At 38.2% G+C, this 144,179-nt stretch overlaps 1 protein-coding gene across 1 annotated transcript; it reads right to left on the minus strand.

The window, feature by feature from the left end:
• Positions 1-16,054: 16,054 nt before the first annotated feature.
• Positions 16,055-99,465, minus strand: LOC104554788 (bifunctional heparan sulfate N-deacetylase/N-sulfotransferase 4). Its single transcript, XM_061992858.1, has 13 exons — positions 98,485-99,465; positions 69,231-69,318; positions 63,800-63,954; positions 54,389-54,574; positions 51,831-51,959; positions 28,835-29,017; positions 27,310-27,406; positions 26,037-26,160; positions 24,283-24,457; positions 23,037-23,207; positions 20,810-20,919; positions 16,425-16,527; positions 16,055-16,174 (listed from the first exon to the last, which is right to left on the minus strand). Exons 1-13 carry the CDS (start codon positions 99,463-99,465, stop codon positions 16,055-16,057), a joined length of 2,622 nt encoding a protein of 873 aa, XP_061848842.1.
• Positions 99,466-144,179: the final 44,714 nt, after the last annotated feature.

Below are 144,179 nucleotides of genomic sequence, written 5' to 3' on the forward strand. Positions count from 1 at the left end.
ATGTATGTAATTTTATTAAGATGGTTTGATCCCAACAGAATTCTGGTCTATCAAACAGCCCACTTGACATCACATTGTCTCCCACCATAAGGTCCTCTTGAAACTTTCATCATTCCCAGTGTAAAGTGTTGCACTTTCATAACCCTTTTGTGTTCCCCAGCCTGACCCCTTCAGTTGCTAAAAATAAACAGTCAATGTTATAAAGGGATAAAAGCAGATGAAGGATCCTAGGAGCTGTTTCTATACATAGAAGCACAAAGTTAGAAATTACCGTTTTCAAGATGTTAGTACTTTCTTTACCATCCATTTTGAGCCACACCAACTGCAAATCCTAGAAGCATGTGTAGGACATGAAGAAGGGGCAGGATGAGAGGCTGGAGGGATGGGGAGCTGTCAGTGTTCTCATGAGAATGTCTGACCTTGGGTACGAGAGGGTGGAGTAGTCCCAGAAATGTTGTCGGGGTGGGTCAGATCCCATCTCAGTAAGGTCCTACTGACTCAAAGTAAACTTTGGATGATGGCCAGCAGCTTGTCTTTCACTGAATTCACCAGTCCAGTCGCTTAGGGTGACTGGTAACTAGAGATGGGTGCATTTAGGTAATACTTCTAGTATCTTGTACTGATACATTTAGATTGTTATTAAGACACAAATAAGAACATAGATTTCAAAGCAATGCCATCATCAGTGCTGGTTTTTTTGTGGTTTGGGTTTTTTTTTAGAGGAACAAGCCTTTGCTGTAATGTTATTTTATGGATTTTCTGCTCATTTTGCCTTTTTTTTTTTTTTAGAAATGATTTACAAACGTCTCTGTCATCGTTTCATTTCTTCTGAAAAAGCTTTGGTTTTTGAACAAGCTGTAGCATGTCAGATTAAAGTGCAAATACCCACTTCAAGGCTCTAACAAGTTCTGTGCCATTAAGAGCCTTTGATTTCTGCATTTAATTATATCTCATTGGATTATAATAATCCTATTCCTCCTTGTTTCTTGAATTCAGTTTTCCATATGTGTCTTGCACGTAGTTGAAAGTGTCTTCTTCGCTGATAGGCTGGAAGTGAAATTAAGACTGATACATGGGGGAACTTTGCGTCTGGAAGAATCTCATTTTTAACCTCTCAAAGTCAGTACCTGTGGGACTCCCAGTGGGTGAACTTTTACTCTAATGTTGTGAAATCTGACAAGAAAACAGTCTCATCTGCATCACCAAAAGATTGGATAAGGTTTCCTGGAGACCTGTCCCAGATGATGCTCACTTTCCAAAGCAACTCAAAATCCCCAGTGCCGTACATAATTTGATTGGGTTTTGATCTTTAGACTTGTAATTGCAGATGTGCCCCAGGGCTCAGAAAATAAGGGGGAATTGGCACTGACTGATGAGACTCAGAGGCTGGTGGGGTGCTGGGGAAGTAGAATCTGGGCCACTTGGTTACCCCTAACAGGGAAGCTGTGGAGATAGAACAGAGGCTTCACTGGTCATAGTCCTCATTGCAGAGTGGGTGGCTGAGCCCTGGCCAGGCTGTGGGACCATAGCCACTTCCAAGGGGGCTCTTCACTGACTGAGCACTCAGATTTTCCTCTGGCAGATCCTTTTAACACAGAGCATGTTGTCATTGTATTAATTTTAATCAAGTCTTGTTTCCCGTCATGCTCTGACGTGACAGCCTTTTCTGGTAAGGAGGAAGAGGCTGTAAAGATGGCTCCTGTAAGAGGTTACTCGAAACTCCCCAGCTCTAAGCCAGACCCATTTCTGGGGCTGAGCCAATTAGATGCCTCCAAAATCACTTTTGGAGAAGAAGCTGGAAGAGGAGATTTTTTCCTGTCCCTTCTTCTTTTCTGGCTGGTGGTAGTGCAAGGAGTTGGAAGAGAGAGAGAGAGAAGCAACCATGTGGACCTCCAGGTCAGTGAGGGAAGAGAGGAGGAAGTGTGCTGGAGCACAGACTTCCCTGAATCCTGTGGAGAGGACTAGTGAAGCTGAGATTTATTTGTATTTTGTTAAAGACCCTGCGTCACGGGCAGTGACTATGGCCAGAGGAGGCCATGTACTGTGGGAGGGACCCCATAGTCACAGAAGCTGGAACTGTGGGGAGGAACCCATGCCAAAGAAGCTCATTAAAATGATGCCCAGAAGAGGCCCTGTCCCGAGGGAGGGACCCTGTATCTGCAGAAGCTGCAACTGTGGGGAAGAACCCACATCAGAGATATTCATTAAGGACTATGTCCCGTGTGAGGTACCCTGTAGCAGAGCAGGGGAAGAAGGCAAGGAGACATTCTCACCTGAGAAGAGAGAAGTGGCAGAGTTAATCTGTGAGAGACTGACCACATGTCCCATTCCCTGCCCCTCTGAGCTGTTGAGAGGGGAGGAGGTGGAGATATGGGGAGTAGTGAGCTGGGCCCAGGAATAAAGGAGCGATGGGGGAGGGAGATCTTAAAGTGCTGGTTGTAACTTTCTCAATCATCCCACTCCCTTTTTGCTTTTTTGTTCTATTCTGTTTCTTGTAGGTAGTAGAATAAACTTTCCTACTTTCCTCTCTAAGTCGAGTACTGGAGTCTGTTTTGCCTGGAACCATAATTGGCAGAGAGCTCTCCCTGCCCTTGTCTCAATCCACAACAACCTTGGTTATTTTTTTTCCCTCCCATTTCTCTGGGGCCTCTGCCATCCTAACGAGGGTGGAGGGGAATGGGGGGCAGTCAGCAAGAGACTGTTGTGGTGTTTCCTTGCTGGCTGGGAAAAATCATGACATTTCCTTGTTTTCTTTCTGTAATGATAAGACCCATCTATTTCACATCGCTTAGTATAATGTGATCAGTCAGTGCTGGTACATGATAATATGGACAATAGTCAAAACATCCTGAAAATTGCCTACTTGCAACACGTCACGAGGCACAGATGATCTTCAGTTTTCTTTTATTTTCCCCTCAGTCCTTAGTCTGCTTTCTGCTTTTCTCAAATGGCAATGGCTGAAATCCTCAGATCTGACTAGTAGGTTTTTAGGTTCCTCATGGGAAACAAGCTTTTCAAAAGTTGAGCATGCCCGTAGCTGCTCCCATGCACACAAAAAGGGCCATCTCAGGTTTTAGCTCCCCATTTTTGTTTTCTGGAGCAAAAAATAACTATATTTATCCCAGTTTCCATTCTTCCATTGCGTAAAGAAATACTCATCACAAGTCTGAAAAAGTGAAAGGTTATTCTGGAAATCTGCTGTTCAACATTTGCAAGATATTTAGAGGTGCAAAGAAAGAAAAAATTGAATACTGTGCTAATTTTTAGCAAATTTGGCAAAATTCTAGCTAATGTCTTGGCAAAGCTTTTCTCACCTCCCCTTTTTCTTTTAATAGTAGCATTTTATGGTTAGTAATGAGCTTGGTTTTAACCTTTTTTTTTTTTTTTTTCTTCACTGTGAAAGCAGCTTCATTAGCAGAGGTGACAGAAGCAGCAGCACTTGACCTTTTTCTGAGAGCCAAGTGGCCAGGAGAGGAGGGCATATCTGCTGGACTTTGTGCAAAAGCCTAAAAATTGGTGTGACTAAAGGAAAAAAACCAGCCTTCAGACACATGAAAGAACTGCTGTGTCCAAACCAGTGTTCCAGCCAGCATTTCATTATGGAGAGGTCTCTCCCTGCAATGGTGGGAGAAACAGAAAGTGTTTGGTATTTCTGCTGAACATGGGATGCCTCAGCAGACAAGAAAATCACAATTGGAGGAGCACTGGGTCAGATCTGTGTGTTGTGCAGCTCCATTACAGTCAGAGTTACAGGGAGGAAAAAAACTTGCCTGGTGCCTAAATTCAGCACTTCATGGAAAAGATTGATTATGATCAGTGCTATGCAATGCCTGCTCAATGCTGTGGAATACAGGCTATTACGCACAGGTGAGGTTGGTGAAGTTACCCGGTTTATGTGTCACCTAAATGCACCGTTTACAGTGGTTTTGTCCAGGCAATATTAAGTGTAGGTGAATGCATGAGAAAGAGCCCACTGATATGAGAGAGGGATTTTCTTTCATTATCTCATAAACTGTACTGAAATGTTTAGAATGTGGTCATCAGAAAAGTAGTAATGTACCCAGTAGCTCAGGTCAAGCACTTGCAAACAGATTGTGACAAAATTCTACGCTAGATGGATACTCGATGTTATATGATTAAAATGTGATTCTTGCCATACCCACCAACATGAAATGCTGCAAGGAGATGAATAAAATGTACTTTTGGAGTTGTACATATGAGCTGACAGCTGCTTTGAGGCCCAACATCTGACTGAGGTCTGTATTACTCGTATTTAACTTATCTGATAACTCTCTGCTGAGGCAGTGGAGAAAACTCTTTAAAATTTTCCAAGTACATGCAGTTATTTTCTGTTCTAATCACCTTATTTAAATTTTATTCCATTCATCTCCATTCAGCAGGGTGGATTTTCCTACGTGGTTTATGACTCAAGACCCTTGAGTCATCCTGGCTTCCTGGGATCAGCCAAAGGATTTGAGGGCGTTACGCTTCTTATTCCTGAAGCGGTGAGCTGGGATTTTTGAGATTAACACATTTTTTTTTCCTTTGATCCCTATATTCTCCTTCCTGTGGTGCTAGAAGCACAGCTCTGGATGTTGTTCTGCTCTGCCCCAGCTCTACCAGCAGCCACAGGGCCGGGTTTTCAGGAGGATCCTCCAAAGCATTTCCAGCAGGGTCTGACTGCTGCCCTACAGGGATCTGATCATTGCGCTGGCTGTCATCTTTGGCAGGTAAGGGAAAGTGTTTAAACTCTGTCACACTAATAGGATTAATGCTTTTATACCATGAATGATTCCAGCTTCAGAGAGGCATTTTGGAAATCAGATTTGGATTCCCACGGGTTTTGATTATTTTGGGAAACTGTTGAGCGATGGTGCAATTCATCGAGCTAATTACAGCAAGGCACATACAGCGTAGGTTTCATGCTAGAAGGAGTAGAGCTTGCTGGAGAAAACCAACTTTGGTTTCCCAGAAAGTGTACAACAATATCAAAACAACCCTGCTCTGGCAAGCTGTCAGACAGGTCAGGATCCCCAGAGCTTTCTCTTGTCTACAGCTCTGTGTGTGTTGCACACAGTGGACCCCAGGAACTCCCACAGCAATGGAAATCCTTGGTGAATCTCTGCTCATCTGATTTTATCTCCATCAGACTGATTTGTGTCTGAAACCTCCTTCAACACTGCTAAAGCATAAATAATATGGAGTATTTAAACATGGCAATTGCTCCTCCATTCTCATCCCTAGGTATGACATCTAATTTGCCTGCCACAAAATTCTCTTTGTTGAGAACTCATACTGCATACTGCCACCAATTTTCTTCTACTTTTAGTTGCTAAAATAACTAATTACACCCACCTTTTAAATTAGATGCAAATTTAACCCTCTAACAAAGTTCATGAAGCCTGTTTGCTGGGAGGACAGATTAAAAAATGCGCTTTCATTTGGGAAATGCCACACAGCTGGTTTTAGTGTGGTGTTTGTGGGGCTTGGTTTTCCTGAGATGATTTGCTAGGACTCAAAACTTTATCTTTACCATAGACAAAATCCACTCTTCAAGAAGTGCTTTTTATTTCAGAATGTTTTTAGTCTTTTCCTATTCATTATGCTTTTCAAAAACTTGTTGCTGCCATTACAGTCTCCACTTCATTAACACATCTCTAACTGTGGTGAAGATTATTAGCAATGCAGCAAACAAAGTGACTAGTCCAAACTAGATCTCTTAGCTTTCCTACTCAGGTGGGAGAAGATATTCTCCTGCAGTGCTCAGTCTCTGTGAGTAGAACAGCATCATGGTAAAGGTTTCTGTAATCCAGACACGGGAAATGGTAGGGTTTTCCTTTGCCCTTTCATTAGAAATAAGAAGGATGGGTATCTGCCCCAGAATTCAACTTGTCTTTTATTGGAAAAACAAAAAAGCTATGAAGGGATAAATTATTAAGATAATTAATCAACAGGTGGTAAATGACAAAAGGCAGCCAAAATGAAATGGAATTATCTATGAACAAATGACTCATTTTAAATTGGCTCTAAGCTTTGTAATTGAAGGTGCAAGAGTGCAAAACTTATAATTGGAAGAAAACCAGAAAATGGATGTACTTAAGTTTGGGCATTTATGAAAGTAGTTTTATTGCACATTACCAAATTTTATAATGTCTTCATTGTGTCACTGTTAAGTGTCCAAAATTCTTCTTTTTTAATGAGTAAAATAAAAATGCGTTTAATGGGACAGTATTAAATAGCTTCATGGGAAAGACAAGTCTGCAAAAGATATTTCTACTTTAGTACTCAGTATTTTTTCAGATGAGCAGCTCTGGGGCAGTCTTTCTGAAGGAGGACAAAAATTGATTTCTCATTGACAAAGGAACAGTGTACTGTCATGGCAAGGCACGGGCAGGTCCATGTGCAGGTGTATCAGCAGTTGGCTGCAGAGAGAATGGTGATATATTTCACAGCCTGTAGTTTTCTGACAGTTCCTAATAGCTCTAGTTTTCAGACAGGCCAGAGCTGTAAAGCCAGCAAGGTCTTTGCATAAATTTTATAAACATAGATGAAATTTGCAAGAGGCATACAGTTATCTTTAAGGATTTCCCTTTAAAAGAAGCTTTTTTTCTTTTTTTCCCCCCTAGATTTACAAAATCACCTCCAGAATATTTTTCTGATTTATTTAAATGTTATTTAAATAATATCTATTGACTCAACCTGTGAAAACCAGCAGTGCTGGAGCAGAGGGCCAGCTACAGCAACCCTAGTCTTGAGGGATCCTCTGTGCTAGCCTGGGCTGTGAACATCTTCCTTTGGGGGTTCAAAGAGTGTGTTTAGTTTTCTCTCAGCATTTGCAGTGGGAAGTGGAGCCAGGCTCATATGGAGCCAGGGTGGATATGGTTATTAGTGTGTGATTCGGATGCTTTCTCTCATAGCACAATTCACTTAGTTGCCTGAATAGCAGTTGGCTCTGATGTGTGAACTTGCTGAGACTGAAGTATAGAACTTGAGGTTTACAAAAATATAGAGCTATTCTGAAAAAAACCTCTACAGCACTACTGAGTGATTTAGGGTCTGCACTAAAACCTTTAGCAGCTGAGCAGGCTCCTGTGGTCATAAAAATTCTCAGTTATACAGATGTTTCCCACGTCAGAGCAAAAACACTGTTGCAAGATGTCACCAATAAAAAACACATCTGTCAAAATTTTGTATCTCAGCTTATCCCATGTGCAGAGAAAAAAAAAAAGCCAAACCACAACTTCTTGTGAAATAGGCTTTAGAGAGACCATGACAACATGGTTTGTGTTATAGCACTTACACTATAGATTCCTACAGTGATTCAGGCAAGCCTTGAAATGTTTCTTTTTCAGCCAGATCTTCTAACATGGAGGGCAAGAAGAGAAGTGACTTCCTGGCTGCGCATGTGACCTTTGGAAAAATGAGTTTTAGTGTTGCACTAAAGTGCTTGTCCATTCTGATTGTCCCAGCTGCTTTGGATTGCCTTGCTGTATCTTCCTAAGCTGGCAATGTTTTTATCTTGAGGTATTGGATCATATCTTTTAAGAAGATTGAAGGGAATTAAGTCTCCAGGCTCAAATTTCTCCTCTTCCAAGCAGCTGAAAAATTTTAGTATGTTCCGTGTGGCAGTTACTGGAAATAGTTGAAGTCTGCAGAGGTTGAACCGGGATCCATAAAAATGTTCTTTCTACTTAAGAAGACAATTTAACAACAATTTAACTGCAGGTGCCAATTTAATGATGTTAGACTTACACATGATGCCATCCAACTCTGCCTTGCTTTATAACTGGGTCACTTTCCTGAGTTGGTACTGGGCATCTGAACAATGGAAAAAGTGTGGAAATAATGCAGAAAAGCTAGCAACTTCATAGAAAGCCTCAGCATGCTCCTAGCAAGCGTTATCTTAATTAACTAGGATATTTAAAAGTAATTAAAGTGAGTTTGTTTTAGGAAATGAAAGATGATGCTTACTTGGGAGACTTGCCTTTCTTCCTGTGTGAAAGCTGGGAGCAGAAGAAATAGTATAGAAAGAAATAGAGTTGGTATTGAAATTTACAGGTAAAATAACAGATCTCGATGGTGATAAATAGGCCCAAGGAGAGTGGGTGGGCAGGAAGAAAAGGAGGGAAAGTGGGCTGCAGTATAGCAAGGAAGAAAGCCTTTTAGGAAGACGGAAAAGAGCAAAGATCTAAGAGAGAAAACGTTCTCCTTAAATAAAAAATTCATGAGCCCTGTAAACTCATATAATAAAGAAATATAAGTGAAGACTATTTCAATACATATTTTTATTTTCCTGTATAAAAAGCCATCAATTCACTTAATATTGCTTTTTAATGCCAGGTGCAGTATAGAAATCTCATGCAAGAGTAGATGTGACCACTCTCAGAGACTTGGCAGGCTTTTAATCTCCTTCCCAGCCCTGCAGAGCAGCTCAGAGGTCCCCTCACAGAAGGTGATCCACCTTCAGTCCATGGATCTAAACATGAGCATGAAGCAACTGCTCTGGTAACTTTTACATCTGAGTACTGTATGGCAGGTAATCACTTGATCACAAAGACATAGACTGTCAAATATGGCTAGGGCACTACATGTAGGACTTCTTATACCTTGAGTTTGTGGTCTGCCATTTTAGGTGTGCCTTGGGCTGCTGGAAGGTACAAATTACCTTCCTAGCAATGACCCTGAGCGAGAGTGAGTCTGGCTTTGGAGCTGAATCCAAATGTCTTTCCAGCAGGTAGCACATATGGAATTTCATATCAATAATATAATCACTGGGTTACTTCAGTCCTTAGTTGTGATGGTACACTCAAAAGGTGATTTTTTTTCCATTTTGTTTTGGTTAGTGTGTTTTTTTTTTTCCCCAGATTAGACAGGTTATGAAATTTTGAATGCTTCACGTTGCAGAACAATTTTTCTTTGCTTGCTTGGTGTGATTACACAAAGCTCTGTAGGAAGATGTACTATAACTACAGTGTTGCTAAATAACATTTTCCATCGGTGGGTTTATTCTCTCCTTCACGAGTATATTTAATTATTATTGATGCTAATGGGAATTGTGTGTCTCTGGAGGGCATACGGATTAATACTGAGATGATTCCTTGGCCAAGGCAAACACAGTGAAACAAAAAAATTGAAGAAAAGTTCTGTAAATAAATATCGACCTCACAGTAAGTTCTGTAAAAACTCATATATCCACTTCTTTCTTGTAGTTCAGATCATACTATGAAGGGAATGTAAATTGCCCAACAGGGAATGTGTCTTACAGATAAGTTCTTCAAGACAACAGAGTTAGAAAAGTCAGTTGAATGGCATGCAATTATCTCCTGAATTATAAAGTGTGTTTTTCAACCCCCATAGCATTTTATGGAATTGCAAGTTAGATTAAAGAATCCCACTCCACCCACTGCTGCCCTTCCTCCTGCTGAAAATAACCTCTGGAAAAAAACAGGATGATTTTAACTGCTGGCTCATAAAGTTAGCTGTCCTTCTGTAATGAAAGCAGATTTGTATATTAACATGTCACATTCCTTTTCCAAAAGAAATAGGAGTACTATAAAACTGGCTCCTGTTTGGTTAGAGTTAGTTGGATGAGGACAAACAGCTTTGTAAACCCAAAGTGGCAGATATGGGTTTATTTAGATATTTTAAATGCTTCTCTCCCCATCCAACAGCTGCAGCTGACTGAAATGCAAATATCAATCTGGTTTCCCTAGGAAGTCTTTAATTCTTCATGAATGGAAGGATAAGTATAAACTAGATGTAGAATTGATTTCTGTAATTCTATAAATCAATTTCTAACTGTAATTTGGATATTTACAGGCATGAAAAAGTGCTCTTCCTCTCCTCTCACAAACTGTATATAGAAAAAGTTATTTTCACAAACAGGTGAGCTCAGAAGTTTAGTTCTTCCAGTTTTTAAGTGGTCTGGGAGGGAATAATCTGATTCTAGAGGCTAGAAGAGAAAATGCAGCCTTGAATGAATTTAATAGACCTGGTAATTTTTTAGAAGAACTCTGATATCCTTTTACTACATAAGACTCAGGCAGGAAATTTCACTGAGCCTGGTAAGATTTCTGTTTAAGGCAAAAATATTCAGGTTCACTGGTGGATTTCAGCCATGATTTCCACATGGCTTCCTCTCTCACCCAGGGAAGACAAAGAAAATACAAGAGGAGGCTGAGAAAGGACAGGATTCTGTGACTGACAGGAAGAAACTGGGTTGTTTGGAGTTTTGGGTTTTTTTGTTCAGTAATCTCTTAATTTAGATGTATAAAGGCATTTGGGATCCAAAGCAGCAGAAAAGTGAATGTCTATGAGGGCTTTTAAAAGTACCTATCTGTCTGGCTCAATTGATAACAAATAATTGTGATAGAAAGTCAATCGCTTTTTAGTTTCTGAGGGCCTGCAAGTCTTTTTTTAAATTTATTTTTTATTTTTAAAACGACTTAAAGTCTTAAAATACTCTGAAAAATTTACCTACCGTGTCTCCCATATCTGAAAGCATTGAGCAGATCCAGAAAGAAGCCAAAATGGTTATTAAGGTATCTGTAATGTAATTTGTAATTTGCTTAATGATAAAAGCTGTAGCGAGGCGTAATTTGCTATTCCGTAACGTCTGCACTAAGAATTCTGGACTCTGATATGCTTTAACCTCATTCTGACATAGATCTGTAAACCAAATGAATATTGTGCAATAAAAAGTAGAAGCATTATGATACTTCAGGGGGAAAAAGCCCAGTGTCTTGAAATTCTGAGAGCACGGTTTGAGCCACCTCCAAGGCAATTGTAATCAAGTCCTTTTAAGATTCCTCAAAGAGAGCAGAGAGAGAGCCTGGTGTGATAAACACAGAAATAGCTTACATAGGACTGACTGAATACCCTCACCTCTCACTGAGAGCAGGCAGGTAATACTTTTGAAAAGCGGGCCCACAAATGTGCATTATGCAGAGTAACAAACACAGAAGTGTCAGACTTGCCTGAATTAATGTTCCCTGCATGGGAGGTGGAGGAGGAAGGAGGCAGAGGCCGAGGTCAATGGCACTCCCAGCGCTGATGCAGCTGTAAATCCTGTGGCATGGAGGCTGCTGAGCCAAGGATGGGTGAAACGAGGAGTCATTGAGGCAGGAGAAGCTGAGTCAGTGCACAACTTGAGATAGATGGCATAGGTTATCGAAGAGCAGATTTTGGTTCAGAAAAGAGGAATGAGGTTTTACGGAGAGAAGAAAAGCTCTGTCTACAACAGACCATCAGAAGTGTTTATTCTGCGGCAGTGAGAAGAACAAATAATAAGGTGTGTGCACATCAATTATTTAAAACAATCCCAGCAAATACAGACTTTAACCTCCCTCACCACTCCCCAAACAAAAATACTTTGAGTGATTAAAATTTATTTTGATTCTTTTTCTACACCAGCAAGTGCTTGTTCAACTGGATTTGCTGTCATCACATAGAAGGAAAAAAAAATTCAAAAGAGCTTGGGCAAGACAATGAAGTTTTTCCTCAGCCCTATCAGGAGGACATCTTTTGTTTTGAGATGCTACAGAAATGATAAGTCTTATAAAAGTTATCCAGCCACTGGAGCACTGAACACTTCAGAATCTGTGTCACTTGCAAATCCTTTTTTTTTTGTTTTTTTTGGTAGCTTTTCTAGATAGGATAGTGATGGAGGAATTGAATCCATAGACAGGTCCACACCTTTGCAGTCACACTAAAAGGATGAACTGGAAGGAAAAGAGAGAAAACAAAGACAATGTAAGAAATGTTGTCTGACAGGGAAATTCCTATCCCAAGAATGTTTCTTGAAAAAAAAAAATCTCTGAAGTAATATTATTCCTGGCAGATTTATGCAGAGGTGTATGAACTAATATAATGATAGACAGACTAAAGCTAAGTTTCATGATCTGATATTGATGAGGATAGATACAGTGAGGTGATCATATGACGTTTCATCTCTTTGAGAGAGTATCTAGTATCTGCTGGTAAGAGAGAGATAGCCTTGCAATCTGAGAGCTACAATGGCAAAGCTAAACTGCATGTGCAATGAGAGCTTCTCCTGACACCAGCAGCACACTTAATCTCACTTAACTACAATAAAATTAGACACTTAGTCTCTGCTGATTTATATACCTATGTTGTACCTGTTTTACACAGCTGTCACACACTCACACACCTATTATAAACATCAATTTTAAACCCATTATAAACATAATTTGCTACTGATGGAAACTAAATGACTAGTTTGGACTTGATGTCTAACTTTAAGGTGGCCCAGCTTAGGGGAAATGAGCACCTTGCACCCAATTTATTCTTGGCTGATCGTTCTGGTGATGAATAATGTTCCCCCGTTGTGTGCTTTTCAGCTGCACTAGGCTGGCTCAAAATTTAACATGTATAGGTAAGGAGAGGAGGAGGGGGGAGGAAGAGGGGAAAATATTCAGCTTCTGCTTTTGTACTCAGGGCACGTTCCCACTGCTACCTTATCACATCAGAGAGTCTGGACCCATCAGCGCTTTCATTACGCAACATTTTCCTCCCCCAAGAATTTATAATTCTGCCATCTTAATTTGTTTTGGGGATGCTTGGCAGTCTGATTCCCTATCAGAGAGAAAAATTTATTTTATAAGAAAACATCTATAAGCAGTTAATCTGGCAACTTTATTTTAGACCTTGAGAGGTCAATGCATAATTTAGAAGGTTTTGGATTCTGTTCTGATTACTTCTCATTCAAAGACAACCTTGATTATACAAGCTCGGTTTTCTGAGAGCCGAAGTCCTGCTTTAATCATCAAATATGCTGCCATAGGCCCTGATGCCTGGGTCTGGCCTGCAGGGTTTTCTGTTTCTTGTAGCCAGCCAGATGGAAGAATAGAGCAGAGAGGGACCTGCAGTGCATGTGGTGGGTGCTGGAGGTAGTGAATGACCTGCAGCTCCAACCATAGCAGAGCAGCGACTGAGAGAGACGGGGGAAAGAAATCTCTGCTCAGTAATAGAAATAAAACTAGGGAGGGCTTTCCAGCAACAATAAGGCTATGTGTTGCTTGAACTACATGGATTGTGCCTTATGATACTGGCCCTTGGGAGCCAAGCAGGTTTGCTGAAATTAATAACAAGAGTCCCATAGGTCTCCACAGGCATTAAGTTAGGTCCTCAGTGTGGCAAGGCTCCTTAAAACCTCTGCAAAAATTCATGTTTCCAGGGTAATGGGAGCAAACTGCAGCTGCAACCCTCCAGCATGTAAACCCACCATTTATTTACAGCCTGCACCACATGGAGATATTGTTGAGACGAATCCTGTAGGTTATGAATAGGGAAGAAGGTCCAGCATTATCTTTCCCAGCTACAGCCCTCTTGCCACGAATAAATGTTTCATTTTTATTGCATTTGTTTGCTGGTCTTTAAGAATACCAACAATTACGAGATCAGTGATATGAAAGGCATAAAAGAAATCGAGATCATTTACAGCTAGTTCACAAAGGCTTCTCTGTAATATGGTGGTCCAGAGAAATTCCCTGTTGATGGGTCCTATTATGAGTAGAAGGAATGAAACTTTGAAATACTGTTATTTCATCTTTATATGACACATAATGAAGTCAATTCAAATGTCACTTTTCAATGGAACATGAGATGTCTCAGAAATGTGGTGCCCATTCAAACGTAAAAAATAACAATGAGGTATAAAAATATCCAGTGTGTTTTAAGGACATGATGCTATTACAGAGCTGAGAGTTGGAGAGACCTCATTCTTCTTTTTTCCTAAATGGAAAGCTAAGAACAGTTTTATAGTATTTATCTCATGTCCATGAAAAACTCCTGAAACCATTTTCATATTTATTTCACTTTTAATCAAGAAGTTATAAAGTCATCCTCTAATTAATGATAAGCCAATTCTAATGCAGTTTAATGGCTAAAATTTTATGAAATGGCTGATTGAGATACTCTTCTCTGACCAATCCTTATGTATTCAAAACTCTCATCAGACTAGTTATCTTTGTCATTATCCATGCTAAAAGTCAAAAGAGTATGAATTTGCAACAAAGTATGTAACTGACTTCCCCTCTGCCCCTCCCCACAAAAGGCAAAACACCTTCAAAGGTTCCTCGTATTTGGCATTTAGTTTGCCCTAGCTCATTTTGAAGAGTCCTACTAATTGAAATATAAGAACTAGAACAATTATTTTAGGAAAACAAAACAAGTTTAAAATCTTCTCTCAGACCCTCCCAGCTCTCATATCCAGCAACTATAGCTGTGAGATAAAATATCATCTCCTTTTCAGCTCACCTAATTTTAGACCTATAAAGCTGAGTTCTTCCTCTGAACGAGTTGTCCATTGTCCTTTTATAATCAATAGAGAGGTAGAGACAAGATTAATCTCACTCATTTAAGAAGTGTGCTTTGTGATGAGCTGAACAGTGTCCTAGAAGTGCTATTTCCCTTCATTACTTACAAAATAAAGCAGACATCTCATTTATGTGAGATGAATCCCATTTTAATATTTAAAAGCAAACTTGAGTCTGGGCAACCCTTGTCTTTCAGGCTTTCCTGTGCATTCGTGTGTGTCCTTATGTGAGTAGGCTACTGCAGCACTGGTTGGCTTGGGCATGGTGTGCCTCTGTGGTAGCCAGGACTTGGCAACCCAAATAAGCTAGTGTCCTGATCTTGGTGGAAAGTCTCATGGTTTAGCAGTTTGGGAATATACAGGTATCAACTGGTTCAAAGCTTAAATTAATTCACTGAAGTGCTCCTGAATACCCCAGTCCATGATGTGCAGTGATTTGTGCTCCCTATGGCTAGCATGGTGCAAGCCCAACACCCAGTTCTGTTGTCTGTGTGAGGAGGTAAGGATCACGTTTACAGGGAGGGGAAGGCACAAAGCCTCTGCAGCACCTGAAATGGCTTGTGCCTAGGAACTAAGATGGGGAAGTTTGAAAAGCAAAACCTGCTCTATTTTGTGCTGCATAAAGAACATGTAGAAAAGCTTTGCTAGCTTTTGTTTTCTTGAGAAAAATTGTTACAAGGCTGAAATGTCTAAATGGTATTTCCTCAGCTTAAATTTCCTGGAGAGCTTCTGCCGAGTCTTGTTGACCTTGCCCACACAGATCTAAGAGGAATGCACAGTTCATGGTATCTTAACATTATCATAATTGACATTTTGACAAAATACTTGATACAATTTCACATCTCAGAGCTCTGTCACAGCTGCTGTAGGAACCCAATAGATGTGATGAAAAACCTTATTGTTGTCAAACTAGCCACATCCAAAAGACAGAGGATTTCACTGAGAATTGGGAGGAGGTCCACCTCACCAACTTGCACCTCAACAACCCATATAGCTTTAGCAAATCACAATATATCTCATTGTGAAGAGGAAAGAAAACCCCAAACCAACTGAAGAAAGAGCACAGACTGTCATCAGTTACTACAGGAATTCCAGGGAAGCAGACGATGTGAGAATTTAGCCCACATCTTTCTGTGGAGAAAGCAACGACGGTGTAGATGATGCAGATGTAATGCTACATTTATCATAACCACTAGGGATCACCACTGCAAAGCACTGGATATCCCTCAACAAAATGATAGAAAAACTTGTAAGGTTAGGGGAAAACACAACAAAAACAGACATGGAAAAACCCCAGCAGGTGACCAACCTCACAGTCCAGAGAGACATGTTCCCATCCTTTGCTCACGTCCTGACAGACTGCAATTTGTAGTGTACACTGAAGTTAATCCATTTTAGACACAGTTTCTGGTACTTCCTGGTTAACAGAAGAACTAGACTATGCACGAATCCCCGTCTGGATAAAGAGTAATGCCACGTAGCTCTGTCTTATTTCCTGAAAGCTGACAAAAGGGGTGATGCTAATATTTGTCAGCATGTGCATATAAACAGTTGTCTGGTTTGGTTTTTTAATTCTTTTGTGTTTGTTTTATTTTTCAATTTCAGTAGAAAGAGCGTTATTTATGAGGTCCTCTAGTGAAGATCACAAGTGAATTGGAGAAGCGAGGGGTCTGACGTGAAGAAAATCGTCCTTATTTGGGTCCCCTGCGCCCTTGCGTGCTACCTGACTTTCTGCAGCTCCTGTCTCAGCCAGGAAGGCAGGGGCTGCCCCAGCCTGTGCAGCAGCTTGGACAACTCCACGTTGTGGTCTCTGTAGTAGCTGGACAGAAACGCTCGAGACTGAGAGGGGTGAAAAAACACAATAAAAAAAACAGTCAAAGAAAGAAATCCACCTGATGGCAGATTTTGGCAGATGTTCCTATCTGGGAGCTATGCACTGCTCCCAGAGAGTTTTAAAAGTTAAAGTTTCTAATTTAAAAAAAATATCAAGCCAGTGAAAATAGAAAAAAAAAAGAATCATTGTTTATTTCAGGAGTCAAAAACACGGTCAATATTAAAGCATCTTAACAAATATCCAGAAAGACCTCACCTCTTGGTCCATTGGTGGATATTTTCGGCCTTTGCTTTTGCCCAGGCACTTTGTTTTCCCTCCTTCCAATAACTGGCACCAAAAGCCCTTCTGAGGATCAAACCTATAGAGGATTATATTTTTTGAAAGACCTGGTTATGGAAGAATCTCTAAGACATCAGAGTTAGCCAGCAATTGTTACTCCATGCATCTGTCTAGATGACTGAAATACTGAGGACAGAGTGGGAAACAGCTTTCCTCTTGTTTGAAGTCTCTGGGAATTTATTTTTTTCCACAAATTTGCTTTAGTAGTGGCTCAAGGCAAGAAGTTTTTTAAAAGTTATGCTGTACCTGCATTAGCTATTTTTCATTCTACTTGTCCAGCATATACGGTACAAGTTTTAAGCATTGATCTATAGGATGCCAGTCAAGGTCCCGAGCCTCAGTCTCAAGGATCTCACATGGCCCCACTCCAGACTGTGACTCGGGCTTTATTGTCTGCTTTTGGTCAGAGATTTTATTCATCTCAAATGGCTCCATGTATCCCTGTGAAATGCTAATATTTTGCTCAATTGACACTTGAACAAAGAAAGTTTTCTTGAAAAAATTGCTAATCAGCCATTTTTCTTGGAATTAGATGCACTATAGTCTCAAGGATGTTACAAGCTGTGCCGAGGAAATCTCACCACATGGCCAGCCAGAGCTGATCCTATCGTAGGTCAGCACTGTCAAGGTGAAAGGGGTTAAAAGGGGCAAGCAAATATATTGGCTGACTTCAACTGCTGTAGACTAAATCTTTAACCCTAATCCTAGAGAAAAGAATGTCAGTACTGCATGATGACAAAACGATGAGAAATATAACATGGGAACATTTTCTGTTGATTTTTGAGTGAAATAAGCAGCGTTCAGGTCTACTGAAAGAACTGCTGATTGGTTGTTGATAATTTAACTGCACCTGAGAAGACAGTTGTACCATATCGTTAGATCTAAATATAATTTTCATTCCAAAGATGGCATTGTGGCATAAACACTGTCTCAGTAGTCTTATCTAAAATATGCAATTTGATTTTGATGTCTAAAATTCAAAGACAGAGGAATTTTAGATTAAGGCTTTAAAACACGTACTCACAAAGGAATGAACAACATGAAGCGTTAAGTTTTGGATTTATTGCTATGGGATTTGCAGCATGCATAAAACATTCAAAAGGTTTGCATTTCTGCTATTCAGCAGACGTCTGAAAAGGATGAGGTATAATTGGCTGGAACAGAGAGTTAATTAGTTACAGACTACGTTTTTGCCCTGGGTCTACTCGTACGCCATGAGTGCATGTACAATTTCCTGCTCTACGTAAGTGAACTACTTTCTGGAGAAGAGTGAACCTACTCTTGTGTCTTTTTCATGCCCAGCCTCTTATTGTAGACCCTTGTTTCCTAAATTGTCTCAGTAGCTGTATCAATTATAAATAAAGAAATCATTTATTAAATGAAAACATTGATGATAGTTTTGTTTCTACTTTGGCCTTTTCCATCTGCTCATTGCATGGTGAAGTACTTTAGCAGGCTTGCACTAATTTCCCAAGAGAAGCAGCAATATAGCATGCTGGGTAAAAGAAAAACTGCAAAACTATGCCCCAAACAATATTTCTGCCTCAGAAGGAGCATATTGAACATTATTAAGAAAATATGCCAATTTGAGTGGGGGAAAAGAGGGTAAGACAGCTCGGGCTGAATTCAACCCATTGTGTTCAGGTGTTGTGAAATTCTCAGGACTCCTGAAAGTGTAATTGGGCACAATGACAGTTAAAGTTACGAGTGAGCTTTTTAAAGCAGTCAGCAGAAACCTCTCCTCCAGACTTGGTTATCCTTCCTTTCTTCCCTTGTAGAGGAAGCTTCTTGGAGATGCAGGGTTGAACTTGGACACCCGTATGCACAACCCAGTTCTACCTGACGCTGGAGCTGGGGAAGGTGCCTGGGAGAGCAGGGTTAAACAATGCCACTGTGAGGTTCTTTTTTCTCTGACAAAATGTAGTAGCACTCCAAAAGAAAACATTTACTTAAGCATGGTCTCCTAACCTTGTCTTTTCCTTTCCCTCCTGTTGCTTGCATGAGGGAAAACAAGGAAAATCTCCCCTGTGAGACTGGATTTGGAGCTGCCTTTCTCTCCCCTCTGCTCTTGTTCCATGGCTTTGATTAGTATTTTCCTTCTTCCTGATCTGAATTCTACTCTTCTGGAAGAGGTTTGTGTAATTACTCAGGGTGATGGACTTGTTGCTCACTGGTGTTTGCAGGACTAGGTCCTGAGGCTGCTTTGTGACAACTTAAAAAATGCATGGTATACAGTTATTAGGCAGTAATGACTAGGAGCAATCCTATGCAATCTTTTTTACTTTGACAGTTCTACCATAAGAGAACTACATTGTTTAATGCATTTTTCTCCTCCATCCTAATTCTGTCCAAAAGTATGTGCTTCCACAGCACATTTGCATTCTTGAGGCCTCTAAACAGTGATTGCATAATTTTATAGATCTGTTTACAATCCATTTTTCCTGTCCAAACAAATATGAGAAGCCAAGTTTTTTTCCTAGCGTGTGACTCCACTGACTTTAATTTAGTTACAGAAAGGAAGATATATGTTTGTGGGTGTGTATTTTTAAAAACCTAGCAGAAGGCACCACAGATGTGTGGCAGCAGTTGTTCAAACATCAGTAGTTCATCTGTGTGCTCAAACTCCTCCTCTACTTTGGAAACCAATGACTTAAAAAATTAAATTCTGAAATCCAAAATTTATTTTCTAAAAAAAGCTTTTGGCACAACAACAGTCTTAAGACACAGAGAACAACAAGCACTCGGCTCTCTCTTTATATCTATTATATAAATAGCCACAACCCTTCCAGCAGAGGAAACATTAAACAATAATTAGCAGCGGAGAGGAAGCAGTGTGGGTTAGGTGGAAAGCCCATGTTCTCATTTTCCCACAGTTTTCTTGCTACTATCCTGCAGGGAAGATGAGGTACACGCTTTTCTACTTCCCAATCCACTCTCCTTGCACACTGACTTGGGAAAACCTCTACTGCAGTACCAGTCTTTTCAGCCCACAGGTGTCCCAGGACTGCCCCAGCGCAGCAATTCTGGCTGTAATGAGATGATGCTTCTCATATGGAGAGGCTCAGTACAAAAGCTTCTTACAATTTTTTGCTGGACTAAGAGGGGAGAGAGAAATTCAGCCTACTCTCGCCCCTGTAGAGACTGCCTTCCTGCAGGGAACTGAGAAATGTCAGTGTCACACAAGCCATTGATCCCCTTTCATGGGGAAAGCCTCACTCACTGGCTACTGAGGATGAGAAATGTGGTCTGGACTCATCACAGCTGCCTTTGCCAGATCCGAAGCAAAAGCTGTGGGAAGTCAATCGAAGTACTTTCCCTAAGTTCACAGTCCTTGATTTGAGCTCCTGCAAAGTATCTGCAGTTTTGGCACTGACATCCCAGACCATAAACAGTTAAGCTGCTTGGTCTGTGCATTTTGTACATCGTGGACATATACGAGCTCCTCCCCAAGCTCCAGGTGCTGCACTTGAACCCAGCTCTTCCAGGTTAGGAATCTGCTATTAATAGCTTCTAATTTTCCAAACTTTAAGTGTATAGAATAAATTCTTTTGTGCCATGTGTCTAGCTACTACCAGGGAAAAAGGTGGGCAGAATTGGTTCAACAGTGCATTAAAGTGGGATTAGGGATTTCCAACCAAAATGGTCCTATGATTCTGTATTTGCTCCACATTAAAAGCAAACAGTCAAAGAAACCATGTAACCAGACAAATCTTACCATACTGGCTACTTCTGACTCAATCTCTGACATTAGACTGCTGTACAAATGTGATAAAAACATTTAAGTCAAACTTTTCACACTTGATACTAAGTGGAGACTGTCATAAGGTTCAACAGTCTGATGTTCAAGTGTGCTCAACTCTTACGCACACAATTCACATCAACTGAACATACATTTTAAGCAGTGTTGTGAGGAGAGAAAAACTAGGTACTCTGAGAAAACAAGTCCATGCTACTGCTAATTAAACATGCTTAGCAGATATTTCTTACTCGAATCTGGGCCTTTGTTCTGCATCTAATACAAAATACTGGGCAATCATTTGTTGTGCAATGTAGAGTTTGCATATGTGAATATATACATTCATGCAATTAAATTCTATAATTTATTATAGGTATGCAAAGTAAGGGAAAAACTGGATGGGTGTTAAATATGGCTTTAAGTACACCCCAAGCTTTGCAAAGATATCACTGTTGTAATGTGGTTTTTGTTTGTTTACTTGTCTGTAATTAATTATCAAGTGATCTTGGTAGGAGGGGACGTACACTGTGACCACATAGGGCAGGAAATAAAGGAACAGACTCACGTTAGAGCTTCTGAGTAATTATAATGAGGAGAGACTCCAAGAAACTTCTGCACTTCATCCATCACAGTAGCTGGGTCACTTCTTAGCTGCTGTCCATCAATAATAAGCAACTGTAGGAGTAAATATGCTGTGTGTTTAGAAACAGGACTCAGGTTAACAAAAGTATGTCAATTCCGTGGCAATACAGATTTAAATTAGTGTGTGACTTTGTACAGTGCTAATAACAATCATGTGGATGAGCTTCATTTTAGATTGACTTTTTACTGTATTCTGTTGGATTTGAATAGGTGGGCACCCTATAACTCTATGTGTGCACATTGTTCAAATGCAAAAGTCAAATCCCACAAGCCAAACCCAAGTCCCAAGTGAATTCTGAGAAAAAGAGATAAGGAAGCAATGTAAAAATATTGTCGAGGTTTACAATTTATCCAAAGAAAATCTGTTGTGGAATAAGAAAAATAACAAAAAGCTCATATACATCTTAGAATTAAATATTTAGAAACCATGCAATTACAGGTTCAAAGGTGATATTGCAGCAAGTTATTTGAAACTTACCACCAACCTATCGACCATATAGTCTTGCAAAATTGTTAGCAAAAGGGTTTTTTTGTTTTGTTTTGGGGATTTTTTTGTTTTTAATTAGAGACTGATGTGATGTAAAGGTACATTGACCTCCACAAGCAAATGTTAAGACAATGTATCAAAAGCCTACTGGAGTACCAAGCAGCACTACTAATAACTATTCTGGGCAGACGTGTTTTATATTTATTGTGAAGGCTTATTATGAATTATTAAGTTTTTGAGTGCATAGGCCGAGTAAATGCACATTACTGAGTGCCCATTAGTAAGCACAGTGAGTGCACTCTCTGTGTGCACCTTATTAAGAATGAGAGCATTTTGTTGTGTATCTTGTAAAATTAATCACTATAACTATGAAACACGGGCAGTTACCGGTTTTACAAGAAATATGTCGTGGGGCCCCTGAATGTTTAATAAGAGGACTGCACTTGGTCTTTGCTACAGCAGGAGATGGAGAGAAATATTCATGCAAGGATGCAGCAGCCCTGGGTGACGGCAGAGAAGGTGCACAGCTAACAGGACACAGGATTTTTGTCACCCTTTGAAGGCTCCAAATTTTCCAGGACAGTCCCTTCTCCTTCCGAGGAATAAGTTGGGACGTGGTGGCTCTGTTTGCTCCCAGGGTATTCCACCTGGGCACAGACCTTGCTGCAAGCTCGGCTGCTTTAGGCAGTACTCCTTCTCCATTTATTAAAGAGTAGAAAGGCCAGAGATGAAAGAACAAAGTAAATGGATAACTGAGACTTTCTCCTTTCTACTGGAAATGGGATTGACCTGTTTCATCTCTTTGCAGTACAGCTGAGGCTATATGAAAAGAAAAGTGAGGACTGAAAGAAGACAGAGCTTCTACTTTTTTTTGTTTTCTCAGGTCCCTGACTAAATAGGCAGCACTCAGTTCTACCTCCTTTCAGCAAAATTCTGTCCCACATTGAGCAATCTCTGGAGATACTTGTTCATTATGCTTGCTCATATAATAACCTGTTACATAATTTTCTTTCAGTAGGTAGACATATGAACTGAGCTATGGACCACATCCACAGCTAAAGAGTGCCCATGCAAATATTTTGTAGTACTAAAACATTTGCTTGTCTTGTATCTGTACACTTTTTTTTTTTTTTTTTACTAATAGGAACATTATTTAGGTTGATATATTTATGCAAATTTTTCATGGAAAAGATTATAAAAGACAATGCAATAAAATATCTGAAGGAAGACAGGGCAAAAGAATTTCTGTTCTAACACTGAGAAAGGCTAATTCCATATCAGGATCAAAGAAATGTGAAGTTTGCTATGAAAGGGAGTGAGTGGGAAGTGGAATGAAATTTCTTTTTAGAAAAAGCCCTGGCGTTTTCTAAATTAATTTGTCAACCTTCCCACAATGTCTCATACTGCAGTTGCCTTCTTCTTGGGACTTGAAGTCCCAAGAAGTCTTGGCAACCTTGACTGATCCTTGAAGGAAACCCCAAAATTCCCCATCCAGCCCATAAGGCCACAATTCATAGCATATTCCTGGTTTTGTCAAATCTATGTTTTCTCACAGGTAAGAGTTCCAGTGGGAAATATCTGTCACCTCTAATGATGAGGCCATATCCACTTTGGGACTTTTTGAGAGTCAATGAGCTTGGTGAAACAACAGATTGGAAATTACCTGTGAAGCAGGATAATGAGTTAACCACCTCTCGATATGGACAGCATACCATCCGGGTGTTAGGCATCTCTTCTGGAGAGTCCTTATCTCCAAGGGTGCCCAATGGCTGGATGTAATAACTTCGTAGAAATTGAATTTCAGGGCAGCGGGGTCCTCATGGGATCGCTGATGCTAACGGGAGATATTTAGACACATGTCACAAGGATGCTGAAGATGAAGCCATAAGCTTCCCAAGAGCTGCCAGGAGGAGCTGTGCTGGCATGGCAGTATGCAGCAGTGCCACTCGTGTTGGGTAGGGGCAGGAAGCGCAAGGAAGCAGGATGGGACTACCACTTCAGTCAAGAGCCTTCCTGGGATAGGTGGAGGGAGAGCTGAGGAGCCAAATTTTGCCAAAGCAGATACAATTATTTTTACCTCTTTCCCTCTCACATTGGCAGTTGTAAAAGTACAAATGAGATACTAAAAAGGATGCAAACTGCAGCCCTAGGTCACGTTTTAGTGCTTGAAGACCCATAATAACAGTGTCTGAAATGGTGTGGTTTATGGTTAGTGCAACCTTATTAATTTGCATCTGTTTTAACACTGCTTTTAATATTTCCTTTGTCTGTATGACTACACCATATTTTACATGCATACTTAAACACCTCTTTAAAAATAAAGTTTTTATAAATAGTGCAGACTTCATTATGGAGAGGTGTATTCTCAGTAAAAGGCAAGAAAGACCATCCTATTTTCCTTAGTAAAATAACAGGCTTTCTTTTGTTTCCAAGGAGAGAAAAACCCCACAAGTTTCCAGACACAGTTCTTGTTAACTCTTTGGAAACTTTAGAAAATACTGCACACATTTGTACAGTACTGCATATAGCTCAGCTTACACACTGGAGGATGGGAGGAGATACCAGATTCTCAGCTCTGACTTTCTAGCTAGGCCATGCTCATTTTCCTCCGTGTGTCTCTCTGGGCTAGGAGCACTGCTTTTCCTCTATGCAGTGTCAGCTGTAATTGAGATTAAACTGTTTGTTTACAGCTGGTGGCAGCTCTGTGCTGAGAAGTTTCATCATTTATGACACTGGTGTCACAGATGCCAACTGCAAAAGCTGGAATTCAGCATCCTTCCACTTCTACACAGTGCAAATGCTTTGCATCAAATCCCATATTTTGCTGAAAGATACAAATTCCCACTGGTGCTGGCTGTCATCCCCTGCCAGTGATTTCACTGTCCATTTCTTAAAGACAAAGTTCATACCTGGTACCAGGAATATGCCCGATCTGATGGGTCAATGAGGATGGTGATGATCTTGGCCTTGGGAATGAGGGAAGCAGCTCGCTTAGGAGCTTCCTCAGAATGGAAATAGTTGGCACTTTTCTCAAAGAGGAGGTCGGTGGTGATGTTGGAAGGAGTGGGGAAGAAATCCATATACCTGGGAGGTGAAGAAACTTGTTAGAATTAGCAGTGTCATAGAAAGGTCATATCCCCATGCATCTCATTTTGTGATAGGTGAAAAGGTGAATTTTCAGACATAATTCTCAAGAAATAAAATTGAATGTCTCATCTCACTCCAGAGCTGGAATAGAGAGCACACATCTTGGCTCTTACATGGTACTGGTAATAGCTAAAGCCTCCGCAAAGTCAGGTAATTAGGTTATTCCTTTGATGGACGGGATTTTTGTTAATGAGTTCAATGTCAAAGGCATATCTTTCACCAGTTTGGAGTCAAATCAGTTTTTCATGTGGAAAAAAATGGAAAAATCTTAAAAATGGTAGCTCTTTAATCTTAATATTGTTGAAATGTTTTATTTTGGAACTGACATACCTTTTCTTTTAGATGTTTTCAGAACACAGGATTTGAATTTTGGCTTTGAATGATCTTTTCCACTTAAAATTAATTGGAACTAAAAGTAAGTAAACCAGAAGGTTCAATTGAAAGAGTGAAGAATTCAAATGAAGTAAAATGTGAAATCACTTTGGAGGCATTTTTCTGTCCCTTTAGTTTTGCTGAGCACTCCAGGAACTTCCAGTTTCAGTGGGACTGTTTTTCATGTCCTTTCTATGGAAACAAAGCATGAGGGGCATCACCCTGCACACAGGACCCTATTGACTTTTGAACCTGCAGGCCAATTTTGGTGAAGTGTGGCATAAAAAGTGTCTGAGAGACCAGCCTCTTCCTCTAAATGTTATGCAAAGAGCTGCAGAACAGAGACATCCCCCACCATCACTGCTCCTTTATTTCTGAGTGTATTAACACCATGTGCTGTACAATTGCCATGGGCGATCTCTTTTTTTTTTTACACAGTATGGAAAATGAATTGCCAAGCATTTCCTTCCCTTTATTTCTCGTGACACCTTGAACCGAGAAGCTGATCTTGTAGTTGTGGGGGCAGCCTGCTTTTATCGTCCAGCCTTGTTTGCTCTTCACTCTCTCCATGCCGGATGCAGGCAAGGAAGACCTCTCAAGATTAACCTGTTTCTCTCCAGTTTGATGCTTGCCTTATATTTCAGTTTTCACACAAGGATGAGAACTGTGGAAATGAAAGCCTTACAAAAATGCATCGCCTAAGAAAACATACTAAAAGCCATGTTTAAATTTGTGATAGGAATACCAGCTCAAATGCCTTACAGTGGCTGCCTTTTTTATTTTTTTTTCCTGAGGAGACAAGTCAAATTCATAAAAAGCCACTTTTGAAGAAAAATAGTACAATTTGGGATAAATATAGTTGAAATGACAGAGCCGTTGATCGACATGAAGACAGACATCGTAACTGAGCTGGCTATTGTATTCATTGGTGAAAAAAACAAGAAAATTGTTCCTGTAGTAGCTAAACAAAATTAAGGACTTGATTAAATCCCATCATTACAAATTACCTTCTCTTTCAGTCTGATAATGTCAAGCATAACAAATTCTTCCAGTAATTATGTTGATGTCATACATGTTTCTGTAATTGTTCCATTGTGATTTACTGTGTATTAATAACGAATGCTTCTTTTGTTATTCTTCTTACCAGTCAATTCCCTTGTGATAGTTGTTTCCATTGAAGAACTGAACTTCTTCAAAAGTTTTTGGACTAGGGAGATTACTGATAATGGAAGGATGCATCAGAAGAAATAAATAAAGCGCTGTTGTTCCTACAACAAAAAGAGATGCCAATAGGAAATAGAAAAAAAAAAAACAAACCTTTGACTTCATTCAAGAAAATATTTTAAATTGATGCATTCTGAGATATACAGGAAAACTAGATTACCTTTCATAAGAAAGTTTTCTATTGATGAAAAGTCTGTGTAAGTATAAGAGATGTTCAGAGGGAGGGGGAAATATGTGCAGACTCCTCTGCTCACTGAGCTTTTTGCATTTCCAAACACTGAATTCTGTTCTCTGATGCAAGCACAATATTGCTGTTGATGGCATTACTTGCTTGACTATCTGTTTAAACAGTGAGGCAATTTGACCTGAACATCTTTGTTTTCAAACTACTAATGTTGTACAAAACTTTTCAAAAGCCCTAATTGTGGGACTCTGCTTTTTTTCCTCTCAGATCTTCCTCTCACTTTTGTCCTCTGTGTACTTTTCCTGGGGGGTAAAATTTATTGTATTTTATTGAGGCATAAATAATTTCAGTGCTAACAAACCTGTACATAACAAGTATTTTAAATCCCAGTAACAGTACTTTTGGTTTTTTCTTTCTTTGACAAAAACAACCAGAAATGATATATGATGGTAAACTGAAATTTGGAGAATGTGTCTTTAAACTTGCTCTTCAATGATTTCATGCTAGCAAACATTGGGCTATGAATCAAGACCCACTGTCTCTGTCACCGTCACAGAATTTCTGTATGATCTTGGATCAGTCATGTCCCTGCCTCAGCATCTGCTTTTTATAATATGTACACAACAGTAACAGCTATTTTGGGAGTGGAAATATGTAGCTTAATTCAAATAATGCCCTCAGATCCTCAGAGACCTGCAAGGTGGTAAATACATTTATTGTCAATCAGGGTCTTAAACAATGTTGAAATAATTTGCCAAAGAACTTAATAACAATCTTAACATAGGGCAGCCTGACCACACGGTGGCTTTTTTTTATGGTGAAAAAACGCAATTTTACTAATCAAATGGTTATCCCTTTCTGTTGGCAGTGAAGGAGCTACTCTCTGAATCCCACAGGGATCAGAGGCACACCATGTCTATAGCAGGGAGTCGATTTCAGTTTACGAGACATAAATGCACAGGTATAAGGCTAGGGAGCCAGCTTTGGTTACATATTAATGATTTCTTACCTGTTTTCTGCGGTCCTATCACAAGAAATTTGGGTAGGTGGTCACAAGTTTTATCTCTGGACCAAATATCCCTGTGTCGTTTGTCATCACACGGATTCTGAAGGAGAAAAGATGGTTGGGTACACCATGCTGGGGACATCCAAAATATTTGCATGCACGTGGGTCTGCGCAAGATCTAAATGTTAATCACTAATGCCAGAGCCTTACACTAAGTAGTAAAATCCCACATTTCCTCCTAAGAGTTTATTCTTGACAGATACTGAGCCCTCTGGTAACAGATTCAAGGAAGCATTCAGGCACACAGGGCCCAAGTTTCTTCTGGACCAATCCTTCCAGGCATTCCAGTGAAGTCCAGTAATGCTACACGATTCTACAAATCCTGGAAAGACTGGTGTGAAAATTCACCTGCTGTGAGATTATACTGCATTTCCTTCTCTCCATTAGTCAGGCTCGTTTAATAAACTCAGAGTCCAAAGGCATGTAGGTAGGCACGTATGTGGGCCCTTTGACTAAAATTTAATGTGTATATAATGGTTTTGCATGACTGAGGATTAAGTTGAGTCATTAGGAAAAAAAGAAAAGAAAAAGAAGAACAAGAAAAAAAGATTAAAACATTGATTTAATCAAGTTTTCATTTGAGGTTAAAATGGAAACCTTTGTTTGAATAGCTTCAAGGCATTACTTTCTTAGGTGACAAAATGGTTTCAGATGCATAGGATTTAGTGCCAATTTTAATTTACATAAAAACCCAAAAGGGAGGAGAAAATAGAAATGTAGGGTATTATTCATCTCCTTATCTTTCTACTACCTATGACTGTGAAATAAAAATGTGTGAACAAAAGACCCCACAGAAAAGGTTAGGATTGACTGCTCTTTAAAGCAGTTACCATACAGATACTGCTTTTGCATAGTATTGGCTTGTAATAGAAGATAGTTTGCTAGTTAAAAAAGTTAACAAAATATAATAGGAGAAAATCATTAACTCATGTGAATCACTGCAGCACCACTAAACTCCATGTGAATATGAGATTCATACTTCTTTTGCATCTGGGCCAAAAATAATAGGGAAAATTTTTGCTCCTTTTTGCCAGTGTAGGCCTGAAATAACTGTACAGATCTCCATGGTGTCACTCTAGATATATGTCTGCGTAGCTAAAAGCATAGCGTGGAACAACATATTCTGGATAACAAAAGAGCCAGAGATGTGTAACAAGAATTAGGAAATTACAGCGTTGAGATTACCAGCAGCACTACTGTGCATTTGAAACAGAAAAGTCAATCTGTGGACAAACCCTTTTCTATTCTTAAAATAGCTGCCTAGTCCGTGTTTGCCGTGCTGACCGCTCCTCCCCTCCCTTCTCCTTGCACTTTCTCTGAAGGGGGTTCAGAGGGTGGGAAATCCTTCTTGTAGCTGCAGCAATTCAACATTAGTGATTCCCATTCAGGGGTGGATGAAGCTGCATTGTTTGCCCTGAGATAGCTCTGGCTGGCTTGTAATTGCAGAAGGAAGAGGATGTGACTTTACCTGCCAAAGAGGGTCCGTCTGCTCTGGAAAGAGCTCAAAGTACTTCTGAGCCAGCTGAACAGGGGGCAGTGTCTGCAGTTTCAGGTTAGTCGAGCTCTTAACAAAGTTAGCCAGGTTTGCAAAGGTGTATAAGCCCAGGCGGTCGTTCCCATAATTAGATAAATGGGTCATGAAGATGCTGATCTGGGAGGCAAGAGAAACTTTTCAGTTGCAGGATATCAGGAGATGGCAGCGTCTGGCTGGAAGAGCAGGCACAGGGGCTTTGGGAACTTTGCCAAACCCTCTCCCCCTGCCCCCTCAAACGCAAAGATGATTAAAATGTTAAGCTAGTCACATATCCTAGCCTCTCTGTGAGGGTCAAGCCTCCAAACTTGTTACATATGCATCATTGCTTTAAAATCTCTTATCTGAAGGGATGAATCACTCATAAGCTCCTCAAGGACTCGTACTGAGGAGTTGCTTTCAGAGATATTTTTTTTTCTTAATTCTTCTGCTTTGACTTTGTTTTATAAACAACAGAAATGTCATTTCTTGCATGCCTCCTGTTTACTCCACTGTACCTCGTCCCTGGGCAGGAGTCTGGGAGGTGCTGGCATACATCAGCCCTCAGTGAGGAGTCCCCAGCACCCTTGAGGGACACAACTCTTCTCTCCTCAGACATGTAGGCAAAGCTGAATTTCAAGGCTGCTATTTACGGAATTAATTTGACAATCTGACTAATATGCTGTCTCCTACAAATGCAGGGTTGGCTAGTTTGTTTAAAATGGCATGGCTCTAACCAGCTGAATTAGTCTTGAAATATAAAAATTTCAAGCCTTGCAGAATGATGATATCTCAGCTAAACATCACTGTCAGTGTTTACTCCTTAAAGTCAGCATAACTTTTCCCTTTTTATCAGCCTTGCTATGGTTCTCTTTTACATGATCACTGCTTTGTAGATCTCCTAATTTCTTTCAGAAGGATAAAGAGAATTTGTAAGAATGTATTTCCCAGTATTTTCTTTATATGAAATGATTAAGCTCAGTTTTGTGGCTGCAAAGGCCTGGTTTTATATTGTAGATTGTCATTATTTAGTTTTATGAAGATTTTATCAAACTGAGTGTTAAAACTTGATTTTTTTTACCCAGTAAATCAGCCTGGGATGCATAATGACCATGGAATTTATTTACACTATTATAAAGAAATAACGTACTAGTGGTAACTGAACAGTGTATTTTTCTTCTTTTTCAGCACCATCTCTGAAGCTGACAATCAATAATATGCAGCAGGTCACAAAAAGGACAAATTAACCACAGCAATTAACCAGAACAGCATCTCAGGCTTCACGCTTCTTAATAATGATATCATGCTCCAAGGAGGCCTTGACACAAAGTAAAAATTACAAGTGTAACATTGGCTATAGCAAACTCAGAGAATACAGTGATGGGAAGTTTAGCAGTGTGCTGTCCTGCTATAATGCAGGACATTTATGAAGGAAAATTAAGCATCAGCTTCATGAAAACCATGGAATAGCAATCGATTCACCTTCAGGTTGGGTTCAGCAGAGGGCCATAGTCTCAGCAATCTGTCTCCTAGCCTTTTTGTGCCCAATTTTGGTCAGGTAGCTGGTTTGAAAAGCCTTGGAAGAGCTTATTGCCTGAAGACTGGCATGAGCAATGGCCAGCCCTGCTCAGCCACTTTTTTTACCTGCATTACCCAGCTAGGATGCAGGTCTGCAGGCAGGGCTGGGGGTAAAAACCCTGCATATTTTGGGGTCTGAAGCACCTGATTCTGAAGAGACTAGTCATCAACAGTGAGGATACTTGATTCACAGGCAAATTCCTTACCTTGCAGACAGCTCTCTATGTCCAGGTGAGTCTCTTTTTCAGTGACTAGGAAAGAGAACTGACAGCACAGTGTGGGGCTGAGTGTCAGCTTAAAAAGTCATGTGTGGGATGTGAGGGGGGTATGTCTCTAGGAGGGAGAGTAGTGCAGGCATCTTCCTCTTTTGAGAGCTACACCTTCAGTACAGTGCTTAGGTCAATGATATTTTTGTTTGTTTTAAGGGCTTTTTTTTCTCCTCTATCTTGAAGGTAACCAGGTGTGGTTTGAGTGATGCTTTGCCCAACCCAGGTATGAGGGACAATGCTTAGACTGTAGTCCTTCAAAACCTGAAGTGTCTGTTAGATATATTGAAGATGTCAAGATGTATGTTGTCCTTGCTGGGGGTAGGCTATAGCTGAGAAACCAGGTGGGCTGTCCTGGCACCCTAGTTCCTCAAAAGCCTAGAAAGCACATGTCTTAGCTAGATGGCAATCAGGCTCCCCAGCAGTTAAACTAGTGGAAAGTACTGAGACTCAAAACTTAGGATCTTCACACTTCAATGACACTAAGTGACCAGGTGTGTCTCAGGAAGGCTGTTAACACTGATCCACGTGGCATAGTCCTGCTGATTGTGAAGAGCATTCTAAACCAAACTGCTGCTACCACATGAAGATGAAGTTTGCCCTTTGGTACATCCCTGCTTTGCAGTCCCAGGCTTGTGATCTAGCAGAAGAAAGCGCTGCTAACGAAAATACTATGGCTGTAACACATCATGCTGTCCTGACTTTCAAACTAACCACAGAATAAAATGTCACAAGCTTTCCAATTTCTCCATCTTGCGCTGCCAATGTGGTGCCTCTTGAAGCATCAGCCTACAATGTTTAAAAACGTGTCCATTAGTTTATTAAATTATTCATAAGGCTTTTAGTACTTCTATAAGGTGAAGATGGATGGAGCTTAGGACAAAGTGTCCCTTATGGCCCATCTGCAGAGTGTTTGCACTGTGACCACTTTATTCTGCAAATGGTAATTTATTCTTTGCTTTTATTCTGTTCTGAGCCTCTGTTGGGCAAAGATTGGCAACTGTTCAAGGTCATTTTTCTGTTGGCTTGACTTTGTGGTTTCCAGTGCCTATGCATTTTATGACTGAAAGTGTTTGACGTAACTGGAATAAGCATTAAAATTGCCATGAACTTTGTTCATGTGCATGTCCATATGTGGTACCCTAGAAACTTATAAGCAGGATAATGAATCTTTATCTTTGGGTTTCCAGTCTATTAACCTTCTCAACACCTCAAAATGTGACAAGTGCTTTCTGTAAACCATTTAAAATTACTGAAAAGGAAAGCACTTATAGAAAGTGTTGATAGAGAACATCATATTGTATCTGAAGTGTTTTTGATAACTGCTAAAGGAGTCTGTCAATAGTATTTAATATTATTGCAGTAAATAAAGTATGCAAGTAAATCTACTTTCTCTTGCTGCTTTTTTTACACTTGATGTTGAATGAGGGTTTTTTTAATATAAAAAGGTACTTATAGGAGATGGATATTAGCTTATTTTAAGAGTTTCATTAGGCTGCAGTCCAGTCTAAAAGATCCAATTGATCACTCTATGGAGTCAAAAGCTCTTGGACTTTTGCTCCATTGATGTCTCTTGAAGTAAAAAAAAAAACCCAACTATGATGCATTATACATGGGATAAAACAATACCTGATTCTTTGCTGTTGATCTCCAGCTGAGACAAAAGGAGACGGCATTATCTGTTCATGTTTACAGCATGGATAGACACAAAAGTTTGATTTGGTACATCAATCCATAGAAAATGCAATAGATTAGAAATGTGCTGAACTAGCTTAATGCTGCTGTGTGCCTTGCGACTGGCACTGGGATACACAATGCTGTTCCACTGCTTTTGTTGAACCTAAAAAAGCTCCAGAACCAGCCTTGAGTGCAAGAGTGAGGAAAACAGTGAAAACCAGGGACTATCCCTTCCTGCAGTGCTCTGAGACAAATCGGTGAGTAAAAGAAGAATAGTCTTGTTTTCATACTTTCTATGACACCAGCTACAGCACATGGACTGATACTAACCAGCAGTCAGCACTTCATGGAGGTAGAGATAATGCTCTGAGGAAGGAGGTAAGATGCTACTCTGAACAATGGCACGGTACAAAGGCAATAAATTGTTTCAAATTCGTGAGACTGGGGAAAGGGCTCTGGCTGCATTGCATTGAGATTAAACTAGCATGAGCAATGTGTGTTACACAAATGTGCAGAGACACTGAGTAACAACCTGTCACTAGACACACTTTAACCAACATACTATGGGAAGCAAGGTCAGTTGTGTTTCTTTGGCACTGGTTTTGTTCCTCTATCGACCTCAGAACATAGACCTTTTGCAGGATGACAGTGTTCAAATGATGCTGTAGTTTGTATTGATGCAGTATCTTACTAGCTTTGGCAATTTATGTCTTCCTCTGTCCCTGTTGCTGCTATCACTTGTATTTTGAGGAGTGGACTGGGTTAAGACTGCTGAAGGTGTAGGTAGGAAAACTTTCTTTTTGCTTTCAGTTATCCACCTTCTGATCCAGATCTGTTGTTCTTTCCCTCTCATGTCCTGTAATACCTTTTTCTCAAAATCACTTTCACTTTTCTACAACCAAGGTCCTTGTGTTACAGAGATGCTTTTTTAAAACCTCTCATTTTATGGTAAGAAATACCACAGATTTTAGTTATGGCTTTCAGAGACTTGCACAAGGAAAGAGAATTCTGAGATGTACATTTTGCTAGTAACAAACCTGAAGCACAGAGGGATGATGTGATTTGCAAAGAAGTAATCTCCTGCAGAGGAGCCTGCCGCTGGGCTGGTCTGCCCTCCCTAGGGTGATCCATGCAGCTCTTCCAGGAGCACTTTATTTATATCTGTATTAAAAGGGAATGAATGGAGAACTGTGGCCCACAGACTGTGAAAATTCTGATTTTACTATTGTAATGGGCTTTTTTTCCCCTGGTTGCTGTTGCCTGTACTGTATTAACATTTCTCTGTTCAAAAGAAACAAGTGGGAGGAGAAAAGTGGTCCTAAATTTCTCAGACCACCTATGCAGTTAATATGCCTTTCTGGTTGATAAATTATATTATTTCCATTAGTCTGGGTCAGCAGGAGAAAGAAAGGGTATTTTATACTTCCTTCATCTGACAGAATCCAACAAAAGTTATATTTTGCATCTGGCTATTTACCACCTCCTCTGCTCCTAAACCATAATATTTGGTTAATAAGTTACTAACAAAGCTGATCATACCTATGATATGAGAGAGCTTGTAAAGTAATGACAGCACAACCACATCATTTCACTGTCTGCTGCTTCTCAGGGCTTTTTAAAGCTGGTAAATAAAAAAGGTCTTGTTTTGAAATTGTTTGAATATGAACCATGCTAGATCAGATTGAGGTGCCCCAAAACTGCATTCTGCATTCAGAGTTGTGCACTTTGTCCAGATGCACAGCCCTATGTTCCTATGAATGCAGAATATAGAAGTTTCCTTCCCTCTGCAAGGGCCAAACTCAGTATACTCTGAACTAAAAGCACTTGGTTTTGGATGAAGGTCAGCCAGGTGTCTCTGAAGGGCCCTAGGATACTAGTCTGTGTAAAGATTTGAAACCATGTTTGTCTTTTTTTGTGAGGTTCATCCCAGAAAACTGCAAACCACTGTAGGTCCTGCAGTGATCACAGCTTTAAAGAGAAGTTTGCAAGAACTGTTGAAATCTAGTGGGATTTCCAGACGGGCTGGGTGACTCACATCATACTTGCAGCAGCCAAGCAGCTATGAAGATACTGTTAGCTACTTAAGCTCCTGAAAGCACATATCAATTCCTTCCGATTGTGTGACTGCCGGGAATTAAAATATCCTGAAGGTCAAAAGGTCAAGTGACTTCCAAAACTAGGACATATTTGCTTTTAAAATTCTATCCTTTGTGTGTATGTGCATTTGTTTACTGCAGAATTTAGTTGATGCTATACCTTCAGCTTCTGACTGCAGGAATGTTTGATGTTTAACTTCAAAGCTGTGCCTTTGGATGACTGAGAGTAAGTCCTACCCTCAGCTGGTATGAATCCCTCCAGCCTGAGTGAAATCTGCAGTTGTGTATCAACAACAATATGCGTATCATGTCAGGAGCTGATATGAAGTAAGACTGTTTCCTCTGTGTTCCCTAGGACCCCATGCTCCACAGTCACCAATGTCTCTGCCGTCTAGCCTAGTGAATTAAGACAATTATGAAATTAACACAAAGCTTCTGGTTTCTTCTTGAGAATAACATATGCCTACATGCTAGAACAGAAATTCCTGGAAAAAGGGACTGCTGGTGCCACAGCTTCCAGCTGAAGTGTAACCCTACCCATCTCACTGGTGTGCCTGACCAGTCTCAAGGATGGCTATCCGATACTGGGAATCAAATATTGGCTGATCCCTTTATGCTGATACTATGAAGCTACTGAAACTATGCTTATCCATGGATCTAGCACTTCCAATGAAACACTCAATTACAAAACTTACATATAAATGTTCTCCACCTCATCCTCTCAGCCACTCAATAACTAAAAAGGGTCCATGCTCCCTTTCATGTCCTTTTCTGCTCATACTTTGGCCCTGGACCATTGCTGCAAAGCCCAGGAAGAGTGAGAGGTCTCACACGTGATTCCTGCTCTTTTAAGAGGAACTTTTTGTTTGTCTTTACCATCTCTTTTCCTTGCTTCTGCACCCCTTTCAATAAAATTTTCAAGAGGAGAGGAATTAATGTATGCAAAATAAAGCAGAGGTATAGCTTAACCTTGTGCAAAACATAGACATGTAGGGAAATATACGGTACAGACATCCTGTTCTTGTGGAAATATGGTAGCATATTTACTGCTTTTCTCTGCTTCTCTCTTGCATGAACGTTTCCCAGAAAAAATGACTTTTGCTATTCCATCTCTTTCCATTGTGCTCAGAAAATGCTCTACAGTTGCTCCAAGAGCAAACTCATAATTGGATCTAGATGGCAGCATGCTGTATTTCTGAATGTGTAAATGGGATGTCATGGCTGAGAAATGCAAAACTGTCAAGTGTCCATTTACTAATACCAAGTAGCTCTATGCTAGGCTGACCACCGAAATACCTCTTTCAGTTTCAAGTGTTTAATGTATTTCACATCCTGACAGCCTCCTATTATGGATTACAGACTTTTCTTGTACCTTATGAGCCAGAGCCCCATTCACTGAGAATGAATCCCAGAACACTTGGGCCCTTAATGCAGCTGTTTGTGCAGCAGCACAAAAAGGAAGCTGAGAGTGAGATTTTTGTGTTGATAAAGCACTAATTTTAATAATGACAAATTGTTTCTCTAAAATTCAGCACTATTCATATTCATGACCCTTCTGCTACTGAAGCAAAATCATTTATATCCCTGAAAATTGCTTTTTTAACTTTTATTCTATTTCCACCCTGCACATCTTTTTTATATTTTAGCGCTCTTGACAGGAAAATAAAATACTTTTCAAAGTTGGTATCTCTAAAGAAAGTAACAAAGGCTGTATTTAGAATGAAACACTTTTGCCTTTGATTGGACGGGAAACAAAAACATTCAATGGTGTTTTATTTCCCCTGCCCATATTCAATACAGTGTTTGTATTTAACCCAAAGTGTCCCCAGCAATGGGAGGGGACACTGCTATTGATCAGCTGTGGTAGGTGGCCTTGAGACTGCTATACAAATGCTGTAGTGTATCTATGTTACTTATACACAGAACAAATTTTTTTCTCATTTACCCAGGAATACATTCTGCTTTTCCATAATGTAGTTGGTATGATTAAATGAATTCCTTATTACAGACAGAAAAATTCTACATGTTGTTTTCCCTTTGAGAATAAAGTTGCTGTACATGTTCTTTATTTTTATTTTCTAATATCTACCCGAGTCTCACTTCTAAAAGTGAGACCACTTCTAAATTGTGACCATTTGCCAACACAGCAACTATTTTCCATGTTATATACATTTTTGATACCCCTGACGTGTGGGGTCTCAGATGAAAAAAGCTAGTTAGGAGGTTTCACTCCATTAGTTACTTCTTTTCTCTTTTATAAAGCCTGCAATTAAATGTGGTTTTTGTTTGTTTGTTTTTTAACTATTAGCACATGCTTTCAGAGCCCATGGAAAAAACCTGCTGCTGTTGATGTCTTTATGCAATCAGTGCATAGTTGCATTAGAGTAGAAGAACTAAATGGATTTTTTATGTCTCTTCATTTGTCACACTTGTATAAGTGATCAACAATATATCTAATTGTGGCCAAAGTTTAATGAGTTCTGTGCAAATGCAGAGCTACCAGTTACATCTGTGGGCCCATGAAATCTCTGCAGAAGTCTAGAGCAATTCAATCCTCCTGTTATAACCAAATATTTGCATTTTAAAGTGAAATTCATGATGTAGGATTTTTTTTTTTGTTGCCATCTGTTTTCTCATTGAAAAGACTTCCTTAGACTATAAACTTCTGAAAAAAAATAATCTATTCAGTTCAGACTCAAAAATAAACTCAATTTAAAATTACACAAATTAACCAGATGAAAATGGGTTTGGGTACTACTGTCTTAAGCCAGATTTGTACATCTACCATTTCCGACAGAATAACACTATCATCATAGAAACAAGTCTGAGAAGTCTCAGATGGCTTTGGTCTTCACTCTTCAAAGTTGATCAAAAGAGTTTGTACAAGGAGATAGCTATCAATAACCCATTCCTTTGCTGGTCTATGTTGCATGCTCCTTGTTAACTTCTATCAAGCAACTACAAAATATTGGTCAAGGCTGTCAACCTTTTTAGTCATAATCCTCTGCAGATAAAAATCAGTTCAGCTTCAATTATTTTGTGCCAATGAATAATGTGAATGTTCCTTGGCATCAGTTTATAATACCAAATTACATCCCACTCTGGCTGCATCTACAGAAAATTGTGAAGCTTCTCTATTACTGCACTGAAATAATGATAGCTCTCCCTTACTGTTCTTTATGTCACAAATCTTATTCTGACAGTTAGCACTGTCACAACAGGAGGACTGGCCTGAGCTGGATCAGGAAGGACCATCATGGGCTGACATTAGTCCCAGGTCCTCTGTAATGCCTTTGATCAGTGTGCCATAGTCTGTGCTGATTTACAAGCTTTGTATTTATCACAGCATAGAGAAATGCAAAATTAATTCTAAATAGTGCACTGTTCCTCCCTTGTATATGTGCGTAAAGCAAAATTTTTGCTCTTGGGTCTGAGGGAGTGAAATAATGGCAACACTGATCAATTGAGTCCCTCAATACAAGGAAGACATTGAGATATTTGGGATGAAAGATGTGAGTGCTCAGGCTGGAGCTATGACCATCATCCAGCCTTCAGGCTTTGCTGCTTTTACCCTCACTAAGTTTTATCACTGCGTGGCCTTATTTCATGGGAAGGGTCAACTTTTCTCTCTTATTGTGCATGCTTGTTCCCAAATGCCTGATATCTAATTAAATAATGACATGTTTTAGTAGCATGTAGATATTACAGATAATCCAGAAGGGGTCACTTTTTAGCACAGATTAAATATCTTTGCATCAAAGCTAATTGCTTCTCCACAATTTCCAAAATATCTTATGAAGCCTCTTGTGTGAGTGGAAAATAGAAAATGTCTTTCTGTTTGACTTTTTTAATGGAAATAAACAGCTGCCATCACTTCAAAGAAATCTAAATATAATGCTCATGTTTTGAGCAACATTAAACTTAAGTTACATAGACCGGAAAGGATATGATGAGATATAATTAAGAGACAGTTTGATCTATATATGTAGCACCTGCATGCCTGTGATTTCTTGACAAGAAGGTGAGGGTCTGCCATTCAGGAATCTGTGTAAACAACCAGATAGCATTCAACCAGCGGAGCCAGCAGTGTCCAGACTGCCAAACAGCTAATAACAGTGGTAATAAATATTTATGAATGCTGCATTTGAGCCAAGTTATGTGCTTGACTTGAGTCTCTCTGTCCGCACTGTAGGTCACCTGGAAATGCTCTGTCAACTTTTTCTGACCTGTAATGACCTGGAGTTAAATTTTGTCATCTTGCAGCTTGGACATGTCTCCTGGCTATTTTGGCAGGTTCTAAGGAAAACAGTATTTCTAAAGCAGGATGAAACTAGTTCCGAAGTAAACATGAACTGTAAGATTGGTGAACTGGCCACCTCAAGAAATGAAGCATTTGCTTTAGCACTGCGGGTGCATTGCTTGGAGCCTGTTGATGTTAATAGTCGCAGAGGAAGCACAGTATTTCACAGACCCAGTTCAATGCAACTAGCAAAGATGAAAGCTGTCCTGTTAGTTTCAATAGGACTTCAGTAGGTTCAATAGTAGCCTGACCTAGTGACAGTGCTTTTTTTTTTTTTTTTAACTGGATCTTCAGTATTTTTTTTCCCCTCCTACAGTCAATAGCCAGCTGAACTTTGTGAGAAATGTACTTGCTAATGGCAAACAATGGTCAAAATCATTCTTAGTTTGGTTAAGTACCCATAATTGTTTCTCTGATATTCCTGATATTCTCTGATCTTTCTCTCTATAGAGGAATTAAGATCTGGCTATCTTTTGAATAATGGAATTAATTATGTCTATTCTCATGAACTTGGTACTACATAGTCTCTTTCCTTGTGGAAGTTACTGCCCAGGACCCTGTACAGCACAGAATTGTAGAACAACTCTAAAATATCCCATTTAAACTGAGCCCTCTCATAAACACTGAATAAGAATTTTCACCAGGATGTTTTCTTTCAAACCAGAAAGAAAGAAATGCCAGGCAAGTCGATATAGATTGGAGATGCAGGAAATTTATCATTTGCTTTTATAACTGTTCTACTGTCATGTTGTTATTCTAGCAGTTTTATGAAGAGCTGACTGCTCTGTGTTATAGTGTTCATAAATGATGATTAATTAATCCATTTTGGTGGCCTACTCTGAGCAAACAAACCTCAGAATTAATTTAATTCTCCACTCTTGGTTTCAGAGGAAAGAAATACAGCATTTTCAGTTCACTAGAGGATATCATATTCTCAAATCAGCCACTTTCCAATTAATTTTGAACGGCGAACACAGCAAGGAAATTTTGTTCTTGTCCATTTACTTCTATTAAGGATTCATTTTCAATAATCAGAATTCTGAGTCAGCTTATTTTTACCTTAAAGGCTTGCTCCTGACACTTTAATAAATCACCGTATGGTCTGTTCTTGAAGGTAACAGATTCTTTTTCTCTTTACCCAATAACCCTCTTGTTGACATATAGTCATTTATTACTATTTCTGCCATCACCTAACTTGCTGGGAAGTAATTCTGATAAAGTACCAAAACACACAGTGTGGAGTATCAGCTTTCATAAAGAAGGAAAATGTCATGACAGAAAGAAAGGAGATGTGTTATCCTTGAAATGTTTTCTTCATGCTCTGAGATTCAAGCTAATTGGTTTCTAAATATGCTACTGAAGGCTTGAGTTTCCAAGGGATAATATTTTCCTATACCAGCTCCTTGCAGCTCGGGTAGCCATGTGGGATGAAGGAAAAAAGAACAATTTACAAAGGGGGAAAAAGATTCAAAAGCCTGAGCAGGTTTAGAGTGGATTTAATCATACACCTGGTGTTGGAAGATAAAAGTGGCTTCAACTTTTATGTTTGAATTATAATATTTCTATCATGTTATCAGTGCTTACAGGACTCCTAGTTGCAAAAGGAAATATCTTCAGGGGAAGTGACGATTGTGGTGTAGATACAGGCACTTTTATGGTGTACTATCTTTCAAAACAAATGTATGTTGTTTGTATTGAACCTTAATATGAGTTGTGGCAGGAAGAAAATAGAAGTGTTTATGATACTGAACGTGCATGGGATGTAAGTATTTTTCTTTGTAAAGAGGAGACACTACTCTCTTCCTCAGGCAAAAAGCTAATCACTGTGTCCTGCAGTTATACTGCCTGCTCAAGCGGCTATGGTTGGGATGTCCTGGGATAAGCATCTGGCCACTCTTTTCACTTAATGCAATAAGACAATTCTTTACATTGTCCTGGCAAGTTACTGGGCCTCTATACAAAGAGGAAGGCCTCTCTCTCTCTCTCTGTTTTTCATTTGATTTGCTATGTTTGTGATCATTAAGATACATTCTGACGCAGGTGGTTAATACCAAAACTCGCCTTTCATTTGGTAGCTTGAGTATATTCCTCTTGTATTGAAGAGGGACATGCTTGTCCCTGTAGGCAGTAGCCTGCTAATTATGTCTTAACAAGTATTGACATTTTTGTAGTGGAGAGGTTGCTTGCTTTCTTTTTCCTGTTCCTGAAATATGCTGAGATGCTCTGTTCACAGGCCCCTTAGTAGAACTGGATTATGAATTACTTTTGGATTGCAATGTATTTCCTACAATGCCCAAGGTTATTTTTTATTCTTTCTACAGCTATGCTCAGAGAAACAAAGCAAATAAAAAGAAAAATATTATTAACATTCCAGATATTTTGTAATAACACTCCCAAATCTCTTGCGGAAGGTATAAATTAGCCCCTCTCTGCATTACTTTTAATATTCTGAAATATTCTGTGAGTGTGAGTCTCATCTGTTTTTTGTGATGATTGAGAGCAGGAAACAAGAACAAAATGTTTGAAGTACGGTATAGCACATGTGGGACGTGTAGAATCTAGATCTCACAGGCTGGAAATGAACAGTAACCCTTTAGTTATATGAGAGGTTGAAAATTTAAACACACTTAAATGGCCTTCAAAATTAAAAGCATCCAATGACAATTACAAAGAATTTACCTATCTCTGCAACATGTGTTCATGTCTCATTCAAAGTTAGGATAATAATGTACCTTATTATGGACTGTCTGTAGCTTCCCCTGAGTTGAGTTCAAAGTTACCTTTCAATCACAAGTCTGATTTCCCTTTTGACAACTATATTTCTGCAAAAGAAGATAATCTTCCTGAAATTCATGTGCCATATGTCACCTCAGGTTGAAGCTTCTTAGCCATGCTTGATTGAAGTACGAAGAAGAGTTAAAAAAAGTATTTAACTTTTCCCTTTTTCTGTTATTTTTCCTTTTTTAACTTTAAAAATGGCTTATTTTGTCAGTTGCAGATATATTTTGTTGTCTTTGTGGACAAAAAGTGTTTTGTGCAGGATATGCACATGCTGATGCAGGTATAAATCTACAGTAAAAGGATTCTTTTATTTTTATATATCTATATAAAAGGCAGTAATGGCACACACAAGTCCTTGGTGGTGGAATTATGAAAAGGAGACACTGGGAGAGTGAACTAAAATACACTGTGAGAAGAAAGGAAGAGTTAGCCCAGCCATGTTCATGTGTGTAATAAGGAAAAGGAAGGAAGAATAGTGAAGGAGAAGCATCTTGTGAATTAAGACACTGGATATACATAACAGTCTGATCCTTGGTAGAGATATTCAATTTAAACACCTCTCTAGGAATATCTGACCTTCTTGGCTCCAGTTACAGAAAAATCTTAATTCACTGTATGCAGCTATGAGTAGAACACAGATGGGAATGTCTTGAAATGGTAAGAGTCTCATATTAGATCTCATTTTTCTGCAAGCTTTGCTGTTTGAATGTGGGCAAAGATTGGGTCATGTTTCACAGGGAACTTTGCCCTTGCATATGCAGCAAGGTCTACCATTACTTTAGTTCTGGCATTAACTCATCATTGTCTCTCAGAAGGGGTTGGTGGCTGCCTACCTGAGATGGGGCTAGAGCAGAGCAGAAAATAGGAAGGGTGCTGCAGGAAAGAGAGTGACAGTATTAAGAATTATCTATTTGCTTTCAAGGTGAACAGATAATGAGAAAAACATGCACCAGGCTAGCAAGTAAATCCAATTAAAATGAACTGAACAAGTGGGTTTTGTTGGTGGTTCTCAATGCACTTATTTTTTGCTTTAGTGTTCGACTGAGATGTCTTTTGTGCTGTCATTTGCTGGTTTAATAAAAAGCTCTCTCATTTAAGGAGATTTTTTTTTTAGAAGAAATTACTCTCCCTCTCTCTTGTTTAGGATGATAATATTTAGGGCTGTATTTATTAGCTTATCTTGGCCATTAAACATTTATGGCTGTTCTTTATTATCTGTGAAGCAGGGGAGTAAAGGGGATGAACTAGGAAACAGATACAGGAAGACCTTGTGGATGCTGAAAATGTGTTCTATAGAGCAATTTGTAAAAGCATGCTTTAAATATGTCGAAGTATTCCTCAGGAGACTGAGCGAAGGGCAATGGTCAGAGAACATGGACTGAACTCTCTTAATTTTGAGCCTGACATTTGTATGTGGAAAATGTTCCTTAAATTTCGGCTCCAATAGAGTTCCCTAACTTTTCTTAGGAGAAATCTGATTTTTGCTGCTGAAAGCATTTCAGTTTGAGAACTGTATGTTAACAACAGGGGTTTTTATTATCAATTTTCATGGCTTATATTTTGAAGCAAAGAAAGGAATTTGCTCTAGTTATCCCATTTGCTCACTCTACCTCATGCTTTGTGTTGGTTCGTGATAGCAGATGATGTGACCATTAGCGTGCTTTGGAAATTCTGTTGCTCTGACTGGCACATCACAGCTTTCATACCAAAGCTCTCTTTCAAAAGAAAAAAGGTACCTTAATGCAAGTTTATTTTAAACGCTGTTAACTCAGGTTTCTCTACTGAATATGTCAGACAGAAATGCATGTGAACTTGGTTAATGTTTGATGGAAAGGTATTTTCAAAAAGGCAGGAGCAAAGAAAAAGAATATGGCACAGAACAGAGGAAGAGAACAAAGATGAGGCTGGCTTTTACAAATATTCTATGAATGTATAAAGTTATTCTAAAGGGCAATTAAGCTAAGTAAATAATGAGAAGTAGAATTTTTAAAATATGATGAAAATGACTGAAATGTTACACTCCTTAATGCCACAAATTTTTTAATAGTTATGTAACTCAACGAAGTAAACATTAAAAAATCTTTGACAGCACCTCAAAGCACTGCAAAAAAAGAACTGGCAAGGTTTAGGAAGAGAGAAAAGAAGGTGATGCCATGCAAAATGGTTTTAAAAGGAAATAAATTCCAAGTTGTTTGAAGCTGACTTTGTTTTTCCTTTTCCTGTTGAAGCAGTGGAATGCTATACACCTGCAGAAAGCCTAAATATTTTTTTTCACATGGGATCAAGTTGCTGCAACACTGGTCAGAGCCTGAGAATTTTGTATCATGTTTACGTAGTTGGGTTATGTTATAATAAGGTTAAGGACACGGTATGCTTCTTGTCTGATGATCTTGGGTATTCAATTCCCATCTTTGAAAATGTGTTGAGTAGTAATGTACTTTCCTGTTTTAAGATTTAAATATAATTATTATAGACGTGATGTAGCAGCCCAGTGGTAAGAATCTTAGACTTGCAAAAAGTTTTATTTTACTATCAAAATCAGATTATTCAAAATACTACTTTTGTAAGATGTTTTTACATTTTTGATTTGTTTAAGTCTTAGATGACTTTTTTTTTTTTTTCCTCTTGCTTATTTCTACTGATTGTGGTTGTTTTATTTTCTTTTTCACCAGTGCCATGGGCATGCTGATGTTACAACTTCTGGGAATTTTGCCCTAATGAGGATGTAGTGAATAGCTGATTTTTGTTGTTTGTCAAACCACAAAGCAAATAACATCAATGATTACATAACACAGCTTTGGTCTGAGAGACCAAAAGAGAAAAAAACCCAAAACTGTCAAACGTTTCATTACTTGTATCAAACAGTAAATGAAAACTTCGAGAGCACGGTAATATCTCATTTTCTGTCCCAAACTGTGGATGTGATTCTTATTTGTAGATACATCTGCAATTCTTCATTATTATTCTAAGCCTCCAAATGAATGAAACTCTTCAGAGAGGAGATAGATTGACACCTCTTGAAAGTTGCACTATTTAGGTTTATTTCAAACGCAGTCTGTTCACTGAGGCTTTTTCCACTAACTTTAATGAGCTTTGCTTTGAAGTGTTTATGCAAAGAATAAGTACTCCAAACTCTAGGCTTGAGCAGCCTTCTGCATTAGCTAGATCCTGGAAAGGTCTGGCTGGGATTCTTGTAGTCCTCATTAAAACTCAAAGGGAAGCTAGTTTGATTTCTGTCTGTCTTGCTGGAATTTATCCCTCCTCTTCATACTACTAAATCAACTCTGCCAGACATGACTCATCTTTAGGATTCATAAATTAGAAAGTGAAAATATCTCTGAGATGTAGAGTATTCATAGAAGATGTTTAAAAAAAAAATTTCCATTGGAAGATCCCCTTGACAATCTCTGCAAACTATTTATTATAATGCAATGTCTCCTGGGCATTTTCTAATTTAACCATCTGTGTAGTATTGCTTCATGGCAAGGCAAACATTTTTGGTATATGAGCTTAAAATTTATTTACTACACATTTGCTGAAATTGTTAATTCTAACCTGAGTAATGGATAGGGTTTCTGTAAACCACTTTCTTGTCAAAGCTCAGGAAGGGAAAAAAGAGAATTTACCAGTAGCCATCATTTGTGGCATGTTTTAAAGCTAGGAAAGGCTAGCAGGTATTCAGTTCTTGCCTTTTTGAATGTTCAGTTGCAAGCTCTTTACCTCATGCAAAATGTCATTTCCCACCTGCTCCCTGACAAGGCTGCTTTATGAACTTGTCACATGTGAAGCACACAGAGACACAGCGTTGCAGTCAATACACCGCAATGTCAGTGTCACTGCTTGCTATTATCATGGAAATTTGTAGTCTGACCCTAAATTAGTCATACATAAATTCTTCCTATCTGATACATTATTCCTATTTAGTACATCTGCTTCCCCATGTTTGACTGTTCTTTAAGTGTGCTTCAGTAATCAAACTAATTTTAAAAAATGTTTAGTCAAAACTTGATTATTTGAGCTGTATTCCTACTTGAATTTGTTTGGAGGGATGGGATAAAATAAATGAATGTCAACAGCTGAAGGAAACATGAGCTGCTATGTGCTGTCTTTTACAACTCATCCTCACTGTTAAAACCCTCTTAAAAACACAGCTACAAATCAAGTCATTGCTTTGTGTCTGGAAACTCTGGTCTACATCAACGAGGCAAAGCACTTCTCTGAACAAAGCAGGATCATAGTGCAGATGCCATGGCCATTCAATAAAAACAGTCAGCTATTACAATCTATTACTTGTTTTTTGAACACTGCTGGGGGTTGCTTCAGTTGGATGTGATAGACCTGCTCAATGTATCGATGCCAATGCAGAGGGAGCATTACGTTGGTGGCTATACAATTTAACTTCCTCCTGGAAGTTGGAATTGATGTTGACTTTGGTTCTGTTGCTAAGTTTATTCATCCACTTATTGCACATCTGCATCTCTTCAGAACTGCTTGTGTCACAACTTATTTGCAGACTGTCAGGTTTCTGTTTCTTCACCCCTGACATTTTAAGCTCGGAGACTAGAAATAGCTGAATTTAGTTTGGTTTTAGACAGCTAAATAGCTGTAATCCGCAGCAGAAGGTGGTGGTGTGCTGATTTTAATTAAGTTATTGTGATTATTTCTAAAATTTGAAACAATCTGAAAAGCCTTTTTTGAAGAGTGTGTTGGAAACCTGAAATAATTCTGTTTACTGGAGAGTAAAGTATGGCTTTTCAGTTCTGGAAGCCTTGCCTCGAAGTAATTGTGGACATGAACAAAACTATTCCCACTGTACTCTTGTCCTCCCTAACTAGTCAGTATATGTGGTAGTGATTGTTGTAAACGAGCAGCTGTCGGACTAGTAAGATGAAGCAAGGAAGCTGGTGAATCGAGTGAAGATGATGATGCTGGACAATGAAGGAAAAGAAGGGCCAAACTGTGCAGCACCTCATTAAACTTTTTTAGCTAGTGTTGCTAGTTTGCTTCTTAATAAGCAATAGCTTCACTTGTATATCTCTTCAACCAGGCAAAATGAAAGTGAGAGAAGGTTTTTGGTTTTAGTGCTTCACAAGCTTTGATAACTTCAATGTGGCAGTAGCAGATGCTTTACAGGAACAATGCTTTGTGTGTAGGTGAGGATATGTATAGTGTGCTCCTCTGTATCCACCTATGGAATAAGCTCATGCCCAGATTGCTCCTGTCACATAGAGTCTCTGCATATATGGCTCAAATATAACTTATTTTTATCATCTATTTAAGTGTCTGAAATAATGTGAGAACTGTTTTAGAGGGATTCATGACACTGGTAGTGTTGCACACCCAAAGGCATAAAGCGAAAGAATGGGAAAGTATGAAGATTGAAAGCCTATTGGGAATGGTGTTGGAGGTCTGCAGGGAGCTGAAAACAATGCATCCCTGTCTGGACTGGCTTTCGGGAACAGTTCCTAAAGTAAATCATTTTCAAAACTGAGGTCCGTGGTTTTGATTTGGAGGAATCTAGGTAGCTGCCTCCAAGAGAGAAGCTGAAAGCAAATGGAAACTTGTGCAATGTGTGAGACCAGCCTTTACAATAGTTGCTTTGGGAAGATGTCACTGAACTTCACAGCTTGCTTCATTTTTGGTATAATGAAAAGTGTATTAGCAGTTATTTATGGATTGGTTTGTTTATAAGTAATGCACCTAGGTTTTCAGGTATCTAAAGTCAAAAGATTGTTATATCACATCTAACTTGAAATTGTTGCCCAACTGTTCTTAGGCTCATCTACAGAAACATAACAATGTAGAAGCTGAAACAAAAACCATCGCACAGAAATGAGACAGATGGACAATGGCCACAGATAGAATTGTTTGTAAACTCTCTTCTAACTTCTAGCCTACTTCATCATCAAGAAGGCATCTTACAAAGTAATAACAAAATGATCATCTGTTTGAGTTGGTAGAAGAGTGTCTGAGAGAGCAGATATCATCTTTTTTGTTGTTGCTGCTCTTGTGGTTTTCAAATCAGGCAGGGATAGTGAATGACACTGCACACCACAGGGGAGGTACCTAGCTGCATAAGGAGATTTCCAACCCAATCTTGGACACTGGAATATGACCTTTGTGGTAATAACACAGAATTTGCATGTATCTTTGGTTGTCATGGTAACCTGGCAGCATTATGAGAGTGCATGTGTTCTCTTTCTGCAAGCAGGAATGGTTTGATACCATCTTCACCCTGCAGAGGGTTTCCCCTTTCCCTGTATGCTATATGCTCCTGGCTCACTCTAATTGCTGGTGGAAGTTGTGTACACCTGCTTGAGACCAGAGCTGTGTGAGCAGGGAACTTGTGCAACTGCGTGGCAGCAGAATTAATAGGAGGTACTCTATTTCAGTGCATCTCCTCCACACTGGGAAAGAGTCTAGCCAGTGTATGAAAAGCTTCTAGGATATAAGACGGGAAGTCTCTTGTTGCTATTCTGGTATGCAGTTGTCATGATTTTGTGTGGAGCTGTTTCTGGTAATGGGCTGTATGGATAGCTCCTGTAAGAAGTTACTAAAGACTGTCCCTAGCTCTGACTCAGACCCACTTCTGGAGCTGAGCTAATTAAACACCTCCATGATCAGTTTTTAAGAAGAAGCCAGAAGAGGAGGATGCTTCCTATTCCTTCTTGTTCTTCCTTTTTCTCTGGCTGGTGGTGGTGCAAGGAGTTGGAAGAGAGACAAGCAACCATGCAGACTCCAAGGTCAGTGAAGGAGGAGAGGAGGAGATGTGCTGAAGCAGAGGCCTGGTGAAGCTGAGATTCTTTGCAGTTTGTAAAAGACCTTGAGTCAGGAGTAGTGACCATGCCCAGAGGAGGCTGTGTCCCATGTGAGGGACCAGGTATTGCAGCAGGGGAAGAATGTGAGGAGTCATCCTCCTGTGAGAAGAAAGAAGTGAATAACCACCTCCCCCATTCCCTGAAACCTCCTGCCCCCTGAGCTGTTGAAGGGGGAGGAGGCAGAGATATGAGAAGCAGTGAGCTGGGCCAGGGGAGAAAGGAGGTATGAGGAAGAGAGATCTTAAAGTGCTGGTTGTATTTTTCTTATCCTGCCCCATTTTTGCTTTTTTGTTCTGTTCTGTTTCTTGTATATAGTAGAATAAACTTTCCTTACTTTTCTTTCTAAGTTGAGTAGTGGAGTCTGTTTTGCCTGGAGCCATAATTGGCAGGGAGCCCTCCCTGCCCTTGTCTCAATCCACAATATCCTTAGCTATCTTTTTTTCCTCACATTTCACTGAGGCCTCTGCCATCCTAATAAGAGTGGGGGTGGATGGGCGGCACTGAGCGAGAGACTGTCGTGGTGCTTCATTGCTGGCTGGGCAAAACCATGACAGCACTGCTGTCAGAATGGAGAATATGTCACAGAGCATATTGTTTTATTCAAGTGAGTTTACAATTGGCCTTTTCAATTTGTGACTTCCCTTTTTAGAAGATAACATAGATTTTAGATACTAATCTGTAAACTTTTCCAAATTAACCACTCAAACACGACACCTTCGCTTACAGCAAATAAAAGAAAGGTCTTCACATTTGTTCATTTATGTGCTGTCTAAACTTGGTATTTAAAAAAAGAAGAGTGTATGAATACAGATTATTTCCTTTCCTACACACACCAGCTTCTGTCTGAGATAAGGCTAGCTTCTGCTTTTACTGTTGTCAGTGGGTGCATATTTCATAGGGTAGTGTGCCAACCTGACTTGAATGATGGTGAGGTTTTGTAGTATATCTTGCTTCAGCTCACACATGATTAAATTATATTTCTTCCTGTCTGAATAAGCACTTACACTGGAATAGATTCATACTTAACTCAGAGTTAGGGAATTGCGTGTCAGTATTTCTCTTGTATTGCTTAGCTCACTAAAATATCAATTTTCATGAGGTAAATGTAAAAAATCATAACAATGGGAGAGGAGAATCAAACATTAACAGCTTAGAAAAGCTGTTCTTTTCAAATACCACCCAATAACATATATATTGCATTCAAATTATTTGGGCATATCTTGGTCAAAACAATGACTTGATGTATTGAGGAAAACCAAAGAAAGTTTTCCTACCTCTCCTTTTCTTTGGAAGATGGCCTTCCAGCTCCATCATGAAAATGACAGATGTATGATTTAACCTGGAATGCTTTTCCTGCCATTACATACTGTCTTTCTTGGAAAAGTCCTGTCTCTGCTACATCACTCCTGAAACCTAAAAGGCAGACAGTAGAAATGCCTCTATTGAGTACTCTTTGTCATGCTCAGAGCATTTATCTGTGCTGTAGCACCTGTCTAGGGAGGAATCTGGCCCCTTTCTGGGGGAAGCACTGGGACCTGGTGGGGGGAAATCTGTAAAGCTGGCATAAGCAACTGAAGGGGTTAGAGCTCCCAGAAGGAAACTGCTCCGGCACCTCTGAGGTTGGTTGTGCTTGGGAGAGACCTGAAGAACCCAGGCTAATGAATTATGGAGGATGTAATAAATGGTGCCATAGGCCTATCTGATTTTGCTCAGAGTTCAATAAGAGCCTTTAAAATACTTTTTTGAGTAATCAAAGAGCCACCTTTCCATATAGTCTCAGCCTGCATTCAGAAAGAACATTTAGATGCTGTCATTTAAAAGATCCAAAGGCTGAAATTTCTAACAATCAGCCATGAGCTTGTGCCTTCTTGCTTATTTTCCTGTCAAGAAAGAAGGAAAACCTGAAATCAGGGACAAGGAGAGTTGTAGGAAAGGAAGTTAGTCTGACTGGAGCATGTTTACAGTCCTGGATGTGGTGATGGACTGAGGAATTAGGGCTATTCTAAGCATCTCTAGTGGAGTAAGAACATACTGTGCTACAGACACTGCCTAATCTGAGGAAGTCTTCAGACTTTGTAAAAAGAATGATAGTTAAGAATACATTCCAACAGCATTCCAAGGCAGTGATGAGCCAAGTTACTCTTATGGAAACTATAGAAAGAATAGCCAGTCTGAAAGAAGTGCAGTTAGTGGAAAGATAGGATAAATAATAGGGATATTTTTTAGTCTCGAATTCAATGTCATATGTATGATACAGAATAATTCCTAATAGAAATGTCACATTTCTTGAAGTCCACTGAACTTAGGGACCAACTTAGCTCCCTAGCCAAAATTTTCACCTAATTCTATAATACTAAAAACTATATTTAGGTCTCTAAATAAAAGCGACCTAGATTTGAGTTATTTCCCCCCGATGTTTCTTTAAGTCTGTGGAGAAGTCTGCAATTTAAAACCACTGAAAATTAGGCCACATAGAGAGACAAGGCATTTATCTTGTGAGTAATATAGCTTGTTTAAGTGTAACAGGAAGAAGGGAAGGCAATGGCAAGAAAATAATAGATGTACAATCTTTTTGTTTTTGTCCTGCTCCCTTCCACCTCTAGGCTGATGTCTTAAATGGCACCAGAATATTGCTCACAGGTAGAAGAACTGTGACTTCAAAACACACCATTTGCAGTCTTACATCTTTCTTCCTTGATCCTTGGTAAGCCCAATCATATCTATGCATCCACCTACATCATGTTGTTGTTTGTGTGCATGTTTATATTAGCTCACTGTAGTTCAGACTGCTTTATTAGTCATGAGACAAATTTGCATGATATCTCTGCAAGTCATCCCTATAGTCTGTGGCACTTTAGGTTAAACCATATATGTCTATGTTTATACATATGTAGGTTGTTTATATGTGCACACATACATATAGCTTATGGTTCATGTAATGTTGACAAAAAAAGAAATGCAGCACTGAGCAAATCAAAAGTGTTCATTAGATCAGTATATACTGCTTGTGATATTTTTTTAGCTGCACAAAAGCTATTTTTTAAGAGCCAGAAGTGGGGGAATGAGCCCTGGAGCTTCCATCGAGATAATCAAGAGTACCTCAGGAGCCAAGCTTTTGGGAAAAAAAGGAAAAGTGGAATAAGATCACACAATTTTCTCTACCCTTACTAGTTTATTTTAGTCTGGTAGACAAGTCAGAATACTCTTCTGTTATGGAGACCCAGCTTCAGTATGGAAAACGATATGGAGCTGAAATGAATGCATTTTCCAGTAATGTTGCAGAAAGCTCTAGTTAAAAATTAGCAAAAGACATTTTGTTCCTTTCTTCTGAATTTGCTTGTTACTTCTGAGCAAGCAAGATCAATAAAAACTGATCTCCTTTACTTCCTTCCTCCTCCCTGACAGCGCATCTGAAAAATAGCAAAAGAAGATACCTACAGGATTCAGGAGAATGGTGAGGAAGAGCTCGCCTCCTTGGATACTTTTGTCCAGCTCCTGAGGACCCCCTGGATACTCTTTGTAAAAAATAGTATGAGTGAAAAGGCCACAGGTCTGTCGAGGGAGCACCTGAGAACAAAAATAACAACAACGTTGTGACAAACTTCTTTCTGCAAACACCCTGACACAGCCACCCAAACCCCTCCAGGGACTCAAAGAAACTAACTGCAACCCTTTCTGCCTCTGTGCTCTGGTGTGTTTATTTTTGTTCTTTGTGCCTTCTGTACTCTCATGGTAAGCAAGCGTGGTTCTCTGGAGATTTCCAGATGCCAGCTCTGAAAAGCTACAACACGTGGTGAGCTTTCATGCAGTTTTATTCAGTTCATATAGTCATAATAAGTGTTTGTTTCCTGGCATTTGGAAGAGGAAGAACACAAAGCCAAACCTCTCTTCCCTTAGTAAGGTTAGTTTATTAGCAGATAAATAGTGCTCCCTGGCCATTACTCCTGTCTCAAGCAATTACTGTTCTTGAGACACTGAACTGAATTTCTCTTCAAGGCTGCAGACCGTAAAAGACCTGTTGCTTCATACTTTCCTCAGTCCTGAAAACCCTATGAGCCCCTTCTTCCTGTTCTTGGAATCTGTATGGGATTGGTGGGATGCTTTGCAACAATCTGAGGTCAGTTCCCATCCCATAAAAAACAAGAGTTTACATATCAGAAACAAACTAGCTAGCAGGTGGGGGAAACTCCTCTTGGAGGACTTGATGTTTAGTTACATCAGTAACTAGGTGCTAGCAAAGGGCTCTGGTAAAGTAACAAATGTCAGGGCTTAGGGGTATTGCCTAATCTATATAGAGACATCATTCACCTAGGGAAGGTCTTTTGTTTCCTTTCAGTCAGTGTTTTAGCTTTTCTACTCAGTTCATTGAATCATAGAATCGTAGAACTGTTCTGATTGGAAAAGACCTTTAAGTCCAACCACTCATTTAAGATTAACCATCAAACCTTAGCACTTCATCAGTATCTCCAACTATGGGGACTCCAACACCTCTCTGGGCAGCCTGTGCCAGTGTCTAACAACCCTCTCAGTGAAAAAGTTCTTCCCAATCTTCAATATAAACCTCTCCTGGTACAACTAGAGGCCATTTTCTCTTATCCTATAATTTGTTACCTGGGAGAAGAGACTGACCTCCACCTCAATATAGGTAGTTATAGAGAGTGATTATGTCTGTCCTCAGCTTGCTCTTCTCCATGCTAAACACTCCTAGTTCTCTCAGTTGCTCTTCATCAGACTTGTTCTCCAGACCCTTCACCAGCTCCAGTGCCTGTCTCTGGACACACTCCAGCACCTCAATGTGAGCAGGTTGGTGTTGGTCTTGTTAAACCTCATATAATAGGCCTTGGCAAATCATTCCAGCCTGTCCAGGTCACTCTGAGGAGCTTTCCTACCCTCCAGCAGATCTACATACCCACCCAGCTTCGTGTCATTTGCAAACATACTGAGGGTGCACTCAATCACGTCATCCAGATCATAGATAAAGATGTTAAAGAGAACAGGTCCCAGCACTGAGCCCTGGGGAACACCACTGGTGACTGGCCACCAACTGGATTTAACTCCATTCACCACAACTCTCTGGGCCCAGCCATCCAGACAGTTCCACCCAATGAACACTGGGTATGTCTAAGCCATGGGCAGCCATCTTCTCTAGGAGAATCCAGGAGTTAAAACAACAAGTAAAATCTACTTTCAGCAGAGCATTTGAATACATATGTAAATACATTGCTGAATTTGTGTCTATTCCAATAGTAATTGACCTCTGTGCAAGAATTTCTTGGTTTCGATTAAGATTTTAATTTTTACTTGTTTAGGGGATCAAAATTGAGACTTTATATGCATAGGCAATATTCAGGTCAGTTTGGACTTTAAAACATCCTATGACCTACCCTTGAAATATTTCTCCAGTTATCCAATTTTTGTGTTTAACCAATCTATAGAGTTGCAGTTGGCTGGTAAGACAGGCCAAATACATTTTCTGCCCTGCATGAAGCGAGAAACCTTCTTTCTCCTTGCACAAATGCATGCTCCAGAAAAACTGAGTGTGTTGTCTAGTCCCTGACTCTGGGAGTTTCAGAAGTAAAGCTTGGAATGAATCCTCAGCTTCAGAGAGTGTCCTACTTGCTGTAGGAGATTACTTACACCTGCTCACATTCCCAGGTGGTGGATTTCTAATCCTTTCATACTTTAAGATGGACCAGAGCTTGAAATGTACGTCTTAGGCAGTTTAATGAATTTCCAAGTGTGCATTTATAGCTCAGTTGATAGTTGATGTGGCTACAAGTACATTTAGTTTTGGAGGATTACATTTGCAGTTGCCTGAGTTTGTGTGACTGTTTTTTTAAACTGGCTACATAACAAATGTGCTATTTTGGCATCTTTACAAATCCTCAAACAGAGAATTTTAATGATTGCTGTAAAACTTGAAGCATTTGGTAAAAATAGCATACTTTTGAGCCATTTAAAATACTATTGCTATGAAGCATGGAAATGCAGTGTACCATGATGCCATTGTGGATGAAGCCCCTTCTGTACCGTGCAGGCTTCAGGTGTGGGTATTCTTCTGTGCTGGTCACTCGGATATGCCAGACCTTCTTCCAGGCCTCGTACAGCTGGATGTGAACTGGGTAGACTCCAGAGTGGTGTGGAGCCACTGCATACCCCATGCCAGTCGGGATGCCGTGCTCCTGCAACACAGCAGAAGGAGAAATATATTTAGGAATAGAAAAAGAACATGTAATTATTCAAAGCTTATTTTTTTCCTGCAGACAGCAGCATTACAGAAGCTTTTGTCCTTGAACAGACTTGTATCTATTTGTATGTAGCACAAGCTAAAAATGGGGGAGAGAAGAAGGGAATTGGAATTACAGTTTGATAACTGTAGAGCGATAAATAATCCTTTTGGATTACATTGTGTTCTTGTTCCATGGAATAGATTTGCCTGCTGGTTCATTACCTATCGTATGTATTTTAATATGCATCCTACCTGTTTGTTTTAAAAGTAATCCTATAAGCTGATGCTGCTTATTTACTAAGCTATCAAACAACATTAGAGTAGTAAAAAGATGGGGAAAAAATTTTTGCAGTGACATATGTGGGGTTTTATTTTGTTTCCTATTTCTGGAATAAGATCAAAGTTCCTTTTTGATTTTCAAAATAAATAAATATCTATCTCTCATTGCTTCTGAATCTGCTTATATTTTTTTCTATGGCATTAAGGTAATAGTAAAAAAACCTGGATTTTGATGGACATTTTTTCACTTCATAAATATTCATTCAGCTCAGTTTCTAAAAGGAAATATGTGCATTTTCATGACTATAATCCATAGGTTATCTTGAAAGTATCTTCCTATAACACAATGAGGTAGTTGATGTGCTGGCAGAAGGAATTAAGGAAGAAGCTTAACTGTGAGTGTGCTGGGCATGTTCACTCCACTCCTGATGCTCTCCTGCCTTTGTTCTGCTCCCCTTCCTGACTTAGCGTGAAAACCCATTCTGATAATGAGGCCTGATAACGACATCTACAGATCAGGGTATATTTAAAAGAGAGTGTAAGCTATATTTTTGAAGTGTAAGCTATATATGTGAAAATGAGGTAATTAGTTTTGTTAGTCTGAGTGACTATTCAGATACACAGCCAGCACTTGTCACCAGCTCCTGGCAGAAGGAAAGGTTTTGCTCTGCTTCTCCCAAGGCTCATTTGCAGTGGGTCCAGTAAAGCCCTTTTAAACTCTTCTATGGCATTTTTATGTTGCAGGGTGTGTCCTGCTGCTGTAGCTCTCACTGAATCCCTTCCCACACTCCAGATGTTTACTGAATTAATTTTACTCCTAGTATTACAGGATACATCAGCTTTTTTTCTGTTCATTTAAAACTGACATTCAGAGGGAAATGTTAAAATGTAAGACAATGATTTTTAGTTAGGTTTTTTTTGTCCTTCCTCTTGCCCACATCATCCAGGAACTATTGCATACTTTATTCCCAGGAACAGCAGGTCCTTCTGGACATCTTCAAGTACTTTGCAAAGAAAGGTGTTTGGTTCATTGACAAAAATTCAGTTAAATTTGTAGGGAACACTTGTTCACAGATCACATAATGCAAACACTTAAAATTACCTTTCCCTTATTAACGATCTTAGGTTACTGTCTGATCTTGAAAAAAGAAACACAAACTCACTACTTTGTAATTTACTGAGAGCAAAATGTAATTTCTGATTATTATTGTTGTTATCTACCTGAAGGGCATGAGTCAGTTTAAGGGTGAAATGAGGAATAGCTCTGTAATGTGAAGTATTAAATTACCTGAAAAATCTGGCAGTTTATTACTCTGCTTGAGTAGTCTGATGCTCGCACTGTCAAATATAGCGTGTTAACTTAAATATACTGTAATACTTTGAAATCTAAAACCTTCACCAAACTTGTGTTAGGGAGTATAGAGACACGTAATATAAGGCAAATCTATCCCGAGCTAGATAACACTGCTCTGAATGATATGTCCAAAAGTAGGTATCTGGATGAATACATGTAAAGTTCTGTTTATCTACTTACTATTTGCTGCCGATATTGCCATAGTAACAGATTGGTGAAATGGTAATCTGCCACTCACAAATAAAATAAGGCAGCTTTTCATAAATTCTCAATATAAAAAGGTAATTAGCTTCTGAATAAAACCAGCAAACTACATAGTTCATCACACAAATATATGTCAGTCATTCAGAGACCCAATATGAGTTTAAGAAGAAACAACTAACAAATAATCAAGTTCTCTTTGATCAGTTCCATTTTCAGTTTACTTAGCTAAACTAAATATTATATGTCCTATTTTAGTGATTTCTGTTGCTCTATTCCCTGTTTTCTTCTCATTGTGTTATTAACGATTGATGACTAACATGCTAAAGGAGGCGTATACATTTGAACTTAAACTTTTGGTCAAAACGGGAGATAGCTGTAGTAAGTATATTTTCTTATATATTTTAAGGAACAATTTCCTACAAGATTTTATTGGCTTATTTTTAAATTCAAGACTACCATTGACTTTTTTTTTTTAAATTTTGAAATTTGTTCAAAAACTTTGTGCATATGTTTGCCTGGTTTTGGAATCTTCCGACATTTATTGGCAGTGAGAAATGCAGCATTACGTTTCTTTGCATGCTTAAGTTGGCAACCCAGACTCAATAATTTTGGGTGGGTTAAATTTTTATTCCTGATTCATTTTAATTCTAATTTAAATGCCAGCAAAAGCTAAAGCTGTAGCAGTGTCTTGGATGAGTTCAACATTAAAGGAGAATCACTGTTGTAACCTGTGAGAGAGGGAGAAGATGATTAAAACTGTTGTTGCATTTTTGGCAGAAAATTCCCCAAGTTGTCACTACTTTCCATGCGGTGTTTTGCATCACGGAGCTGCCTGGGAGAGTGCAACCTGCCTTTTTTTAAGGGCCAGATTGGACTAGAGGATACTCTCCAGGACCCCACCTCATGTCCTTCAGGCACCAATAAGCATATGGTATGTGGATCAGATTATTAATAGTTCGAAATAACCCTCTCTCTGATGTCTGCATGTGACCAGCACATCAGGCCAGTGCCAGCCTCTTCAGGTGGCAGAGCCCAGGGAGTTGCTGCCTCGTACTCATGCTGATGCACCCAAGCCATAGGAATGGGAATTGGAAACTGAAAACTCTGTAGTCTTGCCAATGCAGTCTGGATTATCTGTGCATCCTCCAAAGTTACCTTCCCCAGAGCACAGGTGTGGGTCAGGTATTTCTATGGCTGATCTGAAAGGCTGAAGCAATCTTACAAGGCTGCTTATCTCTCTCAATTATCATCTTTGTTCAAGCAAGTGAAGATTTACTTGAAACTGCTAACCTCTTTTGACCTTCTTATTTGTACAGAAATGAACCGTGTTTGCCATGAGTCAGCATGTGCTCTGTGTACTTATTCTGCATTTGCACAAAACCCCTCTGCAGGTAATGAAAGAGCAGGTAATGCAGAATGAGCACTGCTTTCCAGAAAGAGGCATATTGTCAACACGTTAAGTTTCCATTCTTATAATAGATTTTCTGTGAGCAGATGTTGGAATTTGAATAGTCTTACAACATCTGGAAGATTGAACGTTTATATTAGCAGGATCTGCTTGACAAAAAAAAAAACCCAAGAGTTTTTGATTGCATCAAATATTACATGTCCTTGTTAAAATGCAGTAAGAAATAAAATGAAACTAAACCTAAAATTTTATTACACAACTGGTGTTCTGGCTCTTAAAGATGATATGTCTTACAGAAACATCTAATATTGACCATTGTTAGGGAAAAAATACAAAAGCAACCTTTTAATTTGTTAAATCTTATGTCCACTGTAGATCTTTCACAAAGTCAGATGAACTGCAGCATTCCTTTTGATATAAAGACTTTTATTATTTATGAAATGAAAAAAGTCGACAATACATCCCCAGATAAAGTTGATAAACCTTTTGACTTGGTCCAACAGTAGGTGGTAGACACAGTTCTTTTAAAGATGTTACCTTCCAAAGTTAAAAGACTGATATTAGCTTTGCATATTTTCAGTACTAGGATATGTTTCTAATATTGCTGCACACAAACGAGATTTCCTATAAGAGATTATATGTTACTCTGACAGTTTAAAATAGTTAGTAAACTTTCTTTTATTTGGTAAATGAATTTGCTTTCTTTCTTGCTTGTCAGCACCCACAAACATTGTGTTATATTTTATCCATTACCAACACATGATTTTTGCTCTCAAGGGTCACATTTCTGGATTATTTTTATTTAATAAATATTTCATCCTTCCATTATTTTTGGTTCAATTCTAAACCTTAAAAATCCAATTAAAAGATCTCTAGCCAGACAAGGCAGATCAGCAAATCAGGTGATTGTTATTGAGATATAGGGGCTGTGCTGGTATTTGCTATTGCTGCTTTCATCTCTACAGTGTGCTTCCTTGCCATGCTGTAGACCATTACAGAACATTTTGAGAGACAATCTCTACTGGGCATATTTCTTCCTAACATTAACTACAGACATTAACAGTGAGACAAATTAGAGTTGTCATCACATGTAGATACTTTGTTCACTTGTCTTCATATTCTCAGTACTTCCTTGGTATATTAAAAGCTCGTGGTTCCTTTGTGGTTTGGGCAGCTGAAAAGTTCTAGGCAGAGGAAGTGCTAATGTGCATCTGTAGTTGGTTTATGAATAGAAGATTGAAGACAAGGAGTGCTACTAGACAAGCTCTGAATTGATTTGTTTGTTTTGTTTGTGTATATCTGAATCAATTTGTTCGTTTTCTGTATATCACTTCTTCATATCAGATCACAGATACCTTTTTTACTGTCAATGATAGTTTTCACCCTATCTGTACAATACTTTGCACATGTGCTCACAAATGAGCACAGAAGATAATCAATGAACAAACAAATCAAGGGACAAACTAAAGAGCTATAGGCTTTGTATTAAACATACTCTACTTGTTTTTGTCAGATAAGGATACACAAAAGCAAGAAGAAAGGACATCTTGCGATTAAAGGATGGCAATGAGAACTTGGATTGTTTTATTTTGGGAATATACACAATCAGAAACTTCTGCTTGTACAATTTGTTTACCTTTTTATGTATCAATTGTATTGTCTATAAACAAGGAGAATAATACTCGAGACATTATCAGTTTGCAAAATTTAATCCAAGGCTTAATCCACTACTGTCTTTAAAGCATTTTGCAATCCTCTGATAGAAAAAAAACCCACAAATCCACAAAATACGATTAAGTAAAATACAACCGATAATAAAAATTAAATGTCATTGGCCATTTCCTTAGCTAGGTTCTAAAGCATACCATCCATATTTCCGTAAATAAGACATTGGGATAACAAACTTCTGGGTCGTCTGCAACTTTACCAGAGTTAAAATCTCTGAATCTTGCTTCTCTGAGGTAAGGAAATAATGAGTGCTTGAGAAGAGATTTGGCAGCAAGGTTTGTGGGAATGGGGCTTTGGATGGTTGGCTATGGGGCCCATCACTTGGGTGTGCGTGAACAAGAATTTTGCCAGGCGAAACCTCCTCTGCTTCCTGCAAGGTCCACACCAGTGAGGGCAATAACATTTATGAAATGTGAGAGAATCTCTTCCTTTCACCAACTAGGCATGAAACAGTAGAAATTATATATCTCAGTGACACATAAAATCTAATAATTTGGAAGGCTCTTGTTAAAGGCAGTCTCCCGATTCACAAGCAATTCATATAAAGAGGAATCCTTTGACAACTGTTGATTTTACTAAGCCCCAGATACAGAGGTATACATATCAGCACTGAAATCAAGGCAATTAGATTCCTAATTAGCAATCAGTTGTATGTATACAAAACCCTTCAGATATGCGATTTCTACATATATTTTGTGAAACAGCTGTTTGAGGCAGGCTGCAATTTTAAGTCCTCATTTTATAGAGCATCATTATGAGGTGTGGATATATCCGAGTAAAACAGAATGAAGCCTTTTATCTAGTTGCCAGCTGTAACACCTGTATTTCTCGCCTGTGTTCAGCAGACTGTGTACTTGAGCTCCTGCAAACCAAAGATTATGCATACAGTGTAAATACGAGAGCCAATAAAATTTTTGTTTATATACATTTATAGCTGCATGCGATAATGTCCATGAAATACTGTTTCGGGTGCACTGTCTTGTGTTTATTAAGCTTGACTTTAATCTGCCATACTCAAGAGAAGGATATTCCTTTCGTGAAAACTTTTCCCCCAGTGAGCAATGTCAATCTCAAGCCTCATACTCTCTTTCGTGGAGAAATTGGTGACTGTGGTGGGATTTCAGTGCAGGTTTCCAGAAAGTGTCATCTGTTTTAGCTTTTTTTCTAAAATGATAAAGTCGGGAGTAGCCAACAGTTCTTAATGAACAGAATTTTTGTTGTGATAAATGTTGTGATAATGAACAGAATTTTGTTGGGATCTTAAAGCAACCTTGACTGCTCTTCTCAGGTATAATGACGTTCTGTCCCATCTTGAAGATACTATTGGCTTCTTAGACTCATAGAATCATAGAATTGTTTCAGCTGGAAGAGACCTTTAGGATCATCGAGTCCAGCCTTTGTCCCAGCCCTATCAACCACTAAACCATTTCCATAAGTGCAACATCCAACTGTCTCTTAAACATCTCCAGGGCTGGTGACTCCGCCACCAACCTGAGCATCCCATACAAGTGCCTGACAATCCTTTCATTAAAGAAATTCTTCCTTATATCCAGCCTATCTTACCCATATTTTAAAAATTAATGATGAAATACCACATCATGTGAAGGATGAATGTGATCATACTTTCTAATAATTATTGCAGCTTTCCTTGCAGAAACTGTCACTGAATGTCATCTCTACATGCAGCTCAAAATGAGAAATGCAAAAGAAAATGGCATCAGCATCAAGCTGTGTTCCCCAGAGTATAATACTGAATTAAGATGTTAGAGCACAAATAAAACACATTCAACGTCAAGTAAGTCACAGAATTTCAGAATCACAGAATATTAAGGGTTGGAAGGGATCGAAAGACCATCCAGTCCAACTCCCCTGCCAGAGCAGGACCTCCTAGAGGAGGTCACAGAGGAACTTGTCCATGTGGATTTGGAATGTCTCCAGAGAAAGAGTCTCCACAACCCATCTGGGCAGCCTGTTCCAGTGCTCCCTCACCCTGACAGTGAAGAAGTTTTTCCATATGTTTCTTTGGAACCTCTTGTGTTCCAACTTGTACCCATTGCCCCTTGTCCTATCATTGGATATCACTGAGAAGAGGCTGGCCCCATCCTCCTGACACTCATCCTTTACATATTTGTCAATATTAATGAGGTCACTCCTCAGTCTCCTCCAAGCTAAAGAGCCCCAGCTCCCTCAGGCTTTCATCATAAGGGAGATGCTCCATTCCATCATCTTGGTGGCCCTGCACTGAACTCTCTCCAGCAGCTCCCTGTCATTCTTGAACTCAGGGGCCCAGAACTGGACACAAAGATTCCAGATGCGGTCTCTATAAATATTCTATGCATTGTTCTAGACCTCTAAATTTGGATCCATTCTGTGAAGAACAATGAAATGGGGTTTACTTTAACTTTGCAGGACTTATAGAAGCATGGCTATAGAACAAGGAGCTCCTTTCCAAGTAAGACATTATTACAAGAATGAGAAAGGAACGGAGGACACATCCTACTCTAAGTCATGGCTGGGACCTCTCTGATAGCTATCAGGAAGGTTGTCACATCAGAAAGATAAATTTCTCCCACACAGAGGATTGCACAGGAAGCCTTTTGGAAAAAAAAAAAAAAAAGTTCTCATAAGTAAATTGTACAGCTCATATAGATTCAAGGTTAAGAGGTTGATGCAACCCCTGTCCAAATGTTAGCAGGAAATAAAACTGTAATAACAGCAGCCTTTCACTAACATCAGCTCCTTATTTATAGGCACCCTAAGGAGTCTCTACCCTTCAGTGCTGATAGGGACATGGGCTTTATCTTTCTGTAGCTGAAGTTGCAAACAGATTCTATTACAAGCCCTGTTTTCAAGCTATGCTATAGATTTTACTCCTAGAGGTGATTTGACCTAGAGGACTTCATGTTTCCTGAAAATACTAGTACAATTTCCCCATAGGTTTAAAGGTGAACAGATCATGTGTTTTTGAGATGATACAGATTATTTTAAAAACTACTCTTGCCTTTATAATCTCAACTCTATTCGGTTCTCTGGTACAGGATACACAAGAGGAATTAACAGGCCATGCCAGGAATTAAGGCTATCAGTAATGCAGAACTGTAGAAAGGAAGTCATCCAAAATGCCTCTGTACTAACAGCCTATGAAGCAGGAGATGGCAAAGGGGGAAGTCTGGCAAGAAAAGTAAACAGTTAAGCCATTTTTAATTAATTTTCTTTAAAGGTTGTTAGGAAAATATTTTTGTAAACAAGGGCATAAATTGCTTCTAGCTGCTTGTTGCAGCATCTTTCTCTACTAGAGAAAGATGCCTTGGCTCACGTGAGGGATGAAAGGAAGGGGCAGCTGCTGCCTGGACTTTCTGAGCTGTGAAGGGCTGAGACTTGTGTTCACTGAGCAGCAGAAAAAGCCTTGCTGTATGACTCTGCCCTTCTGAGTAGCTCATTTCTTGACATTTCTACGTCTGGTCAAAGACCACACAGTGTCCTTTCAAAGTCAGCATTTACAGATTTCAGGTTTTCTTTGTCGTGCTCAATAAGCAAGTAGAATTATCCTGAAAGGACTCTAAATGTTTTCCACCTGACTGTGGAGTACAAATACTCCACAGTATTTGTACGATGGCTCTTGTAAGTGAACAATGTAAATGAGCAAAAATGAAACATCATTATCTATAAATATCAGCAACAGGTTAGCTATGTTAAAAGCATATTCTCAAGTGGATCATTTAAAAATACCACAGTGAAATTCAGCAGCCTCGATCATTTCCTTTATTAGCTTCAAGACTTCTCACAAACCATACCAAACATTTAATATTCACTGCAACTTTCTCCCTCCCCTTTTGAGTGTGTTTGCACCAGACAAGAGGAAGCTGACAAACTGTGTGTAAATCCCTTTCTAAATCTTAAAAGGCCACCTGATTTCTCCAGAGGTTTCACTGCTTCTGATCCCTTTAGTCTCCCTAAGTAGCTCTTGGGTAAAGAGCTACTTACCTCTCCACAAAGCCTGTGTCAATGAAAAAGGCTAAGACAAAATTCATCCCAAATTTGAGTCACAGAAAGGCTTTTTGTTTGTGGATGGAACTTTCAATTTTGTTGCCTTATGTATGTAAGTATACATATGTAGAATATAAATAAACATACAAAACCAGCTTAGAAAGCATAACTATAATGCACAAGGTATCCTAGTGAACCGTTTGGTAACTTTTACTCACTATTGCAAATTCTTTGTTGAGGATCATCTGCTCCACTAGTGATGACTCATTGTGGAAGAGGTGAGGCTGCATATGACTCCACATATGGGGAAACCACCAAAACTCATCCACGGATCTCAACAGCAGGTCATCACCTTCATCTTCCTCCTCAGTCCCTGCGTAAGAGAGATTTTAATTTTATTTTTTTTTTTTTTTAAAGAAGGTAATAGAAAAGCAACAGCAGAAAATGTCTTGAACTGTTTTTTAAAGATAGAAGTGGCTGACATAAATCCTATTGTCCCTGGCCGGCATGTCTCACTGTGCTGCAGACAGCCTCTACCATATCACAAAAGGAGTGAGGTGAGTTACTAAGAACGGTAGCTACAGCACTTAACACCTGGCAGTATTAGGTTAATAGTTGGACTTGATGGTCTTAAAGGTCTTTTCCAACCAAAGTGATTCTTTCATTCTATAACTCTATGATTCTGTATTTTTCTATTCCTGACATGGCATTAACTGACGGTAATTCTAACAAGCATTAGTTTTCAGGGGCTGGTTGTTGTTCTGTGTAATGCACTAAGAGTATTTAGAAGTTCAGGTACCCCATGAAGGTGGAGATTGGATAAAACTGTACCCACTTGCTTTGGTCCTGCTAGACACCATGCAGTTCTAGCTGTCCAAAATGGCATCACTAAGAGCTGTATGCCAGTCTTGCTCCTGGCTCCTCCCCGACCCTCCCCTTGCAGTCACTTTATTATTAGCCTTGATAAAGTGAAATCTGATCATTTCTGCTAAAGTGTGAAATAAGCTTGCAACGGTTTCAAACTATAATTATGTTGAAAACATGAAACTGTAATGGCAAAGGGGTTCCAAATGTTGTTTCCTATGGTTCACTATTCAATTTTTGCCAGGTTTAAACTTGAAATAAAACCAATAAAAACTTCTATATTAGTGAAGAGTATCTGCTTCAGGCAGAAGCAAGCAGGTGTGGCTATAACATAGAAAACCTATTTGAGAAATGGTACAATGCTGCTTCCACCATCTGCAGACATATGTCTGCAGTGCTTTTTTAAATTGAAAAGGCAAAGTTTCATTTCAGTAATTTCACCCTTAAATTACTCAACAATATTCAGTTTACTAGCAGCATTCCTTCTTGTTCCTTTACTATTTCAATGCTTTCATTTAGAATCATAGAATCATAGAATGGTAGGGGTTGGAAGGGATCTTTAGAGATCATCTAGTCCAATTCCCCTGCAGAAGCAGGTCCACTTAGATCAGGTCGCTTCAGTCAAATAAATGACTGTCAAAATCAGCTTATTGATTCAAATATAGATATCTTATCTTACAAGGCTTTCAATCTTTTGTAAAACTCATTGGAAGAGAACTCTCCATGGATGTCACTGTTCACTTTTGTGGCATGTGGCAGGAACATAAAGATGGCTGTTCAGTGCATGGACTTCAGCTCTCTATTTTTATTTTTCATTTCTGCAGTGTTTTTTGAAGAATGCTACTACACAAGGAGTTCCTAACTTTGAAACTTTCTCCTGGTGTCACTACATCACTTTACTACCCTCTTTGTAGCACTCTGAAAGTTCTAAGAAAGTTGCTCTCACTGATGGGAGTTCTGCTGGAAAAAGAAAACAACCTTGTTTTGAGGTAATTCCTTACTGAAAATAGAGGACTGATGGCGCATCTCCTGTGAATGTCTGTTACTTTGTGCATAACTTCTGCATACTGCATCTGTTGAATGATGACTCTTTTGGTTTTAGGGGTATGTAGTTTACTTGCAGTTGCCGAGGCACATGCAAGGGAAACGTGATTGGGGTAAGAAAATTTACATAGGCTTTCAAAATAGGACAGAAGAGAATGGTCTAGGGATTTGTCACGCTGTTGAAGATCTCTTTGATAATGTAAAGGTGGGAAACTGAAAGTAGGGATGAAGGAGAAAAAAAGTGAATATTTGAAATATGTAAAGAACTGCAATTATTTGACATAGGATTTAGGTCAAAGTACGCTTTAGTGCCATATTAACACTTGAAGTAGAATATGATTCTTGAAATAATGTCTTTTTTAAAATCTATATTTTAAAATATTTTTTCCTACTTATTTCTTTGTAAATTTTGATACAGCTAGTCAAACTTTGCATTTTTATTTTTTATTTTTTTTACTATAACAAAAATCAAACAAGATAAATCATAACACTTTCCATTTTAAAGAAAAACAACCCTACTCTATAGTGGCAGAGCTGAAACAGAAATTTAACATTTGGTGCTACTGCTGCTTTTGAGAGTATTGTTTTTACAAGCCTTTTAAAGGAGAGTTGTTTAATGTTACAAATTTTTAAGTAATGTTATTTACAAAAAATCTTATGCAAAGCTTTAATGGAGTATTTAATGAATTCTTACATTGTTTAAACATTTCTGCCCAATCCCTTATTCAGAGAATTGCAGAAAAAACAAGGGATTTTGAGGTTTAAATTTCTTGTATATTCATCATTGTTTATGTAAGTTTCTATCTTCATTTTAGTGTGAAATCTGAAAACTCCAGTAGAACAACAATCAAGGAGGTGAACATATATCTGCTTTGAGATGCCATATGCACTTTACTCAAATAATAATTCAATTTGCAAATAATAATATTCAATTAAATTTATTGAATATATTATATATATATATATATAAATTTATAATCAGTTATTCCATATACTATACCCATAACTTAGAGGTCTCTTTTGAGCTCAAAACCAAAACAAATTTTGAAGTCAGTGTCATAAATCTTAAATATAAATCCTGAAAATGTCTTAATTTCTATTGCCACAGCATGAACATGTAGAGGATGTTTGTTGAAACTGCATAACTCATAGGGTCTGCTCAGTTTTTTACTAATAGCATTACATCTATGGTGCATACTTCACCAGTGCCTCAGAAGGGAATGATGTTGAGTGGTGGTGAGATGATGAGCAGTGAGGCTGATATGTCAGCTATTGTACTAGTGCTCAGGCGTGTCACCTAGAATTGATATTTGCAGTACAGATGTCAGCAACATGTTTTGATGAAAATGCAAAACTGCTTAATCTGCCAACACAGTCCCATACTCATCTCCCTCCTGTAGCTTTAAAATTATCCAGGTTTTGGAAAGGAGAGCAAAATCACACGTTAAGGAAGTCAATCAGGTGCAGCAGTTGCACTGTGCTAATAAAACATGTTGAATATCTGATACTAAAAGCCTCTCTGGGTAAACAGGCTATATTTACAGTAATTAAAGAATACCTTTCCATGTTTTATTTATAATGAGTCAATAAAGTGTATATTGTATGGAGAATACTTTGAAATCTTTCCATTAAACTGATATGACAAAATGCCACCACCAAACTGTAAATGAAGGGTTCACTTAAAAAGTCCAATGCATTGCTGAGTACAGGCAGCAGAAGGTCCCTTAATGGAGACAATGACATGCTTCAACTCATTAAGTAGTTACGTGGTATTTTTGCAAGCCTTGGGAGCCTCAGGAGGACAGGCACACATGCACATCACCCTATTTTATCTCTCTACAGCAGTGGCAAATGTGGAAGTGGTCAGCATGATACCAGCTGGTCAAGAAAACCTGTGAGAACAGTATGGAGGACATTGGGATGAACCACTGGATGAAAAAAACGTGTTGGCAGACCAGGGGGTTGATTTTGTAGAAAAGCCGTATATTTTGTGCCAGCTACTGTTCAGTATGTCGTACTACAGTACATTGTCTCTTTCTCCACCTTCTTCCCTCTCTGAACCACTTTTCTCTGCAGTGGACACTGCAATGAGTGATACCAGCTTTTCTCTGTAGATGGCCACAGCTGAGCAGTGTCCTACTTCAAAGTGGCTCAGAGCCTTGGGCTATTTTTCTTTATTGTGCTGTATTACATGTATGTCCAATTAATCTCCAGAAGGAATAACGACACAGGCAGGTCAAGATGAAGTGAGGAGGATAGTGAAGTTCTGTCTCGGAAGTTGCTCTCTAATCACAGGTCTGCCACTGGCTTGTTATATGACTCCAGGCAAGTAATTCCATCTCTCTCTACCTCTCATTTTTCTCAGGCTCTCCAGCCTACATCTTTAGTCCGTAAGGTTTCCTGGGCAGCAGTTGCTTAGCATTGTGTGCTTACACAACGGGAAAACAGCCTGGACTTTGAAAGCAACAGTGATACAAATACATAATTTTGATTTCCTTCTCTCTACTTAATCCTTAAACACTTCCTTGTATCCACCTCTCCCAGGGACCTTTGTACTCTCCTAACAGGCGGTGAAACAGAGACATAAGAACTGAGTAAGCTCATCTATTTGGTGTTCAAATACTGGCAGCGAAAAGGAGAGTACTGCTACGCCTACACTGAGAGGGGTGACATGCCTTACTCCACAGCTACCTCATGGCCCATGAGAGCTGGGACTGCATTGTTTCTAGCTTTTAAACTTACTCTCCCCTCCTCTTACTGCTGTAATTTCTTCTCCAAAAAAGTTTCTCAGCTTCTCTAGTATCACTCAGTGAGTGTCACTAAATGTGGTTGAATGGGTTGACAGCTGAAAGTTTCAGAGCCGGTCTTCAAAGATGGCAAGGGTATGTGGTTTGGAAAGGAGAAGCACAGGAGATGTCTCCTTTGAAGTGACTCATTGAATATGTCTTTTTTTGCCTTAGCAGTACTAGGGAGCAGCATGGCTCAGTGGCAGCAGAGAGAAGCCTGAGTGAAGATGCAGCAAAGTGTTAAGGAGAAGGCAGAGGAGGAGGAAAAGAAATAAAAGAATTTAGAAAAAAAAAAAGGGGGGGGGGTAATTGTGGAGAAAAGGAGTAAAAAAGAGAGAAAGGAGTCTGGAGGAGGAGATGTAAAAGTCCCTAATATTCCACAGAAACACAATGCACATGTACAACTTGTTTTGGCATAAAGTATGAAAGGAGCAGGGTTTCAATACAAATTTCTTTTCATCTTGTTTTCCTTTTATCATCCCTCCTGATTTGCAGACCACAGAGACAGATTACCATTACAGTCATAACAAAATCTTGTGCATCCCATTCAAACACTTCTGCCTTTTCAGAGGTTATGAGACATGAGTTTTCCAGCCTTTTGTATTTCATTATACCTATTATACTGGAAAAGTATATCTTCAGTGTTGTACTGTCTTTTGTGCAATTACAGAGATTTTAGCAGCTGATTTGCCTCTTTTATAACCCTAAGATTTACCAGTACATTCTTTCAGAAAAGCATCAAGGGTATCTATGTGTCTCTAAGAAGCTCATCCATGGCGTAGCTTTGCCCCTTTGAACACTGAATTAGACGCTAGTTGCTAAAATGGTGACGCATGTATTTCCCACTGCTCCACTGAGTTAACATGTTATTTAAAAAGGGCATGTTTAAAGCTAGGTTTAAAATCCTGCCACCTATTTAACTGCAGCTACCTGAGAGCATGAAGTTCCTTCTTACCTGTGTGGTAAAATTTTCCTGAAAATCCAAGGTTGAAGGTAAAATTTGCAACCTGAGTGCGCAGTAAATTTTGAGTCTCTAGTAAAGCCTGAAATAAATAAGAAATTAACATGCATTTAGAAAAGTTAATATTAATTTTTGGAATGCCTCATTTTAAACCTTGTGTCTAACTGAGGACATACAAAAAAGAAGATTCATTAAATGTTTCACATTTTTTGGAGCTTGTTCTTTTTTATAAGACTATTACAGCAAGCTTAAGTTGTTCCATCAGTTTGATGGTCTAGTAATGCTAGTAATAGTACCTAAGTACCAAAGTAGATGATGTTTCTGTAACCTGGGACAAGATACTATACAGTGTTTGCAGTGATCTAATGTAGGATGTGAATCCAGTCATTCAGAGGCAGCAATATACTAAATCGCTAAGTCACTCATGCTTTGGGTTATTAATGAAGCTTGCTAAAGTGTGCTTAAAACCCAAAGCAAATTGAGGAATACTACTTGCCATCCAGATGTGGAGGCATTGGGAATCACTTACCTGCAGAAATCAGATTGTGTCTGAATACCAAATTTGGGCTTAAGTGTGAATGAGCAAAAGTCCACTTTTGACCTATTGTAGAGGCAGTGTCCATGTCAGAAATAAAATCCCTGTTCATTTTTATTCTTTCCTCCAAGCCAAAGAGAAGACGGATGTAAATGAAATGGAGGGAAAAGGTACTGCACATAGAAATAGATGTAGTCTTGGTCACCTATCCATTTTTTCTTGCACATCTTTCCAACCACTAGGGAAAAAGATGATTCATCCTGTGTGAGCGATTTACATTTACTGTTAGTTGTCAACTCTGCACTGCTTCTAAAGATAGTCCTTGCTGCACAGATATCTGTCCACTTTCAATCATCAGCCCACGTAATTTCAATGTGCTACATGTGAGATGGATAGTGCATTTATCTCCCTATTGGTCTTGCCAATATTGGATGGGTTATAAGCTCTATTTTCATCAATTTTCCGTGTCTCCATTATGTGGCTCTTGAGAACTTTTCCCATTATCTATTAATAACATTTCTATTGATTGAATGTTGACGTTCTTGCACAGTTCAAAGACAAAACGAATGCAGTGGTTTACATACAGTCAGATTCCACCTAATGTTTCCTTTCATTTGAAAAAATTATATTTTGTATGGTCATTAGTAATTTCACTTAACATTACAGGTAAATAGGTTTCCCTTTATGCTCAACCTACTAGTCTAATTTAAAAAAACAACAAACTTTACTTGTGACCATAAACCAAAAGTATCATCAGTCCAGCATAATTGATGAAACCAAGATTTAAGCAACTGAGATGCAGATTGGTGGCCTGTGCAATCCTAGTCCAGAGCGCAGCCAAACTAAGCAGGCCAGATTTCTGTCATCTTAAGATTTATCATCTTTCTTTTGCACTGCAATGGGTTGCAAAGTGCTGTCAACTACTGTCAGCATTTGCTATAGGACGTTAACTTCTTGAAGTTACTGACTCTTTCCTAATTGGGCAGACGTTTGGTCCCTTTGAATGTTGGAGAACAAGCTTCTTCTGAAACCTCATTTGCTAACAGTCGCCTTCTAAAGAGGCATCATTTGGGTGCCAGGCAGCTCAGGCATTTAATACAAAAGATTGTTAGGCAGTTTGAATCTGTCTTCATTTTTTACACAGAAACATTTATTGGGTGTTAAGGAAGAGGTAAAACACAGATAGTGGTTATCAACTATTACAGTCACCAAGAAAACTCCTTTCCTTGCTAAAGGAAATACAATGATCTAATGACAGTCAATCTTGTGCTTTAGCATTAAATATTAAGACAGCAGTATGGTTTCCAGCCTATCTTGCCTAGATATTTAATAAGTTGATATTGTCAATCCTGTGACAATTTCACAAGTGGGACTACATTTACATAATATATAACAACTAAATGTTCACTGAGACCTTAGAGATCAATGTCATTGTTAGCTAAGACATTGAGGAAAATCCCCGGTTGGTAAAAATTGGTGCTAAATTGACATCATTAAAGTCACAAGCATAGGATCTGAGTAATATTTTTGAACATAATTTTCCAAGCTATCTTAAGCATTTTATATATGTTGAGAAAGGCTGAACAGAATCAAATCAATTTTCTTTTAAAGAAAGAACATCTTGAGAAATTATCATCACTTAAAATATAGTGACAGAAGATACACAAAACAAACATCATTATATTACTTAGTTTTTTTCCTCTCTGATTTCCCTCACACTCATGTCTCCATAAGATGACAGAACTGCGGGATAGGCAGAAGCCCAGTGAGGTCTCATTAAAAACAGAGAGTGAGGATTAAGATGTAAATCCTGTAACCTGCAGTGTGTCAAGCATTTTTTTTCCTGTTTAAAGGGCAAATCTGTCACTCAGACTGGATTTGGCTTGGTCCTAAAGACTTTAATTGCAATTTCCATATATGGGTATTAATTTTCATAATATGCTACTAAACTTCATTTTCATGACCTCACCTAATTTTAATACTAAGAAGATGTTGTCAGCTAAGTCAGCCCTAACTTATTTTGTCACTACTTGCCTGCTTGTAGAGAGCGAGTTTAATGTCTTCCCCATCCTTAATATAAGAAACAATCACTGTTTAGGTGATTAGGGTCTGCATTCCCTATTTTAAATAAACATATATTCAAACAGAATTGCTAGTGGCTCATACTGCCTTCACTGGAAATTTTAGAGTCAATAATGAGAACTTTTGTCTCCTGTAGGTGGAGACCTTAACAGCACACAGCATAGAGAAGTGTTGTGACAGGAAAAGAGCAGAAAGCTTTCTTCTATCACCCTTCCCTCACTCTCCCAATTGGGTGAATCCCTGATTGTTTCCCTCTTTACGAGGACAGCTGCAAAGACTGCTGCTCAGGCTCCTGGGTGGTGCAGGAGCTGCGCATCCCTGGCATCCAGTGCAATAAACATTTCGGAGACTTCTTGGCCTTCATGAAAGGCAGAAGGTATTTATTTTCTTCTGAAGGGTTTTGCAGGATGGAAAGGGCTATTGAATTTTAACAGCTGAAAATCTTAACCAACACCAGGTGCAAAGCAAGCTATTCACATTCTGCCTGGTCCTGCTATGCTGTCCCCAGCTCGCCTTGGCCCTCCTTTCCTGGGGCCTTTCCTGTCCACATCCCATCCCCGTCCCTGTTTTATACCGACCTTGGGACTTTGCCTTAACTAAGGGAGAAATAATAGGTGCTGCCCACAACTTGAGCAAAAGGGAAATTTATCTAAAGTAACGCAAACTAAAAAAAAATCATGACAAATCTTATTTTGTAGAGAAGATTTTTCTCCTGGGTATTTCATCTGACCACAGTATTTAAATTCTGTCTGCAGGTGTGTGTCTTTTCCTCAGAGTCAGTAGGATTGCTTCATATTTCTCTGAGTACTGAAGCTTAAAAGAGCTGTAAGTGGAGAAAAGCTACTTGCATGTGAAAATACAATTAACATTCCCCATTGAACTCATGGGGATGTGTTAAAGCAATAGCTGGAACTCACTATTGTTTTGGTTTTGGGCAGTTACATGGATCATGTCAAATAATTATTGTTCTCCAAGGAAAGAACCATGGAGCACACCTGCACATAGACAAACAGGCATGTCTCGGTGCCAGGCTAAGAGAAGCGCATTTTTTAAAAAGGTAATCCAAGCTGTTCTTTCAAATAAAAATCATTAATTGCCTGGAATCTCTCTCAACTTGTGGGTTTCATTTTATTAATTGATTCTGTGCTTTTTCAATGAGGCTTTTCCGTGACATTCACAAATTATGCTTTCTTCTTTATATTGCATTTACATTCACCAATCTTTTACATTAATCCATATAATTACCTTTTGTAGATTTGAAGTTGCAGTGTCTTTATTCTTCATAATTGGTGCATCTATTAAGAAGAAGTGATATTTTCTCGCTATGTCCTTGTTAATTGTAACTCTATCCTTCATTTACATAATAAACTTTTTGGGGCAATTTCTGCAGTAACATTTTATGCCTAATAGGAAGCAATTTGCTTTCCTTTATTAAGTGTATTAAAACTTCATGCCCCAGACATCATTGACTGTAAACATTTGATTCTGCTCAAATTTAATGCACCAAGGCATTTTGCTCTGCCATATTAGGTTTATTTATGTGCTATGTTCTGGATTGTTAGCTGCTAATGAGACTTCAGCTCTTATTGCTCTAAGGCCTGAACCTCATTTTAATGAGTTCATTATTTGCTACATTTGGAATGGAAGACAACAAATTTTCCTTTTAATTAAAGGTCAAAACACCTCTGGCTACAGAAAGTGTAGAGGTTATCAAATCCTTAGAGAAGGTAAAAGAATGACTTTTTTCAGATTTTAATGCCAAGCATGGGCAGACAAGGCTGAGGTAGGAGGTGTTTCTCTGAGGACCAAACCTCCAAACCTAAGCTAAGTGATAACACTAAAATGTGATACCAGTTTTTTTGCAAAAAAAAACCCCAACCCCGAAAGTCAGCCAAAGGAATTAAAGAGGCTTTCCTCCTAACCCAAAGGTCTGTGTAGATCAATACTGCTGCTAAAGTATGAGCCCTTCTTTGCATGTGCAATAATTTATAGGGTGCAGAGGACAGATGCCAGATTAATTGAGACAACAACAACTAATCTCATATTTCTTATCAGGGAAAATGTGAGGTAAATATGATCAATATTGGGGTTTGTTTGTAGTGAGACAGGTATAACCAACTGTGTCTTTGAGTATGTGCAAATATGTGTAAAGAGGATTGATGATCTCTTTCTTTGAAAATACAAAGTGGAAACTTTAGTCAAGCTGAAAAAGGATTAATTACAGGAGTTAATACAAAGATTCTTATCCCTTGTCCAGCATTTTATATTTGGTCACTATCTTAACTTCAGATTAGTAAACCTTGCTTCATGTGTATCTTAGCTGAAAATAAGCTCGTATCGCAAATAATAGTGTTATGGACTAGAAGGATATTTGGGAAAGAAGGGATGTGTCCATGAGAACAGCCTGTGAATTCTTAAATCCGGTTTGAAGGAAAATGCCAACAGTGAAACATGGAGATTATTGAGCACAAAAGCTGCAATGGTCAAAATGTCCTTGTAAAAGCTCTAAACATTAGTTCTGAAGAACTGAACCAAATTCCTGACTCTTGCAGGTGTTTCAAGGACCTTCCCAGAAGTTGCTAAACATGTTTGAGAGAATCAGGAGAAGCTGAGAGGACCCAAGATTTGTAGCACTCACCATTACCCCAATATGGAGCAGGAAGCCCAACATATTATTTGGACTCCTGCTCATACAAATATGGCCTTCAAGGAGCAATCTTGTGAATGTGAATTTTGGCAACCAGCAAAATATCAAGATCTTAGAGGTTCCTGTCTCTGTGGCAGGCATCACTTTGGGCATGGTACTCAGGGTCCCCAGCCTATGAGGCTTTCCACTAGGTAATGCTGCCCAAGGAAACATGATCCTAAGTTACTATATTGCCTGTCCATGAGGACTGCACAATGTGGGGAGTAGATAAGAAAGGGTGCAGTTCTTCATGCAGTTAGAAAGGAGATGGAGAGGAAGTTAGATATTTCTGCTCTTTATTGTGTTTATAATTTGCTGTCATCATGACTCACTTTATTGCCACAGTCTCCTTTTAAGAAGTGCTTCTAGCATGGGAGGATGTGCTAGTACTTGGCATCCTAGGGCTACGTGGCCAAGGTTAAATTCCCCCATCACCATCTGAGGAATATGACTGAGAATCTTGTCAAAAATGGGTTGACTTCCTATTATTCAAAGTCATCATTCATTTGGGAATGGATCCTAGTGCTGGGTAGTGATTTCACTGCTGCACTTTTTTCTTTCCTCTGTGTGTGCATGAAATATATCTATGTTCACATACACATTAGTATTTATTGGTAGGTTCTGTAGATATAAAATATGTGCAAATGTATAAATGTAGATATTTTATACAGTAAATCTTTCTGTACATGATGTTTATATACACAGCTTAGTAAAGAGGATTTTTTGTCTCAGGTTGCCCAGAAAGGCTGGGGAATTGCTACCCTTTGTGATATGATTTGATGTAACTTTGAAGTTACCTCTGCTTTGAGCAGAGGCTTAGACTGTCTCACCTCCAGAAATCCCTTCCAATCAAAATTATGGTAAGAATTGAATAAAATGTTATCTGTATTTTTCACTCCAAGATAGTTTTCCCAGGCTTCTGTGGTACACACTTGTTATTAGCATCAAGAAGTCTTTTAATGCATTTAATTATTTCTGTTCCTAGCATCTGTCTTTAATGTTTGTGCAATTATATAGCCCTGAGCTTCATTCCTAAGATTTTCTGTACAGCAATTTGCTGTTGGTCTCTGGAAATCTGGAGAACCACAAAGTAGAGGTTTTGCTCTTGATTTCCATCTGAAAATATGAAGGGGGTGGGAAAAAAAAAAGCGCAAATACATTCAGCAATGTTTCTTTCCACTGCAAACAGCTGCTGTCAGGATGTGATTTTTGATTGCCTCTTCCCACTCTTGCTCCTTCCCTGACATCTATGCTAGGAAAAAAAAAACCCCAAAATTGACAATGTCTGATGTGGTCTTGGCAATCTTCAAAGCCAATACAATCTTCATAAGACCACCATGAAATAGTAATAATCACAGCAACCATTGGGAGGATGATATGAAATAACTAGTTGCCGTTTTTCTGTTAGGAAAACTGAATTTTAAAAAAGGAGAAAAAAAGATGTCTAGCCTGACATCACTGATAGGGTCACTGCAAGACTAGGACTTCATGTTCCTCAGTTTCAGCTTTCGGTTTGGAGCACAGATTTCTGCCATAAGGACAAAAAATCAACTGTATCTGCACTTCTTAAAACACAATTCAGTGAGGAATTTATAAACCCAGTGAAGCTGAGTCATTATTTCTGTGTGGTGAGGACTTCAGAATATTTCATACGCTTATAACAGAATTTTAGTAGAAAATTCTTTAATACTATAGAGTAGAAATTACGAAGAATTCACATTATTGACTCTCTGGCTAGATTTTGAAAGGAGTTTTTGGGGTTAAAGTTAGCCAAATTGTTAATGAGATTTTGAAATCACTTGTACTATTTCCCCTACACCTAAAGTGATTTGAATAGCTGTTAACCAGGCCCTGGATCAATAGGCAACTGTCAGCCCTCACAGATTTACGCTCTCTTGTAAAATACTTTTGACCCAGCGCATTGTACAAATGGTGTAATTCCCAGTGCTAACTGCAGACTGTTCCCCATACCCAGTGAGGCAAGCAGGGCTTTGGCCATTGCCCTGCCTTCCTGAGCTACGAGGCTTGGCTTCTTTTGGTATTTATTTCTGTGAGGTACTATGCTAATCTATAGTGCCATATAAATAATTAATATGAAGGTCTCTAATACTGAACACAGGCAGCCCTGTCTGCAGATTTATTTTTTATTATAGAGCTATTACTTGAGTCTGTTCAGCATTTCCCTTGAGTCACTGTCTTACTGTGAGGTCTGAGAGGATATGTGGGTTTATTTGAAGTAAGAAAAAAGTAATGTTTTGCATTCATTTGTAATGTGTTTATTTCAAACAGACAAATATTTTTTCCTCTATGATCAGAATACTCAATTTTTATCAGATCTGCTAAAAATTTTGTAACTCCATCTTAAAGTCAGAAAACCATCAGCAGTCACTTAGTTGAGCAGAGGCATGCATCCGTTTCAGAAAAAAACTTCAGCTAGTTTTAGCTGAATGAGATCAATGGGGTTATGCTCATCAGATTTACTAGCTTCTCACAACTAACTCGTTAATGTCACTTGAGAACTCAGAAGATGACTTTTGATCAATTATTATAGGAGAGATGATTCTACGACAGTGGCACAGGTATCTCAGGAGTGAGACCACATAGATGAGTCAGTGCAATCACTTCCTGTTTTCCAGTAGTATCTGACTGGGAAAGATCAAAGGCATTAGGCATGCTTGTGAGCAGCCACAGGACCTGCTGCTGGCATCATCAGAGCAGGGTATAGCTACAGTGGTTATCTGCTAGAAGTGATTGCTCTTCTCTGTTGATGTTATTCACTGAAAAGATTTACAACCTATTTGGGAAATCACTGAGGGTCTTTAATATAAATCACCACTGATTCTGAAGGATTGTTTAGGAATACTAACCAAATCTGCCGACAAATCCCGGAAGAAGAAAAAGTGGCATGTATCCAAGCTGAGAATGGATGGGGATTATGGGTTGCTGCGGTGCAGGAAAAAGCCCTGCTGCCAACCAAGGTCCCTCCTCACATGCAGCAGGGACAGGGGCTGGTGACACTTTCAGCAAGGTAGTGAAAGGTCTTAGAACTTCTTAGAAATTTTGATTTTTCAAAAACTTAAGCATTTTCAGCAAAAGAAACCTCTTGAAAAGAAGGTTATTCAGCATCAGGAATCAGGAGAAGGTCATCTGCCAGCTGTAGATGAAGAATTTTTGGTCTAGATTTTAAACCAAACATGACCAGTAATGCTTAGTCTAATTTAAATATCTCTCCCTTCTTCTCTCAGACCACCTGACTACTTAGAGAAAACCTATGATATTTTGCTCTCTGAGATTGCAACATAGGTACAGTGTCTTTGCAAGGGCATTGCCTCTTCTTACTTTTTGAAATGTGACAACTGTATCTATGTTAGCAACGTCACAACTGTTTTTCATTTTAGGCAGAATTTAATGGCTGCAGTAATAGTTCAGCTTTCTGGGAAAGAACTGAAACCTCTACTTGTTGTCTATCATTCTCTCCACCTATTGTTGTTGCAGACTGTACTGGAAAATATGCTGATATGTGAGATGTCCCCACTTTCTCTCTCCTTCAATCTGTTCATTTGCAGTGCTTTGTTTACTTCCAAACATAGTCAGTAAAGGCTGTCCTTCATTAAGAGATGCTCATCTGAAAAATAGATAGTCTGCAGCTTTCTCTGCTAGTTCCTTCTCCCCCTGGATGTTAGGATCTATTTGTCTTATGCCTAGATCTACCTCTGAACTGAGATCCTATACCCTCCAACCTCAGACTCTGAGTCCATGGCAGATCTTGGAGGCAAGATACTGTTGCTAAGCTGGTTTCTCCTGTCTGTAGCCTGCACGCAACACAGGCTTGGAATGACAGTTTGGAGAAGAAGCTGGTCTGTGCTTCCCCCAGCATGGAGGCAGCCAGCTCTGCTGCATGGTGTGCTGTGAGAGCCTTTCCCCTACCAAGATGAATGTCCCAACCGTTCCTTCACAGAGATGAAGGCTATTTCTTTTTGCAGTCTGTAATTTTGCTGGCTGCTGCCTGGGGAGTACTGGGTACAGCCTTACACTTTTTTCTACTGTTTTCTGCTCCTTTCAGAGGCTGCGGTTCTGCTCAGTCAGTACAAGGAAAGAAGAACTGCTTCTTGCATCTCGCCCTGTATCCATGAGGCAGGTGGGGTTTGTCCATCTGTAATTTTGTTAGCTAGCATGAGAGAGGCCAGAAAGGCAGAAGCAGAACAATTGTCTATCTGTGATCAATCACAAAAAAACCCTAAACCTTAAAATAAACATTGAACGGGAAAACCATCTTGAGGCTTTAAAGTGACAACATGAAGATTTAAAATAGTATGTTAATAAAAAATTCATGTTCAGCAATTGTGATCCTGTTGCAGGAAACTGTATCAGTGTCAGTCATTGTGCTTCATGTCACTTAGAGCAAAACACAGAGATTAGTATATACAATTCCTCTGAAGTAATATTTGAGCTATGTCAAAAAAAGATCAAGGTATCTCCTTATTTGGTATAATACAAAGTAAAGAACAAGTAACGTTAACAACTGCATTTTCTTTTAGTTGTATATGCTATCTTTCTTGTTTCTTGCTTGTTCAGATTTTTTTCCTTAAGAAAAAGAAAAAACTCCCAAACTCCAACAACAAAAAAGATCCAACCTGTTATAGGTAGGCACTGAGTTGTTATAAATTATTTAAGAGCTGAGCTAATGGAGGCTACCTTATTTATTTTCTTTCATTTATGGATTTGGATGTACTAAGATTTAATCAGGGTGCTTTTCTGCTCCGTTACTGCCCTTGGAAATCATTTACTGAAGTAACCTTGTCATAAAAAGAAAAATTCCTTAAGATTCTCATCATGGACTTTTATCTCAAAATTCTGAACTCCTACAAGCAATCTAAAATTTCCACTCTAAATTTACTGTTTAAAAACTAAGCAATGTATATGTTTTGTGGTAGAATTAAGCTTCTTTTTAAACATACATTAAATCATAAAGGAGAGACTGGAATAGAGGCGATATATTAAAAATTCAGGTCTGTCCTTCAGTTTTCAGACTAGGTGTGTTTGTGTGATGACAGATAGAACTAGTGGCTTAAAGAGGGTACCTCTGTATGTTTAAATGAAGAACTTCTACAGCTTTCAACTGGGAGGGGGAACAAAGAAACCACAGAACCTAGAAATTTCTCTGTTTCTGTTCAGGCTGTCAGTGGTAAATATAGGAATGCTCAAAATACCCAAACGCAGAAGGACAGAGCAGAAACATGTCACTCCTTGGCATTTTTCTGTCCGTGAACAGGTATTTTTAAACTCATACACTCAGTGTGTAGACTTTCCCAATGTCTTTCTTATCATTAATTACTATTTTTCCTTATAATCCTTTCTAAAGCATATATTGGAAATCTCAAATAATTCACTGAAATTGTTTTTATATATCTTTCAATCACTTGTAGCACCTATACACCAGCTATCTGGTCTGTTACTTTTATCTTCCCTTAGTAAGTCTAGCCATTTCTCACTATCTCCATAAAAACTGAAAACCAAGTAAGTTAACATGATACTTAGGAGCACCATTATTTAAGTTGGAAAAGACCCTTAAGATCATGGAGTCCAACCACTAACCTAACAGTGCCAAACCCACCACTAAACCATGTCCCTCAGCACCACACCTAAACATCTTTTAAAACAGGGGACTCAATGACTTCCCTGGGAAGCACACAGCACAGCACTTCTGCCTTCTGCCTGCAGCTACAACTCAAGTCTCTGTAGGCTCCATAAACATTGATGGTGTGCTGACGTGCTCCCAAAAGCTTTAAAGATGGGTGGGACTGCAAGTAGCAGTCATCCTTTCCTAGTCTAGTCTTGCCCATTTATTTCACTATGCTATATGTGCGCGAGAGGAAGGTAGATCCTGAACAGGTAGAAGTCACATGTTGTTTCACTGTGAGAGTACCTCTTGCAGCAAAGTCATAAAACCATTTTCTATTATTCTTTTGGGGCAAAGTAAAAAAAAAAAAAACCCTTAAAGCTGGGAAAGAGCTGTCTTTTAAATGATTTTTTATATTTCTCAACCAAGTTACAATGTACCTATGTCACACAGTCTCCTTTGCATTTACTTCCAGTGATCTAGGAATGCTTCCGTTTTACAGAAAGCCCGAACTGTATTTAATCCACTTGTTAGTTTTATAGGTCCCCTTTTATCCTCAATGGACTGCAATGAGACATTTGGCTACAGCCTGTTAAAAGTTACTGTTAAAAGAACTGGAGTCCCTAAAATTGAGTAGGCTCACAGAAACCTCTGCCAGTACATTTTCCTGTGTTCTCAAACAAAAGAATGGCTTGCTAGAAAACTTCTGTCACCCAGATTTCCTTGGTGGTACTGTGAAGACTTCCACATTTTCAGTAGTTATTCTGAAAACTAGAGTTTGCAAAATCTTGATGGGTAAGGACATGCATTAAAAATCACTAGAATTAAGTGTTGTTTTTTAATATTTTTGAGATATTTGATGCTTGTCTACTGGAGCTTAACTTCTTGGACCCTTCTTCCTTTTTTATGATGCTGTCTTGCATTATCTAGGGAGCTTGCTTCAGTGTTTTGCTTATGTTTGTTTACTGGAACTTGAGTTTTCTGTAAAATGAAAAGGGAATTGCAAGGCAAAATTTCTTGCTTTACACTGTCTTTTACCAGAGGTTAGAGTGCTTCTGCCACTCTCACGTCTTTCAATTTTAGAATAGAAGGAGACAGTGTCTGTTTTGTCCTTGAGGATGAGTTCAGAATCTCTCCATCCCAGAAAATCCTCTTGCTTACCGCTAGTTTATGACCCTTCCCAGCTTGAAGATAGCACAGTAAGTTATCCAGATAAGGACGCTGTAAGAACCAAAGGGAAGGGGCAACATTCATGATAAGTTTCTACTAATTTGTCTTAAATAGAAATGTTAAAGGCAAGTATGATGTCCAGTAAAACCAAGACGGATCAGCAAATGAGGCTGACAAATTTGAAAGAAACCATTTCAATGGTTCTAATGGATTACTTTTACAGAAAATTAAGTCATTTTAGGTAAAATTGAGACGATATCTAACAGCCAGAATAAATTCTTCAGGTCATAGATAAATATATGGTTAAAAAGTATCACCACATCTTTCCAAAAAGTGGGAAGTTATACTAAGAGCAAAACTGAAGTACTGCCTTTCTTCAAATCACTCTTGATTACAGACTTGAAAAATCCTCAAACCTGCACCCTTGACAAATTCAAGTGGTATTATATAAATGTCAAAAAGTATGAAGAAGTTTTCAGCTTTTCCAGTGACTTCCTGGGAAGGAAACTTCTAATAACAGGGAGCCCTTCTACCTGGCAGCACAACCCAGGTATATCCAGCGTAAGTCCAGGCTTCTGTTGGTTTTGACAGAGGAAGCTGGATGCCCAGATTGCTGGTTGAGTTTCTGTGCCTTGTGTTATTTATAATGTCACTCCAAATTGTCCCAGTGGTCCCTTCTGGCTTTTCTAGATTAACCTTGTATAGGTACTTGCACTAAGTCAGCCTATCCCATGCCTCCTTAGTGGAGAAGAGGACTGTCTGGCTCACCAGGCTCTGGAAAAGACCCTGAGCAAGGATAGCAGTTGCTCCCTCGCACCATCAGTGAGAGGTCTGGCAGGGAATTTCAGCCACCAGGGAGAAAAAGAGGATTTGGGTGAATTTCCTAATACCTAATGGAGCTCATCCTTTTCTAGATACTGCTAAATCATTCTTGACAGGAATGACTCACCTCTAAGGCTACTAAAACTGCTTCTGACAAACAATCTTTTATGGAATGCATTTGGAATTGGAATGCATTGAATTTCCCCAAGCATGGTGCATCTGCAAAGTATTTCCTGTTAGAAAGGTATGCTTGTGCTCTCCTCATGCTCTTCACCCTTGATTTTCTAAATTACACAGGATGAATGCTGAGCTATCCAGAAACTACATAAAGTAAATTATTTGGAAGGAAGAGTAAACATTTCTAGCAAGCATTTTTTAATCAGAGTGTTTACTGATAACTTTTACAACGTCTTTTCTTGGCTGCTTGGAAGAGAATGGGAACATAATTTTGAAATTTCATATTCTTTTCTCCAACTTATCATATGTATGAGAGCATATTCCTATAATGTATAGAGTCTTTTGTAGGGAATAGTTTTGGGTGAAAGATTCATCCCACGCCCTAGAAAAAGGGTATATCTCATATGCTAGAAACAGGCTATGTCTTGCAAGCACAGTAATGTCTAATGACAATAGTAATACAGTAAAAATCGGTGTTTCTAATGTTCACAGTCCTTGCCTAAGTCTCACAATAGTTAAAATTTTGGGGTTTTCTCTGTTCTTACATATATGAGAACACCAGCTGTCAATCTTTATGTTGAATATGTTTCTAGCACTTAAGAACAGTGAAGAAAGCTAAGCTCACCAGCACATTAAATGCTTGCATAATATTATCTCAGGAAAAAAAAAAACCCAAACCATACAGAAAGGTTGCTGGGAGGAAAAAAAATTGTTTTGGTTTGGTTTTTTTTGTTAGGCTTTGAAATAGGTTGGGTTTTTTTTCACATGCCTTTTGGTGGCAAGAAGAAAGTGGCATTACTGAGACAGTTAACTTGAAAATGCAGTTGCTTTTGATCTTAGTCATTATAGGTAATACTTTTCTCTCTAAATATTCCCATTGAAAACTGTGTAGCTGATTGCAGTGTAAAGCATGAATCCATGTAACTTGGGATCATTATTAAACTGAGAAAATTATGTTCAGCAAAAGATCATCCTTTTAAATTATAGGTATTACACTAAATTTCCACTCCTTTCTGAGGTGAGAGGTTCTATCACTCTTCTAGCTGTGGGAGTGCCATAATTTTATTTTATATGGGAAGAAGTGTTAAAAAATCATAAATACTGAGAGGTTTTACTTGGCCAATGCTCTGCTATCTAAATGGGATTGTTTGACAAGGTGTACATTCAAACCCTGAAAACAATTTGCATCTGTAACGTGAGAAATAACGTTATTTAAGCGGTATTTTTCCATTGTGGAAAATCTTCCTTATCCCTCAAGTTACTGTATGAGCTCTGCATTCCCCCTTCTTTGCCCTCTGCTGATGGGGTTTAACACACCTCAAACCTTTGCTGTAGCAACAGTAACCAGCCATGAAAATTATCTAATCCAGAATATTTCTATATGATGAATATCAGCTGGCTTGGACAGTTTAATGGCAGAAGAATATTCAAAGACTGGTTTTAACTATCCTACAGTCAGCTCTTTCCTGCCTTTTGTCTACATTTAGCTCTATAGGAACATACTTGTGTCTATATAAGTATTGTGATCAACTGTAGCTTTTCATATTTACACGCTTGCCCTCTTACACTGGCTTAGCACAGAATATTGTCCAATATAGCAATAGAGGAAAATGAGCACAAGTACTTATGTACTTACAGATGTTTCACCCAAAGGTTTTCCCCCAACACATCTAGTCAGTTTAACAGTTTCCAGTTATTTTACCCCAGCCTGTCAAGCATTCAAAGGGTGTTCAAAAAGCAATGCACTGCCTTGTCATACTCTCATGTCAATGGATGGACTTTGTATTGCCTTTGCAGAAAGCCCAGTGCAATATTCAGGGGCTTGTTGGCTATGCCCTGCAATGTAAACTGTAACAGTAACGGTAAAAGAGTAAGAAAATCTCTTTTTCTAAAGACAGTTTCTTTTCCCCTATGCCTTAGTCCACTGTGGTATCAGTGATTACCACACAAAGGAGGAGAAGGGAGTTCCCTCCTACTCTTAACAAAATCCTGGAAGACAAAGAGTAAGTTGAACATAGGTAATTTTACATCCAAATCTCAGCCAAGATCCTGATCTTAGGAAATTTCTAAACCTCCCCTTGACATCATGCTAAACTCTTGAAATCAACATCTGTATCGTCAACTCAAAATGTTTCTTTATATTAAGCAAACAAATAACAAGGTGTCACTGGTCCAAGGCTTTGCCTCTGGTTGCTGAGCTTTGAAATGTACCTGCAGCCTGAAGGCTGAGAGTAAATCTCCTCTGGTCTTTCACACAGAGCTGCTCTGTAATACCCACCTTGCAATATTTACAGCAGTGATGGGTAGCTTTTATTTCCTGGTAATGTACTGGCAGCATGTTCTCAGTTACAAGAGAAATAATAGTGAAAGCATATGGGAAACCTTATTCCCTTTCCTAATAACAAATACAGTGGAATTACACTTTATAATACCACAGACATATTTGTTTATGATGCAGATAAATCTTGGGATATGTTACTAGGAAGACACATGCAGAGCTTTTTTATTAAAGAATCACATTCTGCAGTGGAACCTATTTTTTTAAAGAAGAAATGCATTATTATTTTTATTAACCATGCAGAGTATAGCCTTAGCAATTCACACTTTTGCCTGAAGCTCCATTAAAGAATCCCTAAATTGGTAAGTCTATAGAGCATTTAGTCTCTATTAATTATAGATACATATAGATTAATGCTTAATTATCCTTGTATATTCAATTAATTTCCAAACATTTGTGCTAATTTGTTGAAAAATCTACAGTAAGTGTTATTACAAAAGAGGTTTTCAGTCTTTATAGCCCTAAGCACTTAAATATTTCTAGAAAACTGAGAAATCATAGCCCTGCTCCAGGCTCTGCTTTGATCCTCACCCCTTGAGCCTCTCTCCCATGCTCTCCTATTCCTTACCATGCTACTTTCCTCTGGTGTACAACTTGCTACCCCTGGCATCTTACAGCCCCTTTCCCATCTAGGATTCCCGCCCTTCTTTTCTCCTCACACATTCTCAACAATAAACCAGGTACAGCTAGTGCATCTGACCCCTTGTCTTTGCAAATGGCTATTTTATCTATGCCTATGACTATAGGAGAGAGGGTGGAGGGAGCATCCAGGCATGGCAGAGGTGGCCAGCTGTAGCCTTCTCTTCTCCAAAGCCCTGAGATCACAGAGCTGCTCTTGCAGTGAATATTTTTGAGGCCAAGCCCCCTTGATATTGAAATCAATATCAAAACTTCTATTAACTAAAACGATCTTGATCTTGGCTTTGCCTCTGCACTATTAATGAGCAGGCTAATGTACAGAACTACAGGCTTCTAAGGAGTTTAAAAACCTAGGGAATGGAAAATTATACTGAGAATCTACCCTGTTAAAACAATTGGACCTCAACCAGAAAAGCACTTGTGCTTTCAAGAATCACTGACAGTTTTAAGAGCCAATATTTCATGAGATTTGGGGAAAGGAAGCAAATATGGTATGCTGTCAAAAATGTGAATTCAAACATTCTTTATACAGCCTTTACTTGAAGGTCTGATGCTTTGGGGTGAAAAACGTAGGTCCTTGAAGCCCATGAATCAGTTTCAATCTGATTCAGTTGAAGCAGTTCAAGTATAATATTGAGACAACTTTTAGAAATTGATTAAATGTTGATATTTTGGATTTAATATGTAATGTAAAAGTTACAGGAATAATTTTGACTTTTACATTTTCTTAGGCAGTAACAACCTGAAATATCCATTTCCTGTAATATTCTATAGTTAAAAAGTCTCTCAGCAGAGTGTGTATTATGTGCATTTTTTTAATTTATGGAAGATCATCAGTTCCAGAGATACATTTAATTATGATCTGTTGGATTTACTTTTTCTTTTTCTTTTTTTTAATATTCTTTAAACTGCCCACTTTTCCTTCAGCCTGCCAGAGAAGATGAGCTGGCAGAATAGAATTTTGTTTAAATTGCATTCTGGTGGAACATTCTGCATTTAATAAAACAACATTTTGCCACAGGAGACTGTTGCACTGGAGTAGTTTAAGCTGATTGAGTTACAAGAATATAAACTTAATTTTCCTTTGCCTTGCCATTTTGCAGGATTTTTCACCCATTTAGTCTAAGGAATTTGGAAGAAAGAAAAACTAAAATCCTAATCTCGAATTCTTTGAATTTTACCATACCTTGATCAGAAAGTATTTGGAAGTAGGTAGTTGTTTTGATATATTTAATTTATGACTTTAAAAAAGAAAAAAAAAAGCAATGAAATGACTATATCAATTTAAAAAATTAAAGTTTCTCAGATAAGTAATTCCACCTTCTCCAATCAGAGTGTTAAAAATAGGGTGGATGTCGTGCTGGAGAAGCTGAATGTATGTCACACCATAGATCCCACTTCTGTTTGGGTGCTGTCTGGATGGAAACATGAATGACAGATTACAAGAGTGCTAGTAATAGGAAGACATTAAGAAACATAGAAAAGAGTAAGATTTACAGATATTTAGAGAAACTGTTGTGTTTTGGTAAATGGTATTTATAATCTTTGCTCCTGAAAGGGGGAAAAGGTACTTGCTTTCAGCTTTGTTTCCTCAAGAAAACATCAGAGATCAACTTTGTGGTGATTTTATGCTAATAGAGTATGTTTGGGGATGGAGAGGCATTTGTTTCAGGTGAAAGTTAAGAAAGCCAGTCACTGGTTCGGCTTTTCTAAAACGAGCCAGAGTTGGGATAACAACTTTATTGCTCAAATTGGCTTCAGAAAGGAACAGTCTATTGTAACCTTCACTAGCTTGTTGTAAATCTTACTGTTTACACAAAAAATGGAGATTCTGAGGTTTTTTTTTAAAGAATCCGGGATTTAGGAGACATTGAGAAAAAAAAAAAAAGTATTTCATTCATCTGCAAGAATTTCAATGTGTTGACACTGTTTTTGTTCCCAAATTGTATCCATGTATACTTTAACTTATCTACAGACCAACACTAGTGAGCCTTATGGACTTGGATGACAGATCTAGGTAAAACAAACTCTGGACTCTAAACAGGCAAAGTTGCTCTTTAAGAGTTGAAGGACATCATGTTGCCTTAATAGTCTTCCTGTGCCAAGCTTAACTGGGAATACAAGAGTGTTTTATTGTAAGCTATACTAATCAATGATAAATGCTGGAGTTTAAAATCAGAAAACTGTAATACATGCAATGTGTTGCAATAAATAAAATTCTAAGAAACTAAAACACTGTTCAGAGAGCTCACAAGTATTTTTACTAATACATTGTTATGCAGGAAATTATTAATATCTTATCCTTTCAATTGCTTTTTGAGAATTGAATTCTATTAAGGTTATTTTAAAAAAAGTTTGGTTTCCTTTTCTACCTGGCATTTCTTGAGGAAAAAATGTATCTATTTATAAAATATTCTACATTAAATATTGTAACTATTGGAATTGTGATTTATCACATTTAACATTTCCGTTTTAATTTTATATCTTTCTTCCACTTGAAATGACACGTTTAATCAGTAAACAGTCTTCTACTTTAATATTATAATTGACCATGAGACCAAAAAATTCTTGTTGGGTTTTTTTGAGCAACAAAGTAATAGCAAACCAAAATAATTTTTATTTAAATATGGTAGAACTGGTGAGGATTTTGTGCAATGTAATATTCAACAGTAAAAACAAGTATATGAAAGAAATATTATTTTAATAAATGAAAGACATTTATACCGTAAGGTCCCATGCAGATGAATCTCTCAGTTAGAAACCTCGATTTTAAGACCAATGAGTATTCTCGTACAGATGGAAGACTAGTAAAGAAAAGTGTTACTTTATCAGGATCGTGCTCCCAGAATTAGGGGTTGCCTTCAAAATAAACATGCAATGTGTGGCTTTCTCTCTACGGGTGAGAATGCTGTATAGGCAGTAGTTTTTAAATTACTTTTGCTTCTTATCTCTAAGAAAATCTCTATTGAGACATTGCCTTGTGCATTTGGCACATAAGGAACAAAGTTATTCCCCTCACCCTCTGTATTTATGGAGAAATTGTGTTTGCTGTCTGCAGAAAATTATTGTGGTTGGATACCAAGCTATGTTACATCCATGTACATTGCCTGGAAAGGGTACCGTCATGCATTCAGAATACGTGCCATAAAAGGGACATGCAGATAGCAGTTGTAATAAATGTATGATTAAGACATCAAAGGATAGGAAATGAAAATGGAAGGTAAACTAAATCTGATGTTGGCATCCTGCCACCAAACTGAGAATAGGCTGGCAGTGACGAAATAGGGGAATTTACTGGAGACCCTTGTTGCTGCTAGCATGTGTGCAGCAGTAAATAAATGAGATCTCTTCTGACCTGGTAAATGAGTAATCGGTACTGGCAGCAAAAATGCATGAAAGAAGTGATAGTCTCTCTGTGAGAATGTTCAAAGGTGTGGGGCAGCAAACAGTGATCTCTGCAAATAGAGTTGGGTTACCCTGTATAGCAAAGTGAGAGCTGCATTTGAGATATGCTTCCAGGTGTACATGCAGCACACAGCAAAAAAATAAACTCATAAAATTCCTAAGCAAGGGGGTTCTGGGAGTCTGTGGGAGGAGAACATTTTTCAGGAACTTTATAGCACTGTAATGTCCACATTTTCACCATTTTGTAAGTTCATGTGAGCACAGGTGAAGTTTCATGGATGCTGCAAGCTGCTAGCCTCGAATAATGTCAGTGCTGTAGTGTGTCTTGATAAAAATATTCCACATCAATCCTAGTATGGAAACAACTGATGCAACTGAAAAAGAGATTTATACTTACACCTGCAAGCACTGCTCTACTCTCTGAGCACAAAGAACAGGCTACCTCTCCTCCTGGGACACTGGCAGTGGCATGCCCCTGTAGGATGGCCAAAGCAATCTCCCAAACATTTCTGGTTCAGCCTGCTATATATCTTGGCAATGACAAAAAAGCTCCTAGAATCAGCTGAAACTATAACCTGATAATACAGATGGATGGATCAGCATTCAGTACTGCTGGAGCAGTGCTGACCTCGTGTGCACAGATGTTAGCCTTATTTAGGAGATTGGTATCTGGAAAGTCAGTCATCTGCAGTTTCTTACTACCACCATTTGAAAGCCCTAGTGATACTGCATTGCCTCAGGATCTGGTATAAAGCAAGAGACAGATAAGACGTCATTTGATGCCCAAGACTCCCAAATGTGTATCTGTTCAGAGGAGCTTGCATTGGGGCTATGATAGGTCCACCTACCAGATCTTCCCAAGAGATTCATGAAACACTAGCAAGTAATGAAGGGTTTACCCATCACTCGTCACTGGTACTCTAGATTTTAAGCTGGAGAGCCTTGATTTGTGTCTCCGTAAAGGGTTGGAGAGTTGCCATGCCAATGGTTGTAAGTCAAAAATTCAGCATTGGGTCTAACTAGTTGGCATCTGATGGAAAGCCACAATGCATCATGTATTGTTTTATTACGGCTCGTGCTTTCACAGCAAATCCTGAATGCTTTGCATGATTTTATCTTCTTTTGCCTGGCCAGTCACCAGAATATTATCTGGTGACATAAACATAAAAGGCAGGATGATTTTCTCATCAAATTTGATTCTTTGTGTGTGTGCTTATGATCATTTGCAAAAAACCCCAAGAAACTGATGCATAGACATCCCCTTCAGCACTGAAATAATGGTATCGAGCTGTCACAGTTTCCAATGTTCAATGAAATAATTCATTTTTTTTGTTTATTTATTAAAGTAGCTACAGATATACCATATGAAATTTCCTGAATAAAAAAAGTTTCTTGCAGTGAATTTCTCTGTTTGTATGCAAAGCACTATTCTCCCAGAAACTGCTGAAAGCAATATATGACTCATTCTAACTGTTCCAAGCTACGCATGACTCATGTTGAGCGATGGAGTCAGAGGGTCATTTATTCTTATGTCTCTGTAAAAGTATTTGGACTCTGGATATGTCCAAAGGAAAAGGAAATACTTATGAAAATTGTTCAGCCCTTTGGGGAAAGCCTAAATCTTTTTGTAGATGAATGCATGGCTCACTAGAGGCAATGGTAACATCCTAGATTTTGACCCAAGGCTTTTTTTTTTTTCCCCTGAAATGAAGCAGGAGGTTTAGCTTGAAGGTTATCCTATTACCTGGTACTAGGATCTGTTTACAATTTACCAGTTTTGAAGTTCCACAGGCTGGCATATGATGTTTACATTAAAAACTGGCAATTAATAGACAATATTCATCTACTATGAAATAATGTTACTCTTTAAAGAGGCACCAAGCCCAGTGTTTCACAAAAAGCTCTTGCTAGACTCCTTTTCTGCCCTAATTTGCGTGTTTGCATATATAGATATGTGTCTATAGAGACCAATAGATCTAAGGATTTGAAACCAGACATAGAGAAAGATTTGTTTTCATGTTATGTGGGTAGAAGAGGGCAGAAATTGCCTAGTTAATTATTGATAAATATTTGAAATTTAAAAGGTCTCCCTTTCTCTCTGAGATTTTCTCTGTTATCTCATCTGTTCATCTGTCCTTTTACCTATTCACCTTTTTCCTGAGCATTGATATTTTCAAATCATTTGAATAATGCTAATGATACTAAATTGAGCTTATGCTCTAAGTTTTGTTTCTTCTGCTCACATTTGAATGACAAAGGCATATTTAAAGTTACTTAAGTAACAGCGCTACTAAAGTAGCCACATTATCAATGGCATTCAGGGTAATGGGTTTACTGCTGCATCAAGTGCTTTTAAGGCAATAATTATGGCTGCTCTTTAAGTGTGCATTGGATAGCCTTGCTACAAATGTATTTGATCATTTCATAGAGTGTTATTTTGCTATACAGGAAGTAATTTTTATTGCTCATTTTTAACTACTATCCATTGTTTTAAGACTCAGGTTAATGTAGGCCTCTTGAGAGGTTAATACAAAGCAGATGGTTTTTTTTTTTGGCTGTTATGGATTCCCTAAATGTCGTGAAAATTATTGAAATTAAATTAAATTAGGATAGAGTGCCACATATATCCTGGAAATATACCACAGTATGATACAAGCTATGACTGCAGAATTATTTTGAAGAAGGGACTTGAGAAACCATTCTAAATCCAGGAATTAGTGGAGGTGTAGACAAAGGAATGTGTCACAAGACAATGATGCTGAGCCCAGGCTGTAGGCACTAGGTATTTCTGAATTAGGCCAGGAACTGGAAAACTCTGCCACTTCTATATTTTAAAAGGTATTGTACTGCTTCTCAAAATTTCAGAATTGTTACTCTTTTTCAAAATTGTATTCTATAAAGTTCTTACAGCTCATTAAAAAGCTGGAAGAAGGATGATTTTTCTGTTTTTTTAAATTCATTTGCTTGCATTTCAAAAGATGAAACTTCTACCTTGGAGCAAAATAACCATTCAGGTTTGTGACAGTTCTGTGGTGCTTGTACAAACAATATAAAATTGCACTGCTTAGAGTCTTGCAACCCTGATGACAAAAAAACCCTAGTGTGCCTTCTGTGACACAAGAACATTGAGTGAGTTTTGAAATATTCAGGAAAATCTTGCTTAGACCATATGATGGAGGGATCCTTTTAATGTGTGGGACATGTGGAAGGAATACAACTGTCTAAACTAACAAAATGAAATAACTAGAAAATTAAAGCCACCAGAGTCTGTTTTCTAGCAAAACTGGTTAAATATTGTCAGGACCTACCATCTCTTCAGTGGGAAACCTGGCAGATGAGAGAATCCCAAATCTAAATACAGGCAGAATACTCGGTTAGACATACAATCTGCCACACTGCCAAAGAGAAAAAGAAATGTTTTGCTGATGGCAAAGGAATGTATTTTTTAACTATGTCAGTACTGAAAATCTGAATGAAAGAACAGACTTTATTGAAAAAACAAAAAAAGTATGAAACATTTTGTGTGATGTATCGTGACAAGGCACTTAAACAGAATTCAACACTCAAGTTATTGCAGAATTGGGTGATTCAAGGTGCCTCAACAAGGAAAATATTGAATGAACTGTCATCTGTGATGAAGTAGAATTCAGTAGGCACTCTCATTTTTAAAAAGATTGTCTGATTATTAAAATTTTCTTATAATGCCTTCTCAGCTACTCTTTAAATTCATTTTTAAAGTCTTGAAGACCATACAAAAGTGGGAACTCCAGAATTTCTCTTCATTGTGTTCTTCACTGCCACTCTCAAGGGCTTTAAAAGGTGACATTAGGGCAACACAGCCTATAATGACTAATGCTTGGCTGTCTCCTCTAGCATCCTGTGATCATACATCTTCTGTTTTTAGTTTCTCCCTGTATTATACATTGGTGGTTACTTACTGGCAGGAGTTTATTATTATAAAAAGGCTATAGAGATGGCTATTGTATCTCACATTATTAGCAAGAAAGTGATCACCGTTTGTAGCTTCTGCTGAAGGAAAATGGTGCAGGGGAATGAATAATGAAAAAGCTTTGTTTCTAGTGCCTATTTACAGCATTAGTAGTTTCAAATTTTTTGCAAGCATTGGGAATTTTGGGAACTGATATTGTGTACGTGTGGAAGTAACTGGTTGCAGACTGAGATATTAGGCTGCTGCAAATTCCATCATAATCTTCCCTTCAGTTGAATGTAAGCATAGGACAAGTATGAGAGAGTAGAGCATCCAGACAAAGTCTTCATAGACCTGAGTTAGAAATCCATTATAACCCACTATAATGCTCCCAGACTCTTAATTCTGGTCTTAACCACTATTGGCAAATTTCTACAGAAAACTGGACATATTCCATGACACTAGGAGTCAAATTCTGCAAAGGGGTGCAGAAATGCTCTCTGGTCTGTTGTCAGAGTTTCCTCATTCACGTGGCTTGCTTAGGTCTGTACTACCAACTCCAAACAGTACAAGAAGTAAGGCAGTCCATCAGAACTGAAATAGGAATGAGCATTGGCCTACAACAGTTTATTAAACTCCATCTCTCAAAGGGCATTTAGGCTGAATGGACAGGGAGGAGGGTTTGCACACAGCAGCAGAGAAAGCTTTAACCACCCTGTTGCCAGTCTGGAGCTTTGTACTGACTATCATTCTGCCATGCCTGGTGATGTGGCCCAGACAATTATTTCACCTGAAAGCAATTGTTCTTGCAGAAAGATCAGAAAAAGTAAATGCTGGAGAGAGTCAGTTATTGAGTTCAGTTTCCTGCTGAGCGAGTGTTCTTTAATTTCGAATTATCACAAAAAAACGTTACTCCAACATGAATTCTTGTCTTTAAAATACTAATATGACCGAGAAATCACAGCCTTTAGGTGTTCAGGGCATTTTAATGATGGTGAAGGTCAAATACAAAGTGCAGACTTGTGGAAATGAGGAGGTGTCAGAGTCTAATGTAATTCCTATTTCCAGTGAAGTGAACTGAAGCTTAGAGTGGAAGAAGAGGGGAGAATGCAGATGGGCTCTTTGGTGCTGCAAGAAAAAGGAGGAACTGCAGTCAATAGTAACACAAAGGACATTTCCAACCATTGCTCCATCATTTTATAGTATCTCAGAAAGCACAAGGATATGCCTTATGGCAGCAATTAGAGAGAATATAGAAAAGGGAAGATGAGTTGTTAGAGAAAGGGGATTTGTGATATGACGGCACTGGGATGAGCAATTTCTCTTTGATTATGAGCTCCAGCTGGAAGAGTGAGGGGTGAGAGGGAGGCAGGTGGCTCTTGAGAGGTTCCACCTGGAAGAAGGTTATAGAAGGAAGCTGTGGTGCAGTGCAAGTTACAGAGTTAAGAGGAGGTTAGAAAATGAAAGGTTAAGGCTTTTTGGTTTGCTGGTTTTTTTTGTTTGTTTTGTTTTTTAAAATTTATTAATGAATAAGAACCTGAGCTTGTGTTGTGATTTTTGCAGGGAGGTTTGAGTTAGCAATAAGAACTGAATTTGTGAGAGCTGTTCAAAAATCTCTGGGTGTTGTGTTGAGTTCCTCCTGGGGTGAATAAATTAGAGCAATAGCTCATACTATAGCAGAAAAAAAAAATTAAATACTTTAGTGGGTTCTCGCTATCTGAGTAATGCACTTTTGTTTATGCTCAGTTAAAAGGAAATTTTAAAGGTAAAAGTTTTGCATTCTTTCTGTCTGGCAATCCCTGACACAGTATAACCAGATGTTTCTAGGGTTGGGTTTTGTTGGGATGGATTTTTTTGCTAAAACACTGATGCTAGTGATTGTGGACTGGTTGTGTGGCTGGGAACCAATGTAATTTACAAGAACATGAATTCAGTAATTCTGCAAATTAACTGATGGATTCTGGAGTCTTGTGCCTTCTAAAATCAAGCAGTGAGATAATATATTGGCAGCATGGAAAGAGACAAATTCATTTGCAGAGGCTCACTAGGCTCGAGATCTCCAGAAAGCTTGGGAAAAAAAGCTTTCTGTGGTTCTACTGAGTTCCTGTTTCATTACTTAGCTAGATACGACCTTGCACGTCTCTTACAGTATAAGGTACTAGGAGATCTTTTGTGGTAAAGAGAACCCATAATAACTCCATTCTTTAATCTCTATTTATCTATCTGATGCCACAGTTTATAAAACTATATATACCCAAAGCACCTAATTGAGAAATGGCTTTGTGAAAGTATTTAAGTTGGAGGAAGTAATTACACAGGAACAGTGTTACTCGTCTTTTAATTGTTACATTCAAATGCTAGTATCAGAAGACTCATTTCTAGTTGTCTCTCCTTCAGGTTGGCTGCCATGACATATTTGATCACTGGAAGGAAATGCCTAAGAGTGATGTTTAGTGGTAGGTTTTTTTTGTAGAGTTTAGGAGGTAATTGTTCATCTGCAGTTTCTTGCACACACCTGGGAATATGTCATGTATGAAAACCTTGCTGAGGCACACAGTTGTGCACGGCACTTTGAAAAAGTCTGTGTAACTATGCTATTTGCAGTAACAAGTGTTAAGAGCTGAAGGAATTGGAGAAGTAGTGGTGTGGTATAGTGCAGTGGATATACTGTGCTGAGATATTGTTTCGTTACAAACACAGCTTCATATGGTTCTCTTGTTTTGTTTTTGAAAGCACCATATAAAGAGCAAATATTTTCTTTTATATTGGTGATGCTGATGTTTCAGGCTTGCATTGCAGAGGACTAGATGAAATGAGTTTTGAAGTGCATGGCATTATACATGTGAATTGTGGAGTGGTTTTTGGTTTTGTGGGGGTTTTTTTGGTTTTTTTTTTTTTTTTCCCCTAGTGCTAAATAGACTTGTAATATGCAATTCAGGAAAGGAAGGAGATGGTCCAAATTCTGTCACATTCTTGTTTAACAATACGCAGAGCCTGTGCTAATCCTTCTTGCTACCAGAGACATTCACATTTCCACCCTTATCACACTCTTACAGGACAAGCATGACCTGCCCCTAAACCTCATGGTGCCTCTACGTGCCAGTAACAGCCTCTCATGTGCTGTGAAAACACAACTCTCTTTGCTGCTTCAAAATGCATAGTGATACTTTGACATCATTTAAATACCAGTCTCTTAATAATGTCTCCTTTTGCTATTTTTGCCTTTCAAGCAAAGATGCTGATCTGCCTTAAGGGATGAAGGCAGGCGTATTGGTTCTTAATTGCCTCCTTCCCCAAGTGACTTGGGAGATTGTTCTCTAACTGTCTGTAATTATCCTTTACTGTAAACTAACCAAAGTACACTCTGATTTCGATGTTATGTTCATTAGCAAGCATTCTGTTTTGAATGTTAATGTATTCTGGGAATGTCCAGTCTGTACGAATGGACTGATTTATGTAGCAAGTGTGTGTGAAATACGGTGGGGAGCAAATCTATACTGGGTAACTGATTTGAAATTCAACCTACGATGTTAAGAACAGAATATCAATGGATGGTCAAGCTGTAGAGTGGATTTATGTGTGGCCATTGTCTAAAAAGGCAGTAAACTTTTTCTTGTCCCCAAAAGAGTGCTTGATGGGAAGGTTGGTTCTGAACATGTGCTTGCAAAAGATTTCTCTCTGTGGCTGGTGTTTGTGGCATGATTTCCTGTCTGAGCTGAAGAGGGGATTTATCCCGTGAATGGCACTGTTGGTGGTTTTGCAAAGCAAGTGGGCTGCTTATTTAGCATAATGGAGAAATGTGGGAAGAATGAAAGCTTCCCTTCATACCTTGACTCAAACATAATCCATAAAAAGAAGACTGAAGACACATGTCTTTAAAAAAACAAATTAAAAATCAGAATTGTAGCAGATGCTTCTCTTGTTATTTTCAAGACATTCAGCAGTGTGGACTGCTCAGTTTTTGTATGGGTAAATGTCTGAAGAACACAAAAGTGATGCTGAATGCTTTTAACAGTTGTGGTTCTGCCATCTAGCTTCTACTCAGCCCCCTGGATCTGGAGTTTTTTTGCCCCTTCTGTAATGAACAATGAAGCATGTCTGCCCTGCCGAACACATGTAAAAAGGTTTGCCTAATAATGTTGTCAATTGCTGGATAATAAAGGAGGTAATTTGGGGATTTTTCTGCCTAGTGAGATGATTTCAGTCAAAACTATATTTCAAATTTCATGTGATTCTGTGTGGACACCCTTCTTATAGCAATAGGGGCTCTTTAACCAATGTAGAATAATTAAATACTTTCTTAGTGGAGGAAACCACGTTAGAAAAATACACTCTCATAAACGTGCAGGTGGAAAGCTATTGCTGAAGAACTTTTTCCACAATTGCCTTTTCAGTTAATTTCCTCTTGTATACAAGCCTTTTCTGAGATCATTTTTATAACATATTTCTGGGGAGAAAGAGCACTTGATCACTGAGTTTGTGCACTGTCATCAGATCTCAAGACACCAGACACTTGGAATGCCTGGTACTGGAAATCATCCCTGTTGAGCATTCGTGTGCCTGGTTTGGTGAACAGAATTACCTGACCTTTTCTTATGTCAGAAACTGCTTTAATTGTATGTGAGACTACTGCTTTTGCTGGATGTTTTGACACCTCTCTTAATGATCTGGACAAGGAAGCAGGTGAATATAGAAGTCATAGAAATAAAAAGAATAGTTAAGAAACCAAAAGGAAATCTGTGTTTTAAAACAAAAGTCTTGCTTATCGCTAATGAAAGCATAGGGGTACTTACAGGAAAAAACCCCAAACCTCTGAAGATTTGAGAATATGATTTTGCATGCTTAGAAACTTCATTTGATCTCTGAATATAACAATTCCCACATGTGGAAAATTGCAAGGAAGTAACTGTCATGCTATTGAGTTCTATCTATACTTCCAAGTTGCACACGTCTTTGAAAATTGCTCTAAACAAACATAATGGCATCTCTGCATACAACAAGCTATGAATATAAGTTTAAAAGAGCCTTCAAAGAATAGTCTCTGGACTTTTCACCACATCAGATGGTTATACCATTAGCAAGCTATGCTTCCATCCTGTCACTGGTAACTTTAATGCTCACCTGCTAGTCTGCTGTTGAAAATTATCATGCAAATTCATGTAAGTCAAAATGAGGCTAACTTTTTCAGGCCTTTTTGTCCTTTTGATCTTTTGATGCTTTTAAACTATGGGGACAAATACATGAGATTTAAGAAGGCAACTATCTTCTATTATTCAATCTACTTTTCAGAAATAGTGAAAGAACACAAAAAAAGCCTATAAAAATGAAAATACCTGTATATATGCCAGGTACATACATATGTGTACCTGTATGTGGATAGGGAAAACCAAATTAATTCATTGTAAAATATGTGATGGTGTCTAAAAATTATGATATATCAGCAGTAAACTTGTTTCAGAAACAAGGATGCTTTTAATTAGTTCAAAGAAAGACCTCTGTTGGATGAGATTAAAGTCTCCTTTGTTACCCAGGTGCTCTGGGTGAAGCCCATAAATAGAACCTATCTAAGCAAGAGGCAGACAGACCATTCACTATAGCATTGCTATATGAGACCATCTCTATTAATGTATATACACACATGAATGCATCTCTGTATGCATGTGGGTAAACAGACTTTTAAAGTAATTTCTAAAGTACTCTCAGGTTATGGTTTCTTAATCTGCTGACTACGCTTCTGCACTTTCAACTTTACTAGGAAATGGAGCTTGCCTGCTTTTTCAACCTTTGGCTCTTTTTAAATAGCACATACATCCATCTGGGATGGTATCCCCCAATTCTTGCATTACCTTCACATCATTGATGTTCATCCTCGTTCCCTCTTTCCCAACAAAGATGTCATCTATGTCAACCAGGATGTACCTATCCAAGGACAGTGTGAGCTTCTTCCCCGTCAGAAAAGAAATGGCATCAATAAAGATCAGTTTGTGTAACCAGAAGGTGAGGTTGTTTCCAAAAAGGACTCTTTGAATTCCATCATGAAGACCCAAGTCTTGGATGACAGTTGCATACAAAGCAGCCTTTGGCAATGCATCTGGGGGTGGTCTGGAAGTCTGCAGTTCAGTTAAAAGCACAGGTTGATAGGTGGAATGGTTAAACTGGAAAACTGTCCAGTCCTCACCAGGCAGTGGACCTTTCTCAACCCTTGGCGCTTTGGTAATGCGCAGCAAGGGAGACTGAGGGTTTACTACACAGTCTTTGAGGGCTACATTATTGTAAAGATGTAATGGCAGTCCTTTCAGCTTTGTAATTGGAGAGCTGTTCTCGTTGGCTTTATGAAAACCAATTATGCTAACACTGTATTCCACACAGTATTTTTCCAGAAGCTCTCTATTCCATGAGTCCATGGATACATACTTTAAAATATTCTCGTATATAACAATTGTGTATTTTCCTCTTCCACTGTCTGTGAGAGGGGGAATGTCCCCTTTAGCTGGTGCAATGACCATGTGGTACTGAAATCTGCTGGATTCAAGGATGGCTATGATGTCTTGCCCTAGCTGGGAGTACTGGCTTTCCACGAACAGGAGGACAGTGGGATCAGTTCTAGACGGATCAATTGGCTTAGCTGTTTTCAGCTCCACTGATCTGTATGGTAGAAGCTTGAGATCTTCACACTCCGCTTCTCCAGTGGTTTCCACAATGGCCATTTCCTGCTTGTAGCCTGTGTAGAGGTAATAGGCAGAAATGACAATACTTGCCAAGCAGAAGGTCACCAGGAGAACGACAAGCATTCTGAAACTTCTGCGGAGCTTCACAATTAGATTCATCTTTTGCAGGACTTCCAACTTCTATTGGACTTGATGCTTTTTTAGTTCTCTCTTGCTATAGTGCCATAGGAATAAGGAGATGCAGAGGTTCCAATTCCCCTCCCAAGATGTTCATGTGACCATTGCAGTGCATTTATGAAGCTGTCTGGGAGGCTATAAAGCTGTTGGAGCAGGAAGTCAAAGGATCTGGAAAGCTAAATTGAAGCAGGTTTTCTCAGAATGCAGCAGCTGCCAATAATCAATGAAGAGGACTCCAAACATTATCTGCAACAAGAAGTAAAAAAAGAGTAAATAAAATAAAATCCATAAAGCCATTAAAAATGCATGTTAATAAAGACAGGGATTGATACTAGTAATCTGAATTAAGAGGGAAGTTTATGAACACTTCAAAGAGCACTCGTCACTTATTTTCTTGACATATTGAGATAAACAGCATTGCATTAAACAGCTCTCCCATATTCTTAGGTTATAAAAATACATGTCCCCAAACAGTTACGTTTAGACTTTATCTCTTCATTTATGGGCATTTTTGACCTAAAGTTAGTCACTGGTCTTGTAAATGAGAACAAATGAAGATTCTAGGACAAAACTATGATGAAGTAATATTTGTTAAGTATTGGACCATGGTCCGTGTCAAACTACATGAGTATTTTGGAAAGGGTAACAAATTCTGCTTTGGACTATGAAACTAATGAAATCAAATTGATAGACTTGAGAGGACTTTGAGGAAAGATTTGTAGGACTCTTCTCTCCAATTTCCATTCTGTACCTGGAGTGATCAGTACTTTACAGTCCATTTAAGGACTGTCTGGAATGATGAAGATTATGCATGGATTTTCCAAGTGAATGAGTTGTCTACTAAAACTGCAGGGTGCAGCTGTGTGTGCTTCTGTCTCCATTAAGGGTGAAAGGGAGTTGAAACATAGCATGAAAAATGTCACAAGGGAGTTATTTGATGTGTGCAAGTTGGGGATGTTGGTGTGTATGCAGGGCCACAACACAGCCAGCTAAAGGACTGGGGCTTTGGTCTGTCCTCACTGTGGTGTATGGATAAAGTACAAAGTGTTTAAACCTGACTGCCTGGTAGCTCTGATGCCCTTGTGCAATTCTTGGTAATTCTACCTGAATTCATGAGAAATTGCCACTGTTAACAATAAAATGTATGACTCAGAGGCAATTAGAAATAACTAAATAAATAGCCTGTACTGCTCTAAGGATTTAAATAAGAATTAACATCTTTCTGAATTATTTATATTGTTTACCTATTGGAAAAACTTGAGCCCGTAAACAACAGATGATTTTTGAACTGCAGGGAAGAAACACTCTTTCCAGACAGGTAGCTGTCAGTTAAGGTGTTCTCCATTAATTCAGATTATACTTTTGAGTGTCATTCTGAAACCTGTTTCTAGATCTTTAGCTTTACACCTAAAACTAGAAAATGCTTGTAAGAAAGGTACTGAAGAAATTCATCTAGCAGTGTATTTTATGACTCTGTTAAATGGTCTTATGGAACCTCTTCACTATGTCAGTTCATGATCTTAAAAAGCCAAGTGAAAAATTTTAGGTTTTTTTAAATGCCTTGTATACTGCTATCAAGTATTATTCTACTGCTTTTGGGAGTTTATTGAGTGTTAAACCACCACATCAAGCAACAAACAGGATACTGAAGTAATTGCAAATTAATAGGTCTGCTTGCTCATGGGAGGCTTGTTCCTGCTCTCGTAGTTTAAAGAGATGGAGTTGTTGCTGATGGAGTTGTTGCTGAGGCCAGGTTCAGTTTTTTATCTGCTTTACCTTTTCAGTTGGAAGCTTCTTCAGAGATTCATATCCCTGTACTGTGAGCAACTTCACCAGTGATTCTGCTGTGTGTCATACAGCAATTGGCCAAAAGGTGAGCAAGGTGGGTAGTTTATTCATGGACAGAAGGGAACAGAAATGAGAAAAATATTCTGTATTTAGAAATGTCTTACATATGAGAGAAGAAATAAAAATGAAATCACAGCTATTACTTGGAAATTAAAGTCAATCTGGTGATTGTAAGTGTATTTGCAACCCTTTGGTGCTTCCCTTGTTCTGCAGTTCTGTCTGCTTCCTGGGATCTCAGTTCTTATTAAACCTCCAATTAAGATTTTATCAAAAGATAAAACTGGATCAAGTGAAGCCTCCTCTGTGAGGCTGTGTTTCAGTTTTGGTAACGTTGATGAGTCACTCAGCCTGACTCTGAGGGTTTATCGGATCAGGAGAATTGCTCTCCATAGGAAGGACAGCCTCGCTGGGCAGGCAATCTGCCCACAAAACAGCTAATTGCAACAAGCCTTACTTTTGTTGGCGTCAGATAGACCGGGAACTTGGAAAGGATAATTAAAATCCCTATTAGATTCTGCATTCTCTGCGTACTTTCAGCACTAGAGGGCAATATTTTCTTGCTTTTTAGCAGCCAACACCTGCTCTCACCTCAACTCACAGCGCAGATAGCCCTGCCTGCGGGCAGGCTTTTCCCAGAGGGTCTGAGAAATCCTCAAGGCAGGTAAAACACCTTAATTTTAAGACTCTTATGTTTCAAAATAAATAAAATATCAGGTCTTATTTTCTAAGAAATCTACCACGAAATCACACTGAATACTTAACCAAATGTGTCAGCCTACACCTGTAGCACAAGTGAATAACATGAAAGTAGATCTGAAATGGCACATTTTTGCTCTCACTGTTCCATCCTGCTGGATTTTCCATGTTCTGCTGTAGCGAATTGTTAAAATAATACAACTTAAGACCTAGATCTCTGCTTCTACTATTGCTTGTATTAATAAAATATGAGAAACTCTTGACTTTACATTAGCCAAAACAAAAATATGGTTTTCCTCCTAAATTATTTGATCCAACTAGCCTTGGTAAAATCTCTTCCAGTTAAATTATTAGTAATCAGATTTAATGTAACCTAGTGTGTCCATTGTATGCAGATGTTAGAACAAGTGAGAGTATTCACACTTATCTAGCTTTCTGAATATTAGAATTGATACGGAATTTAAAATTGCATATGAAAACCTGGCATTGAAGCAGATCTTTTTAGTTTGTGCATTGTATTTGAACTGCTTTGTTGAACTGATTGTACTGTTCAGTAAAAAAAAAAAAAATAATATGAAGTAATTAAAGTTTATGAAAATAAATCAGCTATACTAGCCATTAGTGGGATATTTTCCAAGGCATAATTGGAAGTTAAGTGCCATTTGTGCCTTTGAAACTCTCCCCTTTAAAGTTCAACAGCTTTATATTTGCTCAGAAATTCAACTATCTTTGGAATTTTTCTATGCTATATTAATTTGAAAAACACGAAAATAGCCCATATTTCATAATTAGTGTTACTAATATAGTTTCCTTTTAGAAAGCAGTGTTTGAGGTCCTGTGTTCCTATAGTCACTGGTCAGCACTCACTGGCTTTTCAAATGTAAACTTCAAAGCTGTGTAAATTTGATCAAGATGTCAAGGTTACGTTCCTCGGGAGTTGGTCCTTCAGTAGATCTTCAGTCTTGCATTCAGCTTGCCTCCTAGGCATGAGGCCTTTCCCCAGAAAGAACACATCTGTGCAATTTAGCTCTCTTGTAATGCCACAGCTGTTTGTAGGAACTATTTTTCCCTTAAGTTAGGCAGCTAAACAGAAGTTTAAAAATTGTTGCCTCTTTGCGAAATAATACTTCCTGTTTCCCAAGAAAAATGCATTTGATTGATGATTAAAGCATGCTGATTTTGAAGATGATTGATTAGGAGAATAGAGCTCAACTATTTCAAACTGATAGCACAATAGTGAAGAGAAACAGCCTCTTATTAATACCATGTGTTAACACAGCACCAGAAGTTAAAGCTAATTCTCCTATAGTCCAGTTCCTATATGCAAATCTCCCAGGGTTGTGATTTAGCAAACATCTTAACCAAACTATGTGCAACTGAACAGTGGGGGGAAACGTTACAAACATTACAGAAGGTAGTTGCCTATTGCTAAGGTATATGTTAATTGCTATGAGGGATAGCTGAAATAATGAATTTATTGCCTGGGTAAATAGGGAAAACACCAGTAAGAGTGAGAGCTGTTGCCTTCCATCAGGAGAAACAGGTGATAAATGAGGAGTTTGGCTCTGGCAAGAGGCCAGTGGTGAACACTTGGTGCGTGGGCTGCCAGCCCGACCTAAAGGCAGGGCGAACTGTGCCTCACAGAGCTGTTGTAAGCTTTTCTTTCCTTACTTCTCCTTGTGGGTAGGTTGAGGATCTCTGACATAGTTCACCTTATGAAAAACAGAGGTATTAATGTTAAGCAAACAGTTGTGTTTATCCACCCTAAATACTGAGCTAATAGACTTTGTTGTCTGCACTAGGTTAAGAGCATGTTGCCGAGTAGAGGAGTAGGACATTTGTATCAGTGGAATATAATTATTTCTGGTCATCTGTCTGGACCAGAGTGCAAGGCTGTGTGGAATGCTCAACAAGTAATTCATCTGGAGCCAGGCCAGAGATTTACATTCATTCCAGTATAAATCAGAAGTTAGAATGTCTTTATTTTTTATAAATAAAACTTCCCTTTAGGCTAAAAAATTAATGTAAACCCTTCTTTCTTTCCTCGCTAAGCTTGTATGACTTCTGTCATTTATTAGCAACTCAATGATCCATGATATCTACTTGCTACTCCTTACATATGACTGTTCATTCAATACGGAAACAAGCAAACTGCTTGGAGTGAAAAATGATTCCTGTTGACCATTAGCAATAGTTCAGGTTTTCTATTCACTAAAGAGGAAAAAATAGATTCTTTTTTTTCTCAGAAAAGTTTCCAAGATACTTTTTTTTTTTTTCACAGTTCATGAAACTTAGGTGCTTCTTCAAAAAGGAAAAACTAACTATCAAGATTAACAAAGTTGCAATGTGTTTGTGTTTATAAATGGTCTTGTTCACGAGGGATGTTGATGCCAGCTGTTCATAGCTTATTATGAGACTCTAGAATACACTTTTACCTATAAAGACAAATTCTCATCTGATAAAAGCTGTTGCAGGTCATCTAACATTGTTCTAACACTCTCTTATAATTTGAGTAGGGAGGCTGCTCAGTACTTTCACCTCTTTTGTTTGCTTTCAATACATAATCACCTGTAAGATAAACCACCATTTTTTCAGTATTTTCAACAATTTGATCAGTCTTTAGTGCACATACAGTCTTTTATGATTCCAAAAAGCTAAACGATGCCAGAGGTTGAATCAATAATCAGTGAACATAAAGCAAAGTGTTTGAAATACCTCAACTTGTGCACTTGATAAAAGCTGGCACAACATTATACACTAAACAATGCTTGGAAAGTAGCTATTTGACCCTTTTGACTTCTATATTTCTTTGGCTTTAAACTTTTCCAGATGATTTCAAAACTTGGAGCTTTGAAGAAAAAAAGACTTCCTAGTGGAAATGCAGCTAAATGCAGCTAAAAGCACATTTGGAGATTTGGTTTTACACATATGTACACACACCTCCCAACCTCCTTACTGTATATATAAGATAGTTGAGAAATGTGGTGTAAACGTACTTAGGAAGTCTGTAAACTCTTCACTCTTGATAAACTGATAACATCTGCTGTCTGCAGACAGATTGATGCAAAGCTAACAGTTTGTCTCACTCCAGGAACACCAAAGTTGATCTGTTTTTATCATGATTAGTATTTTCAAGTGTGATTTGCAGCATACTAATGGAGTAATTTTCTTTATTTTCAGTGTTTTACTCATCTTGTGACTGAGTAGGGAACTTGCAACTAGAGAAAGCCTTGTAATAATTCTTTCTATTCCTTCAATACTTTGGAAGGTGTGCAGATAGCCACCACTGACCTGCCACCAGTCCCACTTTCCTGAACACATGTGGTAGATCGACTGTCGCGTTAATGAGACAATGAGACACTCCCCCTCCCTTCCCCCAAGATATTCTACTTGAATCAGTGGGGTGCTTTTACAAATGTTAACTAATGAGACTATAAGGAAAGTATTGTTATTTCTGCAAATCCTCTCTCAGACTGATTCCTCCTCTGATTTTCAAGCTCATAGGTAACACTTCATGTTGCTCAACTTCTATCAGAAATTTATTCTAAGGTTTCACCAGACCACAGTTATGGTGAATGTTGCCTGATTTTCAGTCTGAAAACTACCTTCTTCTGATCCATTAATTGCTAACAGTCCCACAGTCATTTGGACCACTCAGAAATGAATGTAAATATCCCATCCATGATATTTCATTGACATTTCATCCAATTCCAACCATTCATCAGTCTCTAACATGTCAGTGTTTCTGAACATAAGTAGGTGTAATATTTCCTCAGAAATCACTGACTGCTGATTTTTCTTGAATGTCAGGTGTGGAAGCTCCTAGAAATCAGTGGTAATTTAAATTTGGGTTTAGGAGGACCCTGCATAAACAGAGAACCTATATTTCTCATTCCTTGGCAGAATGACTCTAGTCACCATCGCAACAGGTAGGTGTTAATGACTACATTCACCTTTTGTGCAGCTCCATATGTGGCAAAAATGACAAAATATATCACTTTATCAAAATCAACATAATATTTTGATGTTATTAGGCAAAACATGCTATCTTTGTGGCCAGACACAATAACAATGTAGAACAAAAATTGTCTCAATGCAGTTTCCAACAAATGTGTCTATCTTTCCTCAATGATGGTAATAAGATCTGTCACTTTTCACCAGTAACTCACTAAACGTTAAAAAAATTTAAATAACATCATTTTTAGGTACAGGCCTGACTTTTCAAGGGTCATTTGGTAGACCCATGACTGAGCTGGAAGCAATAGCCACTTGCTCTTGTACGATGCCCTTCAACAGATAGGTTGATAGGGTTCTTTAAAACCCTCATGATGTTTGTAGAAAAGTAAATGTACTACCAAGGATGATTTCAATGTCAGAAACTTCCTGCTTAAGCCATGATGACAGAGCTAAAATGTAATGACAGAAACTTGTGGCTCAAAACACAGCAGATATTCATATGGTACCAAGTTGTGCATGACCCACAGGATGGAGCTGGTGCTTTGATGTCTCAGTGAGACTGATGGAGAGTGCAGGTGTATTGAACATCATATGATTGCCTTAGTCCTGTTGAACGAAGCTGGTCAATAACGGCAGGCTTCACATGTTTTCCTGAGGCAGGCTGAAAAACATTCCTCCTTGCTTGATGCAACAAATCTTCTGATCTAACTTGCTTAATGGCTCTTCATAACTTTTCAATTCACAGTTTAATGCTTCAATGGAAGCCAATTTGAATTCATTTAACTTTTCAAATAAAACTTTTGTGAGATGCTGTATCAGTAGTTTTATTACGGTCCATCTATTCTGTTACTGTTTTCTACTTTTATAAAGCTGTCAATTAGCTATCCAGTTTCAATAGAATGATTTGTGTTGTGAATTCAGTTGAGAGACAACATTTGTGCAATATAATGGCTGCCTAACTACAACTGCTTAAAGACAATCAATGCAACAGTCAAACTCTGTACATCTTGTTTGATCATACATAAAAGCTAAGGCATAAAAGAAAAAATTAAATAAATCTTTTTGTACTTCTATTAGCATCTAAATAACTGCAGATTTTCTATTATCTGTTTTGAAAATTTACCAAGGATTACAGTTTGTCTGGATAGCTATTGGAACTTTACTTTTTGGACCTTTCTTAAACAAAGGTTTAAAACCTCTCTTTTTAATGATGAGGTCCTCTGACTATAAGATATAGTCACAGGCTCTGGAATAGCTCATTAGAAACTAAACTCTTTGGTACTTATACTTTTTTTTTAGTAGTTAACGGTTTCCCACGTTTTCTGTTTTTCTATTGCTTTTATGGGGCCTAATATCAATGACAATGTATTTCACTGAATAACATGTTTTGTGGTGTCTGTATTCTGTCACAGGACCAGTTGTGAGAAAGTCTGATGTGGCCAGATCTGTGCTAAGAATTAAAAAGGAAGCCACTAAATTATTTCCAAGAGACTACTGCTGTCACATAGTAATGATCTATTACTACTGCAAAGGAAGTCTATTTAAACCCAGATAACACAGACTTTGTACCTAAATCCTTAGAGTGGCCCATTTACCACACGAAATTTAGAGAGTTTATTCAAGCTAGATTCCAGACAGCCAGAGAGAGTTTTTAACCTCAGGGTCCATTAACTCTCATTATAACAGCTTACCTATATTTAGTCTTTAAATAAATTCTGCTGGAGTCCCCTTTCCCCAGGTTCATCCTTGGCTGAAGGGTTTTGTTATTCAGAGGATTTGGTGTAAAAATGGGTAGAATACATTTTTCTCACATGACTGAGTTTGGTCCTAGCAATTTCCAATCAGAACAGATGTGTGGGCTAGAGCATCATCTAAGCCATCAGTGTGGGAGACAACCTGGCAGGTCTTAGCCAGGAAGTAGTGGTAACGGCAAGTAACAGCTTTCAAGCCAAGGAAGGTGAGCAGAATGAATGAGGACAGGATGACCTTCCACATGCCTCTTTTTCTGTGTGTGTATTTCTTGGACTTCCAAACATTGTTCTAAAGAGGAAAATTCAGTCACTTCCACCTTACTTATAAAATACTTGCATTTATCACTGCTTTATTACATGACAGTTTGGGGGCAGGAAGTTAAGTTTATAATATCTCTCCTGTCTTTTCCAGGCAATCCTTCAGAAAATTCTTGGTCTATCAGTTCTTTAAAACTGGAAAGATTAGCTTTTGTGGGAACTAGTTGTGGCTGCACGTTACCATTGTCAATAAAACTAATCTAGACAGAGAAGCTTCATGTACTAAAAATACTACGATACTCTACAGATTATATCTCACTTGAATGTATTTAAGGATTTCAGACACTGACAAGCAGACAAGATAGTTCAAGGAGGTTTTATGGAAGATATTAATACAAATTCAACTTCTTTTTATTTTGAAATGATTGCATGGATAGTGTTTGCCTATCAAGAAGAAAAAAATGCCTAGCGGTGAGAGGATAAGCCAGGGAGCTGAAACTTTGAGTTTTGTCTCTTTTTTTTTACAGTATTTCTATTTTCCTGTCTGTGTTGTGGGAATAATAATCCTTTCTACCTTTACATAGGCATTAGCTGTAAAATATTTTAAGATGCTTATTTGGTTTAAATGTGTATAGTATGAATGTTGCAAACCGTGCATTTAAGAAAGCTAGTGAAAAATTCATAGTTTCATGTGCAGTCAAATGGATTTGCAGTGGTTGCTTCCTTTTTCTTCCTATTCTTCATGCCATGGTTAAGTTACTTTGTGTTTACTTCTGCTATTGTTTTATGGGGTTTCTCAGAGAGAATACAATTGTTAGTCAAGTGAGAGATCTCTTTTGAGATTTCTGGCATGTCATCTGTGACCTATAGATACTGGGCTTTTTTATGGTTCAAAATATAAACAAATATTTCCTTTCAAAAGAGTTATTCTTTGTTTTGCCTAGATAAAGTTCAATTTAGAAATGCCACTAGCAGGATAAGGGTCTTACTTGGGAATTCAAGGCTTTGGGTTTTTGGTTGAGTCATGCAAACCACAGAGTGGAACTAGAACTAATATCGTTAGAGATATGTGACAGGATAGCAAGATTCTGATTAACCTGTTGTTTTTTGTGAAAAATCTCTGTTTATTGAACTACCAAAGCAATATTTTTTTGAAGGAAGGAGGTAGAATAAAATAAATCCAAAAGATGTTCCTCCTGAACATACTGCCCCTGCACCAGGCTGGAATACAACTATACTGTATTTTCCAAGATGTATCTCCAGAATTTCATCTCAGAAGATGAAATCCAGTCTGTCTTTCTGGTTTCTGGAAGGGGTTGGAAAGTTAACAAAATTATGTATCATTAGTTGACACAACGATACATTGTAATCCATAAAGTTCTAGTTTAAATGATATAGACATTGATATTGATTTTTCTGCCTGGATGTAAATATTTTCCATGAAGGAAAACATCTTTTTGGAGGTACTTTATTTAAAAACCTGAATATGCAGAATGACTACTGTTTAATCATGCTGACATGGGGAGCTTTCTCCAAAGCTGATGAAGAGTTAATCTTAGGGGAGTCTGAGAATGTCAAGTGTTTTTAGGCATGCACTGATTGCTTTGCTTGTCACGTGGACAATATGTACCACAGAGGTCTCTTGATCTGTAACTGCAATGTTTTTGTTTGTTTGTTTGATTTTTCTGGTACAAATTATAGCAATGTGCCCTCCAGCAGGTAATTTAGAAATGGAAAGGTGTGGGTAAACAAGATTCAGTTGATGTTGTGTTAAAAAATAAAGTTCAACAATCACTGGTTTTGAGGTACTAATGAGATAGACCTTAAGAAGGAGGAATGATCACTGTGCCAATTCAAAACCAACCTGGGCCCTCAGTTGCTGACAATATGTACTGACTTGTACAGTGCCCTGTGCAGGAAGGGATTGTGCACTATGTGTGCATGGATGGTTCCATCCTTAATAGTGCAATCCTATGAGTGTAGAACAGCAAAATCATTTAAATGGCACAACAAATATGGTCTACTGACTACTAATGAAGGAAAATGTCCTAGCCATTTATACCAGCTCTTTAGGTAGGTACAATGCAGATAGTCTGTCTGGTCAAAGTATCAAGGTAGATGGCCTTGCTTTTGTTTCATTTTTTTAGAAGTTATAAAAAGTTAGCTAAGAGAGCTTGAAAATCAGAAGTTAACAGTAAGTGTAATTGCTGTATCTCACCCAGAAGCCTAGACACTGCTGCATTGTCCTGGCCTTTCCAAAAATTTCTCAGAATCACTGACCACCTGCCCTCCCCTCTGGTGGTTTAGGGGGTGATAAATATCCTATGGAGAGAAAAGATTCAAAGAATACCCCGAGGCTCTGGAACTTGAGCTCTGGCCTTTTCCTTGCAAAATATAGTCCCATGAAAAAGGATAAGATGTTGGATAAAACATCCCCTGAAACTAGAACATAGAGGTGGGTGCATATTTCATGACAGAATGTTTTAACTTTCCAGCCGTCTCTTTTATGGCCAGCAGCTACTATTAATTATTTATCAGAACACTTATTTATACACTAAAAGCTAAATGCAATCCTTTCAGTGGAAGCCTGGCAGAGTGCAGGTTGAAATAAGTAGCTGTGGATAGTCCTTCAGGAGGATATGTTTCTTGCACAGTTCTGCTCAGGGAAGAGCCTGTTCACATTATGCTGTCTGCTATGTGTTTCTGATAATGATATATATGTATGGGAGATAAAAACCCAGCCATTAGTAAAACTCTATAGCTGTAGATGCATCAGCCCTGAGCATTAGCTGTGTGTGTTTCTCAGTACTCTTGCGAGCAGTGACAGGGTGGAAGATGCTCCTCTCACCGCATGGCTGTGTAACTCTGAAGGACAAATGCATCAACAGCTATATATGTACAGATTTTACATTGTCTGTTTTGGGGCTGTGCTTCAAGGTACCTTTTCTTAGCATGTTTTGGGAGAGGAAAGAAACTTTCATGGTAGCCTCCATGTGACATGACGCAGCAGGACAGCAGGGAAAAAAAAGATTTCTTTAGGTCGTGAAAAGCAAACTAGAGATTCAGCAGATTTTCCCTTGGCCAAGCTAAGCAAGGCAAGTACAGTTCTTATTTTGTTAAGCTTCCAAGGAAGAAGAAGGAACCTCTTTCTTATTTGTACCTTTTCTCATGAAAGAAGCCCACCCTACCCTGGCTTCTACTTCTGTATTTGCTCTGGCTCTGCAAAACCAATGCTTAAAGCAGAAGAGGGGGGATTAATTTGCTTCACCTCCTTGCACTCAGGGAAAGCAGTTGTGACCCTTTCTGTAGCCAGAGGGAAGGAAATAGGTTTAAATACTTCTCTGCTCCTTTCAGAATTGAGTTTAAATCATCTCATCACAATATATTACTTCTGGTACCAATGTGTTCTCTTCATCAAATACTGACGTGGTCTCTACAGTGTTGTGCTGTTGCCATGTGATTCTGGTGGCATGACTGTTTAGATGAAGTATTATTAGTTTTCTATAGCAACTGTTAATTTCAGAAGAATCTGTGATTTCATTGTAACTATTACTGACAGTAGTTGTAGTAGATGTTTTGGATTGATGCGCATGGTTTTAGTTTTCTTCTAGCACCTGCTTTTTTTTAATACCTCAAACAATTTTTCTGATTTAAATGTTGTAGATGGAAAATAAATTCTGTATCTGTATCTAGCGCTCATCTAGGTAGTTTACAATTCATGAGGGAAGCCTTGTTTTAAGCTCTCAATAGGAGTAGACTTGTTGCTGTGGTATAAGCATTCTTCAGCCTTTCTCAAAATATGACAGGACACTTAACAGAGCACTCCAAGCAATTTACGGTACAGAGACTCTACTATTCACATAGTCTAGTCCCTCAACTTGCTCTAAGAGTCCTCGACTGTATCCCAGGACAGAAAATAAGGGATCTGCTAAACTACCACCTTAACATTGTACTCATTAATCCTTGCCTGGACATGTTCCTATGTGACCTGATCTAAGTGAACCTGCTTCTGCAGGGGGGTCGGACTAGATGATCTCTAAAGGTCCCTTCCAACCCCTACCCTTCTATAATACATGCAAATGGTTTCAAACCCAGGCTCCCCTCACCTTAAGAGTGTGGAGAGCCCTTGGCTCATCTTACACTCAGTGCTGTATTCATGCAGTGACTCCACAGGCTGGAGAAATGGCAGCTTTCTGCACAATTTTGAGTTATCCTTTCCTTCAACCAGCCAGGCCTCTCTGCTTTAAATGCTTTGTTGCTCTTAGCCCGGGGTTTACCTTGTTCAGAAAAGCCCATTTTGCAGGTATAGAAAGCAGTTGCTTGGAAGCATTTAAGAAGGTGAAGTTTTATGAAAGCTTTGTAAAGCAAACAGTTGATGGAAGCAAACATCTGTGTATACATGCATCAGAAGCTCAGCCAACTCTATGGTCATAGAGGCAGTCAAATCAAAACTGTTTGTGTGCAAGATTTGGAACAGAAATGATATCTTTTTTTTGGTAAGTGATCATCATATTCTTTCTCTTATTGCTAGTACAAAAAATAAAACATGAAACAGATCTTTTCCTGATGGCATATGGTTAAATAGTGGGTTTTTTTGTTTGTTTATATAACTGAAAATTCAGTCACAACTACTAGGAACTCATCAGCATTTTTTCATCAATATTGCCCTGAGTTTGCAATTATATGACCATGTTTTCCTTAAAGTATCTCAGTATATCTCTGAATTCCTGTACTGTAAATCTTAAAAAAAAAAAAATTACTATAGCATACTTTTTTCCCCACTCATACTGAATGATAGTTGAACTCTAGAGAAGCTTCTTGCATGCTGCTACATCAGCTAAGTTTGTTCAGTGTCATTACAAAGAGCAATATAGCAGATATCACAACTTCTAAACATCCATAAAGTTTTAATAAGACTTCCAGGACTTTATAGTGTGAGTTAACAGGGTGTTCAGACTGAAATCTAAGTATATCTAGGGGCACATACATATATATATATATATATATATATATACACAAATATAATGTATCTGTGTGAGCAAGTGGTCAGACACTCAAGCATCCTGCTCTGTGCTTAAATCTAACCCTTTGGATTTGATTTACTCCAATAAAATGAAAGGTAGGGGAACCTTTCTTCAGCCTCACAGAAAATACTGGTGTTGACAAGACATTAAGGTAGTCATGCTTTCATTTCTGAGGCTTTCAGACATCAAGCATTTATTATGAATGAAAAAAAAGAGCCATGGTCTGAGAAAAAGGTGCAAAAGGTAATACATAATCTTGAACTTCTGCACAGAGCAATGACATTAGGTACACCTAATCTAAAGGAGCAGATCATATTATTTGAATTGATAAGATTCAGAAAAAAAAACTGGAAGCCTAGAATTTCCTTAGTTAAATGAGACTTGGCATTTCCCCCCTCCCAGCCTCCCTTCTTTAGAGCAGCATTTCAGAAAGCAAGTCAGACAGTGCAGCTTGGCTGATGATAAAATGTGCATGATGAGAGTATACAGACATAATGGGGCAAGACAGGGAAGCACCTGGCAACATTGCCAACTATTTAAACTTTATGAACAAGGAGATTCTGCTATTTTGCAAGCTGAACATCTTGTAGAAGGAGGACCATAATTAAAAACTACTGAAGAGACAGACTGAAAATGATTTATTTCTCTTTTTATCTTTTACTCTGATAACGTTCAGAGGTAGAAAAGGCAGAATCACCTGCTACATGGGGTAGGCCAGATTCTGCATCACTTATTCATGGTGAGAGAGGGTCCAATCAATGTGATTAAGTGCTGCAGAAGTTAGTAAAAAATGATATGGTAAATTCCCCAGGTAAAAGAGAACTTAATGAGTGTGGGGTTTGTATGTATATGTGGTTACATTAGTGTAGTGCTTGTAGGAAGAGACATATTCACCTCTAAACATTTTATCCTTTGAGTGTTTATTCCCAGCAGCAATGACTTGGAGCCAGTGTATCAGCTGTAAGATAAAAAATTCTGGGCTGCTGCTGTGCTCTGATTCTGTAGGCATCTGAAGAGCTTACACTGATTTCTCCAGTTTACCTCTTCCTACCTGAAACAAGCTTTGCTTCCAGGCTATGAATGATGATGGTGGTTTAAAAAAATGTTGCTGATGGATGTTGTTTGGATCTCAAACTGCTGAAAGGGAGCAGATCTGCAGGTCTTGGCTTCCTCAAAGTACAATTACTCTTACTTTAAATAAAAGATGTTTACTATATACACACGAAAGGTTTCACATTGCCATTTTATTATACTAGTTTCCTTAACTTTGCTAGATGGTAACAATTAAAAGCAAAGTATATGAAGTAGACTAAAGAACTGCAACCTTATTCTCTTTCTTTTTCCTCACATAACTTACCATGCTCTAACTTCTGTGGTCTTTCATATATTTAGTCAGACAACTGTTTCCTCTTGGAGGGCGTGCATCCATTCACACTGAGGGCATTTGCATGCAAACGTGGCAAAGACTATCTCAAACTTTCAAATAATCCTTTGAATGCCAGGCTCTAGGCAGCATTCTGAAGTACTTACTATATATAATTCAGTTCTAGGCAAACCATTTTACACACCATGTGGGTATTTATACCTACTTAGGAACTGTTTTCTTGTCTCTGAGTACAGGCACTGTCTATGTAGTCATATGAATACATACTCGGAAGTATAGGTTAACGTAGCAAGATGTGCAGAAGCTGAATAATAGCTTACCTAGAGAAGATTTTCTCTTCCTAGCATGCAGAAAAGAGGCATCTGCTATTCAAACCTCTTCACATGGCTCCAGGTAAACTAGAGAGAGTTTTCCATTGATAGCAGCTGTCTGAGCGGCATCCCGGGAAGGCTCCTCTTGCTCCAGCCCCAATAACTGAACTCTACCAGCACAGTCACATCTCATTTATACACAGACTGTCCTTTTCAAAACAAGCAGCCAGCTGGAATGATTCAAACCTCTGTTCAGCACACTGTTAGAAACGCAGCTTCCTTCTTGGACATGGGGATTACACCAGGGAGCAGCCAGGCTACAGCAAAAAGGCTGTGAGAACTATTTAATCACCCAAATACCAGCTGTTCCTGTTACTACTGCCGGTGCTGCCGCTGTGTCTCCTGTTTGCTGTAGTCAGCCTCTCTCTCCCTCATATCTACAAGAGTATCGAGGCGGCTTTGCAGAGTGGTGATTGGCAGAAGCGACCAATTCCTCCAGCTAATCAACCCCCAGACTTTCAAGGACTCGGAGCTGCTCTGATGTCATTGTAACCGAGGGGGGCTGCTTCACGCGAGGACACGGCGACGGAGGCTAATTTGGAGATGAGCTGCATTCCTCTTCCACTGCTGTGATTGATTAGATGCTCTGGGAGTATTTGCATAATCTGTCATTGTGCAGTTGGACCACCTCCCCTCCTTGCCTGCCCGCCCAAAATGCAGGAGAAAAAATGCCACTTACAGCTTCTGATTTTACACCTGGACTCAGCAACTGAAAGCCTGAGGAAAAAGAAAAGTTGAAAATCACAATACTTTTTGATTCGTACTCTTGTTGGGTCACTGATAAAATCACCTGGCACAACAAAAGATGCTTTTTAATGTATGACCAAAATCAAGCATAGGTCAGTTGGCAAGTTGGTTACAAATAATCTCCCTGACATCACCTCTGGATGGATACCAACAAACATGAAGCGCTCAAAGGTGCAAAGTATTTTCCTACTGCATGCAACACAAATTCCACCTATTGCATAATTTCTTATTAAAATCCTTTCTCTCATCCAGCTACAGATGAAACCTACTTACACAGCCAAGAAATGTGATTGTTATGCGACTTTAAATTATATTATAGAGGAAAACCTAAACACTTTCTATATTAAAAAAAATTAGATTTTATACCAATCTAATTTTCAATTTTTGCCAGCTTGACACCTTTCACTCCAAAACCATTCTTTGTACAATACACCTTGGAATTGAAATTCAGCCAATTCTGTGCAGCAAATGTGAGGAGAAAATAGTTTTGTTCAAGGAGACCGGAACAAACCCATTCTGAAATGATGAATGACGCTGTAAACTCAGATTTGAATCATAGGAGGGTCAGCTCAACCTTTTGTGTTTCCAAAATAGTGTAAATAAATGGTGTTCCATGCAGTTTACCATTTACATCCTTCAGCTGGGACCTTCTACATGAAGAGCTATTTGCTCTCTGTGAATATCCAATTTCAAAGATGGTAGATATTCCTAACTGGGGACTAATTTATTCCTTCTGGTTGAATTAGAAATTGAGGTAAAATTACAATTCAAAGTATGCCTGAGTCATTTCCTACAATTTCTAATTACAAAAGCATCTATTGAGGGTCTTTTAAAAATATCTTACACCTATGACTGGCTCTGGATTTGTGATTTTTTTCTCAAAGACTGTTGTGAAGGTTGGGTGTGAGGTTCCCTCTGCAAGTGGATGGCAAGAGACTGCCTCCTTTCATCCTATGTGAACAACAGAATTTAAGTCAGGATGTAAACTAAAACCTCCAAATCAAGTGAGGTTTATCCCAACTTCTGGTACAACTGATAGAAAACTGCAAAAAAAATGTGAGAGCTTCCTATAACTAATTTGATGGTGAGAAAAGAGAAAGTCAAGCTGTTTTGTTCCTCTTCCTATTTGTCTACTTGTTTCCCTGCTGTGCTTCAAGTACTAGAGAGACTCCTGTGAGCAGAAGGATTTGGCCATGGGGTGTGAGTGTGCTGCAGGATGGTTGTTGGCTGCTGCCAGATGTGGAAGGAGCAGTGATCTGCCCCTTTGAAGCTGCTGCTGCAGATGTTCCGAGAACAGGCCAGCCGCCAAGTGGTTACTCATACTGTTGAAAGTATATTTTAATTCAGATGCTAAAGTCACTCTTTGAACTTCAGTCCTTGGCTTAAGAGCATGCCACGCTAGATGAATTCAACATGAAGAAGCATGGAGGCTGATTTGCGCTGCCTCAATGTCTGTTTGCTAACTATTTGCTTCATTAGCATTTCATTTTAAGTGGAGGATTGGGCCACTAACTATGCCAGGATCTGCCCTTATTAGAAATGCGTGGAAATAATTTGGCAGAATTGCTCCAACTCTATGTAACCAAAAGAGCACATGAACTCTTGGGGAAAAAAAGACAGTACAATTTGATTTTTCACTTTTCTCTCCTTTTGGTAGCAGTAAGGGTTGAACTCTTTTTGTTCTGACACAAATGCACTTAAGTTACCTAGAATATCCTTCCAATCATGCCCTGCTTTAGGGAAATATAGACAAGAAAGAAAATAGGACAGCAAGACACAGAAATGAGCTATGGATGGAGACAAATAGGAAAAGAAGGGAAATTCTAGTAATAAAACACCATAGTACTGATGTAACACATTTATACTGAAATCCTTGCCACAGAACACGTGCCTTTTCAGGATTTTACCTGCAGCACAGATTTGGCATTAATTGGTGGAAATTTTGTATTAGTTAATATTTGTGTGATTTATTTTCCCCCCTGTACAGGTAGGCAATCACAACTGCCTAGCTCGCCTGTCTCAGTAATTAAAAAGTCATAGATGAAAGCTACAAGTACTTTGCCCAGAACTAGTATTACCTTTCAAAAACATGGCTTTTTGGTTTTATAGGTGTCGATTAGTTGGTTTTTTTTCTTATTATTTTGTTTTTTGTGGGGTGGTTGGATTTTTGGTTTTTTTTACTTCAAACTCCCTAGTAGCAGTAAGTGTTGCTTTGTTCTGTCCAGACTTTCTAGGTGTTTACAAACATTACAAGACAAAAAAATGCTTTACTTTTCTAAACCTAGTGCTTTCACATAGACCCTCTGCTTGGCACTGTGGAAATTAACAAGACTTTGAATCAGATTATTTTTTAAAAGCTGCATTTGTATTGAAGACAGCTGCTGAAAATTCAGCATCCTTCTCCTACTTAGATGCTTAAATCCAGACTCTAATGTTCATAGTTTAATATTTGAAATACTCTGCTATCACTACAATGTCAGCACATATATTTTTAATGTATTTCTCTTCACAGTACATAATGAGATAGAAAAACACAATTCCTGCAGTTCTGTGCTTAGAAACATGATACAGAGCAAGCCAATACTTTCAGAAACTAATACATATCATATATGGTGTCTCCCTCATCTGCTTTTCTGGACTACTTGAAAACTTTTGTTGAAATATTTGGATTGATGTTCTATTGTTGTAATGTTAAACTTCTGTCTCCTCCAACTGCCCTCAGTATTCTCACTTGTTATTACGGTGCTCTGATGACACTTCCCTGTTTCTCACATAAACTACCTTGCAGCATCAAGGCCACGCTTCAAAATTAAGTTGACTACAATACATAAAATTGCCTCTTTCAGCTAAAAACTAGTTTTATAGTTTTTATTGAAAGATGACTTTTGACACTGAAATTCATAATGAATTTAAAAGAACAAAAATTACTATTGCTGAAAGGACTCGCTTTCCCTTGAGTTGTGTTGACTTCTTATGAACTTCCCTGTAATTAAACAACATGTGCCTTTTATTAAACACACAGAGCAGTTCCTCGGTGTAAATTGTCAAAGCATCCACTGATTTCAGAGGAACTATGACAACTTATATAGAGTTGTAGATTAGTCTCTAATTCTCTAGCAGCTCTTCAAGATATGCAGAATTTAATTACACTCACATCAAAAGTGCAAAACACATAAAGACATAGCAGAGTGTGCTTTTTTTAAATATTCAAACATATATTTCATTAAGAATAGTCTGGATTTTTTGATGTCTTAATAAGTTGTTAGGTTTTTTAATCAGAATATTTTGGCTCAGATTCAAAATGTGTTAGAAGTTTTATATACTCAGAACTGTACAAATGAAATATAGATACCCTTAGAGCCATGTTTCATGCATCACAACTCAGTTAAGGAAGTAATCCCTTCTACTGAAAGTGCCTGCCTTGTCACAGGTTATTCTCATTTCCCAGATGGCACTGGAGAATATGGTGCTCGTAGTCCACTTAAACATGAAGCAGTGATTTAAAACAAGATCAACAGCAAAAATGATGCAGAGTCCTACATGTCAAATTAAAAAAAAAAATTGAAAACAACACCTAACTAGAATCCCTGACTTTTTCCAGATATACAACTTCTATTCAGCTTCTATTATCCTTCCCTGCTCATGATTGGACACAGTCTGAAAACGATAAAGGCAAATCAGTGCATACTAGTTCTGTAATAACCTTTACCTTAAACTTCTATTTTTTTGTAAAATAGCTTCAGTATCCTGGTGTGGTTTTATTCCTGTAAGACTTTGGATGTATTAGTTGCGGGGAGTGTGTTGATATTAACTAATGTTGAAATATCTGTTAAACCAACATGCATTCATTAACATGTAGCACTAGAGCTGCTCCACATCTCTCTAATTACATTACTATTTCATGTCTTAAGTGCTTACTGAACTATAAAAATATAAACTCTGATCTTTTAAGTAGTGTTATCAAGACACTATGAAAGTGAAAAGTTAGTTTCTTCTGCTTAATTCACATCTGATCTGTCATTACTTCATGAGTTACCAGCTCACTGACACAAAACAAGAGTTCATGTTGTGTGAGAGAGAAATATGCCTTTGTCTATCCATAAAGCATTTTGTATTCTTTCTCACAATTTTCCTTAAAGAATCCTTCCTATGTTCAACTTTGGCCTGAAGTCAGCAAAAAGCTTCAGGGAAGTAAATGTAGGTAGGACTGGAGTGTACAAAGAGAAGAGCTTTTTCCCAGGCCACATTTCAATGCAGCAGGAGGGGCTGAAGCACAAGAGAAGGTTTACGTTATTGTAGTGGGTCTGGGATGGTAGTGATTTTCCACAGCAGGCTCAAACTACCACAGTTATGCTCAGCCCCCTTATGATTTGTGTTTGCACCTATAAGGCCTTAGAAATATATATAAGCTGTTTCTCTTTCGGTCTGTTTTCATGAACGCCATTCTTGTGACCCTGTGGCTGATCAGCAAGTCAATCTGTTTGTAAATCCTCACATAAACTGAACTACTCAGAAAAGCTCACTGTCTCCTCCACTGCATTGCAATCTGTTGCAAATATGGACATTTGATCAGAAACTCCAGCAGCCCTCCCATTTCTCCTTCCCATGGAAATATGAGGAATCGTTCACTGTTTTTCTTTCTCCTGTGTTACTCACAAAAGTTATACTTCATTAGAGATTATCATACAGTTTCTCTCATCCCCAGTACTGCAGACAGTAGAAATGTTGTCATTCCATTGTGCATCATCTGTGGTGCTGTTCTTCAGTACCACTCACAACTTGAATCCAGGCTGGGGAACTGACTTATTTTAATGGGTAACACATTTTGTACAGCATTGCTTTACAGCAGCTTAAGGAACTCTTTACAAGAGTGTTTAGTGCCCTCTTCTTCCCTGACATGAACTTAGCAAACCTTATTACCAGCTTCTGATGATCTCCTGACAACCCACCATGATTTGGGCTGATAGATGATTTCCTTTAAGTGGAAATAAATTCCCCTTGATTTTCAGAGTGCATGCTGTAATGAGGAATGGGCAAAGAGTGCCCAATTCCACTCTGATTCCAGTGAAGGAAGAAGACAATGCAAGAGACTAGGCAATGCTGCTGGTGCAAAAGGACTGGTTCCTGTTGCATCACTCTCCTGCTAAGTTCCTTTAAGCTTTTTTGCCTTCTCCCAGTCAAAACTTAGTGAGACTATTTTTGGAAAAAACAGAACTACAGGATGAAACGAGAATTTGCTCAAAGGAATGGCCTTTAATTTAGCCATTGAGGCTAATATATATATATATATCCTTCTCTCCTCTCCCTTTGCATTTTAAGGAGCAATTATCTAACAAATTATGGTATTATTTGGGAAAGAAACAGGTAATTAATTCTTACTCTTCAATCACAACACCTGAGAACAATCAGCTCTGTATAATATCAACATTTGGTCATCGTGTGCCAACTGCATATTTGAGCTTTGGTGGCTAAGTGAACAGTGAGTAATGAGATTGCATCACTGAGTATGTTGTTTTCTTGATTGGTATATCAATATGTTTGCACTTCAAATATATTTTTTGAGGATCCAAGTTACCAGCTCATGTAAGACAGCAAACAGTAGACATAGTGAAGTTGTAGGGCTGGTAAGATTCCTAGAGGAAGCTGGCTTCTAATGAAGAGGAATCCAAACCAACTGTTGTCAAAACCATCACCAAAAAGAACATAATCTATAAAACTGATAGCATACAAATTTAAAACCTACGCATTTATTCCTTGATTATTAAAATTAAGAAGTTTGAACTCTTGGTTCATTGTGTTAAGGGATTTTAAGAAGATTTTTGAGTAATTCAAACTGTGAAACGATTCATATAGCAGCTTAATTAGACCATAGTTCCAATGGGAGGCTCCTTTAACAAGCCTACAGAGGATCCTTAAATACTCTAATCCACTTCTGAATAAAAGGTGAAACCAGGAATGATATTTTCAAAGGAGAAACTACAAAGAGCATTTATCTTTCTCTTTTAACTTTTCTCTCCTTGCGCTCTAGATATCAAGCTTCCATTACTTTCTAAGGATGACTTTTTTCTAGGTTAGCTCTCACAAGCATAGCTTTTTATATACCCTAATTTAAACTTAAAAAAACCCTCAAAGTGAAAAATCCATTGCTAAACCACTTTTTAACTGGTGTTCTGGCATTACTGTAAAAAATGAGTTTTGTTTCACCTTTTAGCAAATTTCTTTTATTTTAAATAATCTCATTATAATTTGTTTTCTGCTTCATCTAGTATCATAGGAGGATGCCTCATGCTTATCAGCTACTTTTGCTAATGCTCCAGCTAGCATGGGAAATCTTGATGTTGAGTGAACCTTTTGTAAATCAGTTTTGTTCTCTTCTGTGACCTTCTCCTTTACAAATTGCCACTGCTCTGAAGCAGGTCCATGGTACTTGGACAGACTTGGTCTTCCTTCTTTTAAGAAAATTTATTTCCTCCTAGTCATTATTAGATACATGAATGTTCTGCATTTGGAAGGTCTCCAGAATGTGTTTGTACAGTCCTTTTTTTTTAAGGAATTGTGTTTGTCTTTAAGTGTGAGAATGTGTTTGTTTCCAGCTCTGTTAGCTCTGGTGGGATTCTTTAACTAAAATACATGCACTAGGTCCAATGTTTTTATGTTACAATAAGCATCAACTGTTCCTTATGGAAACACTTTCAGAACCATAACTTTCAAGATTCTATGATTCTGTGTGATTATGCCGGGATTTCGGCACCCTCTCCAGTCTGGCAGAACCTCTAGTTTACTCTGCTACTCATCTGGAGTGCTCTCTTCATTTCTCTTGTGGACTCCAATGTGCTACACTGAACTGCACTGCTTTACAAAAGCTACCGCAAACCATGAAACAGGACACACCACATTAAAATGAGAAGATGGAAGTATTCCCTCTGAGGTGTCTTATTAGACTGATGCAGCTATGCTGAGTCTCAACACTGAAACCCCTCTCACAAATCTAGGCTCAACAAAAGGGAAGCTAACATACTTCAAGAGACTGCAGTCTGACAAATGGAATCCAGATCATGATTTTGTATTTACATTGCACTGACTTTCTTTAGAAATGTGAAATCTCTCTGTAATGACTATAAGAAGTACAGAGTTAATAAGCTAAAGAAATGCTTTTAATTTCTAACTGTTATTGACTCATTTTTCCTGAGGCAGGAATTACAGACTTTCAGCACTGGTCTCAAAAAGTCAGGAGGGCAGCAGAGAGAATGTGGGTTTTTTTATGAGATGAGGCACAGCTCTGTGTGAACAATGCATGGTGATCATTGTTCTTCAAATAATCATCTTCAGACTCTGATTCCTTTTAAAAATATACTTTTCTAATGGGATGAAAATAAAGATGACTTAATTACAATGATCAAAGAAAAACATGACTGGAGTAATCAAGAGTGATTACTCTAGTCAATACACTCTTGATACCTGACTTCACCATTATACTTCATTATCATGCTTATTTCTTCTCTTATGCCACTCATGCTCAACAGTTTACATTTGACAGTATCTGTTTCTACTTAGAATGATGTTCTGGAGTTGTCTCTTTGCTCTCTGAAGATTCCTGGACACTTTAGAAATAATATTCAAAATGTTGTTTGCCTATTAATAACACTGATGTGACTACTGGGTTTTGTGCATTTTTATTTAATGCTTTTTGTGGGTTTTTTTTAAACAAAGCAGAAAGGCATACACACTGAGCAGCGATTCTGTGAACTGAAGTTATTCTATGAAAGCTGAACACCAGTAATAGATATATTTATTACAATATGAAACATAGGCTCAAAATAAAGATATTAAATCATGACAGGATAAGAAGTTAATTTTCTCGATGCTATAAAGCTTTTATATTAAAAAGAAAAGCGTTTTAAGAAAGTAGATATTGTACTAAAAAAAAAAAGACTCGGGGACAACAGCATGCTTATTTCAAATCATTTACAGCTTGTGCTCCCATAGAGGGCAATATTGTATAAAAGATAGGTTTAAACCACGTATTAGGAATTTGGCAATTCATCTGCATTAATATACTTTAAGGAAAATAGCTGTTACAATAAATTTGATGCTGCATTTCCCTTCAGTCAGGCTATGACTAATACACACAATAATACACAGCAAACTACATAACAGAACCTTGTTAAAGGTGAAGGAAATTAATTTTGTAGATTACTTAATTGTAGGTTGTAAAGGAAAAACTGTCACATTTTGGCTTATGATTTTCTGTTCAGTAATGCAGTCACAGTAAGTGCTCTCTTTTATTAAAGTTTGTTGAACAAAGCTGTAAGAAAAAGGACACAGGTTTGTGGTGTTGGTCTGGCCCCAACAGATTTGTAGAGAGATGCATATTGGATACAGTGAAATCATCAGCATTTCTGTATTGTATCTCGTTTAGTTTTACTGTGGAATGCATGGATGGACATATCATAATGTTTTAAATTTACTTTTGTGCTTCTCTGATTTCGATGTGTTTCCAGTACTAGGCCCTGGGCTTCGATCTTCCTCAGACTCCTGAGTATATGGAGACATCATGGAAAAATCCATGTCTCTTTAGAATAACCTCACACATTAAATTTCCTATCCTTATTTATCTGCTTCATAAGCAGTACTGAAGAATTGTATCACAATATGTTGTTCACATTGTTTACATTGGACATAAGTGAGAGTATAGGGATTTAAATTTATTTGTCCTGATTGAAGAGAGGTGAGTTCTACTCTCACGGGAATGGAAGCCTCATGGTTATAGGTCTACCTACAATTAAGTTTCAAGTGTCCACAGTGTTTCAGGTAACATTGTTTCAGGCAATGACAATAAAATTCATGTGAAGAAAAATCTTTTTCAAATGTCCTTAAATGATATGGATGGATTGGAGATGTCTGTGATTAAGTTTCATGAATTCCCAGATTTCAACTGAAATCAAGTTGGTTGATATATTGATGAAGGCCTCCTGAATGAAACAGTAATAATTGCTTTGAATAATATGCTATTTACCTTAAAATCTCCATTTGTTTAAAAAGACTTAGGGAATTTATCCTTTCAATTCAGACGCAAAAAGAGACATCTTCTTTGAAATGTACATAGATCACTTAGAGCCAAGATACCATGTTTTTATTAATGTTAGCATGGAGCCCCTTCTAAAAGTAAAACAATTTGCTGAGTCTAAAATCTGAGGTGAGTATACCTTACCTCAAGGTCCTTTGATTACCCAGATAAAAAAGCCTGCTGGAGTTTTCTGGGTTGCTTCCCCATCTCTGCTCATGAGTTGACGTGCAGTTGACCTCATAGCACATATATGTGTATGGGAGGGGAAGATAGTCTCTTGAATCTCAACTGGGCATGATATAACTGAGCTGCAAGGTGGGAAATATATCCTGCAGTCCTAGGATAGATGTGCCCCCAAATAGCCCTTCCAGGAAAAAGATGCTTCTCAGATGTAACGACAAGTATAAAAAAAAAATTGGGACTACTGCTTTGCTAAATGTAAAATATGTATGTATTCTTTCTCATATTGTCTCACCTAAGTTGTATAAGTAGAGTGATGGTTCCATTCTTTTTTTTTTTAAAGAAATCTCTATTCCAATAGTTATACCAATGACAAGCCCCACTTGTCATTGTAATGCAATACTCAACCCTAGTGTTCAGTGAGGTTTAATTCTATGGTACTATTTGATTCATTAACTGTTTACCAATGCGAGTGGTCCAGGGAGCCTTACAGTAGTTTCTCATTGCTGTCATCTCAGAAACCTTCCTGGAGTAGGAAAGAAAAGCAACCAAGAAGAACAGATAAAAAAGTAGTTTTTCTGCCTGTTCCATATGTTTTCCTACCCCTATAGGGATGTGAAGCCTCTTTCCATCTGCCAAAGAACTGCAGCAAACCAAAGGAGAACAGAAAATGTATTTTAGATCTATTTTATGATCTTATTGAATGCCATAGCTCACTGAAGCTGGACCGAAGTTGTACACCAAATGCCGAATGTTATGTGACAATTGACTGTAAAGAGGTAGAGCTCATCAGGGGCAGCATGGCCTTCAGGTAGGGTACTCCACACAATGTCAGGATACAAAGGCAATGTCAGAGGCAAGAGCAGTCTACTGACAAATACCAGGAGAGTAGCAAGTCTGATGTAATTTGCACAAGAAAAGAAACAAAATCTCATAAGTAGCTGAAGAAATTATAAAGGGGATTCTAATCAATAAATACTAATAATGTTTAGTGCCATTAGTGTTAACATACTGAAAAAAATCAGATTCTAAGATGTCTACTGTAGAAATCTACAAAGAAAGAATATTTCTTCTCTAATTTTTTTCACTTATTTATTTTTTCTTATTCCTTCTTTATTTTCTAAAGTCCAAGAAGACCTATGGTTCCACAGTAAGAAATGCCAAGATTAATCCTGTTCTGAACAGTGGGCTTGGAGACATGCCAGAGATACAATTAGGAATAGGGGGAAAAAATTATCTTTGTCCAGAATTTGAATCTAGGCTATGAAATATTTTGGCATATAAATACATACTTTCTTTTTTTTTTTCTCTGGATTACATTTTCCATCCAGAACTCATATTTGAATCCTGGTCTCCACCTGAGGGACCAGATGCAGCTGTGGGAGCTCTCCTGTTGCTGCCAGCACCTCCTGTCTGGAGCCATATGCCTCACTTTCTGCCCTTCACTACTTTGAGAATCTGAAAGAGTGGAAAAGATCAGGTTGTGGTTGTCTGTACTAGTAATGCTCCAAAAATAGGTAGATTCAATGAAAGAGAGGAATTACGGGAAACTTGCAATTAGTATAAGGGTCTATGCTCTGTAAATGACATTTTTCAGTTCTTAACTAATTAAATATTTGTTAGATTGTGTTTTTCTGCACTTCTGTGAAGTTTTGTCTCACTAATTTGCATGTTCAGTCATTATTTAAAAGGGAATTAATGACACTTTGTTGCATTTATATCCATCACTCTCTATATATCCTTACTTAACACAGTGTAGCACTCGTGTATTTTTGTACAATTGCATCTTAGAGTTGAATATTTGTGTGTTCTCAATAGACATACATGTTAACTTCAACACTTTCAACTTCCATAAATTCAATATGGAAAGCAAGTATTTCCAAACACCTCTTTATGTTGGGAAACACAAGAATACATATGTTAGTTCAAAAATAACAATTAAAAAATGAGCTCAAATAAATTTACTGGTGGCTTTCTAGAATTACCTGTTTTTATAGTCATATACACTACTGAAAGGAAGGACAAAAAAGAAAGAAGCTTTCTATTTCCTTTGCAAGTATAATTTCTGTTCTAGCTAGGGCTAAATTCAGACCTGACTTTTCAAATGTAGTGTCACTAACAAAATTGTCTCCGACTTCTCCAGATTCAAACCTGGTCTTGACTGACATGCATGTTACCACTGAGCAACAGGTAGCTCTAGAATTTAGTCATGTGAGAGAAAAAGAACAAGGACCTTCCTGATGTACAAAACCTCTCAACATTCTTTTTCTTTTACTCCTGATTTCTAAATTAGACAAGAAACAAAACCAGTCTGCTGGGGTTTTTTCCTCAGATTCTTCTTTAACGTACTCTAGTCAAGCTTCCCCTTCATATTGGGCTGTAGTCACTTTCTGATCCTGTTTCTTTTTTCCATTTACCAAGACTTGCATGGAAAATGCAGTGAACGATGATAGAATCCCAAAGACTGCATAAATATATAAAATATATACAAAATGAATCCTTTTCTTAATAGAATGATGAATTTAGTATATTCCAGCTAATCAAAGCATTCATTTTTCCAATATAGACTTAATTTGAAAAGTAAATTAAGCTGGAGTTTCCTATGATAAGAAACTATAGAACAATTCTATCTAATAGACTTATGAAAAACACAAACACATTTCTAAATAGCACATTTTTTAATCAACAATTCTCCAACACTTGTTCTTTTTATTGTTGTATATTATTGCTAATAAGTCATCAGTAATGACATTCCAATGCAAAACATATATGGAAAATGAAGATGTGTCAATACCATCTATTGAAAAATTATACAAGTCCTAAATAAGAATACTAATTATAACAGTGGATTTATCTTCCATCAGATATGAAAGAGGTGTGGAGTAAAGATATTAATATTTTCTTCAGAGTTCTGCTCTGCATAACTATAGCCAATTTGCATAACCTCTGGATTTTGGATAATCCTGCTGTAACATGGACATAAGAATTTTAGGTCCATTGTAAAGCTCTTTAATTTTAAAGGCTTTGTACAGCTTGGTGTGAAGCATTATAGTACTACTTCTACAACTGAAATGCTGCCAACAAAATTATAGTTGAAAGAGAAAAACTTAAAGAGAGAGTCAGTTAGTAATAGAAAACTACTTAGTAAAGTGCATCCTGGAAGTTTAGTCATGCAAAAGATTAACTGAAGTTACAAGTTTTGGGTATTTTTTTAAGTCACAGCAGATTTCTGCTGTGGAACAATGGGGTAAAAAAAAAATCTCTTTCAAAACTTCTCATTTTTGCTTGCTTTTCATGGACAATCAGAGCTGGAAAAATCAGAGAGAAAGTGTAGTATTTGTATTTATGGTGTAAGAATAGAAAATTATTCTGATTAATTCTGGAGATGAAAACTCATTTGGGGACATTTTAGAAGCTCTCCATCCTGCTTTGTGGCCTTGCCAGAAGAAGAAAACCACCTGTCTCCTCAATGCTGATGGTGCTCTGGCCCCACTGGCACGGGGAACATTGGGGCATGATCAATCCACCGGGTTGGGAGAGAGGTGGGCCTGAGCACCCTTTGCACCCTTTGCCCCAGCTGGGGCCCTGTACGCGTTAGGGAAATTCCACAGGGTCAAGTACAGCAAGCTGTCAGCTCTTCAACCTCTCATCCAAAATGCTGGTGTTTGGAAGTCCTCCAGGACATAGACAAGTGAAGCCATCATATTAACACCAGGAGGTCTGCTCAGTCATTTCCTGCCTTTTCATCCTAATCTTTGCCTATCATATGTCCTGTATATGGACAACAGAGACCCAGCTTCCATGAACACATATCTTCCTCCTCACACATTCTCACAATAACAAGAAAAACAGAAGTGGACAAAAAAACCCACATAATTTGAACAATGGCAGGTTGAATACTTCAAATGTATTGGAAATAAGCCAACATGACTGCAAAATAGTTCCAAAAGCATATTTGGAACTATTTGTTTTTTTCTGATATAGACTTAATGGCCTTCTAGTGTATGTTTGGGAGGCTGACAACTAGGAAAGGAGAATGGGTGAAAAACCAGAGCCAGAGATCATTTGTCATTAACTTCAGTGTGGGGGTAGTTAAGACTTCAGTTTTAGAATAAATCACAGTTTGAGGATGCTGCTGGTATGGTATACTTTCTACAATTCAAAGATATTTTGTACCTGCTGCAGTTAATATATCAGCAGAAAAAATACTCTTATTAAAAATATAGTAGAGAACGCAAAAGGCTTCAAGATTAAATAAACAAAGAGTCAAAAAAGATGAAAATCTTCATTGATTGTTCTCCATTGTTTTTCTTGTTATATGGCTACACAGCCATGTAGAAGAGAAGTTACTAGCAGGAGATGCTAGTCAGCATTTCACATCCACTTTTCCAGACACCAAGAGCTTGTAAAACAAAGATGTAAATCTGAGCTGAGTCACAGAATTAAACTCAATTGGAGTAAACGGGAAAAGTCGATGACATGCCAAAACACTGAACCCTGTCCCTCAGCTCTCCTGACAGAGTTCCCATTACTGTGCAGACAAGGCACAGAGCCTTAAAACAGATTTAAAAAATCACAGTGGTTATTCCTTGGATTTCTTATCACTAAAATTTTCCTGAGTCAGCAGCCAAAAGTAAGTTTATTCTCATGCTCATTGTGGGAATGAATTCTCTTCTGTACCAAAAACCACTTCCATTTCAAGGAAATGTTAATTTAATTTTTAAACTAAATTAATTCCTCACAATTAAAAATTCTGCACACTCTTTGTTGATGACCAGAGAATATTCACAGAAAACAGGTTTGCTTAATTGTAATTCAGCATTGCCACACAGCTTTCTGTACTAAAAGTGTGATGCAAACACAGTCAGCTGAAATAGAAACAGGTGTTTCAAACCTAGAAGGAAGATATGAACATAAAAGCTGTTCTATTAGAAAGCAAAAAGCTCATTTCATCAGTGTTTAAACTTACTTTTTTGTGATTGCTATGCTACTGTCTCTGCACTTACTTTATGGCTCTTCAAACAACAGGAAAAAAAAGCCATTTTTAACAAAAAACAAACAAAAAAAAGGCCCAAACTAAACTGAAAACCAATGTGAGACCATCCTATAAAGTTTTTCTACTGGATTAAACTTGATATTCAGCAATATTTAAATTAGTCAGTTTGAGAAATCAACTAGCCATTTCCTCCCAGCCCATTGGAATATTTTTGGTTTTTATGTATAGTATCTTTTCCTAAGCTTTTACCACCATTGTTAACATTATTTGTGTCAGGATATAAGCAAGTTGCAGCTACTGATAATGGTAATAGCTGTTACACCCTTTAGTATACAGGAAAACAGATTAAACTCTCTATTAAAAAATACTTGCTTAATAGGAAAAAATAGCCTGGATTCAGATGGTATAACACAGGAGTGCTTGGCCTCTACTCTGGTATTCAGAAAGCAAAGAGTCTATACTAGGCAAAGGGTCTAAAAACATTAAAAGATATATATATATATACACACACATATATATTTTACATTTATAATATAAAGATATTTCAAAACTTCAATGAGCATATTGATGAGATAAGAAATATGAGAAAGTGAGCATTCTTTGGAAAACAAGGAAATGCAGTCAGCTATGAGAATAAAATTGTCATAATTAGATTCCTTTCAAGGACACCTTTCCAATATCCATTTTAGGGAAAGTAAAGGTAACATTAATAAAAGGAAAAAGAGCCACTTGTGAAATGATTAAATTCTACATAAGGCGAAATGGTACTAAAGGACTTGAGTACTGGAGCTGAAGAAGACTTAGAAGGTAAGGGGACAATGCTCATAATGAACACTTGTACATCTGCTTCTGGTTCAGCCAGGTAGGAAGCCTGGCACAGCTTCAGTTTTGCCAGCTCACTGCAGCTTAGCCATGGGCTCAGCCTCTAACAGAGCAAGCAAGGAAATCGTATTGTTGCATTTAGCTTGCACAGCTAAATGCAGTAAACATGAAGCATTATTATGCAATGTCTAATGGCAAAGAGGCAGACAGGATCATCTTATGTGCTTTATTTCATCTCCAGATTGATTGTTTCTGTGAAGTCAAAATAAATAAAATTGCATACTGATAGATCCATCTCACTGCTCTCAAAATATCTCAAAAGAAACATTGCTTATAGAGAAACATTAGTCATGCTGAAAACCTTTTCTCTCTTTTGTTGTTCTTCTTTTACATATCTGTGTGCATACACACATGTCTACTCTTGGGATTGTTAATTTGTCTTTATGCCTTTGAAAATCTTCACCCATGTGATTCCTCAGGTTATCAAGTGGATTTGCTACTTATCATATAGCAGGTCACTTCCTTGCCTATCTATTGAAGCATAAGGAAAGGACATATTTGTCCATAAATATCTAACTATTGAGGCAATAAAGATGGTGAGAAATTATTGAGTACTTAAAAGATGCAATGGCCTGAAACTAGAAAAAAGAAAATTCATTTCATACATTAGGAGGAAAAGGCATCCTTAAGGGAAAGTCAGTCTTATAATGGAATAACTAATCTAGAGAAAGTTCACCATTACTGCAGAGGTGATGATGTGAAAATTAGATAAGGTACATGAGAAATTTGAAAGGTATAGAAAAATAAAGCTATAGTAAATATTTTATAGAAAACATTAATACACTGATGAGCAGCTGGAGGGGAGAGCTCAGTATTTCTTTTCCATACTTTTACTACTTAAGATTCAGCTGTTGTGAAACTAGCAGTTGGTAATAGCAATGGGAAAGGAGGCAGAACAAGATGATCTAGGAGGCCCCTTTCAGCTTTAACATCTACAGGATTCATTTTGCTCCCTTTTGGCACAGGAGTGAACTCATCTTACTCTGATTTATATATCCAAAGTTTTTATTTTAATAATCTTGCATGGAGGGGAAAAATATTACAGCCTGACAGAAACTTTAAAAAGTTACTTACCATGTGAAGAAGTGCATTCTTGCTGTTGTCACCAGGTATTGCTTATTTTCTGCCCACTGGTCACAAGTACATTAACCACTCAGTAATGGTTACGCTAGTAATAAATAATTATCGCAAGCTGCAAAATATGCTGTGCAAAGACTTTTAGCCATCATAAAGATTACTTTCTGCACTGTCAGATTTCTGTACTGTGGAATTACAAGGATTTATTTTGCTGAAAAGAAAAAGCTGTCTGCTGATAAGATCACATATCAAAAATATGCAAAAAGGTTCCCTTTACATTTGGCTAAGGTAGAGACTGCATTCTTCTTCTGCATCTTAATTTGGAGACACAAAACTATAGCAGTGCTAATGTAGAGAACACCTTACCAACCTGCTTTCCTTATGTTCACCCACATAGGATCATCACCTTTTTTCATTCATAAAGTGCAAGGAAAAGGGGAGTAATATTTATATAGAACCAACGTGCTTTGAACTAAGATCATTGTGCAAGTCTTGGGTATTTGCTTATCTGCATAAAACTGAAAAAATCAGGCAGGAATGAAACCTCTCCTCAATCTTTTACTTCTAAACGTGCACAGTGAGCCAAAAGAAGAAGAGAGTGGAAAGCAGAAAAAAAAGGCAGTGTATCCCTCTGTCTTTTCTTGAACAGCTTTGTGGAGTGCACATACTTTCTAAGGGTGACTTCCTTAAAAACATATTAAAAGAAATAATTTTCCTGGTGAATAAGAAGTATCTGTTCTAACTCTAATTTCAGCAGCATAAATGGAAGAAATAGAATAGACAATTTTCCCGCTCTTCTATTTTTAAAATTGCCATATCTGAGAATAGTAGAGGTTTGGTTACTAGGGATGGTATATCATCTGGTGTTCTAAGGGACCATAGCTTTGTTGAGTATATTTTATGAAAAAGAAGGATATGTCCCTGGGATTTTGATCTCTTCATGCTTTCCAGGCTTTCCCCAGGACAGTAAATAGCAATTGTTTGCCCAGTGCAGAAATACACATCCAAGATGCTGAATTTCCAGCAACTGCAAGACAGCAGGTATGGATAAATGTTATTTCCTGTTTACTTCTTGATTTCAGGCTTTATTTTTCCCAGAAGAATTTTTTGTGTTTTGTTTTCCTAAGTGATACACAAGATTTTGTCAGCTTTATCTTCACAAACCAGATTAAACTTTGTCCTACTTTGTAACATCAATATGTTTCTCTCTGCTCTTAAAAGTTATATAGCTAAGAATGCAGGCAATGCAGAATTTGTGAGGTCCCTGCATAGTGACCTTTATATCTTATCTCTTCATCCACTCATCTCTAGTTTTTAAATTCTCTATTGTGTTGTTATGTTATTATACATTCATGTCAAGTTTATGCAGATTTCTCAGATTTATTTCCAAGAACCCCACAGAAAAGCCCAGATAAATACACCTCAGTCTTAGTTTCTTACATCACTGACTAAACATTAATGCTTGGAATTTCTTTTCAGTTGTTGTCTCTTGCCCTGTTTCTGACCCTAGGGCGTAAGGCTGCTGTATTTCAGGTTACCCAACTGCTTTTTGCACTCTTAATCCTCATATTCCAACCTAACTTCCCCTCTACCAAAGCCCTTAATGTTGATGAATTCAGATAGATGATCTCATGACACCTTCTATGTATCATTACACCTTGAGGTTTCTCTGGAAACAAAACTACTACTTGTTTGGTGCTCTTGATGAAAGTGCCTTCCTGTCTGGAGCAATGTATAGGTAATTAATTACTAGCAATATGCTGCCACAGGGAGGGACGCTGCTGTGCTTGCCTGAGGAGGCTACACACAGGTAAGCTCCTTCTCCCTGGAAGCCAGGCTCCTCTCATTTGGAGATGCTGGTGCTTAAGATTTAAAAAATTTAAGAACTGGTCAGGAGAAACTGTGAAAAAATGAAGGTTGGATAAAGCAAATTCTGTGTCTGCATTGCAACAGGATATGTAAGCAGAAACATTGTCAAGCATTTCCAGTGAGATATACACTTAAAGGCATGACAGAATTAGTAAATTGCTCTTGTAATATGTAATTTTACGGGATTTTATAAGTCTCTTTTTCTGAATCAATAAAATTTCAAATGGAATATCAACACTCCCATTTCACTGCTCTTCCTGTGAATTTGTTTTGAGACTAAGTTTTTCTCTCTCCATTGACTATTGTTAGGTACTTCACTAGAGCTATCAACGCAATACTTCTGTGACAAAACCTCCATGCCACTGGCTAAAACATTACTACAATCAGCTACATTATATGTGATGCTACCACACTAGATTAAGTGGCAGCTGCCACTCCAAGCCCATTGCTGAGCCCTGCAACAGCTGCAAGCATAGCTGCAAAGACAGCAGTTTTCCCACTCTGAACTACTGTCATGCTCAATAGCTGACAGACTTTGGTATTTGTGTCAGAGAAGGGTCTAAACTTAGACACTGTCTGGATCCAAGTTGTGCAGCCACTTCCTCTCTTAAATCCCACGTGGGAGAGAACAAAAAACAAAGGGAGATGGGAGCACAAAGATGCACTCTTGCTGGTTGTTCCCACTGTCATCCTCTTCCCAGAAACCAGGAGTGGCCTGGGAAAACAGCTTCGCTCACTCTGCAGAGAGACTGAATGCCACTGAGACCCTGCTGTTCTCCCCCTTGTCTTCTGCAGACAGGTGGCTCTTCCCTGGGCTGAAAAGCCTGGCTCAGATGTTAGCACGTACGACAGCTGACGGCAGCCTACTCATTCAGACAATGTGCAGGTCAGAAAACTTGCCAAAATGTCCACATCGACATTATGAGGGAGTTGAAGGGAGTAGATATGACAGCTTATGTGTTCCCTAACTATAGTCACTGTAAGTAGGTGTAAATTGCCCACATTTCAAGAACACTTTCTTGTTTTCACTGACGTGCCACTGAATTTCTGGCATTTTTCTTAAACATGATGATTTTAAAAAAATGAAAAAGGCCCTTCAAGGGAACTCACACATCAAATGCCACTTAATGTAGTGTTTAAAAATCCATTTGGCCTTTATAATTCTTTTTGTTCTGTGCCACGATGTGTGACCTGAGAGCAATGGCCAAATTAATTGAGCATCATTCCTAGTAAATGTAACTAATGCCTGATTTAATCACATTATACATTGTCACCCCCTTTAATTTTATACCTCATTCCTCTAGGCCGAAGCTCAGCATCTTGTTTGTGAGTTCAAATTCAGTTCTGAAATGAACTTTCAGTTCTTAAAGATTTTTCTTTCACTGTTCCTCAAAACTCTTCTCCTGTCAGCCTGCCTTCAATAGTAACATATGAGAAGGTTTTGATTTTTTATTCTTAGGCTCTACTGTGCTCCACATTGCATGAAAAGATCTCAGGCCAGGCCTATAGAGTTATGAAAATCCTTCTGAATCTCATGGCTTTGTTCCTATTTTTCTTTGTAATATCTTTCAGTCAATTAGACCTAAATTATCAAATGAAGTCAAAATCTTGTCTTCATTAGAGTAATCTCAGCAAGCAATAGAAAAGAATGAAAAGTCTCAAGAACTGTGGGGGCACCCTACACAACCGAAAGCCCAAGCATTTACTCTTTTATAAATACAGAGTGAGTGTGAGGTGCCAATGATAAATTTGACACAGAAAACAGACATCAGCAGGGGAATTTTTTACCTGCATTATTCCAACAGGGCTTTTGAAAATAATTATGCCTTTTTATACTATTTCAATAGATCCTTGCACCTACTGTATTACAACTGTGCAATTCCAGATATGAAATCACTAATTAGAATGTATTCACAGCAAGGTTATTTATTGAAATGAAATAGTTGGGGTGGACATAGAACACTCTTGAGCCTAAATTAGTCTTTCACCTATCAATAAAGCATAATAGAGAGGGAAAAAAAAAAGAAAAAGGTTGGATCCTATTTCCAAATTATTCTACTTGCATATTTTAGTTATGAGTGAGAGAATTGTCGTTTATTGCCATATAGGAAAACTATTTAATGATATTTCATCTTTCCACCAGCTACCTGGAGTCATGTTCATATTGGAAGTCTCAAAATGGAGGAAAAGATAGAAGAGAAAAAAGAAGAAACCATGGGGTAAGTAGGAAAGTGAAGGCGGTACAGTTACAAGTGAATTCCTTCTCAGAGATTAATCTGTCCTTGTTGGATGTGATTTCCCGTGCCAACTCTGGTGAATATGACCCTTGGACTTTTACTTTTATTGTAGAAACCTGTCATCAAAATTGATGGAGAGTATTTTATGTCCCTCACCCTCCATTACCGAGTTTTTTCATATCTGAGGCAACTGTGTTAGTTCATCTTCTGAATTAGGAGCTAGGCAATAAGCATTAGTCAAAACAAACTGTTTAAAGAAACAATTGCAGAACAGTTACAGCAGTCAAATTTGGAAATGTGAATGCAAACATCAGGACTCTGGTTTTCTAAGAATTTACATGCAATCAGGAAGAAACATATTGATATCACCAAATGTTTGAATAAAATGTTCTTCATGTTGAATATTGGCTGCTCATGAATAGTCTGAAGCCAAGGAATTAAACATTTTATCTGCAAATAAGACTGAATACCAAATATCTAACTTCATACTGAGTTCCTTGGCATCTCTTGCAAAGACCCTGGAAATATCATAGATTCATACTGTCTTTTTTCAATTGTGTAACTGGCTACTGTACATGGTACAACTTCTATATTGAGTAAACCAAGGTTGTTTTTCCTTGCTTCTTGCTACCTTCCATATGCTCTCCAGAGCTAGATTTAACACACAAAAAAGTTTACAGGCAACAAATCTGCAAAAACATTGGAAGAATTTCTTCCCTGTTCAGGTCAGGGAGCACTGGAATGGGCTGCCCAGATAGGTTGTGGAGTCTCCTTCTCTGGAGACATTAAAAACCCACCTGGATGAGTTCTTGTGTGAACTACTCTAGGTGGCCCTGCTCTAGCAGGGGAGATTAGACGAGATGGTCTTTCAAGGTCCCTTCCAACCCTTAAGATTCTGTGATTCTGTGAAAAAAATTTTAGCTTGGCATTGCCCATTAGAAACTAAATGAAGTATAGCTACCTCAAGTTTTAAGACATTTCTGGTTTTGGCCCCTCAAAGAATTTTTAAAGGAGATGGTTTTCAGGAAACAGACACTCAGTCCTTTTGAAAGGCCTCTACAGTGTTTCACAAATTGGGCAGTAAAATTTCTGGGACTCAAAATCATCACTTGCCACTGACAGTCTCAGTTCTTGGAAAATGAACGTGATCATATCAGCATGGAATGGGAAATGCCAAGTGTCTGTAAGGAGAGATGTTTTCATTATAAGGATCTCTTCCATTTAGTTTGGCATTCCTTGGGATGCTTATCTTATACTGGACCATTTAGCTAGAACAGGACATAAGATCTATTACATTGCTCAACCCACAGATGTCATTGCCCTAAAGAGAATTTAAATATCAATTTTTCTAGGAGAAAATGGGGCTGAAGTAAAACTAGGTAAGAGGACTCTTAGTTCCAGCTAAGGACACAACTCCATCTCAATTGATTTTTTTATTTAAGTGCACCAGTATTTTAAAACAACCTTAGACATGGAGAGCTAGATGGAAGTGTTTCCTGACAGCTCATTGACCTAGCATTTTAGGTAAACTGCTAATCCAAGCCTTCAGTGCTTTTTCAGGGCATGTTTTAACACCTTGCACAGCGTTCTGTCCTTTGCATATGTGCTTTCTGGTGGCAGCACCTTCAATAACTATTCTCTAACACATACATCCCTAAAAATGAATAAAAATTACTCTTGTCATATTCATAATCTCTCATATAAAATCCACTAAGTACTGATCTTCCACTTAATCTTGTAATAACTACTAAATTTGTGATGGTCACTATGAAGTTATTTTAGAGACTTCAAAACCATTTTAAATAACGATAATGTTTTTACAGTTTTACAAACATCTATGAAGATGAACAAGTCTTTAGAGCAAATGTGCCTCCACTTAATTGAAATACTACTTTTTCTTTTCTCCCATCAGAATCACTTAACAACATCTGTGTTATTTACAATTATTAAGATGTATTGGCTATCTACAATATTCTTTTTACACTAGACATTTTGGTTCTTGACCTCACAACAGGAAAATTGTAGTCAGTCTCCTGCATCTGTTCAGCCATCTCAATGCACTGAGCTTATGCCCAGCCATACTGTGCTGTTATTGAACTTCACCTGAAATGACACCTGAAAAGCTGCTCCTGAAGGACTTGTATCTACACTTTGGACTTCTCACATCCATTTAACAAGTAAACAGGCCTTTCCAGGGTTACTTAAGTAACTTATTATTCTGCAAAAATAGATACAACAGCACTTTCATAGATGAAGCTCACATAGGTTGCTTAATTTTTTTTTCCCAGGTGGTTACATAAAATTTGCCAGATTCAAGAAATAGATATAATATTCAATCACATCACAGTAATAGTGGTGCAGTGCTGACAGAAAAGGCCATAGGTATACATCTGAGAACATAAGTTTCAGTTTACTTTTATTTACTGGCACATAGCAAGCTATCCTTTTTTCTCTCCCATTTTGTCCTTCCCGTTTTTGTTTCTTTTTTATGGGTATTAATTTGCTCTCTAGTGCTTCAACATTTCTCTGTGTCCCCTCATCCACTATTCTTGCTGTGAATATGTTCTTAATTAGTGTTCTAAAATGTTGGTTTATAATTATGACATAGTAGGTGGAGAGGACTGAGGAAAAACAGCACTAAAAGAGCATAATTATGTTCAAAGGAAACAAAAGAAAAAATGAAACTTCAAGTGTTCTCGCTTTCCATTAGGTTTTAATATCGATTTCTGCATTAGCTCATTCACACTGACTCTGAGTTTAAAGTTAATTTAAGTTGTCCATTATAAGTAGGGAGCTTTAGACCTCAGTTCAGCAAAATAAGTCTATTTAAATGTTTAAAGTTAAGCATGTGCTTAATTTTACCATTCAGCTAGAATTTTAATAGGGTTGTAGAGTTTCAAAAGAATAGAATTTACCCCATAGTTTCAATCCTGTTATGTCTTTGCCTGGCTTGAATCATAGACTTTTGACAGTGTCACATCTTACAAAAAACAGCATCTTACAAAAAAATCTGATCCCACTCAAATGCAAACATACTTTTAAGACTCCAAGTAATTTTTTATTTTTTTTACCAACATGCAGAATGATGAAGTAACTTCCCCTTTGCTTAATGTCTCTGATCTGATTATTTTGCAAAGGTGCACTTTACTGAAGCTATTGATGTCAGTGCCAAATCAACATGTGATACAGGAGTTAATATAATTTTGTGATAATGGTTCCTGTTGCTTGTAGATCTATAAATACTATTGGACTCTAAAGGAAAGTATATAGTATTTTTCAAAGTGATTAGATGATATTATTTCAGTGTCACTCTGTTTCAACAGAAACCATGCCTATTTTCCAGAGAAAAAAAAAGTACCTAGTCCGAAATGCTGCTGGAATTGGTTTTATGATGTTTGTGTTCTAGTCTTAATAATGAAAGGTAAGAAAAATAAAACCAGTCAGACCTTCTGAGTAAAATTAGAAACAAGAATCATTCTGAAGCATATAAACAACTTAAAAAGAAAAAAAAAGTCTGTGTTTCTGGAAGCATGATTGCTGACTTCACTTTTATCTAGAAGGAAAAAGATGTGGCACCGAGGTAGAAGTCCCCCTTCAGTTTCTTCCCCATCAAGAACAAAGCAGTACTGAAAATTGATTGATGAGGAATTTTTTTTGTAAGGTTGTAGTCTAGGTTTCTGTAGAAATGAAGTGCTGTTCTAAATTTTCTGCACAGACCACAGCGCTATGTCTAAAGTATGTTTGGTTTGTTGTCTGTAGAACTAGATGTATCTAGGACCACTCACAGAGGCCTGAGAGGCAGAGATTAAGCAGGAACCAATACCCTTTCCATGAGGTACTGTGCCCATAAAGTCAGTTTATTTTTCCCTAAAATGAGGCAATAAGTGAGAACTGAGGCACTATGGGCAACAGGAAGTTTAAAGCCCAGCTGAAAGTCTAGTCCTAAGCTCTCCAGTTAATACACAGGAAAACCCCGGAAGATCCTGTTGAAATTTTTGTCTGCATTTCTAAATTTCACAAAACATGGAAGACAGTCCAGAAGGATGCAGTACCATGAAAGCATTCTAAACTTGTAAAACAAGGGAAAATAAACACAGCTTAAATTAATATCAGAAAAGCACAGGATATACCAAATTCTAATTTGCATTCTAGGAATCTAATGCTACACAACAGCATAAACTCCAGCTACAAAAAAGCAGAAGGATAGAAACAAAAGAAGAAAGTGTCTGTGGTTTAGGCTGATCTGCCTAAATATAAATTTCAGTTAATTTTTAATTTGATATTTGGAACAGAAATATTCTGAGCATTTTACTAAGTCAACCCTACAGGAATCCAGGTGGTAGCTGGATCTCAATCTGTATGTGATGAAAGGTACAAATTTAGATGTCCAGAGTAGGCTGGAATGTGATTTCTCCCATAAGGAAACATATTTAGTGTGGGTGCTGACAGAAACACTAATACAATTGATGCTGCCAACTTACCACCCAACAAAAGCAGAAAAAAACCACAAGGAACAAGCCTACTGCTTTGACTCATCTGAGAGAATGAATTTTATTATTACACAGATACTAAGACTAAGAGGGAAAAAATAACAGATGTGTTTTACTTTGATTTTATCTGTCTGGGTCTAAAGCTGTTGTTTAAACAATATAACCTTCCATACAGCACGTTTCAGAAAGGAATGTTTGGTTATTTAATCTCTGGTATAGAAATATGTACAATGGAGAAAGTTTCCCTATGTCTAGTTGCAAGGGTTGAGTTATATTCACTTTAGAAACACAGATGAGCCCTAGGCTAAAAATCATGAACCAGGCACAATAACAGAGTTATGCTGAGCTGGAAAGAATTATCATGGAACATTTTTCATAAATATTACTCTGTTGTATTTTCTCATCTAACAGGTTTTTTAATTTATAGATCTGCAGCATTTAAGGTTGTTGACTCAATCCTTTCCTTGTTTGCTGGTTCTAATATTTTCCTTGTCCTAAAAGTTCTGCCAAGTTTACATAGAAATGACTTGCTAACAATATTTAATTAGAAGACTTAGTCTAATTTGCAAATATAACCCAGGGACTTTTTTATCAGGATGGAGAAATAGTGTAGGTTTAAAGCTGGTCTAGTTTCTCTATGGAAATAGATTGGTTTTACCAAGTAAACTCAAAAGTACTTGGAACACCTTGCAAACTGTACTGACTACAGGCATGTCAGCCTGACTTTAAAGAGCTGGCTTTTGCTTACTCCAGGGCATATATTTTGGCTGGAAATTCAACACAACAGCACTTCAGTGCAAAAATGTTTATTTCTGGAGGATTTTTTGCTTGGTTAGCCATTTATTTATTTATTTATTTATTTATTTGCATTTGAATAATTCTTGATTTGTGTAATTAACATATGATTAAGTTTCAGGAAAATGCATGTATTAGCCAACTAATTCTGCAAAACCCTAAAAGTTACGGGTAAACTTTATAAAACCTCAGACTATCCACTCTTTATTCACTGCTCAACTGGATGTCCTTTGGAATGGCACCTACACATCAGGGTGATTGTTCATTTGTTGATTTGATTGTCCAAAACTTGCAAGTTTTTCCTAGGCATTTGTACATTTTTCTGCCTGCTATTTCAGTGTTGAGGCCTGAAGCACATCTTTCCATGCTGAGGGCCTGGCTGCAGTGCAGGGCTTAGTGCTCTGGTTGGCCAGTCCCACAGGATGTGCATGTGGTGAGAGGCTTCCCAGAAGTGGCATGGATGACAGGGTGAGTGCAGGTGGCGTAGCAGGCTGATAGCCTCTGTTGTCCTGATAACCAGCCAATCACACACAAACAGAAAGTAGTCCTTGACTGGCCAATATGGACTATTTAAACTCAAAACCTTGGTGCTTTTTGCTTTTGGACTATTTAGAGCAGCACTATCTTTTTTCATTAAGAGATGGGGCAATACAACACGATTCTCTGGTGATTTTCTTTTCAGTCATAGAAATGAATTGCAACCACAAAAAATAGATCAGGGCATTGACTTTGAAAGCTGAATGCAGCCACAAGTCAGAAATAATATGTCAAATTCGATAGTTCACAGATTCTTTATGAAAGCAAAATAAAAGACAAAACAGAACTAAGGCAAAGGAAGATCTAGTGCAATGCTGTGGGCTTTCAATTTCTAGTAAGGATTCAGAACTCGCCTTCCTAGTTGTGTACATGCTGACAGTGCTGGGTAGATGTAATTTGACTAAAATTGCATTGTTTTGAGAAGGTCAGATCTTTTTTTTTTTTTTCCCTCTCATATATTTCAGTTTTTGAGCAGGAAAACAGATCTTATTGCAAAAACTCCAGTGCTCGTAGGTCCTGAATAGTATTAGCACATCTTCAACTCCTCCAAAATCTTTACCTAATTATAAACAGCATGCAATACATTTAAAGCAAATCTGATCTTTCCTAGCATTTTAAAGGCATATATCAAGCTTAATTCCAGGAACATAGAGAAATTACAGTGTAGATTTACATTACATTAGGTACTGTCTGTATGAGCACTCTTACTCATTGATCAATGTGGAGCTGTCTACATCATTTTGGAAAACCTTATTTCTTGTGAAATCAAAACAAAAGAGAGTCTCATCCAAGAATTATTATATGAAAGCAATATCATTAAATAAATACAAGACTTCTGTTAAAAACAGAACTTAAACCACTGCGCTTCCAAATGCTATTAGTTTTTAATAAAAGGGAATTCATGTGACAAAGGTCAACAATAGATTATGCTTATCCAGGTGTACTATGTAAAACTTGGAGATTTTTTGCCTTGGAGCTGAAGTAGGGGAACAGCTGATAGGATATTTAGAAGGATGGCTTTGGAGGACATTTGGAAGTGACCTCTCTGTTGCAATGAGGTCATACCTACATGCTAACAAAAAGCTGCCACCAGCATGGATTAGCTTTACGCTCTTGTCTGCAGAAATTGTGTTCTTAATACTAAAAGGAAACACAAGAGGGGAGAGCCAATCTAAGGGAACAGATGAAGGGCAGGAAAATAATATAACACTCTTATGAAGAACGCTGTGATAGGGTTTTTTTCTTGTCTAGATAGGTTGGCTCCAGATGTGGAAAACTGATAACAAATATCCTGTTGTTCAGGAAAACAGAATTTATATTGTTATAATTGGCATGAGTAATAGGTTTTCTTACCTAGAACTATTACATCTTTGGGATCTGACTTGAAAAAAATCTTCAAGAGATAGTCCAGATGAAGTTGTTTTTAGTGCTACATAAAGTAACAGAAATAGTCTATGACTACTGAAAGCAACATTCTTCATATAGACAATTTGCTGCCTCAGTAAGCCCCTCAGGAATATCAGAATCACAGAATTGTTTGGGTTGGAAAGGACTATTAAATGTCATCCAGTCCAACCCCTCTGCAATAAGCAGAGATATCTTGAACTAGATTAGGTTGCTCAGAGCTTCATCCAACCTGATCTTGAATGTTTCCAGGGATGAGGCATCTACTGTCTTTCTGAGTAACCTGTGCCAGAGTTTCATCATCCTCATTGTAAAGCATTTCTTCCATATATGTAGTGTGAATCTACACTCTTTCAGTTTAAAACCATTACCCCTTGTCCTATTGCTACAGACTTTACTAAAAAGTCTGTCCCCATTTTTCTTTCCCCATCTTTTCTGATGCCCCTGTTGAAAGGCTGCAAATAGATGGTTTTAAGCCAAAAGTAAAAAGGTCAGATGTAAATTTAAGTCATATTTTGGTTCAGAAAAGCACATGCTTTACTTGAGGCATATGGAAAGTCTTAACAGCATGAAGGTGAAGGAGTTAAGACTATTTGGCAAGTCATTAACTTCCTCCTATTTTGGATTATTCATGAAAACTCTCTGATGTCAGATAAGTTGCATCCTTCCTGAGTAACTGTTCTTGCTGCTGAAGCCTACTGGTCAAGCTGAAGTAAAGCACTGTGCATGAGCTATATGAATTTAATACACTGATGAGAATATAGCTTTGTAAAACTAGGCACTATAGTTGCAAGAAAGCTGCTATTGTCCTCATATATATTTACTAATTGTCTAAAAACTGTTGGAGAAAAATAATGTTCTGGGTACTTGGAAAAGATATGACATTTGGAAGAACATCAGAAAAGATTTTTTTCCTTTGATAATCAATGAAGTAGTTCTGTGTCTAGAGCTAGAATCTTTTAAAAGGATGCACACAGCTGGATTCAGGAATCAGTGTGCCCTTTTGGTATCACAGAACTTCTCTGAATTTTGGTATGCATGGAAGTTTCAATTCCTTCTTATATTTTGGGCAATTTTTTTTCTGTATATTAATGAAGAAAAAAGATCAGTTTCTCCCTTCCTTGTC

Source organism: Colius striatus, chromosome 3 (assembly GCF_028858725.1).
Source record: "Colius striatus isolate bColStr4 chromosome 3, bColStr4.1.hap1, whole genome shotgun sequence".
In the NCBI taxonomy this organism is placed as follows: Eukaryota; Metazoa; Chordata; class Aves; order Coliiformes; family Coliidae; genus Colius; species Colius striatus.

Excerpts from the sequence above, each read along its gene's own strand:
- LOC104554788 (XM_061992858.1), bottom strand. The coding sequence starts at position 99,465 with ATGAATCTAATTGTGAAGCTCCGCAGAAGTTTCAGAATGCTTGTCGTT. Across the intron at positions 24,458-26,036 it reads TATCACAAGGGAATTGACTG|GTATATGGATTTCTTCCCCA; the intron begins GTAAGAAGAATA and ends TTCACCTCCCAG. Across the intron at positions 16,175-16,424 it reads ATCCACCAATGGACCAAGAG|TCTCGAGCGTTTCTGTCCAG; the intron begins GTGAGGTCTTTC and ends CACCCCTCTCAG.